At 50.3% G+C, this 121,896-nt stretch overlaps 1 protein-coding gene across 1 annotated transcript; it reads right to left on the bottom strand.

Moving 5' to 3' along the window:
• Nucleotides 1–7,974: 7,974 nt before the first annotated feature.
• CASZ1 (castor zinc finger 1) lies at nucleotides 7,975–92,631 on the bottom strand. The gene is made up of 18 exons (XM_077190308.1): nucleotides 92,503–92,631; nucleotides 51,657–52,223; nucleotides 44,358–45,207; nucleotides 41,530–41,598; nucleotides 37,087–37,177; nucleotides 34,881–35,045; nucleotides 32,111–32,283; nucleotides 30,516–31,384; nucleotides 28,541–28,682; nucleotides 27,369–27,432; nucleotides 24,560–24,720; nucleotides 21,429–21,551; nucleotides 20,554–20,889; nucleotides 19,624–19,822; nucleotides 18,934–19,105; nucleotides 16,256–16,404; nucleotides 14,590–14,824; nucleotides 7,975–9,632 (listed from the first exon to the last, which is right to left on the bottom strand). Exons 1-18 carry the CDS (start codon nucleotides 92,549–92,551, stop codon nucleotides 8,377–8,379), a joined length of 5,670 nt encoding a protein of 1,889 aa, XP_077046423.1. The 5' UTR covers nucleotides 92,552–92,631; the 3' UTR covers nucleotides 7,975–8,376.
• Between the last annotated feature and the right edge of the window lie 29,265 nt (nucleotides 92,632–121,896).

Genomic DNA, 121,896 nt, shown 5'->3' with positions numbered 1-121,896 from the left:
ATGTTGCCAGTGTTCAATTCATTTACCTCAGGGGTAAAAAGCAGTTTTCTTTAACTACTCTCTTCTGTCCTTTAGTTTTTCTTTCTTAGTACCTTACCAATTCTGTAGGTTTTCTGTATATTGTGCCAGTTCTAAAGTTTTTCCTTTCTCCAACCTGATGAGTCCCAGAAAACCCCATCAAGGCCACTGTTGCTCAAAAGATGTAACTCTGTGCCTCTGGCTGTTGATGGGGTGCTTTTGTATTTGTTGAAGAGATCCAACCAACCAGCAGAGAATTTGTAAGAAGCCAGACCTTCTAACCTGCAGGTACAGTCATGAATCACAAGTTCTGTTCCTCTGTGTTGTGTTCCTTCTCCTTCCAGCATAGCAGCAGCTGCAGGAAGAGGATTGTGGTCATTGTAGCCTGACTACTAATTTTTTTATTCTTTTTTTTTTGTTAGAAACAAGCTTCTTAGCTCAGCTGCCCTGTGAAATGCTTACCCCACTGGCCTGTTGGCACTGGAAATGGCATCCTGGTAACTGAAAGATGACCAGGTAGAGAACCTTTTATCTGCAGAATGAGACAGCAGCAGCAGCTCCCTACCACCTGGCTTATTCTAGTGCTGTTTTACTGTGTACTCTATTTTACACAGGAGTAAGAATAACACAGCAGAGAGTTGAGTTCAGTGGGTTCCTAACATGGTTTCTATAGGTCTTTATAACATATAAAAAAACAGGTAAAGGGAGCTTCCTCTGGACAGTGTCACCTGGCTACATCTCAGTGAATGCTGTCACCCTGTGCTTTCTCCTAGAGGAAACAATATCAGACTGGTACTTCCCAGTAATTTGAGAATATAAAAACTTCCTTTTCAATAGCTGCAAGAGAAATGTGGGCTACTCAAAAGGGAGAAAGGGTTAAGAGAGATGTGTCCTGATCATCTCCCTCCAACCTTACCCTCAGATGTGCCAAATTTGTCTTAGTGCAACTTTGTCAAAAGCAGGAAGAATCTTATTTTTATTGTCTTTTGTGTCCACCTGTTATTCTGGTGAAAGGGTGGCTTTCACCACTTCTCACACTCTTAGAAAGAATATATTAAAAAATGGAAATGTTCTTAGGGTGAGTTTTGGGGTATCAGGGAAGAGGGAAGATGGAGATCAGGGCCTGACTTCTCCACTTGCTGTGCAGTACAAGCTGCATGCTTTTAGCTTGAGGGGCTGGCATGGTCTGTCCCAAATCAGGGAAAAAAACAATCCCATCCCCAAAAGGGAGCAAGCACAAACCTAATAAAGGCACCAGCTGGACGAAGGGAAAACCATCTCTTTGGAGAAAAAAAAAAACAAAACCCAACCTCCTTTCTTTAGAAAAATAATATATTTCATCCAAATAAGGTAAAAATATTTGAAATGGGGCAGAAGTGAGCACTAGGCAGCATCTGTCAGGCCCTTTCTGAAAAGGGGAAGATTATTAAAACTCAATTACAATTTATTTCTGTAAAGTCTTTCAGGCTAAAAATCTCCCCAAATGCTTTGCAAGGACTGCTCAGGGATTACTTACAGTATGGAGCCTCCTAGAACAACACCCTGCTTTTTTTACCAAGCCCCCTCTTTTCTGCATCTGCTGAAGGAATTCATCCTTCAGGGTTTTATTTTGTTTCTTCTATGTTTGTGCAAATAATGAGAGATGTTTTATGATGCTGGCTGCGAGAACAGCCTGAAGAGGAATAGGAGAGTGACACTGTATTTTTTATTGGTTTAGGTAAAATACTTGCTTTTCTTTGGGACTGTGTCTCCTGTGTGAGAAGGTGATTGGCTGGGTAGGGCTGGTTCAGAGGATCGAGAAGTACAACTGCCTTGTTTGTTGCCTGTTTTTCTTTCTCTGGCTGTCACTTTGCCAGGCTTTGCCTGTGTCTTTGCTTGGCAGGGCTGTTCTGTGCAGCATCCTGCTCGTGTCTACCTTTCCCCTCCGCTCACGTCCATCTCCTCATGCTCTTTCCAACACTTCACAGACTGCTCCCAACTTTGTACCTCTGCCTCTAGAGCTACCACTGAGGTTTTGTGTGTGCACAGCTAGAGTAACACCTGTCTAAAATTAATTTCTTTAACTGATTTAATTAAACCAGAGCAAATTCTGGGGTGGGCATTCTTCCATCTCTTTGAGCAGATTTGCTTTCCGTAAGCAGTTTCAACTTTGTGCCTGTACTAAGGACGGGGTGCTAAATGCTGCAGCTTTCCTGGATAGATGAATTATTCCTTGCTTTCTGCCCCCTGCACTGTTAACAGCAGATTCCATGTGAGCCTGTTTGTCTGCTTACCTGCCTGCTTTTTTGCAGTAATATCAACACTTCGATGGCAGCAGCAGCAGATTTTGGGTGTGAGATGGAGCTTGGGACTCCCTCTTGCTTCACAGGCTCTTCTGTTTGCTAGAACAAGCCTGGTGCAGCCTCGAATTGGAAAATCCCACTATTGCATCTCTTTCTTGCCTTCTTTTCCCCCCCAAATCTAAAAACTGCAGGCAGAACCTGCTAACCTGTGTGGGAAAATGGGGAAGTGTGGGAGTGTCCCCCTTGTGCTGTGTGGAGGGGACATGGAGGGGCTGCAGCTGTGCCAGCCCTGGGGCACCCTGTGCACAGAGGCCGGGTGGGCACAGCAGGGGGATCGGGTGCCTCAGGGACCCCTCGTGGCTCCCCTGTGGGCACAGCTGGCTCCTCCCCAGACGTGACCTGCAGGGATGGCACCTGGCCACTGCATGAAGGCACTGCTCCCTCCCAGGGCTGTCTGACTGCTCTGGCCACGGACCAGGTGTCTCAGCTGTGCCCAGTTCAGCTGTCAGCTGCAGAGCTCTGCTGTTCAGGCCCAGCCTGGCCCTGTCCTGGCATCCCAGGGCGAGCCCTGGGGCTGCGGCAGCTGCGGGGCTCAGGGCAGGGGCTGCTGGCTGCCACTGCCCTGTGGGGAGGGAGGGAAGGGGCAGGAACAGCTCTGCCTGCCTGTCAGATAAATCTTCAGCTGTTTACTTAAATCCTCAGTGTTTCTTCATTTGTTTGTTTAAGAGTTTTCCTGCCAAAAAAGAGCAAAAGGAAGCAGGGAAGCTGCCTCCGTTGGCCACCCTTCCTCAGCTAGGATGGGCCTGGGGCACTTCACGGGTAAGAGCAGGACTGGGGCAGGGACAACCTGCCTTGCTCTGGGAAGATGCAGGGGTCTGCTTCAGGATGGACCATGTTCCCATCTCCTGGGCAATGCCTGACCCTTGGGAGGGAAGTGTCTGAGGGACTCCAGTGAGCCCACTTCTTGCCCAGGGCTGGCGTGAAGAACTTGTCATCCCTTCCAGCACCTTCTTTACCTACAAATGCCCAGTGCCTTTTTTCCCTCTTTGCCCTCTCCCATTTGGTAGGGTTTCCATGTGACAGTGTCTGCCACAGACGACTTAAAGGCCATTACAAGTACAATAGCAGCAGAAACTGCCCCGTTTTCGTCTGGACATTAGAACAAGTGGCCTTGCCTGGTGTCTGCTGCTTCCCGGGGCTCCCCAGGGGCAGGGCTGTGGGTGCAGGGCTGTGGGTGCATAACTGCACTATCACCACCTGCAAGGCCCTGGAACAAATGCAGTCGTGGGACTTTGATTTGTTCAATTTGCAGCTTCTCCCACAGCTCAGCCATTCTTTTATGAAGTCCAGTCAGAGTCCCACTGAGAAAAGACAGGTTCCAGCAAAAGCTTTCCAGCAATGAATTGTGTTGTTCACGTCCCCTGTCCCCACCTGGAAACAAGGCCATTTAAATATTCCATGTGCCGTGGGCAGAGCTCCAGTGAGAACAAACCTCTGGGCTCCAAGGTTGGATTAGGAGCATGTTCAGATAATGACATCTGAAAACAGGATGGCTGGGAGCTGCAGCAGAGCAACGAGGGGGCTTTGAAAGAGAGAGGAGTCTAATCCTCTCTGCTAATAAGGAGGCAGCTGCTGCCAATGCACCAGGCTTGGCAGGCGCTGCTTTGCTGCTTCCAGGGGGCTGGGGAAGTTGCAGCCACACGGGCAGGGTGAAACAGGAACATTTGAACATTTCCACGTGCACCTCAGCAGGCACGAGGTACTGCAGGGTGCCTGCTTAGGCATTCAACCACCTCCTCAAGCAAGAAGACAACTTGATCACTTACAACTTTGGGGTTTTTTTTTCCAGTTTTTATTGAGTGAAAATGTCAAACCTTGCATCAGTCATGCAAAAAAAAAAAAATCAAATAAATAAAACACATATATTAAATTTCTAATAGCACTAAATTCAAGTGGAAAAATATTCAGTTCTTAATAACGCAGGTGCTGAAGAGACCAGATTCAAGTAAATCAGAGCACACCATCCTGTTTAGGGTGTTTTTTTTCACTTTCTGCATTTTTGTCTCAAAACCTATATATATATCTATATATCTATATATATGTATATACATATAGATATATACACACACACATATATATGTGCATACATATTATTTTTATATTTATATATATACACATACATATTTATAAAACATTAAAAAGAGCATTGGTGGTTCAAGCATTTATTTTCCCCCCTCCCCCATGGAAAGAAAAAAACAACAACAAAACAAAATAAAATTACACATTTAAAATTCAAAATGAGCTAGCAATGGCTTATAGTCCTAGTGTGCAATATGGATATTACAAAAGGCTAGAATCCTCCCTCATTGTCTTTTTTTTTAATTTTTGTTTTTTAAAGTTGTTTTTTTTTGCTACATTGGAAAATTTTTTTTAAATTTTTTTTTTCTTTACAAAATTCCTTCCACGCAGACTTTAATCCAGTTGAGTTTGTGGCTAGAATGAACAATCTAGTCAATAGTTTTTATTTAATTTTTTTGCTCTTCAGCAGTGAATGGTAGCAGAATCAGGAGGGTCCATCTCAAGGTTTATTATTGTTTGGTTTTTATCTTGTTTTGGACAAAACAGTTCCATTTCCTCTCTCCTCTTTCCTCTTCTTATAGAGCCAGTTGAATCTCCCTCTCTTTCTCTGGTCATTCTTTAGACAGTCCCATTGATATGAGAGCTTGGAATGACAAACCACCTGCTCTGATGGGGTGTTGGGCTGTTGAGGCCCTTGTTCAGAAAAGCACTTAAGCTCGGCCTTAAACCTGGGCCCACTCAGAGTCTTCTGCTTAAGGGTTTTGCTGAATTAAAGCCTGAACATGGCAGAATAAAAAGTTGGGTTCAACTTTCTTTTGTTGTTGTTGCAAACAGAGACAGTGTACGAGTTACAGGAACAGGGCTGGGAGGAGGACGGGGCCAGCCCAGGGCCACCTTCAGCAGCGGCCCCTTGGGAAAGGACCCTCATTCCCTGCCCAGCTCCTGAGGTGACACAAGAGGTGACAGAGTCTGGGAGAAGGGCTGAGATGTCAGGGAGAAGGAGGGGGCCTGGGGGGAGAAAATGGTGTGCATAGATAAACATGGGCCCTTCTGGCACACTCAGCCCCACGGGGAGGACCCGTCCGGGCTGGGGAGTCCTGCCCAGCACGGCCAGAGCCACTGCACATCTCTTACCCCTTCCTGCACACGCTGCTGCTTCCCCACTGCTGTGCAGTGACTCAGCCCTGGAGGCTGCTGAGGCCCTGTGTCCCAGGGCAGGCTCCACTCCCGGGGCAGGGACACAGCGGCCCAGGGAGCCCTCCAGGAGGGCTCAGTCCTGCTCCCACAGTCACTGACAGAGATCCTGGTGGTTTTGGCGGTACAAAATAATCACATCTGCTTTGCGAGATGTGGCTTGTGTTAATCTAAGGATTCCTCCTGGAGCCCATCACCATACTATCTAAGTAGCTGAACACAGGGAAAAATGTACAAGTACAGAACCTGCAGCAAATGCTAGTAAAGTAAAATCTTTTTGCCCCATCCCATTTTGAGAAATTCCAGGGCATCGTTCCATCACTCTGCCCCAGGAACATGAGCTTCATTCTATTCAAGAATGGGGTTGTGCTAGGAAACACACAGCTGAGGGTAGGGGATATACCAAACAAAACAAAAACAAACAAACAACAAAAAAACCCCCTATAAAAATAAAAGCCACACAAATAGCTGATAGAGGAAAAGAACTCCAAAGAATTAAATAAACTACAAACTAGTGATAATATTTCATTTGTTTTCATTTGTTTCATCTCTACAAAATTCAAGTTAGAGTTCGGAATCGTGCAGGTCCGGTCAGTGCTGGGAGTGTGAAGTCAGCCTCAAACCACAGCATTAAGGCCCCCCCTCCCCTGCCACCCCTACAAACATACACTACATTGAAAGAGAGAAAAAAAAAAAAAAGGGAAAAAAAAAAAGAGAGAAAAAAAAAAAGAGAAAAAAAATTGCACACAATTAACCATATGTAAGGGCTATCCAGAAGGCAGGTGACACCTCCCCCTCCACCCCTTGGCATTGGTGGTTTCTCTTTTGTTCTATATATAGTAATAACCTTTACAGGAAAAATACTGTACAACTTTTTTTTTTTCCTTTCCTTTTGAAACATTAGCTGAACATTCTGTCCCCACATTTACACAGCTGAGCTGCTTGTTTATAAATCAGACCTGATCTGCACCAGTTCCTTAGGGAAATAACCAAAAAAAAAAAAAAAAAAGCAACCTAAATTTCTTGAGGCCTTTATCTGTTCAGAGAGAAAACAAATCCTGGGGATCCCTTAGAGCTGAAGTGCTCATGGAGCTGAGGAGGGGAGAGGGCGCCTGCATGGTATTAAAAAAAAGCATTTTTATTTTTTTTTAAAAAAGGACAAAGCTCAGACTAATCTGGTATACTTTAAAACTGGCACCAAAATAACGATCAGAATTAATTCATACTAGTCCTTCTGGTGCCCTGGTGTGTGCAGACAAGCCCTTTCAGGCTCAGGCAAAGATTTGGGGTCAAACAGCTCCTGTGGCACCTGCCAGGTCCGGGGCAGTGTCCTGTAGTGTGTGTTCCCAGGCCAGGCCAGGAGAAGAGAGCAGGGAAGAGCCTGGAGCCAGGGGAGAGCCCGGGCTGCTGGAGGGGGCAGCGATTGCTCCTGCAGTGAGGGGGAGCTCGGGGGGCCCGGAGCTGCAGCAGCGCCCCAGGGCCGGGTTCCAGCGGGGTCTGGCCCTGCAGGAGGCAGCGCCAGGCACTGGGTCCTGCTCGGGGCAGGGCTGTCCCTGCCACAGTCACCTGAGATCCGTGTCTGTCACACCCCGGCCTGGTGCAGCAGGGCTGCCGGGGACTGCCCTGCTCCCACTGCCCGGGGCACAGCAGGGCCCTGTCCCGAGGCTGCTGCAGTGACCAGGACGCTCCTGTGCGAGCTTGGTGCTCCCTGTGCTGCACACATGGGGCAGGGGCAGCTCACAGCCTCCTGAGATGGGGATACTGAAGCACCACAAAAACGCCTCACCTCCGCAGAGAGGAAGCACCTAGGGGTTGGGATGAGATGGAACTGACTGGATGGCAGAGTAACCCCAGTCCTCCAGTGAGACAGACCCTTTAAACTGCCTGCTGTGTTCTTCCCAGGTTACTTCAGCTAAATCCCTACAGTCAGAACAGCAGGGATGAGGAGAGGTGTCCTACAGAGAAAGTGTAGACTGAGAAAGTTTTACAATATAAATAGCATTCAAAATTATTATCATTAACAGTAAAAAGGATCTGGAAGAACAGAGGAGTGTCCCATTCCCACCCCTACTCATTCATTAATGCATCCTCATTTATGTGACAATAAATACCCACTCCCACCCTGGCTGTCTGATGCCATTTAATGCTGGAGAAAGAAGGGGGAAGGGTGGAGAGAGAGAGAGAGAGAGAGAGCACACTCCTCACCCCCTCCTTCCCACTGGCAAAAGCTGAGCTACTTGTCTTTGTGACACCAATTCCTTTAATTTTATATATGTGTGTGTGTGTGTACATTATATAGAGAGACACACACACAAATATATATTTCTAAAATTCATTACCTCTTGTTCCCACCCACCCCCCTCCAAGAAGTGGAGATTATTATTATTATCGTACAACTGAAAACATGGAAAAATAAAACCCAGAAAGAAAATTGGGGGGATAGAGCCCCACCCATAAAAAAGGGTCCCCAGATGGGCACAGGCCCCACGCACCGTGCAGGGAGCAAGGAAAAGTAGTGGGTACCCTCAGGGTTCGTGTCCATATAAAGGGTATTTTTTTGCTGCATCCTGCCCCCTTGTTCCAGGATCTGTAGAATGGAGTGATGCAGCACCAGTCCTGCTGCCAACTGATCTCTTCTGGGGCCTGGGGAGGAGCAGGGGTTTCCTTCCTTCCTCTCTCTCATCTGTGGCACGGAGTTCGTTTTTCATTTGCCATCCCCATCTTTGTTCTTGCCTTATACGGGGTCCTCTTAGTAAATCTGTGTAAGAGAAAAACCAAACCACTGCCGTTGCTGTCTCTAGGATTAAGGAGAAGCTTCTGGAGCAACGGTGGAGGCTGAGGCAGCAGCCGGAGCTGGAGCGGGGGCAGGAGCTGGGGCTGGAGTGAGGGCTGGCTCGCCCTGAGGCCTGGAAGCATCGCCATGGTCTGTGGAAGAAGCACCCTCCTCTGGCTCTCCATCTTCTTTAGCAGCCAGGCCTTCAGGGTCCGGCAGCGATTCTTCAGAATCTGTGTTCAGGTCTTCCTCCTCCTCATCCTCCTCATCATCATCATCGTCGTCCTCCTCTTCATCATCCTCCTCCTCTTCATTCATCTCCTCCTCATCGTCCTCTTCATCCTCCTGGGAAGAGTCGTCCTCGTCCTCCACGTCCCCGGAGCCCGGTGCCCCTGCGCTCCTCTCCGGGGGCGCGGCCCCGGCTCTGCTTGGGGACGGGCCCTCGGTGGCCTCTGCCTGCTTCTTGCTGAGGTCCAGGGAGTCATTGAGGCCCACGCCAGCTGCGTTCTGCAGGAAGAAGAGGGAGCTGTTGTTGTCAGTGCTGAGGTTGAGCGAGCTGTCCAGGTTGATGGAAGAGTTCTGGATATCGTACTCAAGAGTGGAGTGGGCGAGGCCCTCGGGGCCGGGAGAGATGGCAGGCAGCTCCCCTCGCTCCTGCTTCTCGTGTTTGCGCTTGTGAGAGTCCATCTGAGACATCCCCACCACCGTGTGCTTGCAGCCGGGGTAGGTGCAGTGGAAGTGGGAGCATTTGAGTTTGTACTTGCAGTCAGGCACCTCGCAGTCCACGCTGGAGCTGAACTGGCAGAAGCCGGCGGCGCTGATGACGTCCTGCTTGCCGTGGTGCTTGCGGTGCGCCGTCACCTTGGTGCTGTCAGTGCAGCGGAAGCCGCAGCGCAGACAGTGGAAGTGTGTGCTATTGCCAGAGAACTGACAGTCTGGGAAGTTACAACTCAGTGAAGACTTGAAGCGTTTGAAATCATCCAATACTAGGTTGTCAACACGGTCGTGGTGCTGGGCATGCTTATACATATGGGTACGGCCGCAGAACTTGTAGCCACAGTTCTCCCGTGTGCAGTGGTAGTGGGTAACCTTGAGAGAGAACTGGCAGCTGGAGTCCTTGCAGTCCTCGTAGAGGTCATAGCGCCGAAATCCCTCCAGCATCATCCCTTCATCCAGCATCTTGCGTGAGGACGCGGTCTTGCGGCGCTTGCCAAATGGGGACATGTCCTCAATAATCCAGAAACGCTTTTTGGCCCCCGAGGCAGTTGGCATAGTGATGGTGTTCCCTGAGGAGAGAAAGCGCAGGGCGGTGTTGCTGACAGCCAGGTCTCTCCATCTCCCAGCCGTCCTGGCAAGCTCTGTGTTTGCCAAGACACAAAGCTGCAACTGTTCCCACCCCAGCTCGTCCCTCGAGCTCTCAGCGAGCCCCAGCTCCAGCACTGTGGGCTCGCTGATGCCTGCTGGACATCACTTCCTCAATTTTCAGCATATCCTGCCTTGTCTCTGATTGCTGCTCTGGCAAACCTGATCTTGTACAAATGTTAACAGTTGCTTCTCTGGTTTGCTACTTTCACAGTTTCTCTTGCTGCTTAACCTAATCTCTAGTCCCTTTTTTTCTCAAATCAGAACAGGGAGGAGCTAGCTTGTTCCAGTCCAAGGACTGAGGTGTGTTACTGTAGTTCACTGGGGTGGTAAAAAGAGCTGCAGTGTGCTAAAAGCTTGTACGTGTGCACTGTTTTCCCCTACCCAGGCTCTTGTAATACACTACAATTGCCAAGGACAGGCAGGAAGTGAAGGAAGATCCCATGCGTGATTAAAACTGCAGCGGGGGGGCTGTGGAAATTTATAGAAACAGGATGGACTTTGGCCAGGAGACTGCAACATCCCTCACTGTAATGAGCCTACATATTACAATGAGTGCACTTAGAAAGACAGATGGACAGATGTTCAATGGGGCTAATTCTCATCATCACTAGCCAGTGGACTCTGAGAGAAAATACCAGCTCTGCAACATTCCCTTGGGTCTCAAAAATTCCACTATGCCCCTAGTATAAATAAAGATCCCTCATCTATCTTCCACTTTGATTCACAGGGCCAGCATAACTGGCTAGTGCTCATGTCCCCCAGGATCACACTGACATCAAAGACGTGACCTCAATCTATCTACTAACTTTCTTCTTCTCTGCTTGCTGTTTCCAGAATCAACCCACAATCTCCAGTATCAACATGCAGCACAGACAAGGTTGGAGGCAAGAATTTCTCACCAGGTGCAGAACTGTGAGTGTAATTAGAAATTATAGCCTGCAACCAACACATACTTTTTTTTTTTTTTTACTCTCTCCCTGCTGAAACTGCCATCTTTTTAAAAGAGGCCCAATTTGTGACACACAGGGCATGGGGCCCAAGAACCCAGAGCAGTTTCCATCCTGGTCTGGGAGGCTGAAGGGACAGTCAATGTGTAGCATTACTTCCTTTCTGGCAGGTGCACAGGTGTTAGAGGTGCCAACTCCTCAGTGACACCCTTCAGGAGAAGGTGGTGACCACTGAAGGGAAACTCCCACACTCCCAATGGAGCAGTGGCAGGAACCTCCTCTCCCACGTGGCTGGGCCGTACAGTTTGTGGGATAAGCAAAGAACAAAAGGTTTTTCTACACCATTTGTGACTGGCTCTTGTGCTCAGACTCAGGACGCCAGCTCAGGGCATCCATGGTGAGACCACCTGAGTGACACGGTGGGAACTGCACGCTAAGGCTGATTTAACCAGCTACCAGTGAAAGAATAACTTTCTGTCACTGGAGATTTGAAATTGGCAGGCTCTTAACTACAGAATCTGTGACCAATTTGCTCTCTGCTCCCCCCTAAACATCTGGTATTGAAAATCCAGTTCTCCACTTCCAGCCAACTCATGTAAGTGCAGTGGTGCCTAGACAAGTCGCTGCTGTCCAGATTAATTCTGTTTAATAAAATTACAGCCAAACCATCAAGTTCCTTAGCAATACTTAATTAACGCTCATATTGTCTGTCTTTGGATGGGAATATGGGATAACCCATCTTAAAGAAAAGACTCTGGATGGGAAATAAATAGAATTTAAATTTTACCTGTTTAAAACTCTGTATTTACACAGCTTTTAAAATAGTTCAAACGGATGTGCTTAAAACTTTAGTTGAAAACCAATTCGGTTTTCTCATCCAGGTAAAGTTTTGGAGTAAGGGCATAATGAAGAGAGATGACACCTGCACTCTCTTCTTTTGCCAAAGTTCAGTCCCTGCACCCTGTGAAAGGTTACAAGCCTCAATGGGTGTGATCCTCACCAAATCTCAATGTTTTCCATAAGCTTCTTTCTTTAACCACCAATAATGTCAGCATTCACCAAACTATACCAAGGTAAAGACAAAAGACACTTAAAAATATTTGATTAGAGGAAGCACAGCACAAGGTTAAAAATGTTTCAGGCTGCATGCAGTTCAGTTAAAAAAGAAGCAAAGATAGAGTTTCTTGTGAATTTTGTTAATTGGCACACACTCATCTGGACAAGGCAGGGATCCTTCTCCTGCCAAGTCTCTTGAGAAAAACCTATGGAGTTGGAAACCTGTGAAGTTGGTCCTCCAGCCATACTCCCAACCTTTGACCTTGGATTTACACATTACTGAGGCTGGCAGGAAGAATGACTGGGACATTTGAAGGCTGCCAGAAGCCTCATAAGTGTGAACTTTAAGCACAAAGATGTCCTTAATTAACTAGAAAAGAGCTAGGAGTTGAGAAAAGAAGCCAAAAATGAGACACACCCTAAAAGCCATTCCCAGATGGAATGAGAATACCCAGCCTGAGACATCTCTGATCTTAGTCACACATGGGAATCATGGCAGCCTAAAACTGAAATCTATCTGTATTTTCTGCAACTGATTAAAGCCTTGATAAATAACAAGTGTGAGAAACAGCTCAACCTGTCTGATGATGTCATCATGTGACACTGCCCGTGCTTCACTCCTCATCCTGGGAAGGCACCCCTGAGCTTTGTGGCTTCATATGAAGTGTGCAAGATCAATTGAAACACAGGACCTGGGTACCTCATCAGACATTCACCTGTGCAGCACACTATGGCAGGCACTGGCTTGGGTGGCCTGGAAGGTCTAACCAGGAAGTCCAAGTCCCATTAATCCCACATGAGCAGAAGTTTGCTCTGTGGCCACTTTGAGGTTACCAAGACACTTGAAAATGCACGTTAACTGTGGGTTTTGTTAGGTTTTTCTCATAGTTAGGAATTGGTGGCAATTGCTCTCAGTTATTCATCCAAATGTCTATGAAGGATTTGCTGTGGTTTGTTTCCCCTTGGCTGTGGTTACTGTGTCAGCAAGGAAAAGGAGCAGGCATGGATGGGCCCTGGGGTAACATTTGCCAAGGCACAGAGTGACCTTTGCTGCTCTACCCACCCAAAGGTGCAGAGCAAAACCATGGGCAGGGTGAGTGGGGACAGAGCTGGGCACAGGACATGGAGAGAAAGCAAAGAAGTGTTACCTGCTGCATCCTGCACTAAGGGAACGTCACTTTTTACTGGAGTTGGAGTGGCAATGATGGGCGAGAACCCAGCGGTGCTGGCGGCAGGCATGACAATGCCTCTGCTGGCTCCCAGAGTGGCACTGAGCAGGGAGTACGAGAGACAAGATGGAGAGAAGAGATAGGGGAGGGTGGGGAGGGGAGACCTAAGCAGGGCTTGTGAGAAAGATGGAGGCAGAGATGGTGGTGGAGGTTGTGGTGCAGTGTGGGTTGCATCATCGGCAGCAGCAGTAGCCGTAGAAGGAACCAGGCAGCCTGGAGAATGTGGAGAGAAAAAAAAAAAAGCAGAAAAAAAAGGAAAAAAAAAAAAAAGAAAAGAAAAGAAAAGAAAAAACAATAAAACAAAACAAAACCGAACAAAAAAACCCAAAAAAACCAACAAAACAAGAAACAAAAGAAATGAAATGAGAACCCAAGAGCAGAAGCAATATGATGAAAATGGAAAATACATTCACAAATGTATGAAACAGAACTGCAACAGAGAAGAAACAGAAGGTGAGGAATTGACAGCACCAGGAAGAGGAGAGTTGTCTCTGCAGGAGGTGAGGTGGCTTTATGGTATGGGAGAAGAGACACAGGCTTTCAGGCAGGAATTCTGGACTCATTTGGTCATTCTGGTCCTTGTTCATCTATAGGGCTGCTGCCTGCTTCAGTTCCCAGCTGTAAGGGTGCTCTGGCACTTGGGGCAGGTGGTGCTGCTCCCTACCTGGAGAGCAGTGGGGGGCATTTCCTAGCACTTGGGCCACTGCTGGCACAGAGGAGTGTGCCAGGAACCAGTGCCCCACCAGAACCCTCTGGAGGTGCCACAATGTCGTGGGGCCAGGGCCATGACCCAGCAGTGCTCCTGCAACCTGACTGCTGTGGTGCCCTTTAACTGTGGGGGAGAAAGAAAACTAGGAAAATGTGTATGGAATTAAAGCAAACTGAGGCAGCCTGTGCAGAATATCCCACTAAACCCTGGGAAGGTACAGCTGAGAGACCCCTGGTCATCACTTTATGATGGCAGAATTCCTACCAGGTATCTGACTCCTGAAGAGTTGACCCTGTAATGCAGGGCAGGGGGAGATGGCTCTGCATGATCCTGGCAAACAGGGCAGGAATTTACTTTCCAAAAGAGGGGATGAAGGGGGACTGCTCTGTGTAACTGCACCAAGTGGAACAAGAGTTTTTGGGTGAGGAAGGGAGCTCAGTGAGCTGCTTTTAGATGTTGCTTTCTGAAGATGTGACAGGTTTTATCCCCTGTGTATGTCCATCTGCTGCTGTACTTCACCAGTACAATAAAGTGCCTGACTTTGGATGCTGCTTGAGGAAATACAAAGAGGTACCAAAGAAAATTCCAAGTACAGAAGGGGCCCACAGCTCTTTTTTTCTATTATTTTTTCTATTATTTTTTTCTTTTTTTTTTTTAAGTCAACTATTAAAACATACCCAACTCCAAGACCCAGGATAAAAACCTCTCTTAATGGGAGGAAAAAGGTATGCTGCTAAGTTCCTGGATGCTTGAGGTGTATATTTTGATGGACCTCTTCTCTCAGGTGCTGGAGAGAGCTGGGTTAGTGTGAGGCACTACTGAAGTTGGCACAGTGTGTACTTTAAGGTGCAACTGTCCCTTGGCCTCTTTGTATGAGTTTATCTCCCAGGAGAGCAGGCAACTGAGGATCCATTTCACACACACCCTTCTCCCTTACCTGCTGATGTACTTTCATTGCCCACTGGAGTGCTGGAGCAGCTGCGGTCCATGTTGGAAGATTCAGAGGAGATGCCCCCAGGGCTACAGCCAGTGTAATCCATGTACTCTTCTGTTTCAGTGTCCATCATGCTTGGGGGTCCCTGAAAGGAAGCTGGGGTTCCTGATGAGGCTGGGCTGGGTGCCATGCTGCCAACCTGGGGGAGATTTTCATTTCTTGGAGTGTGGCCAATAACCTGCAGCAGGAAAACGAGACGGGGACTTTCACACCAAAAGCGAGATACCAGGCCCAAAACCATCTGTCTGCACGTTTATCTCCCTCTGCCACAGCTCATGGGGGACAGCTGGCACGTGCTTGTGAGTGGAACCCGTGGCACTGGGGCCAGGAGCATTAAACCTGGCACATGCACCCTGGTATGTGAATTGTGCTGCACTCGGGAGCTGGGGGTGTTAATCTTGGCACCAGCATCCTGGTGTGTGGATTCTGATGTGTTCCCAAAGAGGAGGTGTTAATGTTGGCATTGCCCCCTCACCCTGTGGGTCCTGCTGCAGTCAGATGCTGGAACCATGCCTGAGCTCAGTGCTGAGCCCCTGAAAGATGGAGGTTAAACACAGCATCTTCTGCCCAGTGTGCACTACAATTCCTAGGGTTAGACTCACCATGTGCTAGAAGAGTAGTGAAGACAAATTTTTTGTTAAATCTTCTAAGTTCCTAAACTTTTTATTAGAGACCAAAAGCTGCCACAACAGCAACACCAGTTCCTTAGCATCTGTGAACTCATTAAATCCAACAGCACTGAACTTGAACAGTTCACTTATTGACAGTAGTTAATAACTAACAGGGATCTCTTATTCCCATGTTGTGGAATGAAAGAGGGTTCTCATCTTGCTTCTACAGATGGTCTCTTTTGATTTCCATATACCAGATGATGTTCTTAGGGTCAGATCAGCCACAGGCATTTAAATAAAGACAGCTTGTTTCATCTACCAAGTCAATAGCAGATGAAACAACTAAAGAATAAGAACAAGTGAGAGGTGGCAGGGATGCTGTCCTTTGGAGCAGCAGCTCAGTGCTGCAGCTGAAACTCTTCCATTCCAGACCTAATCTGCCAGCTCCTCTCTGTCTCAGTAAAGCAGCAATTGCATCACTCTGCTGCTTCCTGAGAGAGGAGAGGGAATGCCCCAACTAAATCCACATCAATAAGGGAAGAGAAATGTCAAGATTGGTTTTTCTTCCATCCTAGGTAAATTCTTTATACGTAACAGGAAATATCTGCTTTAACCAGCACATTCAATTCCTCTACATCCTAAGCATGTTAATTTTAATAAGCCAATTGTATATATTGAATGAGCTGGGAGAGAATGCAAGTTGTAAGTATGAGTATTTTAGTGTTATCCTTCTCAATATTTTTCTACAAAATTCACAAGGAAAAACTGTTTGCACTAAGCAATGCTTTGCAATCAATGCTTCATCATCTTTACTCATCTTGTGTAAGTTCAGCCAGGTAAAGCTACCTTGGGTGTACTCCCTCTGCCCTGTAGCATCCCCCAGTGCAGACACACATCCCTCAGAGCCTGGGCACAAGTGTCCTTGGCACTGCATCAGCTCTGCAGCCAAAGGGGCCAACACTGCCTGTGCACCTACAGCTTCAACAACAAGGCATTACCTGAGTAGGAACACGATCAAAGTTCTTCCCCAGCATCCTCCTCATGTGCTTCCTGGCATGGGATGTCATTTGGTGCTTGAGCAGGAAGGAGAACTGGCAGCCCTCTCGGATGCAGTGGAAGTGGCTGTTCACCTGGTTGTATTTGCAACCTGCAGACACAGAACCCACGTTTATGTTGCACATGAAGGTTCTGAGAGGGAGCAGCACCAGCAGGAAGATGATTGGAAAGAACATTATCAGTGGTCATGGGTTATTCAGGAACAGTCTTGAATGAAAAAAACCAAACTCACAATCTACTGCCTGCTGAACAACTGCAAGAGAGGATTACAGTGTACAGAGATCTAAGACCTCAGCCTAGTCCCATCCCTCTTTGTGCCATTATAAAGGAAGGAACATTGCCATTACATCTGGTAGTGCCTAATGCTCTTCAGTCTTAGCTAGTGCCTTTTCTTTTACAACAAGAACAAAACCAGGACATGTAGCTGTATCACAGAAGCTGCAATCAAAATACATGCTCATAATTAGATTAGAAGTGAAAAGTTCTTTTTTTCCCCCCCTCTAACTGTGCTCTCAGAAAAGCAGTCTCCTATCAACTCTAGCTCTGGACAGTGTGTGTGTTCTGGTTAGACAGGAATGAGCCAGAAGTGTTTATTGCCACTCCAAAGCTGTTGTGTAATAGGGGCAGCTACTGAACAACAAGCAATTCCTATGGGCTCTGGCATAGAGCACCTCACACGTTCTGCTCCTCGTGGCCACAGCCACGCATGCCAGGCGAGCACAAACCATGAAGGGACAATCCCAAACAGCCACACTGTATAGCTGATAAACAGAGGCTTGTCATAGTTCAAACACAGCTACATCAGTGAGCAGGATCCCATCCTCCCTTGGCCAAATGCACAGAGGTAGAGACCTACAGACAGGCTCACTTTTTTACTTATCTATCTACAGCCATCCACCTTCACTTATATATGTTTCACCTCTCTCTCCCCAGTCACACACACTTACATAATTATACACACAGAAACATACACTGAAAACATCTATCATGTTTCTTCAGAAACATTCACAGCCCTTAAAACAGGCCAGTGCTTTCTGCACCTGCTATCTATAAATGCACAACATAAACCCCAGGGATGTACACATGCAGAAATGAGTCCACATGTTGGTAAAACCATACACAGCTTCACCATCCCACCAAGCCACCTCTATCTATGCAGGCAAATGCAGGGTGCTGGCTAAATGTGTGGCCACTGCACAGCAGGGCCAGCCCACAAATGCACACACTGCTGGATGCATGTACCCCATGTACCCCATCCCTCCCAAACCAAACGCTGCTGACACGTGCAGAGGCTGCGGCCGCCTCGCTGCCAAACAGCTCATGGCTCACCCAGCTCATGTGGAGCTGGCAGCCACTGTTTCATCTGCAGTGCTTGTTTAGGTCACCCTTTCCCCACCCACCCACCCATCCCTGTGCTCTGGGGCTGGGAACAAGCAGTGCTGCAGGACTGGAATGCTGTCACAGAGGGCAGGTGAGGGCTCGCCTGTTGCCAGGGCAGCCCTGTGGGCTGGGGACAGGTAGCACTGTCCTGCTTTGTCTAGCCCTGCTATCACCTGAAACACCAAAGGTGAGTAAATAACGGCAACTGCTCGATCTGCTGCCATGTGTAAACAGGACCTGGGTAGGCACTGGCTGTCGTGTGTTGACACCTATTACCCTGGTTACCACAAACAAACTTCCATCTGGGTACAAATTCCTGATACATTTAAAGCTGAAAAGTTTTGCTCTGGCTACTGTGGCTGTTTTCCTGCAGTGGGAAGGAACACCCAGAGGTGTTATTCTGAACCTTGTTTGGTTCCAGCCTTTGTTCCAACCAGGAGTGATAGGGAAGATTTGGTCTGTGACAATGAGAAGGTTTAAGTGAATCCCAGGCAGTTCAGGATAGAGTTGTCTTTAGGAATTCCCATTCAGAGTCCTGGATTTCAGCTCCAGGTACCTCCCTGGGAATCCATTCTATTTTTGTTTGTACCAGCTTTACACTGGAGGCACTTGGTTTTAATAACTGCTGCAGTGCTGCTGATTGTTGTGGCAAGTGAGCCAGCCCCAGTCTGAGCCTGTGCCACATTCATGTGTTTCCTCAGGCCCTGCTCTGGGGGGCTGCCCTGCTGCTCACAGGGGCTGTGCAGAATGGGTTTGGAGAGAAGAGAGTAGCTTATTACATGTTCTTGTCCATCTCTCTCTCTGATCATGAGCCATTTGACTTTCAATATGCTGCACTAGCACTGGTTAAGGAAAAAAAATCCTCCTAAGAGCGTCCTTAAATTTCACCCAACACAAGCAGCAGGTCCAAAAGACTATAAAGTATAAAAAACAAACAAACACACACACATAAAAAGGCTTTGACAATTAGATAAAAAAGAAGAAAAAAGAGGAAGCTTTATGTCCAGACAAATCCGTATATACAATTCTGTATAGTACAGTCTCTATTCATTTAGCTTGAGTCTATTTGTGAAAACATGCTTCAACCAGACAGACCAGGAACTGCTTTCTGTTTTGTTGCCTTTCTTGTTTAGTGATTTTAATGACCAAATACCTCTTAAGCATAACGTGCAGGTTCTAACTTACGGCATTCTTGGCCTGGACATGGGACACACCACATGAGAAACGGAGCCAAACTCACCTAGTCTGCCACATTCCTCCCGCTTGGTAAAATACTTGAAGCCGTTGGCTGCCCTTCTCTCTGCCTTCTCGTGCTTTTTCACGTGCCAGGGCAGCTTGGTGGTGATGTTAGTCACGAAGAAGCAGCCGGGACGCAGACAGTGGTAATGCCCTCGCATGCGGAATTCACAGTGCTGGAGGGAGCACACAGGCACAGTGCTTTAGGCAGCTCTAAAACAAATGCACTCCCAACTGCCTGCTGCTAATGGTGTCCCTTCTGATGTGTCAGAGGGGCCTGCACTGATACTCCAGATCCCATTTTATCTTCCACAACCTGCCATGCACCTTGTTCTCTTTCGAGTCCTGTCGTGTACTCTGTAATACACTACTCTCTGTTGAGATACCTCAAAGCTTACTCATGGCTTTCCCTGGATTCATCACAGATCTTTATTCTATTTCATCTTGTGCCTCTCAGATTATTCTCATTCCCTTGTCCACTTCACCCAAGTCAAAAATACACAAAAGCATCATGATTTCCCATTTGATAAAACCCAAATGTTTTTCCAGACCACGTAATTATGACTTCCATGGTTCTGTAGTAATGCCAAGAAAGCCACACACAGCCTCACTTCCTGCTGGAGAGTCAGTCTACTTGATCCTTCACCTCCTCCTCCCCAGTCCTGCCAGGACACTACTCTGCAATGGCTCTTACCTGGTTTGGACAGAGACACTGCAGGGAGTAGTAAGCAAACTGGTCTCGCACATTCACCAGATTATTGTTGGGGTTGATGTGGTCCAGGCAGTGGGATTCTGCTTTGCCAGAGGTTTTGCACACATACTTGCAGTTCCCAAAGAGACAGTGGAAGTGGAATTTGTTGGCGTACTTGCAGTCTGTTGCCAAGCAGGGATCACTGGAATACATCCAAAACCCAATCATCACCTTCACTCATTTCACACATTTGTTTCTTTGCCAAGGTTTAATTCAAGGGGAGCCCAGCTGAAGCCTCTGTTCCAAACATGGCCCACAGATTTCCCATAGTCACCTTCCTCTTCAGGGAAATTGAGGCTGGCAACACTACTACAATTCCACCCAACTACTGCACTTTCCTGCTTAGGAGTATTAGAACACAGCAGTGCACAGTGGGTTCTGTAGTCTTTGAGGGCCACTTCTCCAATTTAAAGTTCAAAGGAAACACAACTCTTGAGTGTGGCCACTGCAGGATGCCAGGGCTTCCCCTGATCTGACAGGACCAGCACAGCCCCTCTCATCAGCTAATGGGTTTGGTACCTTCCACCCCCAACTCAGTGCATGAAATTTTGGCCCAATAACCCTTTATTGTCAAACATACCGCAAAGATACCTCTAATTCTGCACAGCTCTCACAAGGGACAAAACAGGGATCAGTGATAAATAGATCACCAAGTTTATTTATCTTCTAAATTCATGCCTAAAATTGTTCTCAGATGCACCCAAAAATCTTAAAGTATTTCCTAGACTTCACAGAAATAATTTTTCTGTGAAGTCAAGCCCAGAGTAGTTTCTGGGCAGGTTTCTCAGTGGGTGAGCAGAAGTGTGCTATTGCAGCTCTGAGGAAAGGTTGGCTGGGGAGGATAGAAGGAGGCAAATGGTAGCTGAAACTTACTTCTCCTGGAACTGAAGAAATCCAGGTTTGACCTGAGGCTTGGCATTCTCCAGGGAAGTCGTTGCCAAGGGTGAAGCTGCCAGGTTAGGCACTGATGCTGGGATCTGAGGCATCTGGGGTATGGTTGAAGCCAGCTGTTTCCAAGCAAGTAGTGTGGGAGCAGAGGGCATAGCAGCTGGATTTGGAGTGGGCACGTCAAGGGCAGGAGCACTGGCCATGGTGGCAGAAGCAGCAGATGGTGATGAAGGGGCCAGTGAAGCCTTATTCTCAGTAGCAGTTGAGAAGGGAGACTCAGAGTTGCTTTTCACAGTTCCACCTTCAGTTCGGAAGTGAAAACTGCAAAACACGATACCAATTCAGACGTAAATTCTTGACCATTTCATGTAATTTAATTAAACACCAACAAGAATGTGGCAGGAGCCTGTAAACAAATTGGTGTGGATAAATCCTAAAAGGGGCTCTGCAGACTTTGAAGTAAGATTTAGGGCCATCCTAAATCATCTATGAAGAGAAGGGAAATCATTAGGATGGGTGGAGATAGGTGCCAAACCCTGTTAAAATTAGAGAACCCCCAGAATCGCTGCAGTCACTGAGAACAGCTGTGGGGCAGCTTCCCAGGGCTGCTGGGAGAAGCCAGACATTTCCTGCTCACAGGGAAGCACCCAACAGGAGAGACCAACCATGCCAGCAGATCTGTGTTCAAATTTGCAACATCTCCTTCCCTACAACCCCTGCAGACTCAGGCGAGTGAATGGCCACGCTCATGGAAGCCTTACTCATTCTTTACTTGGGCATTCCATTGCCTTAAAAGGAACCTGGGGAGGTCCTGCAGTGTGCACTGCAGAGCTGTCCCTGCCTCCTGCTCTCCCACTCACTTGGCGTGCTTGATGGCTCCATCCAGGGTGCTGAAGAGGGCTCCACACTCCTCCACCACACAGTGGAAATGCACCTTATGCAGGAAGTCACACTGGGCATCACAGAAATCCTTGGTGCCAAACCTGCCCAAAACAGACAAGCAGACATCTCAGGGAAGGCCCCAGGAGAGAAGTGGAGTTGGAGCAGACATTATTTCTGTATTTTACAACTCTATTAGCATTCCCACAACAACAGTAATTCTAGATCCAGAACCCACCCCTGGATAGGAGGGTATCTCTCAGGTGGGAGAGATGAAGCATCCTCTAAGCAGCAATTACAGCCTGGACTGCAGAAATACTGCACAGCACCATCCCTGATGTACAGAACAACAACTCTGCCATGCAAACCCCAGAGCAAACCCCACCATGTTATCCAAGACATGTCTCGTGCTCTCTTGGAGCAAATGGCCAAGAGGGCAAAACCAGCTCAGGGTGGTGTCACTGCTCACCCACTGCTGAGATTCTCTGGACTTCATAAGTGCAGCACAGATACCTGTGATTTCAGGAAACTCCAGAATCACAGGGAATCAAGAAAACAAGTAAGAAACACTGGCAGGAAGGATTTGAAACTTAACAAGGGAATCTTGCATAATTAAGGTACAACAAACTACAGTTGCTCTGATGAGCAGGAAAGCAAGAAACAAACAGCAGCCTGTAGGGTCCCAGGAGGGACCTCTCACCAAAGGGAGGGTAAAGGAAAGAGAAAAAACTTGTACTGGAGAAGGAAGGTCTGTGGATATACAACATGTGCTGTCAGTTATGGCTTGCAGGGAGAAGAGGAAGGAAAGTAATTGTGGGGTAAGAGAGAAGAAACCATGTTATTGCACACCAAAGGGGCTGTTTCATCAGAGACAAGAAGTGTTGAGCCTAGAAAGAAGGCCTCCCACAGAAAGGGAGGTGATGAATCAAAAATGGCTGCATTATAAAATTTGCTTTGGATGAGAAGACTAAAGACAAAGCAGAGAATTTGGGATGTAGTGAAGAAGACCTTCTAGGAGAGCAGATAAAGGGACTCATTCGAAAAATACAAATCAGTCAGTCTGGATGATGTATGTCCTGAAGTGCAATGGAAATTAACTCCCAAACTGATTACATTACCATTTGCTGGTTTTTAAGCCATAGAGAAGTGGAAGGTACTACAGAAGTGGAAAAAAAAAAAAGAAATGAAACAGTCAAGGCACTGGTTCTTTGAGGGGAAAAAGAAAAGACAAGTCATCTTTGGCAATTATCATACCTCTGGCCTTAACTTCTCCTTCCAGTAAAGTAATGGAACAAATATTAAGAGGGAGGAGAAAATCATTAAACATCTAGAGGATAAAGGAACCATGAGCAATAAACAGCATCAGGATTATAAAGAATAAATCTTGCCAGACAAATTTAATTGCTTTTTTTGATAGAATTACAAAATTAGTGGATGAAGGGATGCAATATATTTGGATTTTAGTAAAGCATTTGATTCAGTCTTGCATATGCTTAGAATTAATTCCAATTGGCCTGGATGTAATGCCACCTCATGGCTTGAAACTGGCTGAGGGACCATAAACAAAGGCTGATGACAACCAGCACCACACTGAGCTGGGAGGAGGAGGCATTGTGTGAGTGCTGAGAGGAGGACTTGGGTTAGTCTGAGTTTATTTAACATCTTAATTAGTAATCTAGGAGTAAACAGTGTGTTTATGAAATCCACCAAGGTACTAAACTGGGAGGAGGTGGCAATACTAGTGCAAGAGGAGGAAAAGAGCACAGAGAGGTTTAGCAAGACAAGGGGGAACGTTCAGAACAGGAGAATCATGTTTGGAAACACACAACAAACACACCTGGGTGTGGGGATGTTTTATACATCAGGGACTCACTAACCAACTTTAAAAGCAATTCTGTGTCACAGAGGATGATAACCATGGTACTGGACATTATTCTGTGTAGATACAAACAGATTCTGAGCTGCCTGTTTGGGGGCAGGAGGCTTGTTCTGTCGGGAGGGGGGCAATTCTGCAGCATCCAGGGAACAACAGGAAAGCAACAGGACCCGCAGGCACAAGGGACTAACCCAGAGTCAGATTAAAGGAGGCAAGTAAGCCTGGTTAAATGGAATGCTGAAAGTTTGGGACTGTCTGAAGGGGCTGAACTCCAGCTGCAGAGAGGGATGATCTGCTGTGGTTCAAGGGGATGTAAAGAGCTGCAAGGAAACTACAAGAAGTGGAATTCAGGCAGCATACCATGGAAAAGGCTGTGACACTGAAACTTTCTAGGTGGTAAGAGACAAGAAAATAGCCACACTGCCTGACACTATTACAACCAGACCAGACAAATTGCAAATGGACTGCCAGGAAGGACCTCACACCAGCCAGGGGCTGATGGACTGGAAGATTTTCTAGTGCTCCCCATTAAAGCCTTTGATTTACAAAGTGTGCACTGGCATTTGTAGGTGACTCTCTGTGTCAGAGCACAAACCTATGTGTCTGCCTGGGTGTATCTGTGTGCCCTCAAAGCACGTGTCTGTCTGGGCGTGTATGTGCATGTGTCTCTATGTGGGTGAGCTTTGTATCTGCTCCATTTTCTTTTTGAGTCTCCCTTCCTACAATAAAAGCAGCAGAAATCATTCCAGCTCCCATACTCTTTTCCTTATTCCCATGCCTCTACATCCCCCAAACTTGTTTAGTTTCAGTTGCAATGCCCCAGGAAGCATGTCAAGGCACCAATGGCCTGTGTGCAGTGAGTGGCCATGGTCTCACACAGGTGCAGTGCTAAGGGCACAGCTACACTGGGTCCCCTGGGCTTGCACTGCAGGGGCATAAGGAGGAGCCTAAGGTGAAGTCCAGGACAACAGAACTACATGAAGATCTGTGCTTGTATCTGGTTCTCAACACCCCTTTGCAAAATAATTCTATGTGGACAGGTATTTCTTATCAGACATTAACACCCGGTGCAGGCAGGTACAACCAAGGGCTGAATGTGCTCCAGGTGATCAGTGTCTGACAGAATTAGGCCCTTAAATTGAACAGAACTCTGTGTTCAGGGTGAGCCAGTGAGTCAGACACTGCACAGGAAGCACTTTCCCCTTTCCCCTGCTCCCAGTTCCATGCTCTCCTTACCGGCGCAGGTACATCTTCCATGGCTCAGAGAGCTTCTCCTGGACAAGAGCCTTCACTGCCTTGCCCAGGTACTGGTTTGGCTCCCCAGCCCCAGCCTGGCTGCCTTCGCCTTCTGTCTTAATGTTCAGCAGGTTGCCAAGGCTGGCACTGGTCTTGGACATCTGGAACAAGAACACAGACACTGCATCAAGCCCAGCACACAGACACAGCCACCCTCAGGACTGTCCCACAGAGAGCAGTGTTCTTCAAAGATTGAAAAAGATGACAAAAAGTCAGTGCAGGCTGCTTCAACTGCATCAGCAGAAGTCAGTAACACCTCACTCTTCTGCCTCTTCCACCCACCCATCGTGAAGCACTGAGGTGCCTATTGAATATTTATTCATGGATCTCGTTAAAGTAATGAAGCATCATGTCTATTTTATCCACGAGGAAACTGAGGTGAAGAGAGACATCCCCAATCTGACTATGGAAAAGGTGTGTGGGCTTCACCAGTAATAGCCCTGTGCAGCTCCTACAAATTGCTGGTGGTAGAACTGGTAAACTCTAGTTTATTCAGTCATCTTATCCCAGCCACAAGGATGTCTCCTTTAAAGTGACTGCTAGGTATGTGTGAGGGGTAGAAGGATGAAAATCTCATTCAGCTGGGGAAAAATTCTGTCTCAAGTTCCTGGAAAATTCTTACTAACTTCAATAATAAAATCGTGTCACTTTTCTGTGCTGAACAGACACATCCTCCATGAAGCAGGACTTGGTCTCACAATCTGCACTGTGTGAAAGGCTTCAAATAGAATCTACACAGAGAAGGTTTAGAGGTCCCAGTGTAAAATGTGCAGGATAGAAAAATGAAGTTACTCAAGCCTGCCCAGAGGGAAAATTTTCTTTCAGAATAAATGCATGATTTCCCAGACTCTTTCTTTCTCTGTTGTGCTCTCAATTACCTCCAGTAACAACAGTGAATTTCACAGCCTGAATAAAATGCAAGATTGGGCCCAATACTTGCACTGGAAACTCCACCCACTTGAGGGTCTCAAAGCCCTTTATAAATATCAGTTAATTAAGCCTGACAACCCCCTAAATAAACTGCAATAGGCTTCAGGAATCCTGGTTATTTGAGGCTCTCTTAATGCCCCCTGAAGGTAAAGCCCCTGCTGCTGTGTGGAGACTGCAACTCTTTATTGGCTGGAGTCAGAAATTCAGGTCGTGTGTTTCCACTGGTAATTCCATTTCTGTAAAGTTTTTTTCCTGTTCTTTTTCCTGGAAAAACAATGAAGGATTCCCCCATGGACAGAAATTGTGTGCAGCCACAGGAAAAAGCAAGGGTGATGTCTTCCTGAGCAAACTAAGCTTGATTCTGCCATCTTTAGTCTTGGAATTGGTTCCATCAATCCCACACACAGTGGGTTCTACTCTTTGCTGGTTTATCTCATTGGTTAATCCCAGTCCTTTAACCTGACTCCTAGTTTACACCTGTGCTACATTTGCTTTGCACAACTTTAAGAACCTTATGTCAGACTGCACACAAAGAAATGCTTTTTTCTAAACATTTACTTTTATCACATATTATCCTGGAGATTTTCAAGTGAAGTCCCCATTGAAAGAGAATTTCCCTGATCTGGGACCTTCAGAATGACTCATGACCCCAGAGAGCAGAGCTACTAAACACATTTGCTCACTAAAGAAAGACCTGCATATTTGGAAATACTAAAGGGACAATACAAAGAAACAAATAAGAAATTAAGTTTAAAAGGGAAAATCGAAACCCCAGTGTAACAGAAAGCCAATGGAGGAGAAAAGTGACATAAGGATAAATGCAGAAATTAAACAACACAGAGAAAAACAGTGATAAGAAAGAAAGGAGGTGGGAGATTACCAGGCAAAGTCACTTTGCCCTCTCTTGAGGGTTATATGGCCTTGATGCATGTAACACCCAGAGCCAAGGGGATGGCAATAGTAATGCCTATAAAACCTATCACATAGCAGAATATTAAAGCATGGCTCAAAGGGTGCCCTGATCTCTAGAGCAGTTGTATACAGCCATAAAATTAATCTTGGTACAGTAGAATTTATCATGTGAAAGAGAAATATACATTTGAGATGATGTATAATTTAACAAAAAAGTAAGGAAAAAGAAACTGTGCATCATCTAAAATAAATATTCTAGGACACAGTAAAGGGGACTCTGTTAGACACCATTACTCACACCAGAAAGACAGAAATTGATGATTTTGGTTCAAAACTTCTAATTTTTTCTTCTCTTTCATAAAAATAGATTATTCTCTCCCTCCCCAAATGAAGGAGGGAGAGTAAATAAACAAAACTATTTTATTTTAAGTAAATAAACAAAATTAATAACTATAAAAGGGAAGTGAGAGAGAAGTTGCCAGGTTCTCAAAACAAAAACAAACAAAAAAACAAACCCAACCCAAACCAAACCAAAAAACTAAACCCCCCCTCACAAGAAAAGAAAAGAAAAGAAAAGAAAAGAAAAGAAAAGAAAAGAAAAGAAAAGAAAAGAAAAGAAAAGAAAAAAGCTTTTGGAGCTCTCCTCTGTCTAGAAAGGATGGGGAAAAAAAAGGTGTCAGAGGCGGCAATATATTTCTTCAGCCAGTTCATTAAATTAATTCGTAAGCAGTGGCTCTGAAATTATACCCGATGAAAAATGGTCTCAAAATTTAAATGGTACAAACTCATCTTATTAGAGGCAAAACATTAAAAAACAAACGCATCTCTTCCCCCCCCCTTCCCCGCTATCGCAGCTTTAATTTCTCTTGGTGGGGGGAATGAAAGGCGTTTGATGGATGGCTCTTACCTTATTCATAAGCGAGGATAAAAGAGATGAATTTGCTGAGACTGTGTGGCCATTTGATTCATTACTGAAACACACAAACCAACAGGGTTTAGTTAAGATGTGCACAGGGACTGTGAGCGCTGAGATTAATCCTTCTCCCTTCAGGCTGCCTCACTCCTCACCTACTACATCCAAGGGAAAAGAATGATGCCAACCCTCCCTTGGGCAGGCCAAACTCGCCTACTTGTGATAGCCAAGAGGGACAGAAAGAGGGTCTCAGGTCTGCAGAATTTAATCTTTCAACTACTAAATGGCCTGGACCTCTTCCCCTGGTGTCTACTCCATCACACTTCATTTGTTAACTCATTACCTCCCCCAGGTTTTAGCCCTTCATCCCATTAGAATTTTCAGAACTATCACAAAAATACCACAAAAGCAGGGGGGATGTTGACAAAGGCTCATGCTGCCAGGGACAGGGATCCCCTGGGCCATAAGGAAGGCAAGGCACAATCCTGTTCTGAATGGCAGCCTTAGGATCTCTGCAGTTGGCTCCAAGTACTGGACTCCCAAAGGGAGGCTTGTTTATATAAGGTATGGACAGGAATGGATACAAAGGTCAAAGTGGAGCTCACTTATCCCCAGGATCAGTTCCTCTGCTCTTTTTCCACACAGCACAATCCCCAAACACTCCTGTTCTCAGCAGAGATGCTGGGCAAGTGGGACACATGCTTTGAGATAGGTGTGTTCACACCTGCACAACCATCACCATAACTGTAGGGCAGCCCACGCCAGACCCAGAGCAGAGTGAGCCTGACACCCAGCTGTTTTGTGTGTCCAGATTCTCTGGAATGTGCTTCCCTTAGCCCTGATTCAACAGACTACAGCAGTGAAATGCTGCTGCTAAGAGTGTGCTGAGGTGTGGCAGTGAAAACAGCTTTGCCAGTGCTTCGATTTTCAGAAGGGAGCAGAAGAAGTGAAGCTCCTGTTGAAGAGTCAGCCTGTGAGCACAAAAAACCACCTGGAGAATGGGGAGCAGAGCGAGCCTGCCTGCCTCCAGTTTTGGGGTGTTCAACTCAACCACTGTGAAGCTGCCTTTCACCAACATGCTGTGTCCTCTCGATTTACAGGTACGGAAACTTCCCAAAGCCTGATGTGGGAAGTGCTGAGTGTTCCTGCCTGCCCACTTCTCTCACCCGTGGTCCTTGACACTCAGGTCCAAGCTGTGCTCCTGCAAGGGGTCCTGGCTGGTGGCAGATGTCGGTCCCATGGCCTCCGCAGGTTCCTGCTTCACCTGGACTGGATTGAACCGTCCGGGAGGTGCTGGTTGTCCATTACCTGCTCAAGAAATACAGTGAAAGTAAGTGCAAAAAAATAAATTAAAAACATAGGTCTAAAATGAGGTTACGACAGAAAATAATTTAAGTTAAATCATTGGCATCAGTGCCTAAGTTGAAAAAGCAAAGAAAAAGTGGGGGGGGGGGAGGGAAGTACTGGGATTGCTGGTCAGCGTTTATTGCCAAGTTGACATGATGGGTTCTGACGTCCACTCCAGCGTGGAAATTCTTCAAGTGATAATTATTGCAAAATTATGTCAAAGTTGCCCAGGCTACGGGCCCTTTAAAGGAGAAGGGCGGAAGGAGCGTGGGGGAGACCTCATTCTCTGCACAAACTGTCATAACTAATTTGCGGGGCTGCCTCTTAAGCGTTTATTAAAGACTCTGTTAATGCTGAGGCAATGTGGCAGCTTTCGACTGCTAGTCAAGCCCCCTTGCTCGTCCCCAGCCCCGGCGTTGCCGTAGCGACAGCGCTGGCCCGACAGTGCGCCTGCCCAGCAGGAGCATCTGCCCCGCCGGGACGATCCAAGGTGACAGCGACGGCACCGGCTCGGACTGCGCGACCTCCTGCCACCCACCGCCCTCGCAGAAACCGGGAATGCTCCTTTTTCGGGAGCAGGTTTAGTGCCGAGCCCGTGAAGGAAGAATTCAAATTAAAGGAGGAGAGGGAAAAAAAAAAAAGGAGGGAAGGTAGGGGGGAGGGACGAAAGAGAACAAACTGGAGCAAAAAAAAATTAGGAAAACCAGCAAAGAAAAAAGGAGGGAAGAAAAGTTGCTGACAGAAACATGTCTGCAGAGCTTTTTTCCACAATCCCCAAGTGACTAAAATATTAATTTACCCTCCGGCAGTACAGCTGACGGCGAGCTGCTTCTCAGACAGCAAGTGGCATTTTATTAAAAAATAAAGGAAAATAGTTCCCTCAATGACCTTTCTCTGCTTTAGGAAACAATTTTTCAAACAATAATTTTAAAAGTATGCGAAGGTTCCCCTCCCTCTTTAATCAGATCACTTCCTTCTACTCCCCCGTTCCTCCTGCGAAGCCGGGGCCGTCAGCAGCGCTGCCAGGGCCGGGCCGGGCTCAGCCCAGCGCCGCGGGGGCCGCCAGGCTCAGCCTGCCCTGCACGGCCCCTGCCCGTGCCCTCCTGGGAGCCCCTCGGCCATCTGCCAGCGCTGGGACCGAGCTGCGACCGGCCTCGGCTCCGGGCTGCCCCAGGGATGCCCCTGCCCATCCCTCACCGCTCCGGCAGCGCGGGGAGAGGGGAGCACGGCTCGCAGGAACTGACCAGAAAGGAGGTCCCGTTTGTGGGCTCCACCTACACTATCCCCAAACCCACAGCTGGGACAACACAGCTGAAGCACAGAACAGCCCTGAACACAGAGCAGGAAACAACTGGCCAGGGGCTACACGATCATCAGTACTGGGCCTAGATAAAGCTTGATACAGTCTCAGTAGAGCCTGCAAGTACTGGCTAAGGTACTTTTTCTTAATTTCTGTTTTCAATAGAGTGCCTCTCTCTTTTCAGCCTACAGCAAATTACACATGGCAACACTCTTCAGCTCTGGTAAGAGCTTACCCTCTTCATGGGCAGAAATGTTTCTCGCCTCTCTTCCGGCCATGTGGGCATAGCCAGGCTCCACAGGAAACCTTGGCAAGACTGCCTTCCTCAAGGGTTAATTAGACACAACTAAATTCATTCTCCCATTTATTTTCTTTTTCTACCCCCTTCCCAACTGCACTCCCATGGACAACTGGGTGGCTTCTCATTCACTCTCCTCCAAATCACCAGGCACTGCTCTGCCTCCACCACCATCACACCTGATGAGGTAACTCACCTGCTTCAAGTGCCACAGAGGGCTTGAGTGCAGCTGCTGCCAGCCTGGCCATCATAGGAGAGATTAATCCCTTACTAGCAGAGATCCTTTCCATTATAGAGGCTGCTGGAGCAGGCGAAGAAGTAGCCACTGGCTCACCAGATCCTGAAACTGCCTGGGATGAGGAATCTGTTGGAGCAGATGATGCTGGATTGGTGCCAGAAGAACCAGCAGTCATCAGATTAGCCGAGCTGGCAGGGAGTGGTGTAGAGACCCGACTGGGGATGATGGGGAAGAAGGATCCAGCTGTTCCAGGAAGTGCTGAGTTGGAGAGTGCCAGGGCCAAGGGTATATTGCTAGGAAGAGCCTGGGAAAGCAGGCCAGAGATCTTTGTGGCTGGTGTCATGCTGTTGGCAGACTTGGCGGCCTGTGAGGAAGCAAGCTCAGCCGCAGAGGAGGGTGCAGCTGGGACGATGAGAGAAACGGAAGACTGCTGACTGGTCGGGGAGGCACTCAGGCTGGAGTTCTTGGAGCTCATGGCAGAGAAGTCAATAAGGTCATCGTTACTGGACTCCTCTTGCTCATTTTCCTTGGAGCCCAGGAGTGAGGCAGGCAGGCCCAGCACTCCTGAGCTCCGGATGTGCCGGCGCTCGTGTTTGCGTTTATGGGAAGTCATCTGGCTGGTGGAGGTGAAGGTGAAACCACAGCCTGCCCTTATGCAGTGGAAGTGGTTGGTGGCCTTGCTGTAGACACAGCCCTCATACTTGCATTCCTCGTACTTGTAGAACTTCTTGAAGCCATCCTTGGCATAGGCATCATCTTTGATGTGGTAGCTCTTGTGCTTCTCAATGTCACACTTGTTCTTGAAGGTGAATGTACACCCAGGTCTCCTGCAAGGGCATTGAGGAGAGGGGTGGTTGGCCGTGATGGCAGAGCTGCTGTCTCCCACCTCCCTCTAGGACAAGGACTGGGGCTGTAATGAGACAACTGCCCCAGCTGCAGAGGGGCTGAGGAGCTGTCTATGGCTTAATCTGGGACACCCAGGCCAGCAGATTTGCTGCAGTGTGGGAGAGCTGGGAAGCTCACTCCACTCTGTGGAACTGCCACAGGAACATGGGAATACAGGCACCCTCCACTAAAAGTTCCAACAAAACAGCAGGTAAAGGGGACTAAGGTACAAACTGTCCTTTCCTACTCTTCCTGAAAACCCAAAAAATCAGTAGAAGAGCAGTTGTGTACAGAAGGCTAAGTCTGGCCCCAAAAGGGATGAGCTGGCTGGAGAGAACCCTACCATGAAAGTGCCATTAGCAGTGTATGAATGACCCACGCTTGCACTCTGAAGAGCACTGTGATCTCTTTCCCAAATTATTCTAGGTTCTGTTTTCTAGTGGGTATCCTCTCCTCAGATCATACTCCTGCCTTCAGAGTGGTCTGTGGCACAATCCTGGAATTCACATCTACTCTGGTATATGAGTTCTCCCAGAAGCAATACTGAGAAGGTCACAGCAGGGCAAATCAAGTCCCTGTGCATACTTGGGAAATTATGACTTGGCAGAAGGAGGCAAACAGAACTCAGAGCTCTGAGGCAGGCCTCCTCCCCTTCCCTGCTGTCTCACCTGCAGTGGAAGTGAGTGGTTTTCTGCCCGTAGAACTGGCATTCCACAGTGCCACAGTCCTCCGTGGCACGGAACCGCTGGAACCCGTCGTTGATGAGCTGCGTGTTCTTCTTGTGAAAGTTCTCATGGGTCATCACATCAGAGGTGCTTGTATAGACCTTGTTACAACCCACCTACCCCGGGCCCAAAGAGGAGTCATCAGCACAGCGGTTTAACAGCCTGACATTATTACCAGCAGCAATAAATACATGGGTAGCACACGATCATTTAATAGTTCCATTTGTGTGCTTCTCCTAGGGGTATTAAGTCATCACTTTAATTCGCAATCTAAAGACTGATAGAGCATAGAGCAGTTGTGAAAAAAAAAACCAAACACAAACCAACTCTCTGGGCATGAACCAGTAAGAAAAAAAGGGAGGACTGGAGGGATAAAATACCAGCTCCAGATAAGCATGCCTGCTTGGGGAAGCAGTTAGTAGGGTTCTGCTCTTAAAGAGAACAGAACACTAACAGATGCTGTTGCTTTTTGTTATCTTGGAGTGACACAGAACAAAGTAGGATTTCATCTATTTGGGGAATACAAAATTGAGTGGGAAAAAGTTATTTACTTCTTTAGTCCTTCTGGGAGGTAAGGCATGCTGGTGCAACATGAGGCCAACCACTCTTTTGATCTTGTAATAAACGGTTTCATTCTAGCAAATCTTAAACCCCATGTTCAGCTGATTTTAGCAAACTGGTGATTTTTTTTCCCTGTCACTGTTCAAGACTCCCACTTCAATAATTTTAAACTTGTGCAGTGCATGAGAATGCTGTGATGAGGACGGAATGCTGAAAACCTGCTTTCCTCTGGGTAAAGCGGGGCAACTTTGCCATATTGAGTAAAAACCCACTGGAATCTGAAAACGTCCTCAGCCCTGCTGAGGGAGGATTTTTTTTCTTTTCTTCTAGCACAACATGTGCCAATGCCTGCACCATCTCAGAAATGAAGAGAAGGAAAACACCACCCCTTAGTTCAGCCCAGGTTGATTCAAACAGGCAATAACAAAACCCATGACAAATACCCGGAGAAAAAAATAAAAAGGATCTCCAGCTATTTCCAATATAAAAAGAGCCTCTCTCTCTCCACACTGACACCTTGAAAAAAGACAGGCCCTGCATGGCATTAAAAAAAAGAATTAAACAAAAGCGTCCTTAGGAATAATTTGCAATGCAGCTCTTGGTGCGAAAGCCTAAAAAAAGTCAGTTTATATAAACAACTAACTGAATTTTATCCACACCAATTATGGACATAAAGAAAAAAACCCCATGTGATGGATGGCACAAATTCTGCCATTTAAGCGGTATTTTCTTTAATTGGGAGTTTATATTCTGACACCTTTCCTGTAAGGCACTGCTTACATGGGCATGACTTTACTGGAAGACAGTGGGCACAGGATGGAATTAGCCATATATAGCTGTGTAAGCGAGGGTCTCTATTTGAACTCGGAGTGCCTTAAGGCTGTGAAACACTCCTTGTACTCTAAAAAAAAGAAATCAAGCAAATCCCACCCTGCTCAACTGAAGAAACGAAATAATCAATATTATGGAAGTGCTAAGAAAAAGTCCTCAGGAGAAAGACACATGAAATTCCCAATTTATCACATGCTGCAAGCACATGCTTCAACCAGTCCCTATTCAGGACAGAAGTTGAGTGCATGCCTAACATTTAAGTATGTGCTTAAGCCCCATTGACTTCAGAAAGCTTCAAGTTAAACATATGCTGAAGTCTATCCTAGCAAAGCATTTAAGCATGTGATTAAGGCCTTGTGACTTTAACTGGGGTCTTAAACTGCTGGGACAGGTCAGGAAGTGAGCCTGACTTTTCAGACCAGAAAATCTGTCACCAAGGGTTGGCTGATCACTCTGCTTGCAACTGCACTTTTTCAGGGCAATGGTTTAGGCCACAATTCTACTAAAACAAGTACACGTCAAAGCATCGAACCTGAGGAATGATCAGGTTAAGACCCAAACAATGTGGTGTGTTCATGTCTAAAACAGTGAAGGTATCACAGTTCCATCTGTGCAGCAGCTCCAGCTCTGGCTCCACTGCTGCTGAGGCTTGGCTGCCCCTGGAACACAGCTCTCAGCCTACACCACACATGAATGCCACTGGCAAAGGACATGGAGAACCAGGGGTGTTAAGTGCAGATATGTGACATTAAGGTTTAATTACTTTAGAAATTGATTATGGAGGAAATTAACCCAGTGCTAAAGGGCAGATGTGCCACAAGAAAGTCTGGTTTCAAGGGAGGGACAGATCAGATTTGAGTAGAGACAGTGCATTGGCATTAAAGAAGTTCCTGAGTCTCAGAGAACGGGACTTGCTTCAATAAACCCAAGACTTTGAGAAAACCTTGAGACCTGCTTTGCCTCACTGCATGGACAAGGCTTCTAAAAACTGAGAATGGGGCTTCCCTTTGCCATTCCCAGCGCTCGTCATGACCAGTGCAGTGAGGACAGGGCATGGACTCATCAGCGAGGCTCCTGAATCAGAAGCCAGCAAGACGGGCTCCCCATGTCCCCCTGTGCCTTAGGACAGCCCCGTGCTGTGTGACAGGGGGTGGTCAGGACAGCCCCGTGCTGTGTGACAGGGGTGGTCAGGACAGCCCCGTGCTGTGTGACAGGGGTGGTCAGGACAGCCCCGTGCTGTGTGACAGGGGGTGGCCAGGACCCTCGAGGAGGCGGCTGAGCCGCGGCTCCCGTGCTCGGTGCCTGCATGAGGGGCACTCACCTGCATGCAGTGGTAGTGGGTGCTCTTCCCGTTCAGGTGGCAGCCGTGGTAGTACACGCTGCAGTCGTCCAGGGGGCTGAAGCGCATGAAGCCGTGCTGCAGGGAGTTATCGCGCTTCTTGTGCATGTTGTAATGCCGAATCACATCCTGCTTACTGGTGAATCTCTGCAGAGATACAGACACAGACCGTGAGACACGCACGATGCCAGTGGGTGAGCAATCCTGGGGGCAGGGTGGGTGCCTTGTGTTGTTGTTAATAAACTTATGGGACCAGGAGTTGAAGGCTTGGCAGTAATCACCCCAAGAGAATCAGATTAAAGAGGAGTTGTGTGCGTGCATCTTCTTGGTAAAGGGAAAGTAAATACACAAGTTCTAGAGTAAACATGACACTGGGGTGATGCCCAGAATCTGCTCCCTGCAGCTTTAAGATTGCAGGTCTTCTAACATAATTTTAGCTGCTACTATCTCAAGAAGTGCTATAGTTAGAAAGCAAACCAGTGAACTGAACAGCCTACAAGCAACTAAGCCAAGCTTCCAAGTCCCTCACTGTAGTGGTTAGCAAGACACTGGCTGCCACATTCATGTTGGACTAGAAATTGGGAAAAACCCTTGGTTTTTTTACACTGTCCTCCCATTCTAAGTCTCTTGTGTCCCCTAGAACGTAGGATAGCTTTATCAGGAAAACAGGGACAAAAGACCTTCTTCAAGTCACAGAAAAAGATGCTTTTCTACAGAAAAACAGAGCTCAGAGCTAAATCTGTATGACCAGAATATCCTTTTCAATCTCTATCTCTTGAAGCAATGAAGGGGTACCCCATTGTCAGAGCAGGCTAAGTGCCTTTAAAATGAAGCTTTTTATTTCTATTTCCCACAGACATCAATATTTACCACTGAAGGTGAGAAAGTAAATCTGATTTTTTTAAAGAAATCAATATCCATTTATTTTGAGCAGTAATTGAAAAGGCCTGTATTCTAATGTTTAACAACTTTTCTAGTCTGCCTCATAGGAAACAAATGATTATCACTTCCACTCTTTCCTCCAATAATATCAATCCTGATCAATCTCATTGGTATTGGCACAGGAATATATGGATATAGATTTCAACAGAAATCCCTTGGAGGCTGGAGCCATGATTTCCCAGGGCGTACATACAGGATTGCTATTGCCAATCATTGTTAATTTGTGCCCACTTATTACAAAGCGTTACTTATTCTAAAATATATCTCAGCCATAAAATAATTTGCATTTTAAAAAGCAGCCTAAATCCTTATTCCCTGCGAGACCAGACAGCTCCTTTGCAAGCAGCTTCCAGACTCCTTAGGAAATAATCATGAGGCCAATCATAATAATAGGTTTTTCTGTTTTTCCATCCTTTGTGTTTCTCTCTTTCTGGAGCAAGGATATCTGTGTCACAGTTGGGATAGACTCATCTTGATTACTTGATGCTGGGCTGGAAGGACCAGTACGTGCATCCCGGAGAGAAACTCTCCTTTGATCAATAGAAACCCACAGCAAAGCACAGCAGCTCCAGATCAACTTCCTCTGCTGTGGTCAGGCTCATCCCCGTGAGACCAAAGGTCTCCTAGGGCAGGGCTGAAGTTGTGTCTGGTGCACGGCAGAGGCAAACTCTGGGATTCCTGCTCACGCATCAGCCTGACCACAGAAATGCCAGTGTCAAACTCTGGACCTGGGATAAGGGTAAACAAACACAGCACGTGACCTGCTGGCTTGACGTGCATACCCTGGCAATCCTCCCAGCAATTACAGCATCACTCCTACCCCCGCGCCTTCCCCACAAATCCCACACTGCTGCTGGTCTTACTGGGTGTTTTGTTGCAGATACTGCTGCTAGAAAGTCACTCGGGCAGCAGGAGGGAAAGAGACAGACTAACAGATCAGCATTTCCTAGTTTCAGGCACAGTTTGTAACAGCACAATTTATGCTCTTGGTGTTTCACTGATATAAATGTGGAGTGGTTCCCACTGACTTGAGCTGATCTATATTTGGCTCCTCATTGTAGCGGTCTGAGTTTGGTTAAAATGGTATTAGATTGAGTTAAATGGGAGCAAAATAAAGTTCTGTTAAATCCAGAACATGTCCTGTCCTCTTTCAGAGCAGCAAGGTGAAAAGGCATGTGCATGGATGTGAGAGGGGAGCCCAGGAGGACGCACGCCGTCCGTGCTGCTGCTTGGAGCGTTGCTGTACCTGGTAGTTGCACTCGGGGTCCAGGCAGTGGTAATGCTCCCGGTACTGGTAGGCGCAGTGTATGTGTCCACAGTGCTGACTGCCAGAGAACCTGCAAACAGGAGGGAGGGAGAGACAATAAACCACTGTCCTGGCAGCAATGCCTGTAAGCAAGGTACAAACAAACTAAGTCCTGTTCCTGCTTTTATCTCACATGTTTACGGCATTAAACCCCACCTCCTTTATCCCCTCCAAGGATGGTGACCCTTGTGCCTTCTCTTGCTTATTTGTCACTATTTAAAGGTGCTTCTTGAGCCGGATCACTCAGGTCCTGTACATCCCTAATCTGTCTTTCCTCTAGAAATTCATCTCCGTTATCTAAGTTGTTTACTTGGGGAAGCATAAGGAAGGAGGGTTCCTAGAACTAAACACCACACAATTCTAGAATGGAGTTTACATACCACACCAGCAAGCTTCAGAAACCTCCCATGACAGAAGGAGACAAATAAATGTTGGGCAAATATGGATCCTAAATTTTAAGTATAAGCCCACCTAGTAGGATATCAGAAAAGCTGCATACAGCGAATTTGAAAACTCCTGACATACAGGCTGGCAAAAAAGACCAGAAAGACAGAATTGTTGTGTAATACCTTACATACAAACAGTCAGTATGCAGAATTTATTGACTGACAGACACACCAGGAACTGGCACAAAGGGATGATCCAGTAATCGGGTAATCAGTGCAATGAACTCCCTTGTGTATATTCTAGAGGACCCTAGAAGAGCTTGAAAGGGAAGAGCAGTGGAGAGAAGGGGACTCAGAGGGGAAACATTCAAAGATAAAGTACCATCTGCTCAAAGGTTCCTCAAAGGTTCCTCACGTCACTTAAGTGCTAAACACAGCAGGAGTGCATATGATAAAGGGCATGGGAAAGAAATGAGGAAGGGCAGCAGATAAAAAAGGAAAATGAGAGGACTGAGGGTGTCCTGGGGCAACTGAGGAATGGGGCAGGAGGAGGGAAGATTACAGATCATAGTAAGGTGAGGTAACGCAAGGCTATGGGATAGAAAAAGTCTAGATGAAAAGCAACACTAAATAAGCCATTTCTGAAGCACAGTAAGGAAGAGGAGGTCAACTGTGGAGACAGCAGGGCCTCTAGGAGATGGAAAGGGGACTTAATTGACAGAAAAGATAGACATTGCTAAAAAATTAAATGACTTCTTTGCCTCAGCATTCACAAAGGGAGACAGGGACAGATGCCAGGAGCAGACATGCCTTTCCCTGGGGAAGGAGAAGAAATACTGCAGGAAATCAGGATCACGTCAGAACAGGTGATTGAGAAACTGGAACAAACCTCAGCAGCAGAGAAGAAACAAACCACAAGGCAAACAGCAGGGCTGGCTGCACAAACAAAGGTGTGGAACCGAGAGCAGAGGAAGAGATTCCTGCTCAACGCCTGGGTGACTGCTCGGCTTGTCCAGGGCAGCCACCAGGGCCACCGTGGCACTGACCAGGGACATGTGGCTCCACAGCACACGTAACCAACTGGTCCTGCTAGTCCAGGGCTTTATGGCAGCAGCACCACCAGCAGCTCTTCAAGGAAAGCAAGTGCCCTGTGGGAAGCTTCCTCTCTATTCCACTGATGTGATGGGGAAAAAAGAGAAAAGGGCTGGAGACCTGTGCGGTGCAGGCCAGGCAGAGAGGAGGATGATACAGACCTTGCTGACAAATATAAAGCAGTTCAAATTATTATCAAAAATGAGGATGCAAAGTGACCAGAGATACCAGCTAGAGTAAAAGAAGGGCCAGACACCAACAAGACCTGACTCCAGGAGATGAGTTATTTGAGGCACCCTAGCAGGAATGACACATGGACTCAGTTTTAAAAACAACAGCCAAACAAGCACTCCAGCACTCCCAACTCCTATCCTCCTTACCCTGTGCCACGGAAAGGTGTGTGTGGTGTCTACAGCACTGGAAGGGAGAAACAAGTGTTCCACCAAGCCGTGGCTGGGGGAAGAAGGGAAGTGGCAAACCCAGCACAAAGGGGAAATTCTGCTCCTTCAGTGCGCAAGGCTGGGCTCCTAAAGGGTTATATTATCCTGTGTTTCTTCTGACACTTGAAACAGTTCAAAGCTATTAATTTTTAAAGCGCAGCATCTGTTTAGGTTTTTCATAACAGGAAAGCTTACACACACCACACACTTACATGCACACACACACACACATTTACATGCACAGACTCTACAGTACATCCACACCCCCTGAACTTACTTGAACGTAAATTTCCATGCATATGGAAACAGACACAAACACACACACCTGAAACAAGAAACTCACAGACCAGCTCATCACACTGATAAACAAATCCAAACTCCTAAGTTGTCAATACAGACACATAGATGCAATTGCACAAGAACAACCCACTCCCTCTTCCTTCACATTAATCGGTTCACCTTTTTTTTTCTTTTGCCAGAAAGTCTTGATCTGGCAAGAGTTGATAAATAAATAATAATAAAAATAATAAATAAAGAAGTCAGCATGCTTAGAGAGTGTTTACAGACTCATTACTCTGTAACGATGATGTGAAAGAAGAAAAAAAAAAACCCACCCCAATTACAAGGGGGGAGGAAACCCACACAGAAATAAATATTTAAGCAAGTGCTGCCAGAAGCACCATCTGCTGAGGCACTAATAATAATAATAATAATTTTTTCTGTGGTCTTTTTTTTTTTTTTAATTATAAATATACAGGGAGGAGGAGGGGGAAAAACAACCCAACCCAAACTAGCTAAGTAAGAGGTTTTGTTTTGTTGTGTGAGAGAATGGATTATCCCTGGGCAGCTTTTGGCAGTGGCTTTGGCAAACTCATTAAGCTAATTATGCAGTACAGACATAAGAGTGCTGTGTCTCTTCTCCCCCCACCCCTTGATTTTAAGGCTTTAAACTGTTTTTTTTTTAAATGTGTGTAAATTGAAGGGAAGTGGCTGTGCTGGCAACGGGTGGCTTGCGGAGCCTTTTAAGCAGGATGTGGTGTCCCTGAGGTAGCTCACAATCCTCTCTCAGCTACCTGCCTGACCCAGGGAAAGGGGCTTGCACAGCTCCAAAAGCAGTGGATGTGGCTGAAGTGTTTACAGTTCTCTGCTTGAGAGGGGAATGGGGGACAGAAAGGTGCCACCTCCTCTCCCACTGCAATTCCTACAACTCCTGCAATCTCAGAAATAAAAGGATGCTGCTCCTTCTGGACCTGGGATAAGGGTAAACAAACACAGCACGTGAGTTTAAACCCCTGCTTTCCCTCCTATATTCTATATATTCTACTACTGTACTGTCCCTTGAGGCAGTCAATTCCCACATGCACTTGAGGCATTGCTGCTTGAGGAGCTGCCTGTGGTGGCACAACTGCCCTCTCTTCCCATGGGCTTTTCTGCCCCCTTCTCCTACATCTGGGATTTGGGCAAAAGGCAGGAAATTAAGTCCCTTGTCATTCCATTCTTGAGCTAGGAGAGTGCTGTTCCCACTCTTTTTCCCTGCCAAAATGTTCCCTTTACTTTCCCAGCAGCTGACTGTCTCCCACAAGGAGACTCTCTGTGGGCTCTGGTAAGGTGGGAAAGCACAGTACACACTCCCTTCCCCTTTCATTAATAGGTGCCCAAGTGCTGGTGGGAGCAAACCCTCCAGTGTTTCCCTGGAGAGAAGCTTTTGCTTCCCTCGTGTCTGTCTGGATACAAGGGGCTTTTGTTGGGAGCCTTCTCACATGGAGGATTCAGCTGGCTGGGGGCAGAGCCTGGTGGACCCTTTATGCCATGAGCTCTAAACCAGGCAGGTGTTATGCAATCATCTCCTCTGTCTCTCTGGCTCTTGGGGCATTATTCACTTTGTCCCACCACAACAACCTTGGGCTTCCTCTCAGCATCGCTGTCCTGACCTAAGCATGCCCACAGCTGTGGTAAGGTGCCCTACTCTGCACCTGATTCAGAGAGGATTTCTCAGAAAAATGAGCTGCAAAAATTTCCTAGGATAAACATCCCATGTTGATGCCAAGAGCTCCCTAAACTCAAGTCACTTGTGAATCTCCCTTGCTGAGATTCTCAGAGCTGAGATGCTCTCTGCTTGCCTCCTGCAGACATGGTAGGGGAAAAAGGCAGTGGACAGAAAGAACAACAGCCAAGAAGCAGAACTCCCATTTAAATCCTGGGCTTCTTCAGTGAAGCAGTTTTCCACTATTTGTCACAAAGTCTAACAGCTCCAGGGAGCTAAGCATGCTCTTGGCATGACTGTGTACCTATCACAGCTGCTGCTCTCCCAGGCAGGGGGACAGAGCGAGTACAGATGACATGGGAAATGGAAGTGCCAACGTCTGGTTTAAACACTTGATCCAGACAAAACCTTGTCTCTCCCACCACCACTCCATCTCCTTACTCCCAGCCCTCTCCCCAGCAAAGTCAAAAGTTTTGCCTACCTGGCAATATACTTCTGGTAAATATTTACGTCTTCGCTGACGGCCGGTTTGTCAGTGGGTAATCCATTCCTAAGGGGAGACACACAGGGCAGAGCTGGTTAGCAGGAACAGGGCACAGCTTAAACTCCTTGTTTCTCTCACACACCACTGACAGAGAGGGCCCAGGGAAGGGTACCAGCAGAGACACCCATAAGTTTAAATTCCCTCCCCTTTGCTCTTCAAATCCTGTACCTTCTTTTCCCAGGGACACATAGGCTGTGTACCACCCTTCCTGCAAGTTCCTTCTTTGCAGGACTCTGAGCAGTTTGTTGGAGAAAGTGAGAAGATCAACCACAAAAACCTGTTTCTACAGAAAAAAATGCCTATACAAAAAAGTGATGGCCACATGCAATCACCTCTCTGAGGCACCTGGCAGTTCTGCCCTTGTGTGCACAGAAGCTTTGCCCCTGGCTCAGCTGCAGGAGAAGAGTCCCTTGGCCAGCCAGGTTGTGAGCTATTGCCCATTTCCCTGTGGCCAGCAACCCTGCTGCTCTGTGACCAGCACTGGAACAGTGGCTCCAGCCCCTGAATGGGGCTTAAAATGCCTCTTTGGTTCATAGATACCCCAAAATTCTAACAGACAGATTATATTTTAATCAATGAGAAAACCACCCCAACTGTCACATAAGCTTGGATTATTTTACATCGTTAGGAAGCAGATAAAAATAACATCCTTAGTGAGTTCAGGAAGAGGGAAAATTAGATGCAGGGCCAGACTCCAGCCTACCCAAGAGATAGGGCCACCCCAGTGCACCTCCAGACAGGCTGCACACCATCTTCTCTGTGTGCTTTGCCCAGCCTCCCCTCCGCCTCCCTGCAGCTCTGCACCCTGGTTTAAACAAGGACACTTTCGCACAGAGTTCACTTGAAGGTAGACGAGTTCAGGGCAGGTTAATGGCATTGGATCTAAGAGAGTTTAAACCCATGGCAAGGGTGTATGTGCAGATGTGTGAGAGTAAAGGGTAATTCCTGCCAGGTTATTGAACCCAGTGGGGACTGGGACTGGGAAGCCACGGCCCAGATACTGCAGTCAGCACTTCCTTCACCAGCACAGTTAATGGGCTGCTGCCTTTTCTCATGGAAGCCTCTATCCTGTGAGTAGCCTGAAGGAGAAGGGACCAGAGCCCATTCTGTACTGCAATGTGTGATCAGGACACACGAAGTGCCAGGTTGAAGGCCATGGTCACCTCCATTCCAGCTGCAGCCTCATCATGATGCCCTGGTTGAGGAAATCCTGTGGCCAGAGGAAGGCTCACCATGGTGCTGGCAAGCCCACATCTGGCAAGAGGCAGGAAAACAAGCAAGAGAAAGGAAAACAAACTGGGATCCCAGTGCAACAACACAGCAGATAAGAGGCTTGCTTATCTTGCTTGTGCCTTTAGGCACAGCTCTAGGATGGCAGCTGAGCCCCAGGCAGCTGGAATGTTCTCAGGACACTTCAGGCACAGTCTCGGACCAAGTCACCATCACTACAGGGCACTGAGTCTCCAGGATTATTTACACCACTGTGCTTTTAATAGGAGTCCCTGCCTGTCATCTGTAGCACACACAGGTACATCCTGAGCAGGACCCTGAGCAGATGCAGATGTTAATAATCCTCTGTCCTTTCCCATACACCTTTACCATGGAGCTCCCCATCTGTCTGCAGGCAGTTGATGAACAACCATTTCACATGGAAGACAGGTATCATTAAATGGCTCTGCCTTCCACATGGGCAAACAGGGAAAGTGGGTGATGCAGACTTTGCTGGGACTGCAGAGAACATTCAAGCAAGCTCAAGGCCTTCTACAACCACATACCAAACACAAACCAGCCTTTTTCCTCATCAGAGGGCCAAGCAGTAGGGTGTGTGTGATGGCACAGAGGGCAGGACAGAAGGCCCTGGACTTACTACAAATGACCTCATGGGATTCACAGCTCACAACAGCCCAGATTCACAGTGAGAAACAAGTAAACCCAAACCATGACAAGAAAGCACAGAAGTCTCTCCCTTCCTCCTTCCTCCCTGCTGCAGCCTGACATACATATGAATCTCTTCTACAGCTCCCACCTCTGGAAGGTACATTAAAAAGTAATCCAAGATTTGGCAAGACCTTCAGATACCTCCATTCAGTCAATGGCATCACTGCAGAGACTGCTGGCAACGTATGTGCAGGAGGTTATTAGTGGTAATTGGGCTAATGAGTTTGCCCAGTCTGAGGGGTAATTGAATCACCTCTGTTTGTGTAAGCAAATTGAGAAGACACAGGCCTGGCCCCACAGAAGTAGGTATATGCCTAACTCCTATGGAAATTGATGAGAATTAGGCACCAAAATGTCTTCTGAGTTCTGGGACAAACAAAAAGCCCCATCTTGCTAACAGTAAAGTCAGCAGAGTCATGCCTTTTAGTTAAACGGAAACAAGAATCAGGTTCTCCTGCAGACACATCCAGATGCCTGGGAAACCAGAGAGAGAAGAAAATAAAGTATTTCCAGCCTTGACCCTAAGAGTGCTGACAGTACCATGTTCCCTCCTCTTTCATTTTAACATATGAACTCAGGAGCTATTGGACTCCAGATTCATGGCCATAACTGCTGATGGCAGGTCACAGCCTTAGTGCAGACCAGATAAATAGAGATGTAAGGTATAAAAGAGGAGCAGACACTTTGACAGAGAGCAAAGAGAACCATCCCGTGAACAATGCAGTATTTAACAGGGTAAGAACTTGGAATTGCCCACTGAACCACACACAGACTTATGGTATGATCCCCCACTGGTACTTAGGTAAGAAAAGTGGGAGTACACTTACTTTACTGTAGAGACTGTTCCAGTTGTGATGGAGTCTGTCTTGGAGAAAGTTGATTTCAGGTACTCAGGAGTGTTGAATGGCAATGAGATGGACTGCTCTGGCCCGGCCACCGGAGTGCTGCTGGGGGTACTGGTGAGGGAAGCAGGAGCCAGGCTGGGGACTGGAGCTTTGACTGGAGTAAGCTTCTGAATGTTCCTCACATCATACTTGGAAGGCCGGCCTACCTTGCCTGTCTTGAAGGCGATGGCTCCTCCCATATCTGGGCTTCCTTCCCCAGGCTTGAAAAGGTGCAAGTACTTGACGTTTTCTAGGTCATACTTGGAGGCCTTCTTGTAAGTGTTGCCATTTTGTGGCCTGATGCTCTCACCCGTCTTCAGCTTTTGAATGAAGAAGTCATATTTGGAGGCCCGTGACATCAGGCCCTGCATCTGGGAACTGCTGGGAGAGGGCAGTGGCAGGATGGTGGCTTTGGTCTCCGTCAGCATGGAGGCGTCTGGACCTGGCATGCGAATGGGCTGTGCCAGCACTGAGGACGGCTCTTTTCCCAGCTTGGAGCCCAACTCCTCAGATTTGGCCAAGTGCATGGGCCACGAGAGCTGCTCTCCAGCCTTCAGTTTGCGGATGTACTCCTCGTACTTGGAGAAGCGGGCTCGTTTGCTCATGGCATCTTCGCCGGGGAGAGAGGCGGCGGCGGCGGCGGCGGCGGTGGCCTCTGAGGTAGCAGCGTTCAGCTTGTCGAAGCTGATCTTGCGCGCCAGCTCGTCCCGCATGTTCTGGTCGTCGTAGCCGAACATGCCCAGGAACTCGTTCATGGTGGTGGCGGCGTAATCCCGCAGTGATGAAGCTTCCCCTGCAGTGAAACCAGAGGAGAGAGTCACACAAGGCACTGATTTTTCTTCTCCTCCCATACCAGCACTAGCAGTGGGTGGGTGGGGGGGGAGGAAGGGGAGAGGGGAACATGATCTACTGACGTTTGGCTCACTTGTTAGGTTTTATGACTCTTAAATTAATTTGTTTAAAAAAAAAGTAATTAATACTGGGGTAAAATAAAAAGAGTTCATCAATGCCAGGAAAATCAATTTCCTAAATGTTCTAGCCGATGGCTTTTCAGTACATTAAACAAAGTTTCATAAATGTCTCTGCACTCTTGCCTTGGCCTAATATGAAGAAAAAGTAATTTTACTGGAAGTGAGACCAATGCCAATATGCCAAGGTTTGTACAGATCTGTCCTTGTGTATATTTGTGTATGGAAGGAGGTGCACAGAGGATAGATGGCAGCATGTGTAAGGGGGAAAACCCATGTGAAAATGCTGTGTGTGTTGGTGAAGAGCAAGCAGGGCTGAGAGAAGGCAGGACAGGATGGTGTGAAATGGATAAGGGAGATGGGCAAGGCAATGTATGGGGTGGAGCAGGAGGAGGGCAGAATAGAACAGTGCAGAGAGGAGGAAAGCAGCAGAGGTGGAGATGAATCAAGGCAGGGGAAGAGCAGCAAAGGCTGTGTGCATGAGAAACCTGGCAATGAGGAGTGCAGGAAGGAGAGCAGAAGGCAAGAAGGCAAAAGACAGGACAGTTCCCCATCACTGTTTCAGTCCTTCCCTTCCCTTCCTTGTCAATTTTGTAAGGATTCACTCAGCTTGCTCTCCTCCATCTCAATTCCTGTAAATGGGCAGCTACTACTTGCCATGTGGAAAAGGGCCACAGTCCAGTGAATGCTATGGAAACCTACAGGCAGCCTCTCAAGCAGCCAGGAACAGCTTCCAGTAACACCAGGAAAAAGGAAAGTCCACACAGGTGAAAAATAGGTAAGGAACAGCCTTCCCTCCATCAGGATTTAGACTGAGGAGAGAAAGCTGTTGTCCTGATGTGGGCTCCAGGGAGGGGGAGAAAGCCAGTGCTCCGGAGCATGGGCTGGGGAAGGGGCAGGAAGGGGTTAGTTCCATGGAGCTTGATTAAAGGGAGGAAGGATGAGCAAAAGCTGTCCTTCCTTCGGTCTCTCCCTCCCTCCTTCCCTCCCCTACTCCCTCAGGCAGTTTCACAGCCCACCATGATGGGATGAACACACATCTGGAGGTCACCCAATATCAGTGTAAAGGAGGAAATAAAGAGTGCTCTGATGCGCCGGCTTGGCCTCGTTTAGGCTTCAGTCTGACACAGCGCTCCTCCTCCTCCTCTCCCTCTTGCTTTCTACTGCAGAGTAAAGATTTACTGTGTGCAGGAGTCCTTCAAACCTCCCTCATCATCTTTACTCAACACTTGCTCTGGCTCTAATGGGCAAGCACATTCCTTCCCAGGCAGCCAGCACAGGGAGGCACACTGGCAGCAGAAGGGAAGTTCTGGGCATGGGGTCCCACTCAAAACAAAGCAACACTGCCTTGAAACACAGTGGAAAAGGAAAGCACCAAGATGCTGCTAGGGAACAGGTCAGTAGATCCAAAAGATTCCTAAGAAGTGGGAATCTGACAGCCAGTGATGCCACTTGCACAGGCAGGCACGTACACGAGAGCGTTTCCGTGCACGCAAGAGCCTGTCAATGAGCACAGTCCAAGTTCAATAGCCATCAGCTCCCACAAATCAGTTTTCACAGGACTCTATGGAGGAAAAGACTGCCTGTGACGGGCACTAAATGGGCAAGACCATGAAGGTCACATTCCTGCTCCAGGATTGCCTGGAATAGCTGTTTTACTGCAGCAGAAGTGCTGCTACACTGGCTCCCTGTGTACGTGGTTCTGGGGGAAGGCGATGTGAAGAACACGCCCAGAGCCTGCAAGGCAAGGGGCAAAGCCACACCTGCAGGGATCTGCTTTAGCCCAAAATGACCTTCCAGTTCCAGGCACTTCCAAGCCCAGCATTCTGCATGGGATTTGGGATGCCTGACTCCAGAATAAACACCATGCTCGTCACAGAATGGGTGGCAATGCCCCTGTGGTGTCAGGCTCAGGGCATAGCACAACCTCATGGGTTGGTATTAATCTTACAGGATGTTAAATGCAGAACCATTCCTCACTAGGTCCAGCAACAAGACTTGCTGGAAGGACAACTTTATCTTTCACACACAGCATATTAAAAAAAAATCATTTTGCTTTAAAGCAGTTCTCCTCTTCACCTCTTTTTTTTCTTTTCCCCACTTCCATTTCAGTATAACCCTATGACCCAACAGAAGAGAATGAACCCATGAAATCCCTACTGGGTCTAACAATTTCCTGTTTCTGTTAAACCTGCTTTCCCTGTTCTGCTTTTCCTTTCTTTTTGGACCAGTAAAACAACCCCCAGCTTTGCTCATAATGCTCTGATTTCCAAGGACTGCACAGAAAAACTCTAGCCAGCTTGAGTCAAGCTGCAAGGGGAAAAAGAATACCACACTAAGGATCTGATACAAAATGAAACTATTAAATGTGATTTCTGCTAGCTTTAGCCACTGCCCTGAAAGCCAGTGTGCCCCATCTTTGGTACCATGTGGCTATACCTCAGCTGGGTAAACAGATGCAAAATCCAAGCCTATGGGAAAGGGGAAAGGGGATGGTCCAGAACTTCTGAGCTTTGTGAAGTCTGAGCTCGGCTTTCACTGTCATGGGTTTAATCCCCAAACCCATCTTGAATTCTGCTTTTCCTTTGCTCAGATTTGGTTCCAGATGATCACAACACCCTCCCTGCTTTGCTGGTGTTTGCTCAGTCTTTCCTCACCCACATTTCTCAAATGCTGTGGCCAGTTCCCACTGCTCACTGCCAGGAACTGCAGCTCTACTCATCCAGCATGAGCCCAACAAACCCAACACATCCCCTGAAGTTTAGACAACGTGCATTTAATTGCTCAGGCACCCAACATGAAGGACAGAGGCTCCTCCAGCAGAGGCACCCTGCTACAGAAGGGAGCTGGCTCTCCAGAAGGATCCTATGAGTTTCAGCCACCTCACTTCACGTACACTTTCAGACAACGGTGAAGAGGTAATTGATATTACCTAACTGACAGAAAACCCTCCTCTTTTCCACAAACAGACAAAAACGAAGCAGGACAATCGTTGGGAAACACTCCCTGTGAGGACTCCTGGAAGCCACAGGAAGCATTATCCCTGTGTCTTCCTCCCCCTTCCCTGCACTGCATTTTCCTCTCCTTTCCTGTGTGATAATAAAGGGCTCCCTCTCCCCTTGTCGCTGCTCTCCATTTGTGGGCATTGCCAAAGAGCAGAGATCTGTGTGTCTCAGAGCAGCTATCATATCACAAAGGATCCGAAGCTAGCAAAAAAGGCGCTAAAAATAGCCTGCAGCAGCACACTATATATGGAAGGAAAAGCAAAACAGCCCAAATGGAGTGCAAGGTCTGGGTACTGGGGGATGGGACATCCCAGCCAGGGCTTTGTCCTTTATTCTGCTTGGGAGGGAAAATACATAGACCTGGGGGATACAGGATGATGAGCAAGAAACTGGCACTTGGCATGTATGCTCTCCTAAGTGAAGTCTCCCCAGGAAATTAGGAAGAGAAAACTCTCCTGGTTGAAAACAGGGACAATGAATATTCCAAGAGACGTAGCCAAGAAGCTAAGAAAGGCAGATCCAAAAGCTTGTACAGGGGGAAGCTCCTACTCCGACTGCTTTAGCCCACTATGTAACAGGCAAAGCGAGGAACATGTGTAGGAAAATCTGCCTGGGTGTGTGTGCGTCAGTGAGCGACTGTGGAAAGGGATCTGTGTCAGTGGCCGCACCGAGAAATCTCACTGCTATATATAAATGTGCACAGAGAAGCATGGGCCGGTCAGTGGGCAAGGGAGGGTGCCTGAATGAATGAACAAACACATCTGCACATCCAGATCAGCTTCTGACACCCATCTCCTGACAGACACCAGCTTTGTGACTCCTCAGCGTGCTTCCCAGGTGGACCAGGCAGGAGGCACACAGGGCAAGACTGAGCACCCACTCCTTAGTCTTGTTTCTCCCAGGGGAGGCTGGAAAAGAAACTCCATCTTGTTTCAAAGCATGAGGCTTGAATAGCATTGAGTGAGTCTCCGTGAACTTCTGCCTAATGCACAACGAGCCTTGCTGTCAGCCTGGAAGGACACAAAGGTGGCCAGGATTTGGCAACAGAGCACGAGAGGTACTGGTGGAAGACATGGGCACTAGCTGAATCCGGAGGAAGTGGACAATATGTGTGCACACCAGGACCCTGGGAAGCAGAAACCCTTCTCATCCCCATGTAATTAGGATCACTTTTCCCACTGACCAAGAAAGCCTGTTAGATGTAGGATTTGGTTTTCTGTGTGGCTCCTGCTTTTCACACAAGTTTCCAGCTGAGCCAAGTGTGGGCTCAGCTTTAAACACTGCTCAGCACTGTCAGCCCTGTACCCTCTATTCTCATGGGGAGCAAGTGGTGCTCAGATTCTTCAAATCAAGGTTTCTGTGATGACTCCCACTTTGACTGGGAGGGCAGACCTGTATCCTCTCCTTTCATCTGCCTCCTGCGACCCCCCAGCTCCCACCAAAAAATTCCTCCTTTTTGACAGAGGAAATTCCAAATCTCACTGGAATAAGTTTAGTTCACATTCAGTAACATCAGGTGTTGAGAGGACTTGGTGATGAACAGCTGAAGATTCATTTCCTGAACACTGACAGAGAAAGTAAAGGAAAATAACTTTGTCCTTTCCAGGGCAAGGGATGTTTCTTGTGCTTTCAGGGAAATGTTGCAAATGACATTTTTAACAAGGTTCTTGAAGCAGACGCTCAAGACACAGCAGCACGTCTGTTTGCAAGTCAAATCCCACGTGGTTCTATATGTAAACTGGACGCCTCATGTGCCATTACCTGCCTTAGACATAAATGAAGCTTCAGCTACCCCCCTCCCTTCCCAAAGTTACCCATTTTTGCATAATCCTTTGACAATACAGCCCTGCAAAAGTATTTTACTTAAATCTCTTCCCCCAGTGAAAAACCTCAGCTTCTTTTCATTTTCTCTAGTTTGGGAACATTTTTTTTTTACATTTAAGTTCCCCTCCTTTTAGTTTTTATAGCAAATAAAAGCTGCAAATGGTGAGGTGGGGTTGAGTGGTGTGAATTAAAACAAACTAAACCAGAGTCCAGGCACAATCACCTTGTGTCTGGGAACGACAAGGGCTTTCCTATCAAAGGAAACTGAAGGTCACACTTTCCCTCATTGATCTTGCAATGTTTGTTAATTACTCTGTCACTGATGTGGCGAAGGATAATTAAACAGCTCTGTTTATATCTTATATGCATAATTATGTGCGCTGCCACTGAACTCGTGAAGACTAGAGAATGTGCCTCTCCAGAAGGGGAACGGACAGACGGAGATGAGTTTCAGCTGCATTATTAACAGGAGGAGGAAAACATGCGCACACACAAAAGGAGGAAAGTTTGATGGATTCGCAAAGTGCTGAGATCAGGGGAGGGGTGCGTGCAGGTGGAGCAGATTAAGGGAAGATCTTTCAATTACAGATCCAGCCCAACTGAGTGACAAATGGGGAGGGAGCTGCTCTGCCCTAACGGAGAGAATTCAATTCACCCAAAGCTTTTATCAAGGCTTAGCACTCATACACCCCCTCAAATCAATCTGGGGGGAACCTGGGTATCAGAAAGGGAGCAAGAAATTCATCTGAGGCTTTCCCCAACATCTCTTGTTGACCTCAGCTTTTGAATGAACCACAAAAATGAAGTAGAAGCAATCTGAAAATAGGGAACACTCAGCCAGAGGAAGAACACATGAGATGGGGGGGGAAACTTTGATTTGGAAGTGGCATTTTCACCAGCTCGATGCTGAGCTCAGGGTGGGCAAAGCTCGAGGACTGGGCCCCTCGTGAGGGGAGGCAGCACCATGACACGAGCATCACCTCAGCCCCTCCGCCTGGCCGAGGCACCACAGAGCAGCAGGAAGGGATCATGACATTCACTGTGAGGTGCCTCTCTGGGGACCATCCCAGCCTTGCCCTGGCTCAGTTCAGCCTCCCGCAGGCTCCCCCGGTCCGGTCCAGTCCCTGGAGGAATGGCCATTCCTTCCAGAACCTTCATCCCAGCCACTGCTCCCGTCCCGCCCGGTCCGGTCCCTACCCAGGGATTTGTGGTCTGGAAAGAACTATCCAGCCACATCCACCCTCACACCACCCTTCTTGGGAAGGGGAGGCTAAGCCAGAGGCAAACTCCCTATGGTCTCAAGAGCAAAATGACAGGCCTCTGCAAGGGGCTCAGGGCTCTCACTCTTCCCCTTGGCTGCCAGTGCTGCAGGACCTGCCATGGACACAGAAAATGTAACTCTGAAGCTGTCCTGTGTCAGGAAATGGAGGGGACAGAGGGCTTACCTGAGGTGGTTCCTGCCCCCAGCTTGGAGCCTGGTTCGCCACTGGAGGACCGGTAGGCATCGTCCTTTGCTGGCCCATCTGAATCCCTGTCATCCAAGAAGTTGCCATCCTGTGAGCCCCTCAGAGCGTCTGCCTCGTCCCCGTTATCTTCCTCGTCGCTGCAGCCCTTGGGCTGCACCATGTAAACCCCTTCAGGGGGCACCTCTGGGCTCTCGGTGCTCTTACATTCCTTGCCCTCTGCTCGCCCCAGCAAGGGCTCCTCATTGTACTCCCCGTTCACCCACTTCTCGATCACCTCCCTCCTTTTGTCCTCCTCGATCTTCTGCACGCAGCTGAGTCCATCTGAAAACTCTGTCCCCAGCTCTTTGGTCCCAGGCTGGGGCAGGTCCTTGTTGCTGCTCTCCTGCTGTGGCCCCTTGTCCGCACGTGCCTGCTCGGCTCCCCCGTGGTCGAAGACGACTTGGCGGCTCAGCTTGGCACAGATGGCATTTAGCTTCAGGCCGCCTTTGCGCTTGGCAGCCATTGCGGGTTTTCCTGAGGCTGCGTCAGTGCATATAGTTCTTTCAGCTAGGAAGAGAGAGGAGAAAGAAGCAAGGAAGGGCATTAGTGGGATCAGACAACTTGAACCCAAACAGCAAAAGCATGGTGCCAACCCACGGGGCTCTCATCCTTGGAAAGGTGGAGCTACTATGTGCTTCCTAAACTCTGAGTGGAAGCCCAACCAGAAGAGCTCGGTGAGAAGCATCCTCTGAATCTGCTGGGACCAAAATATGCCACTGGCCACTAGAAATTTGTGCTGGGACAGAACTGGCTTTGACAGACCCCAAACATCCCAGGCAGGTGAGCGTGGCACCAACCTTTGCTCCTGGCAGAGGCAGGGTAGCAGTTTGTTAAAAGCCTGGACTGCCCCCTCCTTCAGACTGCAGCACCACCTGCTTCAGGTCCCTAGCTCTATCCCGGATGTAGTGGGTGCCAGAACCACACCAGCCAGCAACTGCACCCCAGCATCTCAGCGAGGACAACAGCTTCCCAAGCCTAACCCTGTGGACAGTGAGGAATTCACCTAAAAGAGTTTGTGCATAGTCTCAGAGAAGAGAACCAGTATGCACCTAAAAGAACCAGTATGGAGGACAGGAGCCCTGGCAAAGTGTGTGTGCTGGAGCACCACAACTAGACTGGTGTGTCACAGTAGTATGGAGAAAATCACTGTGGGCTGGTACTGGCTGATCAGGCCCCTTTGCCTGCTCAGTCTCGCACACAGGAAATTCTGCTCTCATACTTCCCAGCACAATCAGCTAATTAGTCTGAGTTTGTTATTTTAATGTAGTTTATTCATATGTGACAGCTAGTAAAGGAGGGGTGAGAGAAGGTGGGGGGAGAGAGGAAGAAGGTAAGGTCTTAACTTCAAGGTCATGGAGAATCTTGAACTAAATGGTCTCTGTCAGAGTCACTTGCATAATTATTGCACCAACAATTAACAAGGTTCAATCCCAAGTAAAAGCAAAATAATTATTCTAAAGCAGTTGCATTGTCTCATTTCTCTCTTTACTTCTGATACCTCTGAGAGATGCCCAGACTAAGCAGGGTTAAAGGATTGCAATGGGCACACAGCCTGGCTCTTCCCCCAGAGCAGAGCCAAGGCAGACCCTGCCCTGCAATCCAGGGCTCAGGAAGAGCGCTCAACAAAACACCTGCTGGTCACACATGCCACAAGAGTTACTGTGGGGATATGGTTGGAGGTGGAGGTCCCTCCAAAATGGGGTCTTGGATTTTACATTGTGCTGAAAGAGGGGCCAGTCACATGTAGAGCAAACAGAGCATGTCTCCAGACCTCAAATGATGAGAATGGGCTCCTCTACTGCACAGGACTCCCTCGTGGCAGCTCAGCTCACACCTCCCTGTCACCAGCACAGAGGTGCTGCTCCACAGAAGCACAGTGAGATTAATCAGACCCCCTACAATGCACCCAGAAGCCACTGTGACAGCCCCTAATCCCGTAACATGACAGCCCAATACAAACAGACTGAAACTTTAGACCTGCTGTCCAACAGCCAGAGAATGGCTGCTTAGCGTAAACTCCTGACAGCTTCAGACACGCTTCCCTGTCAAGGACTGCAAGAAAAATAACCCCCCGACAAATATATCAGCCCCCCACACAAAGGGAGGCAAAATGTACTCCTCCACTTTCCAAAGGCACCCCCCGGCACTAACACCTACGTGCAATCATGCTTTCACCGAGGGAAAGCACACGATGCTCCCAAACACGTACCTCCCCATCTAGAAATTACAGCTGTTCAAAGAGCTGTGTGTATGCGCTGGCACACTCCGTAAACACAGTCCTACATGTACAGGTTAAGAAGTCCCATCTCCCCAAAATACATTCCTGTGCCTTCCCCCACGCATTCCTTTTTTCACACATTCCCCAACACAAGCCTGCAGCCCTCGCACATACAGATGGGCACAGGCAGATGCCCATAAAGCTGCAAGTCTTTATTTGCTGGCACCCCCCCCTTCCAATTGCATTCCCACTATTTAGGGCACAAAGTGAAGGCTGATCCTATGTCCAACTGGTACCACAGAGGGAATATCAGGAGGCTGCCGTGAGCTCCAAGTGGAGCCTGGCCAGGACACCTACAGCTCACGCCTGTGGGCTCAGGCCAAGGGCCAGGAGAGCCCCGCTGGCTGCAGGTGGCTGGGACGGAGCCTCCATGCGGTGCCTGCCCGGGGCCAGGGCACTGGGTCAGCACGGAATCACCAGCCTCTCTCCCAAACACTGCCTGGTGATTCCCTGTCCATGCTCTCACGATAGCCAGCCCTACTTAACTGGTGAGATCAGCACCGCTCGCAGCTGGAGATAACTGGGAGGCACACGTTCGGCAGCCCAAATCCTCACTGCCCTACCCCTTTCTGCCAGGAAGGCAGATCCCATTATTCTGGTCTGGAGGTGAGCAGCCAAGTGTGTGCACCAGCTGGCAAATGAATATATAAATATTTATTCAAAGGAAAAGAGGAACAGACGTTCCTGAGGCTGCACTTGCCGCGTATGCAGCAATTCCAGGGAGCCTGCAACTTGTCTTCCATTCCTGCTCTGCCTCCTTCCATCTCACACACCCTGGCTTTGCCCCTCTACCTCTCCAGCTTCTGCCCCCCCAGCTCCTGCCCTGCCCCTTGGCATCCTTCCTTTCCCTTCTTTTGTTTGGGATTTTTTCTCTTTAACATTTTGAGAATCTTTTCCTAAAGTTTAAGCTAAAAATAAAGCAAGTTCTGAAAACATGCCGCTTCCCTGATCTATAGAATTAACCCTCCCAGAGACCTTCCTGGAATGGCATTTGCTCTGAAATACCAGGGCTCTATATCTCACCTATTCCAATACAGGTGGAAATCAAAACCTCCAGCTTCTCCTGCCAACCTTGCAGCCACCTCTCTCCAAGTCTGGACACATTTTATCTTTTCATTCCCTTACTTCCTTGTCTATGGAATGGGAGGCAGATTCCTGTTCCCTTCTTTTAGGCGGTCAAGTCCACGAGCAGAAGGGAAACCCTTACAGAGAAATGCTGAACATGAGCCTCCGGTTGGAGGAGACCAGAGCACCTGTGTTTCATTCTCTCGGGCAGAGGGAGAGAAGCTGCTGGATGAGGGATCTTTGTATCTGCCCAAGGTCGGCACTGCCGGATCCCAGGAGCCAGGCAGAGGCACCTTCCCCCCAGGCCGAGCTCCCCACCCCAAATCACTGTTTAAAGATTCCAGGCTAAGTAAACATCCCCCTTCATTTTCTTCGTCTAAATAGAAATGTTTTGATTTCACATCAATCTAAGGAAGCCATTTATAACCTGATCCTGTCACAGGGACTTTTCATCTCTGCCCGGGACAAACTCTCCCACAAGCTCTATTTACACTGAGCACTTCCTCTGAAAACAATGCCACCGGGAGTTTACTCCTCTTTCCCCCTCTCCACACCCTTCGAGGAGACACAGGCTCTTCCCCCCTCTGTACCCATCGCGGTGGCATCTTGAGGGCAATCCTCGCTTTGAAGGAGAGGCAGACCTTGCTGCAGCCAGGGCTGGCAGAGAGGTGCACAGAGCTCACCTGGCCATTCTGCTGCCCTGTCAGCCCAGGCTGCTGCCCCTGCTTCACCCCCTGCCCTGAGTCCCCACGTGCTGCCAGCACCTCCCCTGCACACCCTGGCTCTCTCCCTCCATGCAGCCCTGCGACAGCTCACCCAACTCCACAGTGCAGTGCTGCAAGCTGGGCACGGCTCAGCCCTGCCTCCCCCGAGGCAGAAAATGGGCTGTGGGGGACACACGGTGTGCAGGAACAAAAGGATCTGCAGCCTGGACAGAAACGGGCCATCCCAGCCAAGGGGCAAACTGCTACACAGATTATAAGTCCAGCTTTGCAGGGAGAGGAGGAGAGAACCCAAGCCTGGCTTTAGCGTGGGGTTAGTGAAAACACACCCTGACAGAGGGGAGGAAGGGTCCCAGCTGGAGAAAAGGGCGTACGGGAGCTGGGTGAAGCAGCTGGCATGGGTGGAGGGTAACAGCAGGAATTTGCTGCTGTGGAAGAGCCGGGGTGCAGGGCAGACCCCTGCCCCCGGGGCAGGAGGGCCCGTTCTGGGGGGAGAGGGTGCTGGCTGGGGAGGGACAGCGCTGTCACTTCACAAGGCCGGGTACGTCGAACAGATGGAGCTTTCATATTCCTATTGAAGAGTTTTAAGCCCAGCTGAGCAGCTCCGTTCAGGAGGGAGGTCCCACTGCCAGCTTTCCAGGAGCTGCAAGCTCTCATTCGATTAATTATTAACAGCATTATTTGGGGCGGGGAGGGGGAAGAAAGGAGGGCTGACATGCATGCACAGTCCTTTTCTTTTTTAACCACTGTGGTGCAAACTTGACTGGAGACACTCCAGTCTGCCCAGTAGTCAGTCCCAAGCAGGGAGGACAGCATGGCTTGCTGGGGTGGGAGGTGAGGATGCTGCAGACTGGAGCCTCTTCACACTTGAGCTGCAGTCCCTAAAATGGAGCCAAACCTTCACAGCAGAAGGCCAGTGGAGCATTGGGAACATGCTTCTAAGGAGCAATGCCCTGGCACTGCCCAGCCACATGCTGGGAGGAGGCAGGGAAGGCAGCCAAGTGCTCAGCCCCTACCAGAAAATATTTTCCCTCCAGCATGAAGACCTGTCTATTACCCTAGGCAGGGCCAGGGCAAAGGCAGAACACCCCAGGCATGGCCCACAACGTCTGAGAGTGGATTTAGTGCGTATTCTCCTCTCTTCAGTTTATCAATAAAACATTTTATTGCTTTTAGCCCAGGAAATGACCTTGGATTAGTGGATGCTGTCTGTTCTGGCTGACCTTGGGGAGTTCACAAAGGCTCTTTAACAACGTCCTCTGCCCTGGAAGCATGGATCCCGCCTGTGCGTGCCTGCAAGGAGCTGGGGAAAGCCCTCGGTGCGAGAGTCAGACGTGACAGGCTCCAGCTCAGCACTGGGCAGGCAGGAGAAGGAGAATCAAAGACGTGGGAGGGGAAACGAAGTGAGCAGCCAGGGTGTCCTTACCCAAGAGCTGCCAGCTTCACTCCCTGCTTTCCCACAGCCATGAGGGCTCTCCCCACACACCCCACCTATAAACCGGGGAGGAAAGGCTGGGGACGCTGCTCTGGTCCCCACAGACTGCCAGAGCACAGTCTGCCTGCAGTCCTCACTGCTTGACTTTCTCCTGCCCCCCACAATTGTAGCAATTATAGACCCACGAGGGCCTACTTTTCTCCCTGTTTGCAGCTCCCAGAGAGCTGAACCCTGGTTCAGCCCTGGCCCAAAGGGGCAGAGAGCAGTGCCAGTTCCCTTCAGCAAGCCCAGATGCTTCCCTTTGCTCAACCCTCTCAGCTGCAGAGCTCAGCTGTGATTTCCTGATCCCCCAGCCCCAGTGCAGGGCAAGCACTGGGCAGCGAGTGACAGGATGCCCTGAGAGCAGGGGAAGCCATGGGCTCCAGAGATCCTGGTGCCCTGCACTGGGGCACTGGGGCTGCCAGCCTGTTCCTCACCTGGCCATTTGGCTGCTCTTGTGCTGCTGCTGGGGCTTCTCTGGGAGAAGAGCTTATGAACACAGGGAGCCCCTCCTTTACCCAAACAGAAAACAGCCACAGCATCTCTGAGCAGTGTGTGTTTTCTGTGCAGGAGTGCAATTCTAAAAGGAGGGAATGGGACAGGAGAAACCAAGAGGAATTTTCCTCTCAGGGGAACAGACACTACAAGTGAAGAGTAGTGAGTGCAGAGCCAGGTCCCTGCATGCCACAGGGCACAAACAGCCCATCCACCTCCTTAGGCCACCCCCTCACCGCCCTCTCCCGACAACAGAAAAGCCTCCCTTTTTAGCCATGTCCTCTCCCAGTGTCCCCTGGTACTGGACACAGAAGGTCCCCATCCTCTCCATCTCAACCCTCCCAGTGCTGCCCACAGAGAGAGCCCCTCCTGGCACTGCAGACAGGCGGGCAGGGCCCCCTCCCCAGTGCCTGCCCCCCGCCGCCAGGTGCCCGTCTCCTCCAGTCGCATCCTCCTGAAGAGCAAGCCCTAAAGTGTTAACGGCGATTGGTGAAATGGCACAGCAGATTGCTACAATAAATAATTTACTGATATTTATAAATATTCAAATCAGCAAGCTTCAGAAATTGAAAGGGGGGGACTCAGTTGACGGGGAGGAGGGATGTTTAGGGAGGGGAGGGGGGTCTGACATTAATTCCCAGGCTCTCCAAATTCACTCGAGAACTGTTTCTCATTTCAAACAAATATTAAATCTTTTGGTGTCAAGCCTCCAAAAATAAAATATCAAAGAGAAAGTCACCACCCCCTTGGTGGCCAATGCCTTGTCTGCCACGACTCTGGGTGCCCTGGGTGGCCCTGTCCTCTCGAACAGCCACTCACTGGGGGAATGGTGGAGCCTGCACTGGCCAGGCGCGGGCTCTGGCAGGAGCTCGCACACCCCCACCTCTAATGCAGCTCACCACAGCACCAACCACCAGCCAGGACAGGAATTCCCATTCCTATTATCTACAAGCCCCTGCCTTCATCTTCCAGGAGGTTTTCTAAACCCCACTGGGGAGAAAGGGCTGCACGTTGGTGCAATGAAGATAGAGTCAGGACTCTCGGCTCCACTTGGGAACACGGCTTTGTGACAGAAACGGAACAGGAGGTCAGTCCTTCACTCCTTGCCTCTGGAATAGAAATTGGTTTTGGTGATTCAAGCTGGGGATTAAGAACCAGAAATGCTGGTTTCCAGCCTGGTTTCCAACCACAGCGTAGCCATCAGTCTCCCCAGCTTTCTGTGCCTAAAGTTTCCCCATGCAGGGGAGGGGAGTGAGGACAATTATCCACCAGTGAACCTTACCCAGTGCTCTGAGGTCTCTGTATCAGCACTCTATGTCACAGTGCTGGATCGTTACAGAGTCTTTTCCACCTCTGAGCATCCTACTGACCCCTTAGATGGCCATGGGAGATGATCCCATGTTTTCCCCTAGACCACCCCACTGGTAACACAAGGCTCCAGCATGGGGTGAACTTCCCCCAGATGAGTAATGGCTTTTCTAATGCACGGGCAGGCTGTCAGCTTCCCTACTCCCAGTGTTTTATGGGTTTAACTGAACGGCTCTGAACTCCCTAGTAAGAAATAAAGTTATCCCTCAGCGTCCCTTCTAAACATTTCACTCAGTGCAAACGGTGTTTAAGAAAAATGAGGACATATTTCTTCTTAAGGATGCAGTATCCCCCTTCAGAGGCCTAATTTATGCCATATATCACTGGCCAGGGAGAGAAAGGCAGTGCAGACCTCACACTAGGAGTGAGCTGGCCCTAGCACAGCCGCTCCTGCTGCAATGGTGCAATGGGCTGCAACTCAAAAAGTCCTCCAGAGTCCGCAGAGTCCCTGCTGAAGAGCCGAGCTGGCTGGCAGGCAGCAGGGCAGGATGGACACCTTCAAACGCTCAGCACCGCGCTGCCTCCCGGGCTGCCGCAAGCACCCCCGACCTGCCCCGCCGCAGCCCGGCCCAGGGCAGCGCCCTTGTGCCCTCGGAGGCTGAACGGGGACAGCCCCGGCCCCTCTGCCTCTGACACTCTCACCCACCGCTGACCTGCTCCACCGGCTCCTGGCAGGCATCTGGCACAGCTGGTGGGGAAAGTGGTTCAACTTCGAGCAAGGACAGGACTAATCCTTCCTCACAGCTCTTTAGTAACGCACGTCTGAACCTTTTCCTAGGCAGATCTCAAAAATTACTCTAAATGTGCTTTGATCTTGTCTACCCCCAGCCTCCTCACTGAGAGAGCCACTCAGGGTCTGCTTCTCGCCCGAGTGCCAAGGCAAAGCTCCTCATCTCTGCCCTTGCCTTTGCCTTGCTCTGCACTCGTGTGCCCTGGAACCTCCAAAGGACAAGAAAAGAACGCCCTTCTGCATACAAGTAACACAGGAAGCTTCTACAATTAACAGAAGGAGCCGAGTGTAAAGAAGAGGGGAAAAAAGGAATTCTGATTCTGCCACCCGCTCTGCTACTGTTCTTTCTCTTTGGGCAAAGGACACCATGCAGGCTCCCCTTCTGCCCTGGCTCCCCTTCATGGATCGCCCACTGGGAAGGGATTTCTTGCCCAGCTTAGCAGGCCCACTGCCTTTGCAATTTAGGTACTATTGCAAATCAAGTAACAGCAGAGGAAAAGCACTGATAGAGGACAGATTGAAGCTCAGAAGTCCCTTGTGTCCTGCAGCAAACTTCCCAGTTCATTTGTCAATGCAGGATCTTTGATAAGACATTTCAGCAGTTTCCTTCCTATGAAAACCTGCTCTCAGTGCTCCAGCCCAATGCAGTGAGCAGGGTCTTGGGCTCCCCAGGCTGAGCAGCAGCTCCCTGGGAGCCTTCTGTCCTCACCATCTTTCTTTCAGATAACATAAAGCCAAGAGGATCAGCTTTTCTAATCTAGTTTCTCTTCCTTGTCTTATTTATTTGTTATTAATTTTTTAGTCTGGTTAAAAGGTTTACTATCCAGAGGAGCATAAGTAGCCTCACTCAGCCTAAGTAACTCTATAAATCAAGCAGAACTGCTAACATCTACATCACAATCCTGCCATCAATCTCCCCACAGGTTGTGAAGAAAACCAAGGGGGAAAAGACATGAAAGGGAGAGTGAAGAGTAATAGCTCATCACCCTCAGGTCCCTGCAGGCTCCCTGTGGCCCTTAGAAAACTCCCCGTGAAGCTAGATGTGTTGTCGGGGAAACTAAATGCAAACACAGAGCCTAACTTCACCTCTCGCTAGCCCAGAAGCACAGAGTGCCCTGGAGTGCTCGCAGGAGGACACAGGGGATGCAGAGAGGGAGGGAGGGAGGGAGGGAGGGAGGGAGGGAAGGGGTGGTGGAAGCAGAGGGCTGGGAAAGCCTCTGCTACCTCATGTGGGAGCCAGCTCCCAAGGAATGAAGATGAGGCCAAGACCTGAGCCTCTTGGAAACACTGCATAGACCCCTCTCTCTGGAGACTGAAGGGGGCAAGGCAAGGGGGGCAGGGGAACACAGAGGTGTGATCAAGAGGACACCAGATTTGGCAGCAAATACCTGACACTAGGGAAACAAAAAAGGACCAGGGAGAGAGAACAGATCTCTTAAAGGACGGATTCAGAAGGGAATTGCTCAAAGTTTCATCAGTTCCTCTTGGTGACTGTCTTTAATGAGTGATTTTACAGAGAACCCTAAACCACCAAGACCCAAGCCAGGGGACACCAGCTCGCTGGTGTCAGGCTGGGCTCATCCCTCACCGAGGGCAGGGGTTAAGTGAGCCAGCTCCTAAAATAGGGTCCCTCTGACCCTTTGGTAGTTGGTCGGCAGTTTAAGAGCAATTTGCAATCCCTTTCAGCACTATTAAGCTCAGACCTAACAAAGAATGCAGGCTGCTAATTAACTGCAGTGGGAAGTCGGCAGCTAAATAGGAGCTGGGAGCAGTGAATGCTTGTTGCACCACTAAGAAATGCAGGGCCAAAGAAAGTTCATTACTGTGGTCTTTCAAGGTCCTGCAAAGTAAATCAGTGTGTCAGCCTGCAGGAGGTGAGTGAAACCTCAACAAGGGCTGCATACAAAGAGCAAACCAGAGCATCTCAGCCTTCCAGCTCATGTTATGTCCTCTCCACAGCCCCCAGCTGCTGCCTGAGCTGTGTGTGAGCAGGTAACTGCTCTGAGCTGGGTGTGCAAAGGGGGCACTCAGGGCCCTGAGAGGTTTCTGTGATCCCCAGGTGGGGCTGAACTCTCTTGTGAATCCAGAGCAGGTACCCATTACACACCATACTGGGAGCTCAAGGGCTCTTTGAATGCCTGCAGATGTCTGCGACCTGCAAATATTGTGCAGTGTGGTTAGGAGAAATGCTTCCATCCTGTAGGAAAGAATGATCAGGCCAGAGGAGAAAGAGCTCTGGTGTGAAAGCAGAGGGTCATGCCTGAGTTGTTAACTCAGCAGTCCTGTCAGAACAGCATGGGAGAGCAACCCCATGGCTGGGCCATGTGGGCATTCACTCCATGCTTCCCATGGAGTGGAAGCTAATTCCATGTCTTGCTTTTTGTCACTCTTCCTTCTGGTCATTAGGGCTCATCTTCTTATCTCCTATGTCCTTGTGAGCCTGTCCATGTGCCTGTGCTATCACTGACTGCAAACACCCCTCCGTGGGAACACACACGTGTACAGAAACGTGGCCGTGCAAGGTACACTATCACATGCAGAGGCACACACGACCCTGCACACAAACACACACAACTGTACGCACAGGCTAATGCACACCAGCCTGTGTAGCTGTGACCGTACGGGTGTCACACCTGCACGTACATACGTGTCCATACAGACACGGCACCTGCACCCTGCATGCACACGCAGCCAGCACCCCAGGGAGCCCGCAGCACCCAGGCAGGGCCCAGAGCAGCCACACGAGCAGCCAGCACAGGCAGCCCCCGGTGTGAGCAGGGCACCCGCGTGCACTCACGCCCCGCACACGCTCCGCCTGAGCCCCACGCCAGATGCAGTTTGTCCTGCAGCTTGGAGTGACAAAACAGTGGACTCCCAGCTGGACCCTGCAGCCAGGCTTGCAGCAGGGACAGACGCATTCCCCATCCCACCAAAGAGCCCCTCTGTGCCCCCAGCCCATCTGCACCTCACACCTTAAGGCAAACAGAGCACCGGGGAATGTCTCATGGAGCTGACGTCCCAGCAGAGTGTGTGTGCCGGGCAGGGGATCTCTCCCTCTCCCTCTCTCTCTTCCACTCGCATCTTTTCATGAACTCTATTTCTCTTTCCTTTCTGAAAACAACTGAGCTGTAAATACTGTTTAACCTTCTTCCCCCCTTCCCCCTCCCCTCTGCACTATAAAAACACAAATATGCCATAACTCAGCTGGCTCAGCCGCCGCGCCTCCAACATGCCCTGCTCCAGGCCTCTCAGGAAGGTCATAACAAACGACTTTCCGATTCAGTGCTCCTGAAATAATTTTGTGTATTAAAACCTGAATCTGCACTTTCTGGACCGAAAGCCTCTCTTAATTATGGCAAGCGTCCTTGGGATGGACAGTGATCCTTCACTACAGCACTGCTAACCAACCGGAGAGGCAGTGGCTCTGGCTCCCCACCACCACCTCCTCCCGCTGCCCCCTCCCACCGCCACCCAACCCACAGCCCCCCTTGCTCCCTCGCCCCCCCGCCTTCCCTTTGCCCAATCTGTTTTCAAAGTGTGTCTGTCCTTTATTAAATTGTTTTCTTTTCCACATTATCAGTTGCCATGGAGACCTCATCTCTCGGATTATTTGAATTTCATTATATCTATTGATTTGGGAGCATTTCATCTTTTTTATTGTTTTTCTGTCAATTTTCAAAACGAATAACCATCTAATTTGCGTCAGTGCTGATTATGTTTGTCCCTCAATAGAGGTCGGCAGCTGCGTCGGGGAAACAAATCAATGGGAAACCATCATAAACCTCCCCAGTACAATCTCCAGGATATGTGGGTGACATTCCACGCCTGCGAGAAACACTCATCATATCCAAACTTCTTTCTTTCTTTTCTTTTTTCTTCTCCCCTTCTTTTTTTTTTTTTTTTCTTTTCCCCCTCACAGATAGCTCTGCTGGTCAGTTGCAGGTACCATTTAAAATCGTATTTATCTTACCCACGAACATGTACAATTTTGGGCACATCACATTTTCAGATAGGGAGGGGACAAGGGTAAGAGAAGTGCAAAGGAATATTTTCTTTTTGTAGGAAAGAATGGAAGAAAAGAATGATGAGGGAAAGAAAAAGAGGAAAAGTAGATGGGGATTGCAAATTGCTTACTATGTTTTTTTTTTAAATAATTTATGCAATTTTAAGCATTTATGTATAAATTTTTTAATAAGCCACCCTGGAGCAAAATAGCCATTAACATCCCAACGTCCTTCTGTCCAATGGGCTCTTGTGCAGGATCAATTTCCGAGAGTACTTTCCTTTTTTTTTATGACATGATAAAATGCTTTTAAAGCAACTTACACAAATATGGAAATTTTTTTCCCCTCCTCTTTTTTTGCCTCTCTCTCTCTCTCTCTTTTTTTTCTTTCTTTTTTTTTTTTTTTTTTTTTTTTTTTTATAACAGCCTCTACTTATTCACCAGGGAGAGCAAGTGAGTGAGAGTGTGTGTATATGTGCTGGGGAGGGCAGTTGGCAGAAGGATAGACCCAGCCCTAACTGGAATGGACCTGCCTGTCCTTCTAACAAGGGCATAAACTTTCATTAGCGATGCACACAGTCAAAGGCAATTTAGGGAAACGCGCTGTACAGAAAAGGAAAACCTCAGCGTTTTTACTCGGTGGCTCCTTGGCTCCGTCCAGGGGGCTCTATCCTTGAGCTCTGCTTGTGCTCTCCAACCAAAGTGACCCCATGGCCACGGGGGAGGCGGGAGGGAGCCAGCAAGGGGCTGGGGCTGCTCTGGGATGCGTGCACCCGGCCATGCCAGCAGCCTGCGCGCCCTGGGCTGGGCCAGGGAAGCCAGTCAATATTAACGTCTTGCTGGAACACACTGGTCCTGCAAGAGGCTCAGAGGTATCTGTTGCTCTGCCCACTGCAGAGCTTCACCCTCCAAGGGGCCAGTCCTCCCCAGAGGTCTCTATTTTGGGCTTCTGCACACTGACAAGGAGCTTGCAGCCGCTTGATGCCCCTTTGGGGCATTAGTTACAAGCCAGCTCTGCCCAGACCAGACAGATGTGTCGCTGCTGCTCCTGTTTCCACAGGATATACAGTCTAGTTATTTTTGCAGCTGGGACATGTTTGGCCTCACACAGGAACCTGGAAAATACCATTCCTAAAGGGACAACTCCTGCCACCGGCCCCATGAGCAGGCACAGCTAGCTCTGCAGGGTACGGACAACGAGCGCACGGCTGGAGGGAGAACAGCCCCACATGAGGGGCTTGGTGGGGTCTGAAACTCATGACCATGTGTTGGAAATGAAACAAAACTATCTCTGCAGCTAGCATTCTCTTGGCCCTTTGGCTTTGAGGTTGAAGTTTATGCACCCTAAGCCAGCTATACATTATACATGCCCAAGCATGGGAATCCCTGTGCATGTCCCTATTATTTGCTCCAACACGGAGCCCTGACAGTACTTTCCATACAAGAGCAGATTTCTTTACCTTTTTGTACAACATACATCCAGAGATAATACACACCTATGAATTTAATCCTACTAACAGCAGGTCTGCACGTTACTGGTACCTTTCACACATCCCTGCACTCTCCCAGCCCTGTGCAGCCCCCGTGCAGGCTCAGCCCCTGCAGTGCTGGCTGGCACAGAGCTGGGCATACACTTGCCCCATCTGCCATGTTTGTGCGTATTTGAACTAAAGCAGAGGTTAAAAAAAAAATAAAATTCCAGGGGCAGCCAATGCTCAGCTGGAAAAACACAAAGTGCCGAGAACAGCAAACCCAATCAATAACAATCACAACCCCAGCAGTGGGTGAGGAAAGCATGAACTGTTTTGGCCTGCTCCCTGCATGCTCACCCACTTGGGAAAACACACACTCCCCAGAGGCCCATGATTTCATCCCCTCCCACTCCACCCTACACTCATCCTCACCAAAAAGCTTTATGGAGTGCAAGTCCCTCAGGCTCCTGCTCTAGCCAGAAACTTAGCAAAGAGGAGAGAGGGGCCCTGCACAGAGAAACTGGATCCCTGGGAAGGAGATGGCACCTGAGGAAGGGTCTTTCTGCCAGCAAAGTGCTCCTTACACCCCACATCCTCCCCTCCAAAGTTTTGCCCTTTGTTCCCCCCTTTCCATCCCAGCTGCTGGCCTTGGCCTTAGGGCACTCTTCTTCTCCTGTCTTCTTTCCTCAAGTTCCCAGCACCATTCCACCTTTCTCCTTCCCAGCGACTTCTGCCAGAGCTCTTGTGGCCCCACTCTGCACCCCCATACCCTCTTTACCCCTCTCTACTCTCATTCCCTGTGGGGCCAGCAGCCAGGTCTGGCAGAAAAAGCTGAGCTTCCCAGAGGATAGCCCTGCCAGGGACCGGTGACCAGCCTGGGGAGGGGGGAACGTGGAATTCTGTCAAGGAAAACATTGGAGCTCTCCCTTCTTCTGGTCTCACGTCACTTCTCACTCAGACTGTACAGATTTGGGGGATTTCACTGTAGCAGCAGAGGTCAGCAGGAGTTGAAGGTTTTCAGATCATATATATCACTCTATATGGTCTTGTCTATAGTGAGCGCTAAATATAGCCAAGCCAAACCTGGAGGTGACTTCAGTGCTGTGGTGCGGGGACAGCAGCCACTGCACAGTCACTCTCCACCTCAAAGCAATGCAGATGTCAGAAGTCACAGTCCAAAATCAAGGATGCCTGTGAATCCTCTCTTCTCCCACTGCCAAGAGTCTGAGCCAGGCTCTCTCCCTCTCTCACGTCTGCATGATTCCTCATTTTGAGGAGTCAAAATGAAACATCTTCTTGCTTCAAGGTCCATTTTATCCATGGGATGTTGGACCCTCCTATGTATGACATGCCAGCATCTGTGTCAGCACAGCTACTTAAAAACTTAACCAGTGGAAGGAGCTCTGAATAGAAGGGGAAAGTCTCTTGTGTGGGTCAGAATAATTAGACTGAGCTCAAATTGGCTTTAGGCATCTGCTGCTGTGTCTGAGCAAAATCAAGCCATGCTGCTTCCATCAGCATCTCTCCGCTGCTGGCCTCACCCTGCAGAACTGAAGGGATCACATACTGCCTGGTATAGGGCATCTCTGGGAACAAGACTTGCCTCAACCGAAGCCATAAAGCCTCCTTATCCAGATATCATTAAAGCCAAGAGAAAAGAGGCCAGACAGAGAGATTGAGATGAGCCATTTCCCCAACAAACTTGCTTCCCTTTTTCATTCGCTCCTTTCTTTTTTTTTCCCCTTTAACTGTCATTAAAATAACAAGTTTCTGTTACAGTCTAAACATTCCCACATTGTATAAAGGGTTATGTTACACTAGAGTCACTGCCGGGCCCAGTGTTTGCACAGAAACCTCACTGCAGGTCCCCCCTCCTGACGAAGTGACTTATTAAAGTTTAAACAGTAATTAACAGAACAATAAAAATAAAGGGATGTTTGGGGAGTCGTAGTGCACACAGGGTTTTTGGCAGTGCCAGCACTTTTCAGTGCCCTGCGCTGGCAGAAAAAACGGCTGCAAAACCAGTGGGAGAGAGAGATGGTGTGCTGGAAGGCAGGAAGGGGCTGCAGCAAGGCCAGGGCACAATCCCAGCCCCAGCACGAGGTGTAGAGAGCAGCAGGATGAAGGAAAGGCTTTGGGGCACTGGGGAGAGGATGCCCAAGGGTCCCCTGGCAGGAGGCTGATCACAGTCAGCACCCACCACCAGCCCTGCCCTCCGTGTGCACATCAGACAGCATCAGGAACCCCCACTGCCTGTTCTCCCATTCTGCTGACATGGCCCACACAAGCCCCCGAAAATCTGCCCTTGGGGAATCATGTCTCAGAAGCCAGAGCTGGGTTTTGGGGAAGTGGCTCCTTAATTTTAAAACAGTAGTAGAGAGGGAAGAGCAACCACAGAGCAAACCCCTGAGAAAAATCTTGCAATAGGGAGACCCTTTACAGGAGACTCCATGACCAAGCCCCTTGCCTGGGAACTTGAAAAACAGACAGATGATGTCTTGTAGGGACTGATCCTGCCCTGGCCCTGTGCAGGTGTGAGCTGCAGATCCAACAGCATGGTGAAAGTTCTGGGATCAGTCATTCCCTCCCGAAAGGCAGCCAGAGCCAGGATCACAGAGGCAATCCCTAGAGCCTTGCCAGAGCCAGAACCTTCCCAACCCATGGGAAGTTGGCTAATCAGAGCTCCCTTTACAGGAGAAAACCTGTTTTTTCTCTGTTTTGTTCCCATTTCCAGTAGCTTGGCTTGCCCAGGGTGAGCTCTAGAGCATGTGGGTAGAGTTTAAGCTTAGGTTGTCAGCCCTCCCTGTTACCCAATGTGCAGCAACTCAGAAAGATCTCATCTGAAGATATTTTTGGTGCCTATTGTAGCTATTCTCAAATGTTTGCCTCAGTAGCTCGCAGTGCTAGCTGGCTCCAGCCCTGATGTGTGACTCAGTACACACAGCATTGTGCAGTCCCATGTTTGCTAAATCTCTTCCAGTACAACTGCTCAGTTTGCAAATAAAAAGACAGCTCCATGAGGGTGTATCTTCTGTGCAGAGGGAACTCAGGGACTGCTGCCTTGAGCCTCTCCCAAATCTGGGACTTGGCTCCTGGTCTGTCTGGGAAGCAGCGGATCTGACCTGACCTGGGCACTGCCCTGCTGCCACGAGGACACACATGGAGACATCCAACACCAGCTGCTCTGCCAGCCCAGAGCCTCCCTCCCCTCTGCTGGGGTGCAGGAGGAGGAAACCCCAGGAGATGTCCCCAGAAATCCCAGTTTGGCACCAGTACAAGTCACCCACGTGAGGACACCGGGACCCAGCGCGGCCACTCACCCCTCTTGGAGGGTAACTACACTGTCAGGTGGGCTTGGCAGTGCCAGGTTAATGGTTGGATCTGATGACCTTAAAGGTCTTTTCCGACCTAAACAATTCTATGATGTTGTGAATTCAGCCCAGGCTTCCGAGGTGCTGGTTGATTAAGCCATGAGGAAGCCTGCATCAGCCATGACAGCCCTGCAAACACGTGCCAGGGTGGAGGGCTGGCATGTTAAGGTCCAGATTTAATGAAACCAAAACCCTGTCAACCTTGGTGATTCTACTGCATTTGGGTGTAAATTGATAAAGTTGCCTGGAGCTCCAGGGAGAACATGAGGTGGAAGCAAGGGGGAAAGGAGAGGCTGAGCTGAAGGCACACTGATGCACTTTTACTTTACACCTGTGTTTTAACTGGGCCCCGGTAGCTGAGCTGAGCGACACACAGCTCTCCATGGCTCCCTTGCTGCCTTGTCCCATTCAGCAGCACCTTCCCTGCTCAGGATGCCTTCAGAGAAGCCTTCCTGAATCCTCCTGAGGTCCTGGGGTCCCACTGCCAGGGAGGTAAATGGGATGGGGCAGATACATCTTCATTCGCAGCCTTGTTTGGCCAGCAACACTATTGTCCTCTTACCCCCAAACTTCTACTGCAACATCTTTTTTTTCCCTGTGTCTTTTCTATCTCCCTGGGAAATTAGGTGCCACTGGCTTGCTCAGACTTGCCCTAGAGACAGTTTTCCAAAGTAAGCCCCTGAATCCACTGCAAATCAGGTTTCTGACTGAAACCCCTGATCAGCTGAGCTGCTGGCTCTGTTTCTTTCTTCTTTTTGCTGCCCCAAGCCAGCTGGATACACACAAACAGCAGCCAGGATTCAGCACTGGAGCAGGATGCTGTGTGAGGGTCAGCAGTTCACAGGAAAGGCAGGTACAGGTGTCTGTCTTCCTGACTCACTCCTGAGGCCTCTCTGCACATTCCCACTCTCTGAACTAACGTTAGCTGAGCTGCCAGTCCCATTCTGGGGGAATCTCCTCCCCACCCACTGAGCATGGGCAGCTCACCTCCAGACACTCAGCCCAGTGCCTCAGCTCTTCCCAACTCGCTGGGCTTGATCCTTCTCTGACTGATCTTATGCTCATGTCACTCTGCTTGGCTCAGGAGAATCATTTCCCAGCTGACACCACATCAGTGACAGAAGGGAACTTATGCCTTTCCACTGCCACTTACATTAAACTGAGAGAAAAAGAAATGCCACCCAAATCTGAACTTTTCATCCCATTCACCCAACTGTGGGATGTTCCTCAACTCCTGGCTGTGCTGGAGTCAGGGTCTCCAGACTCAGCTGCAGTGAGAGTGGCAGTGCTTGAGAGGGGAGAGGTGTTGAACAAGTACAAGCAGGTGCAAATAGAACAACAGAAGGTGCCCCCAGGTCAGCACTCACGTGCATTTTCCTCGGCCATGTCTGAGGAGACTTGGAGTCAGAACAGAGCACAGCTTTGCATGGGGGTCTCAAACATGTTCACAATGCAGAAAGACTGTCCTGTGCACTTCCTTTTCCAACACGGCGTTCAGGATGTCTCTACAGCAATGCCAGTAACTGCCTGTAGGGAATGTTATGTTAGAAGATTATCTAATGCACTCTTAATCATCTGGTCTTGCAATCTACAGTGGGAAATCAGAGCAGCCAGTATGGTATGACCCTTCCTCCAGACACCACTGAATTCAGATACCATTATCAGTGGGAGCCTGGTCCATGTCCCAGAACTTAAGCTCTCTTTTGGTTAACAGGCCATGAAATTATTTAGACTATTCTTCACGTTACATTCTGTTGTATTTGTAATTAACACAGAAGATCAGCAGTGCCACATTCTGTATTTTGCTGAATACAGAGGAGACAGTACTTAGAAGCACTTAGTCTTAACCTAACTCTGTCCTGTTAGGTTTAGGGGAAGCCAACTCTTCAGAGCACACCTGTCCCACAAGGAAAGGGTTGGGTATTGTCAGAGACCTTAACCCACATATATCTGCAATATGGTATGGGAACCAGCACCCTAAAATCTGGTCTTACCTCTTTTTTTTTTTGGAAGGGACTTTTAAACAAAAGCAAACAGTCTGCCAGCACACTCAGTGTTCAGCGCCATCGTCAATCAGGGAAGCCTAATTATACCCATTATACTGATGAGGAAGCACTGGCACAAAGCTATGCATTCACATGGCTACAGACACAAAGCAAATCAGTGGCAAAGCTGGAATTAAACCCAAGAATCATGGTGATGAGCTCATCACCCACCTCAGCACAGCCCCATGCAGCTGGTCATCACCAGTCCTACCCACGTCCTGCAGGTTACAGAGCTGGTGTGGAGCCCTCCACACACCTGCTTAACAACTAGAAGTTTCAATTCCCATGCTGACGTGGTTTGAGGTGCTCTGGGATGCTCAGGGACTGGTCACATCAGCTGTCCCACAAGGACCAGTCAACTCAGCTCCCTGTATGAGAGACAGACTGGTGGGCTGCAGACACCCAACAGCCAGAACATCAGGTCTGAGCTACTAAGAGACCCTGTGACCACCGGGCAGGGATGAATCATCTGCTCCTTCTGAAGCAGCTTAATCAACTCCCCTGCATGTGGATCCCCACAGCAGGTCCAGCCTGAGCCCTCTACATATTAATGATTCCCTGGGACATAAAGCCCAGAGATTTTCCTTGGCACCAGGGTCCAGCATTTGCCCTGCACTCTCCCTGCCAGGTGCTGGGTGCTCTGGCCTAAGAAAGGCGGCAGAATCCCTCGGGACTGAGAGTCATTACATAAACAATACAGTAGGATCACGGGCGGTAATTGTAAAAGTGCCAGAGGTCTTGGCACTGGAGTCTGCCTCAGCAAAGGCCTCTATATGGAGACCCAAACAAAACAAACAAAAGCCCAAATTCTCTTGGTGCTTGATGAATAATAATAAATAGTAAATAATAACCCTAAGAGCCAACCTAGCAAGGCAGATGTGAGGCACCAGGGCAGCTCTGAGGAAACACCAGTCCTGTAGTAGTCGCCCTCCTTCCTCAGATTCAGTACAGTGAGCTCAGGTCACCAGGTTCCTGCAGGGTTAGGTCCAGGGGGAAGCCTGGATTTCTGTCAGGAATGTGCACACCCCACCCACCCAGTCAGATGGGTAGGAATTGCAGCCTTTGTACGTCCCTGGACTGGGATGTTCACCTGCTAAGTGAGCACACACCAACTCAAGCCCAGCGCCTCCTTGGTGCAGATCTCTCTTTAAGAGCTAAAGGCAAAAAAGAAGCAGATGGAGCTGAGCAAGGGAATCCAGGTAGGTGTGAGTCCAGAGAAGCCTCTCCCCAGCATCATCATTACAGTCTGGACTCAGAGTCCCCCACCTGTTCTGTGCAAGCTGAGCTCCCGGCAGGACACCGGGATAGCTGCTTGGCAGGGACAGGGGCTGAAACAAAGGGCCTAATTTAAGTATTTTTATAACTCGGTGCTTGTGACAGTGGGTTTAGCAGTTGCCAGCCATCTGGAATAAAGAATTACAGCCACCTCCCCTAATCCTATATTGCCTAAACCCTAAAGCTGGTTATGGTGCAAGGATGAGGCAGCAGGTTGGGAGGAGATAGTGATGGGAAGGTGGGGGTGGAGAAGGGACCGCAGGAAAATTGTCAAACTTATTTCTTTTTCCTGCAAGGTGCTGGGTGGCCCCAGATATGTCAGAAGTATTTTTTGCTAAGAATCAAGAGAAGATAGAATGAACAAAACCAGGGGAGAGGGGAGACAAGGAGTCCTCCATGACCACACAGTCGCATGCACCACACACACGCACACGCACACAGAGGCTTACTGGTCTGCGCAGGGCTGTCAGGTAAATTAGATCTGAAAGCTGACAATTTCTGACCATATTTCCTTGATTATTTCAAACAAATGCACACCAGCCGCTGTAAGGAGATTAAAGTGACATAAACGTCCCGAGTGGGAGGAGGGAGGGCAGAGAATTCAGGTCACCCCCATCCGTCCCCCATTTGACAGCCGCTATATCGCTATCCAATCCAATAAAAAAATCCCCCCCTTTTGCTTTAATTAATTTTACAGCTAGCTTGCTTAATTACTTTCAATCAAAATCCTCCTGCCATCGCAAAATTAGAGATGGTTGAGCTCCATTAGCCTAAATTCTTCATTTCCATATAGAAAGAGGCTCCCTGGGCAAAGCCAACAGGGCTCCCTCCTATTCTGGCTGCCATCGGACAGATGCCTGTCCCTCTGTCTGTCTCCAGCTCCTTGGGAGAAGGAAGGCGGGAAGGATACAGTCTTGCTCCCACCTTTCCCTTACAGAGAGCATCTCCTTGAGAGCCCTGCTCACAGGAGGCCTCTCTCACAGCAAAGAGCACAAGAAGTGAGGACAGCCTGCCCGCCTGGCCCTTCTGTGGCCGTGCTGGAACGAGCTTTTCCATGGCTGCACGAGGGAGCTGGATGGCCCAGGGCTTCTGCTGTGCTCCCAGCACATCCCAGACAGGATCTGGAAGGGACCCTACAGTTGGTTTGAGCAGTGCCACTGTCACCCCACATATGTGCAGGCATCAGTGACTCTGTGGACACATGGAAAGCACTTTGAGGGGACACAGGGGCAGATCATCTTACACCCAGCTGCTGTGGGTTTGGTACCTTCCTTCGGAATATCTGGCACTGTGGGCCACAGACCTGTGACATTCCTGCAGCTGCCACAGGCATCAGCAGCACCTCTCTCCTGAGAACAAATCCTGAACTGTCCTATTTTGGGGACAATGGAACCTCCTCTGAAGCACAGGGAGTGGCAGCAATAAGCCACATGGCACTGTAGAGGAGACAAGAGGAGACTGTGTGGAGAGGATGGATGCAGGAGGAAGCCCTGGAGGGAGCTGGACACTCTGGGAGCAGAGAAGAACCAGCTTCCTCTCAAAAGGAACTGGAATTATCCAGACCATTCCATGCTTTCCTCACACTTTCTCCCATCTCCTATGATCCTCTCCTTTTCCACACACCCAAACTATCTGCAGAGCAATGGTTCTACTGGAATTTTACCTGCCCTCAGTCGTCTGTGCAGGTACTGAGCCCTGGGGAGCAGCCAGTGGAGCCCAACCTGCTCCCTCCTGCCAGCACCTGCCCAGGCCACATGTCCCTGTCCCTGGAGCTGCAGGGAGGTCACACCAGCACCCCAGCCTCTGCACTCTCCCACCCTTCAGAAAGCTCACAGGGATTCACAGGCACCAGAAGCTCAACTCCCACCCAGCTCCAGGGAGGACAGGTCAAACCCTTCTTCTTTAAAACAAAATGAAGAAGAGACAAACACAGACCTATTTTGTTTATAAGCTTAAAACTGAATCCAATGGCGCATCTACCTGGGGATTTTAGATTAAATGGTTTAAGAAACTCAAATAGGCTTTTTAATCCGGTCAAATAAAAAGAGCCCCAAAGAAGCAAAGAATTCACCCTGCTGAGTCTCACACCTATGCAGACAGCCAGGCTTGAATGGCTTTCTTGCTCTCTGCCACTCCTCCCCATCCTGGCATGGGACAGAATGTATTTGCCAAAATCTGGAAGCTTAGGGTACACCCTGTTCAGCACTTGTAAAGACATCACTTTCCCATGGACAACCCACTTCTATCACACTCTGTAACACCTTTCTTCAGCCTTTCTGTGTCATTCTATGCTTATGCTGTTCAGTTGGGGCCTTCCCCCAACACCTGGCAATGCAAGTGCAGTGCCAGCCCTGCTTACATCACCAGTGCCAGCAATAAGCAATCCAAGAGATGACACCAAAACCCCTAATCCCCACTGAACACGCACACATAGGCACTGCTTCTCATATGAACTACATTCCTGAATGCTTCACAAGAGAAGACAAGGAGCCATGTGCCCCTGAGGTGCAGTGGGGACCAGCTGTGTCCAAGGGACACAGCAGCTGGACAGCCAGCCCAGGTCTGATGGATGGAGACCAACCCTACACAGACCTGGGGAGTGTGATGAACATCTGGAGCTGAATCCTGACAGAAACCAGCATGCAAAGGGGCTCTATTCTCTGCTGGATAACCACGTCTCCAGGACTTCCAGCCTCTGGTATCACATCTCACCAACTTTCCAGCAGAAATGGTCCTCTCTCCCCCACTGCTGCTGCTCACTCCGGAAGCGCTCAGAACCAGCCTTCCCCCGAACATGCTCTGCAATAAAATTCCCGACTTGTGTCTCGCCTGCTCCAATGCTCAGAGCAGCCAGGACAATAGAACAGAGAGGCCCTAAATCCACCAGACTCACCCTAAATAGCAATGGCCCATAATTTTGCCTGACATTCAGGAGCTTGTTATTCTTTCCCCTCGTCGCCTGGCTGGAGCTGTTCAGACCCATCAGTGTTATTCTATGCATTAAACGGGAAAAAAACCAACTCAACAACAACCCAGAGAGTTTCCAAGCCTGCCCAGTGAGGACTGAAGGGGCAGTGTCCAGAGCTGAGCTGGCAGTGGGAGAACAGGAGCAGCCCATGCCTCAAACCCAGACCCATCCACTCTGCAGGGGAACGGCATGAGTGGGTCCTGCAGAGACCCCCAGCAGGAACAAACACCCTATTCTCTGCTTCCATCCCTACCAAGGAAACTGTAATCTCTGCCAACCCTCCCCGTCCCCCACCTGGTGCCTGGGAAGGCTGCTGCCCACCCTTCCCCACCACCTGGCAGTGGGGAGCTTTCACCACAACAGTTTGGGGTTTGGGTTTTGGGGTTTTTTTCCCAGGCTGCCTCCAGCTGATTAAGGACCTGCAACAGGATGTAGGGATTACAGCGAAACCTGGCTGCAGATCAGCTGGGGCACGGAGCCAGAGGAGAGAGCCAGGGTTGCCCCCAGCCTGGCTGCCAAAGCGGCACTCGTCCTGCTGGGAGGCTCGGCTGGAACAGGGCCCCTGCCCTCGCTGGCTCTGCAGCCCACACTGACAAACATGCCCACAGGAAGGGCAGGGCTGCGAGGGCACGGGATCTGCGGCTCGCGGGGCTCTCTGCGCAGAGGAAAATCCCCACAGCCTCGCACTTTGTGCCCTCACCTCGGGCCAAACAGCAGCGCCAGGGGCAGGGGCACCCCCACCTCCTGATCTGAGCAGCCTGAGCTGGAGATGCCTCACGATTCCCTGGCATCTCTGCCAGAGTCTGCACCATGTTGAGCTTCTAGGGGGTATCCTGGAATAACACACTGCAAAATACTCTGTGCTGAGGTTTTAATCCAGGAAGAAGTGATCAGGGAAAGCAATAATCTCAGTTGGCACACAGAGCACAGCAGGATCTTGCTTCTGGGGAAGCATCAAGAGCAGAATTAGCTTCAAGGAAACTCTGGGGCTTTTTTTTTCTTCTGCTAACACTGATCCCTGCCTGGACCAGCAGCAGCAGCAGCAGCTCCCAGCATCTTTCTAAAGTGCCTGTCACTGCAATATCCAACTGCTGATATCCCCTAGGGGACATCCCCCCAAGCTTGGGTTTTCCACATCCCTCTTAGATTGGAGCAAGAGGGACAGCAGCAGTGGGAGCAGCCCTCCTGCTCTGACCTGGAGCTGTTAGCCTTGAGTCCTGTTTTAATCAGGTCTGGCAGAGCTGCTGCCTCGCTTCCCAGCCTGCCACCTCAGAGGGATGATTTGCCAGTGCCTTCTCAGAGAGCTCTGTGGAAATGCTTTGCAGAGCCGGAGTGTGCCTCTTCTTCGTGGCCAAACCCTCTGAGCTTCATGCTGGCACATCTCCCTCTCCTAGTGACCCCCAGGCTCTGTCTGTGTAAAGGAAATCATGAAGATGCCAGGACTTGGTCCTCTTTTCCAAGCGCTGCCTGGCGAGACCTGGCAGTAAGAGGGGGAAGCTGTGTGAAGCAGCAGGAGGAGGTGGAAATCTGTCTGGCAGCAGCAGCACAGAGACTTCTTAGTGCTGCCCACCAGACTCATTGTAGCAGAGAAACTCTGGAGTCAGCTCCTGCTGAGCCGGGGCTGCGGGGGAAAGCAGGAGTTGATATTGCAGGCAGAGACCACTGGGATACCGCTGAAAGCTGCTAAATATGACCAGGTTAGCACTTTAGTCTTTAATGGCAGGTCACCATTAATAAACCCAGGGCCCCAGGGTGCAGTACAGAGCCTGCCTCCCCCCCTCCCCAAAATACTCATTTCATTAACTTCTCTGTGCGCGGCGCTCAGCACCTGCCAGAGGCTGGGCAGCCAGGAGGGCTGGCAAGGGTTAAGGACATCTTATGGCAGAGCTAACTGCTCTTCAGAGAGGATGGAGAAAGACAAGTCTGCACACAGCATCCCTCTCCTGCCCACTGCTCCCCTCTGTGTCTCATTCCCCCAGCTGATGCTGGAGACCAGCCCACGGCTCTTGGTCCCACACGGCCAGGGCAGCCTGGGAAGGCTCTGGGTGGGGAAGCGCTGTCCCAGGCCCATGGCCATGGGGCTCAGTGCTGCTGAAGGACAGCCAGAAACAGGGCCCCCAACCCCAGCTCCAGCACCAAGTCCCTCTGGCCTTCAGGAAGTCACTTCCCATCACCGTGCCTTGCTCTCCCCATCTCTGGGAAGATGACAACAGCACTGAAGATGACAACAGCACTGAAGATGACAACAGCAGGGAGGGGCACAGGGAAATTACTTTGGATCCAGGCAGGAAGAAACACTAGTTGAATAGAGACTGGGAAAACAATAAAGGCCAAGTACTGCTTTTGGGGAGCCTGGACTGACCCGCAGGATTGCCCCAGTACACAAAAGAGTGAACTTGGCCATTGTAAAAGGTAAGCAGCAGAGAGGGGCCGGGGGAGCCAGCACAGGGTGGGACTACTCTGTCTCCACACGTGCCCCCCATTCTCTGCAGCCCCCCAGATGCTCCTGCAGAGCCTGGTCCCAGGCAGCAGCACAGAGGACAGATGACAAGGTGAGCAGCAAGCGGGAGGATGGAGCTTTGCTCCACCTGCTTCCACTGTCACACCGGCCATTTCCCAGAGGGATGGTGGGACGGAAGGAGGAACAAATATATGCTCCAGCTGCCAAAAATCCCATCCTATCGAGTCTCTATTGATCTGCCCTACTTGGCAACTGAAGCTGCAGCCACCGTCTGTGGTGCTTGATCAATAAGACCTGGGCAGACAGGGAGGGAGAGGCCCTTTTATGGGAAGGCGGTTCCTTATGGGGAAGTATTTTGATTTTTAGAAGGAGTGCAGAGTCAAGGAAGAGGAAATACTGGGACTGAAACTGCAGTTTCGTTTGAACTCATTTCAAATACCTGCTAAGCCACTTACACTGGGGACCTGGGGACCTCCTGCCATAGGAGCTGCCCCTGCCTCTGTCCTCTCTGTCCACCCAGGGGAGCCTCTCGCCCACCCTGGTGCTCTCAGCGCAGAGGTGCCAGCTCTAGAGATGGGCCAGTACATTCCTAATGCACAGCACAGACCCTGTGCCTGGTAATTCTCCAGGAGCTCCCTACGGATCTTCCCCAGGGACCTGGGGAGAGGCAGACATTCTGCAGCCGTGTGAGAAGGAATAGCCGTGCTGCTCAAAGAGCCTCTGGAGGTGCCTCGAGTCCCCGGGCTCCGGCGGGCCTGCCCACACCATTTCCACCCAGGGAAGCACCATGCCCTGCCTCAGCCTCTGCAGGAAAGGGATCACAGCCTGGTAAGACACAGTGAGCCAGGCAGGTCATGGACCAGGGAGCCGCTGACCGCCGCTGACCCTTTTATCCTTCTGTGCCTGGGGACCCCTTTCTTATGTCCAGGTCACGTAGCTGGGCCATACCTGCTGAGCTCCGGAGACCAGGTGACCTGCTGGAGGACAGCCCTGTGCTTGACTGCTCTGGTCACACTGGCATTCCGCTAACTTTACGCCCATAGCACCACCAGGAGAAGGCAGAAGAGGAGGAAATGTTTTTTGTAATAGAGAGGGCTGGGTAGGGCCACCTCCAGTGGCAGAAGTGCCCCATTTCCAAAGCCAAGAACGAGTGGCAGCTCGTCAGCTCCAATTAGAGCTGGCTGCAATGGGGACTGTGCATTGGGTGTCACCTCCAAATGCCCTTTGGATAGATGGGGGGGGTGGGGGGGGTGGGAAGAGAATCTGCAGTTGTTCCAACGTTTCTTGCTCAGCAGAACAACTGTTGCAGTCCTTTTAGTACAAACCCAGCAACTGTTCCCAAAAGCTCAGCCTCCTCAGGCTCCTGTCCTTAAAAAAAACCCACCAACCAATCTCCAAAATGACGGCTTCTGAGTCAGGGCAAAAATGTTATTAACAAAAACATCACTCAGGGGTGGGACACCTGCTCCCTGACAAGCAACTGGCCTGGCTGCCCATGGTTAGAGTATTACATCAGACCCCAAAAAGAGAAAGGAAAGGGAGGGAGAAGGGGAGAGAGTGGAAAAGAACAGACAGAGGGAGGATGACAGCAGAAGGGAGTAACAAAGACAAAGAAGAGCAGGAGAGGGGAAGCACAGAAAGAAAAGAGCAAGTGCGAGCGTATGTGAGAGACGGAGCAGGAGAGAGCGGGAGCGTGGGGGGAGCAGGGAAGTGTGCGGGAAGTGCCAGTGTGTGTGTGCAATAAAGTGTGGGAGTGCATCTGTGTGAGAGACTGCGAGCGTGTGCAGATGGCACAGACCGCAGCTAGCAGGAGGAAGAGAAGAGTAAGGAAGGGTGAATGATGCCATGAAAAGCAAAAAAATCTTGGAAAAGTGTAACAAGAAAATAGGGAGGAAGAGAGAAACAAAAGCTAAAGTGAAGGACATCGAACAAATGAGTCTGGTGAAGCAAGAGAGCAAAGATAAGAGCGGGGAGGGAGGGATGGGAAATGGAGATGGGGGCACTTGGGATGGGACAGAGCCAGGGTGAGGATCAGGAAGAGAGAGGAAAGGGAGAAGAGGACAGAAGAGAATAGAGGAATAAAAGAAACAAACAGGGGTGAGGGAGAGAAAGATGTCTATTAAAAACCTCAGTGCATAACACAAAATGTCAGGGTTTATAGCTTCATTCTTGGCATTGCTGGTACTGAGAACCCCACACAGAAATGTCACTGCTTGTCATGTTTAATCACCTGCTATTTGTTAACACCTTCACTGCAAGGAGTCTGCCCCTCACCCCTTGCAGGCTCTCCTTTTGGAGAATAAACTGTGAAAACATGCCTCTGCCTTGCATTCTCACGGGACACTTTCAGCTGCAGCCCAGGCTGGGCAGGGGAGGCTGGGCAGGGCCAGCACTCGGGGCATGGCTGTTTGACTTCCAGATGGGGCTTTTGGCACAGGGCAGGGCTTCTGCAGGGGCAGCTTAACACATCAGGGAGCAGAATAGGAGAGAGGATGCTCCGGGGAGTGTGGGAGGATGCTGGGACCAGAGGGAGCAGGTGAGTGAGGTGGGTTTGGAGGTACAGTGACTTCAGGGAAGAGTGAGAGACAGGAGTGAGAGGGGAAGGCTCAGCTCATACAATCAAGGTGCACAGGGGCACAGAGCAGCAGGGTACAGGGCCCTTCTCCTGTTGGAAAAGCCCCTATGCTCCCATCCCAGTCATGTCCTGTGCTGAACACATACAAATAAAATCCCTGAAATCCGTGCAAGTCTAGAATTCTCCAATCTGATTGCTTAAGCAGCAACTGTCACATAAAAGCAAACATCCAAAGCCATTAAATGTGCAGTTACAGTTCCTTGCTCTGGCATCTGCGCTGGTGACTTTGCTCCAGTTCCTCCCAAAGCTGTGGACTGATGGTTTTCCCCTGTGTCAGGCACTTGTGCCCATGCTGTCTGTGCTTCCCACCCAGCCACATACTGTCTGTCTGACATCACACTGCACTGCTAGAGAAAATATTTTGAGGTCATCACTCGACAAGACTTTTCCCTACTGGAAAAAGTTTGATTTCTTTCCTTTCCAACTGGAAAAAAATCAAAAATGCTCCCCTCCATAAGGCAGAGCTCTCCCATACCAGCAGTGAAGATGAAAATCTTATTCTACAATTTTCAGGCTTATGAAAAGAAATCGACCCCCCACCTAAATGAACCAAAATTTAAAGATGTGTGTGTGAGGACCGTTGGTGCAGATATTCAGGTGTAACCAAAGAATGGTGATCAGCCCTGTTTCAACACAAATGAGGACTCTGCTTCAGCACAGTCCTTGCCCCACACTCTGAACTGCTAATGTCAGTGTGCAGTGGTTTGGAAGTGCTGATGCCACTGAAGTCAGACTTCCCCCCTTGAAAATGAAGAGAATTTGGGGAGTCAAAGAAATGACAACGGAAAGAGCGGTAAGGGGAGCCTAAGTGCATTTACACTCTTTTCATGCATTCAGACAACAGAAAAGGTAAGAGAAGCCATGGGTTCCCTGAAGAGCACAAGGCTTTCTGCTCCAGCCCCCCTGACTGCTGGGTGCCAGGTCCTTGTGTGCCCAGACCCTCCATGGAAATGGCACCAGAGCCAAGGACTGCAGCACCGAGGGGCTTCCTGCAGCTGGTGTCATCCAGGTAATGAGGACGTGATAGACTGCAGAAACTTGGAGCTCAATCTCTCTCCAATCCCTACAACACAACTTTAAAATCCACATTAGGTCCTCCAGGACTAGATGTGGGACTGAAGTAAAACCATCAAGCCCAAACCAGGCAGCTCTGGAAAGCCAAGCTCCAGAGCATGCTGGCACCTCACACCTTGGTCTCTGGTAGCGACAGCAGGGTGTTTCCACTCAAAGTTTCTTCCTTGCAACAGTGTTTTGTTGGTCTTTTCTGATTGACATCCTCATTAGTTTCCTAAAGCAAGCGCCTCCATCTCAATCTCACATTCTTGAGGAGCTCCAAGGATGGCTGGGAAGCTCCTGCACTGCTGCTACTGTCGGGTCCTGCACTGAGGACAGAGAGGTTGCTCCATCCAGACCCTTCTCCAGACACCCACAGCTCCCCAAAAATTCCACAAATAAATTCAAGCCCAGTTTCTGTGCCCACAGACAACTGGATTGACACATGAGCCCAGCCAGCAGCCACTGCCTTCTGCACAGGGGGGGCTCAGCCCAAAACAGAGCAGAGTGGGCTCTGCCCCTGCCCCAAAGGGCTGGCACAAGCCCCAGGAGCCACCCCAAGTCCTATTCTGGGAACAGGAACAGAACACACAAGGGCCTCCCACTGGCCTTTCGCCAAGGATAAAATTCACCCTTCTGAACACAGGCCAAGATGATCTAAAGTGACTACTGACTTTTGTTGCCCAACTTGAGTCACCTTAAATGGGCCTATTTTCAAAGTGTCAGTGCTGAGCACAACTTAGAATCGGGCTCTTTAAGATGCCTAATACGACAGGTCCAGTCACTGCTGTAACAAGAAAGGCCATTATTCCTCTCTTGTGTGACTTCTTCCAGTCTGGCCAGGCCTTTTATCTTTTTTCCTCTCCCCTCCCTTCTCCTTGTTCTTTTCTTTTTCAGCTTTTTATGAATTTCTGTCAGCTTTCCTCCCTCTCCCCTCCTCAAGGTCATGCAGCTCATTTCCACGTTGAACATTTACTCAGCAAGCCAGGTCCTTTCACAGGCTCTCACCACAAATATGCTTTCTGATAAAGTCTGCAGAAAAGAAACTGTAAAACCCAAAACAATGTCAGAAATAAATAATAAAAAAAAAAATCCCACCAGGGCAAAACGGGGCTGTGACAGGGCAGACTCAACAGAGAGAGCTAGCAGGTAAAGCAGTGGCACTGCAGTTCTGTGACTGTTTTCTTGCTCTCCTTTATACTTTGCTTTTCTGAATATTTCTGTTTTGCTGTCAGTGCTGTGCCACCTATATGAGTGGGACTGTTATTTTTAACCTCTTTTCATCCACAAATAAACTCACCCTTATTAACAGGTCAGAATCCTCTCAGCCCGTGGGCACCTGCTCCCTCATGGCAGCGATCGACCACCTCAAACCCAACATCTCCTCATCTAAGCTCCAGTGCTGTTTGGCCTCCATGGCCGCTGAGAAATTATAGGGAAAAGTAACTTTGCTGGTTTTTTGCCACTCAGGTCATGTTTTTATACCCAAGAGTTCATCTGGCCCAAAATTTCCCAAAGGAAGAGAGGCCACCATCTCCTTGCTGGCCAAATCAGTTTTGGGATAACAAGCACATGGTAACAAAAGGCTCCCACCTTCCAAGAGCCCTGAGGGGTTCCCTGAGGGCCACTGCCTGGTGGGAAGTGAGCTGAAAACAGTTCTCTTCCTTCTCTTGAAGGCTCTGCCTTCTCCTCACTCCAGAGCTGCTGCTTTAGGTTTCTTTATTTTGCTACTTGCTTTTTAGGAGCCCACAATTAAAAGCCAGAAATCTGGGGATTCCTCCTAGCAGGAGAGACCCAATTCCCAGCCGTGCTGCCCACAGCTCTCCCCTGATTTCTACCAATGGCCTAAAGGCATCCCCCACTGTCCCAGGTGAGAGCTCCCACCCACTCCCCAGCCCACAGTCACTGCTGGCAGTGCCTGCTGGGGACCTGGCTATCCTGTTTCCATGGCATCTGACCTTCTCCTGGAGGCTGCAGAAATATGGCCTTCCACAAACAGGTATTTCCACCTAGGAAGCCTCAAACCAGAGTCACAGTACTCTAGGTTGTGCTGGCTCAGGTAGCTGGCTGTGAATACCTTGGGATTGTCAGTCCTGCTTTAGGAACTGTGCAGAGCCATGGCTCTGCAGGGGAGCACCACAGCCCACACCAGGTACCTCAGCAAGGGCCATGTTCCTGTTATAGGAACAAGTATTTGGGCCCTAAACTAAACAGAAACAGAAAGTTACAAATTTTCAGACAGTCAGAGCCCTGAAAGAAAACACAGAAGAAGTACACTCTTATTTCGAGTGGTTTTGTCCACTTGCAGCTCTGCCTTACGGCGCAGCAGCGGGGAGAGCAGCGCACGGGTGGCAGTGACATTGTCCCGAGTGTCAGCACACTCCAGCGGAGCAGGGCAGAATGCTGTGGGATGCTGTAGGAGAGGCTGGGCACTGAGCTGGTGTCACTGCACTGTGCACGGGCTCCTGTGACCCTTCTGTCTCCCTGGCACGGCCCGTCTCGTCTCACTGAGTGCTGCTCGCCCTCCTCCCTCCCAGCGCGCACATGGCTTTAATGTTTTTATTACCTGTTTGACTCGCTGCCTTATTGCTTCTCCTCTTAATGGGGCTGTAACCGTGGAAACGAGGAATAAACGGCCACCAGAAAATGAGATGATTAAACAGGTCACCCTGGCAAAACAAACTCTGTGCTCACACAGCCCAGGCTGTGTGTGCAGTTTCTGTCCAGGGAAATGCAGGTGGGAGAGGGTGGAAGGGCTGGAGCAGGCTCCTGGAACGAGCACATCAGTGAGAGGTGCCTCCTCAGAGAAGTGCGAGGAGTGGGGCTGTGAGCTTCCCAGCAAAGACACGCAGAAAATGGAAAGGTTTGCTGAGGGAAGATGGGAGACAGCGAGGACAAGACACATTCGTGTAACTGGGGAAAAAATAGCCACTAAGAAGAGTATAAATAGGCTGGACCGAAAACAAAACGTAAGTCTGAGACAAGCTGGTGTCCTCTGTTGTCTCTGTCTCTGGCATTACCCATGACTGCCTCATGGCAGCTCCCAAGGGAGCACAGAGGCTGCTCTCCAGGTCCCTGGGGCACAGCTCCAGCACCCTCCTGTCCCTGCTGAGCCGCCAAGCTGCTCTGGTGCTGCCCTGGCAAAGGCACGGCGCTATCCAGTCAAGCACGGCCAGGACCACAAGGAATGGAGCATCTCCTGCAGCACAAACCTGGCTTTCCCAGAGCCAGCTGTGGCCACTGTGCTCAGAGGTCCTTTTCTGAAGCTGGGAGGAGAGGGACAGGACCATGAGAGGCAGGAGGAAACGAGCACGGCTGGGTCGGTGGCCAGGCCTGAGCAGATGCCCTGCACCACAGCCTCCTCATGCCAGGGAGCGATGGCTGCTCCACACCAGCAGCACAAGGATGAGGGGAGGGGGTCCTCGTGTTTCCATGGGTGCTAACATCTGAAGGAGATCTCTCAGTCAAGCTGAGAGGTTCAGACCAAATGAGTTTCAGACCAGAATGTTATTTGTCGAAAACAAAAATAAAACCCCAAAACACACACACACGGCAATCAAAAAAGCACAATCACAAACCAACATTTAAAGTAGTGAGGATCCTGCCAGAATCCCCATCCTGTCCCAACCTGTCCAAACCCAGACTCATTGGGTGCTGGCAGTCTGGGAAGAGCAGACTTACTCCACCAAGAGCAACAAATTCAGCAGAAGAAATTGGAACGGCAAAGCTTGGCGAGGTAGAGATGTGAGACAACTGCTTGGAGCATACAGGCGAGTGGTTGTGCTTTCTTTCAAAAAAAACCAGCAGGTGGTTTATGAAAAGGGCCCTATTCTTTAGAGTAATTTGAGCCATATTTCATTGTTTGATAGAAAAATCCTAATATTCATGACCTCCTTTAACTGGAAGAAGTTTGCTCATCTGAATATCAGCCCACAGAAAAATGGGAAAATGAAAAATAGAGTAAGACAATGGAAGGGGGGGGAAGGAAAGGGAAAGCAAGACAGAATCAAAGACAGAATGGAAGTCCAGGAGAGTGACAAAGAGTGACAGGTCTGTGGGAATATGGAAAGGAAGAAGGACATAAAGGAAAGCTATTTAGTAAGAAAAGTTAAATAGTGCAGCATAAAAAAGGCTGAGAAAAGCAGAGTGAGTGACAGAAAACACAGCAAGAGCGAGCAAAGGAGCTTTCCCCTAAAGTTTCCAAGTGCATGGATCAACTTTGCAGAACTGGGATTCTTGTCCTACTGAGTTTCAGTTAAAAATATTCATACGCAATCAAGGAGCAAAATCAGCAAAAGCAAAATCCCTTTCCCCAGCCTCTGCTCCCTCACCCTCTTCCAATCCAGTCCTCCTCTGCTAACATCTGCTGCCTGCCTTCGGGACATGCAGATGGTAATTACTCCAGGAGCAGCTTCCTCTCCTTCCCCTGCTTGCAGAGGGCCACTTGGAAGAGAGCTTGGAGCCATGGAAAGATACCACACACACCTTCACAACACATGGCCAGGAGAAGGGCATGTGGGAGCCAGGGCACGCCCAGAGAACTTGATAGCACAGGGGTGGGAGGTGGGTGGGTGAAAAGATGAAGATGTTTGTCTACAACACACACCAATAAAACATCCACCTGGTCCAAAGGTGGGGAGCCTGGGGAGAAGCTGGCTTGAGAGGTGGAACTGCTCGTGCTCCTCCAGACAGGGGAAGGGGTGCTGGAGGAGAGGTGTGCTGGGGAAGCACAGGCAGCAGGAAGAGGAGGAGGAGTAGGAGGAAGGCTGCCCTGGGCGAGGCAGCTCAGGGAGTGGATTCATACAGGCATGGAGCTGGCAAACACCAGGCAGAGAGGTGGAGCTGCTTTAATGAGAAGATGCTTCTATGACTCAGGCCTCAAAGGGATTGGTACTTTATTATTTTATTTTTCCATAATAAATTATGCCCTGGGATGCCAGGTCCTGCCGGGTTTTTCTGGAAATACCAGACAAAAGCTGGTGTTGCTACCTGGCTTTTGACAGTTTCCCATGTATGGAAGCTGAAAGCTCCTAATTCTTCCTCTGCTCTGCCCTGGCCCATCCAGTTTTGGGAGCAGGGCTGACACCACTGCACCACTCCAAGACAGCAGCCCAGCTGGAGCTCTTCAGCTCCCAGCCCGGGTCCTGGGGAGGTCCCCATCACAAACCAGCCCGGACCCAGTGGGGCAGGAGGCTCAGGAGCTCCCAGGCAGCTCCGGGAGCGGGCTCAGCTCTCCCCCAGCCCAGGCACCCCACCCCAGCTGCAGGGAGGAGCACTCGTGCCCGACCCCGCACCCTCCATGGACTGCAGCCAGCCCTCAGCACTTATCTCCATCCCCGAGCGCCCAGCCCTGGCTCTGGGCTGCACCATGATTATGCCCACTTTATAGATTAGGAGTTATTCATCCTACACCAAATCCTCAGACTCTGCCATGTCTCACAGACCTGTTCTGGAGCTTTTTGTTAGTTTTAGGCTGAACTTGGCCCTAGTTCAGCTCAGAAACTCGTGTTACAAAAAGCCCCTGTACAGCTGTCTGCCTGAAGCTGTGGACCAAGCTGATGCCAAGGCCACCAGCAGCAGACTGGGGGGAGCACAGAGACACCCAACACACAGGGCAGACACCACCCTCACCTTCTCTTGCTGCCAAGAAGGATTCATTCATGGCAACGATGATGCAAGTGCACAGAACCAGAGCGTTCATCATGGCAATGCCTTGAGAGAGCAGCCTGGGGAACATGAGGTTCAGCACAGCACCGACACGTGAGTGTCCGGGAGCGTGGAGGTGGGTGAGTGTCTGGGGCAGACCTGCATGTTCAGGACAGAGTGACAGGGATGTAGGTGTTGGGTGTGGGGAACACCTCCAGAAATGCGCCACCAGAGCTTGGTGTTTTTACTGATTTCACAAGAGAGGCTCTGCTAAAATGTCACCTCTCCAAAGCAAAACATGAGCATGTTGGTGAATCATCTCTTCACACCCCAAAACCAGGAATGGGTGGCAAAGCTCTCTAGTGAGGCACCAAATCCTCAGGGGATTGTCATAAAATGCACCCAGTGACCTTAGTCTTCCCATCCTTTTCCCTTGTATCTCCTGTTCTCCACCCTTTGCTTTCTCTTGCCAACCTGCATGGGTTGTTCAGCTTTTATTCCAAGCATGAAACTGCCTTAGGACTGGAAGCTTTAAGCAGTTTCCCAGCCTCCAGAAATTTTCTGGTTTTGTTTCTCCACAGCAGAGCAAACAATTGCTTTGGTACCTAGCCACCACACCTAACTCCTAAATGCAACGAGAACTTGGAATTCTTTGGGAAACTTCTACAGGAACATATTTTACGTGAGTGAAACGCATGTTTTTTGTTCGCTATAACTATTTCTTCCTGAAGGGACTTGACAAACTTTTATTTTCTGGAATCACCACATGAAGAAAGATGGAAAGTCCCTCGAGGGAGAGATGAAGACTGGTGCCAGGTTAACACATGGAAAGAGGTGTTGACAGCTGGAGTCAGCCTCTGAGATCTCTATGGATGGGCAACAAGGGGCTCCACAGCGTGGGTGAGGGAAAAGCATCACCATCCCACTCCAAAACACACTCTGCTCTGCAGATAAAGCCTGTGCTTACATGGAACAGCAGCCTAGACCCTCACCTGTGATCAGCACTCCTGCCTGTTCCAACCAGCAGCTCCTGCCAGGGACCAGCAGCCCACCCACAAGAGCTGCACAAAGGAGATGAAGCCCCAGGGTACCAATCCCAGCTGCAGCCCTGCCCTGTGACCATCTGTCAGCCCAAAGATGGGCCCTGTCCAGAGAAGCTTTGCGTAGCCCCTGGGCTTTGCCCATCCAGGGACTGCCCTGTCGCCCTGCCACATCCACCTCCTGCAGCACCACGATGACCTGGCCCAGCCCTTCACCCACCTGTGCCCCTCCAGCACCTGAGCACTGTGCACCTTCTACATCCTCAAGCCAGTCCCCGCTGCTGTTCCAGCCTGTGGATCACTGGTCAAGCAGGAATGGGGATTAGAAACCAGCAAGTGTTTCTTTTGTTACCAATTTCTTCCTCCTTCTCCCCTGCGAGCCCTCGGAGACAAAACAGGGAGCAACAAGGTCCTGGTGCAAGGGGCTCTCCATCCTCGAAATGGATTTTACCTGTCTCTGAAAGCTGCCTCCATCTCTCACCCCCCATAGCTTTCTCCCTAGGGAAATCAGCCTAAAAGGGGCTAATGGAACAATGTCCCTCTCTCTCCCCCCTCTCATTTTCTCTCTTTTTTTTTATTAGCATTTGTGGAATTTATTCCCAAACTCTCCTAATCTTTCGTACACAACCATTTGATTTGCATAACCCAGCCCCCTCTCATAAAAACTGGCTGCTAGTTTAATTAAAAAATGTAAATTTGCTGTCATCTCGGGGCCTAGTGAATTAGGACGACATCGGCATTTTTTATTGCTGAAGACGTCCAAATTGATCCAGTCCGCACTGAACCGGAGGGGAGGAGACGGTGCCGCGTGGGACTTTTGGCTGGAGCTTCTGCCCCTCCCCTGCTTCCAGCCAAGCCTCCTCTGCCCCCTCTTTGCTTTGCAAAGTGCAGCTGAGGACGAGGACATTGGTTCTCCCAAACCTCAGCTGGATCGGCGAGCACGGCCTCTGCAATGTCAGCACTTCTGGGAGCTGAGCCCTGGGTGGCACCTGAGCTCTCCAAACCTTGGGAAGGGCTGCATCTTCAAACCCTGGCAGGGAGGGAGGGAGGGAAGGAGCCCAGGTGGAGGTGGGACATGCAGCACAGGCAATAGTTATCTTCACCTACTACAGGACTTTTCATTACTTTCCAGACACTTTCAACCAACTTTTCAGAGGGCGCCTAAACTGTAGGCTGCACAGCAGCCCAGGGGTATGATTTGATGTCAGAGGGAGAGTCAAAGTGGCCACAAAGGCTCTCGCTGGGAGGACAGCCAAGTGCAAAAAGTGGGACAGAAAAGGCTGTGTAGGCAAAGCCCTGAGATCCAATCGCAGGAAAGAGGACTCCGGGTAGAAGCATAAACAATTTAGCAAAACAGAAAGAGAAACTGATGATTTGGAAACTACACATCAATTATGGGATCCCCTCCAGTCGAGGTATCTGTACCATTCGAGCCAGTTTCAGTACAAGTTGCCTCTCCCCCCGGGACTCTGTGTCTCATGAATGGTGTAGTACCTGCACACATCAGAGTGGACCCCACTCTGTCACTGGCAGACCTGGCTTGGAAGGACTCATGAGATACAGCAGACAGAGCACAGGTGAGGAAACAGGAGTTCATCTCAGAGACCAACCTTCTGGCCTTTTTGTGAGTTATCTCTCTGTAGTGCCAAAGCAGTAGAAACACTCCTATGGACTTCAAGCAGCTCTGAAGCATGTTCTCCAAGTTATAGCTGGGTGCTGCTTGTTCCATTTGGGGAAGGTTAATCTCTGCCCTGCTAAACCCTTCTCCCAAGGAACAATCTTCACTTGGTAGGCTTAAGCCCTTGAATGCTTTCCACCCAACAAGTATCTCACAGAACTACTGAAAAGGGACATGAACACCCAAACCAATTGCCTGGGAACCTTTTGCAGAGCATGAGCTCACGAATGACACCAACCTTGACTGAGCCAATGTCTCCCAAAAAATCTGGTAAAAAAAACCCCAAACAAGTTGCCACCAGCCCAAATAAGGTGTTTCTATCCACGGGGTGTTTCAAACAACAGCAGTGATTTGACAAAGACACCAAATGACCCTTTGAGTGGGAAATTGGCTATTCCCCCGCCCATTTACCATAGGTGTTTTGGTCCTCATTCTGAGGTCAGTTCCTGTAATCTCATAACTAGGATAACTAGGCTGGGGAACACTGTCCCAAAGGAAGTGACAAGTACCCAGTCAGTCAAGGTATTTAAAACCAGACTCACAGAAAGTCACATGTAGGGAACATCTTGCCACATTCCTGCGCAGATGGACTCAGTCCACAAATTCTTTTCAGCCCTTAACCATTATTAACACTTCTGATCCTAGAAGGTCCATGCATGGACTGACTGGGCTGAGAAAGCCCTCAGCAAGAGCAGACTGTCAGACCCCACATACTGAGTCCCTCTGGGAAAGAAACCCCTCTGGACTTGCCTCTGCCAGCTGGCAGCTCCGTACCAGCAGCCCTCGGGCACTGCCTCTGGAGAGCCACTGCCTCAGGGCTTGGAGAGAATTCAAGAGGCAGCGACTGAGGGAGATAAGCTGGCCCAAGTAGATAAGGGTTAGAGGTGGTGATTATGGGGCAGGTCTTTGCCCCAAGATCATGACAAGACGGGTTCACCCACACACAGATCATAATGCTGACTTGAAGAGATCTCCCCGATCCTCATTTCCATGGCTTACTGCAGCCCCGGGTTCCCACACCGGAGACCAAAGCCCCACGCGTTCCCTGGGCGCAGCCGTGGCGAGGCCGAGCACCCACAGCGCTCGTGAGGCGAGGGAGGGTCCCTGTTTTGGGGAGGGGGAGCCCCCGGGGCCGCGCTCCGCCGGCAGAGGGCGCTGCAGCGCCGGGGCACGGGCCTGCCCGCCGGGGCACGGCCCTGCCCGGCCTGGCCCGCCCCGGCCCGGCCTGGCCCGGCCCGGCGGGCAGTGCCACGGCTCCTCGGGATGGAGAGCGGGGTAAATCACTGCTCATTGCTCTTTGAAGCATCGGCCCTCCTGCAGTTTCACCACATCCTTAACTCCTGAGCTGCCCACGCAGCATCCCAGCTTCTTGATCTAGAAGGGTGGCAGCCGCACGCCCACGGCTGGACCCAAGCAGAGCTGGCATGTCTCGCTCACAGGTGGAAGTGGCTCCCGAGCCACTCGGTTCCTGATATCAATGGTAGAAATAAGTAAATAAATGGAATAAACGATGGCAAAATTATCCTCTCACTCACAATATCAGAGTACATAGTTCAGGCCCAGTCAATCATCAACCAGTTTATTACCATCTTACTCCTTATTAAAAAAAAACAGCACACACACTCTCTAACAGTAATTACCTGGACCATGGCACATTGCCAGCACAGGCCTGTTTGGCTCATTGCTGCCATTTGGTTTTTAAATGGCAAAGAATGGTTTACACCATTTTGGAGGAGCAGGTGTAGTTGTGTTAGCCAGTACGGGGCCATGGTGGTGGGACCTGGTCCCAAAGAGAAAGGTAACATCACCTAAGGGACAGATTCCTACCAAACTCTGAATTTGCACATTTTGTCAAATCTAAATGAGACTGTGATCCAGATGGTCCAAGGATTGGAAAACCCACCAACACTTTGAGCCCCGAAGCTCCTGGCTGCAATCACACTCCAGCCTGATGGAGACCTGTCCATCATCACACCCAGCAGGGCCCCCAGCCCAGTCCAGCCCAGCCCAGCACCAGGCCGGAACCTACTCCCCATCCTGATACCTGATCAAAAACCAGTGGACAAGCCACAGAAAGCTACAATCAAAAACACGCCCAACCCCAGTACTAGGGCCTGTAATCTAAAACCAAAACATTGCCCCAGCCTGGCCACCTTTCCTCCTCCCTTCATGATGTGAAGGGGTGGGGGAGGTCTCATACACCTCACATGGAAGGACAAAAACAAACCCATCCCAGATATGCCCAGGCTGAATAAAACCAAAAAACAACTCATTAAATGTAATAAGCAGCCTCTTCATCTGACACTGCCTTGTCCCAAATAAATTAAATTCCTTTTCATTTAGGCAGTACAGGAACCTGACAAGCAACCTTTACCACCGACACGCCAGAGCTCAGGAGGGGGGAAAATATGAAAGAGAAAACAACCCACACAACTTACAACAAATACAAAGGCAGAATCATTTCAAAACCCCCATAAACTTCCCCTCCGCATCCTCTCACGGCCGGCCCGCTCCTCTCCCCGCTGCCCCGGCCCGCGGGGGCCGCGCTGCCGGGAAGGACCGACGGAGGGACCAGAGCCCCCGGCTCACCTCGGCGGGGCCGGGAGAGCGGGGCCGAAGCGGCGGCGGGCGCGGGAGCAACTTCCGTAAAACAAGTGAAAGAAGCAAAGTGAAAGAGGCGGCGAGCCCCCCGCCGCACCGCACCGCGCCGCACCTGGCGCGGCCCCCGCGCCCCGCTCCGCCCGGCCCGCAGCCCTGCACCGCGCACCCGGCCAACAAAAGTTTCGGTGCGGCGGCGGCCCCGCGTCCGGAGAGACTGCGCTGCCCGCAGCGCCGGCCCCGCGGCTCGGAGCGGCACAGCTGCGGAGGGGCGGCCGCGGCGGACAGCGCTGCGCTCCGCACCGCCCGGCGCGGGGGCACCGGCACCGGCGGCCGCACCGACCGGGGGCTCCGCCGAGAGGCGGGCGGGGGGCTGGGGGCAGGAAAAGGACAATTGTGCTGTACTTACCATAGTCGGAGAGACGAAAGCCGAATTCACTTAAATAATCAACTTTCATAATACTTAATTAATACCTAATTGCAGCTGATTGCTCCCGAATAACAAGTTGTTTAAAGCACTGATGTCATTGCCGTGCCGGTCCTCCCCGAGTCACTTTGGCAGCGGGGCCGGGGGCGGGCGCGCCGCGCGGGGGGCGGTGACTGGCGGCCGGCGGAGCCGCCCCCTCGCCGGGCCCGGCGCCGGGGGCAGGTGCGGGGCCGGGACGGCTTGGATCGGGTCGGGTCGGGTCGGGCCGGGCTGGGGGGCAGCGGCGGCGGGGTTACCTCGGGCGGAGCCGGAGCGCGGCCCTCGCGCACCCCGCGGCGGTCCCGGCACGGCGGGCAAGGAGCGCGGGGCTGCCCCGCACGCAGGGCCGCCCGCCGGGACCAGCCTGGCCGCGGTGCCCCGCAGCCATCGCTGCCGGCCGCCGCCGCCACCCGCCCCGCGGCCGCGGCGCTGGCTCCTCCGGAAGCCCCGGGGCGGCGGGGACGGAGCCGCCGGCGCGGAGCAGACCGCAAACCACGAGGGGATGGAGGGAGGGGGCGTACGGGGCCGGAGGAGAGGAGCGGCAGCGGTGCCCTGGGTACCGGGCACGGCAGGAGCCGCGGGCGGGTTTGCCCCGGCAGCGCCGTCCCACGCGGGTCCGGGCTCGGCCGTGCGGTGCGCAGCGCGCACCGAGCAGGACTGGAGCCCTCGGGGCACTGGTGGCCGCCACCTGCGGGTGTCACAACCCCGGACGCATCTTGCCCTCAGGAAGATCACGGCGCTCTACCCCTGAACGCCGGGCCCACGGGAGGCGGGGGGAAGGGGGCCCTTTTGCAGTGAATTTCCTCATTTTTTTTGGCTTTATTTTTCTAAGTAGCAAAGAATGCGAGGGAGGTTCTGAGAGGCGTGTTGGGTAAACACAGATATAAGCCTCTTTCTTTAAAACAAACGAGCAGATTATTTACCTGATTAAATAGGTATTTTGAGCAGGTTGTAGGCTGTTTTTGTGAACACACCACGTTTGGCTCCAGGATTTTGGCAGAGCTGGGCTCCTCACCGGGGCTCACACAGAGCTGCCCATGGACTTACCAGCTCTTAAATCCTTTTTATAAGCAGAACTTAATGTGCTTCCCAAAGGAGGCCAGCATCATTACCCCACTAGGGATGGGGAAACTGAGGCACTAGTGAGGGAAGTGACTCGCCAGAAGTGGCTGGACAGGTTAGTCACAGGGCTGGAAGGAGCCCAGGTGTGTTTGGCTCCATGCACCAGGATGTGCTGCACCCTGATAGTGTCCTGAGCCCACAGACGCAACACAAACCGTAGCTCATCACCTCAGCAGTGCTGCATTTGCATGGACAAAAACGCACAGGCAGCAATGCAGGCCAGAGGGCAGGGAGAGGGAAGAGGAGAGGGGAGTCATTTGTGGAAACCACAAATATTCTGGCTCCTCTCAGAGAAAAATCTAAACAAAGTCTAGTGAAATGGAGCCACCCAGGGACCTTCCAAGCCGGGAAGCACGTGGGGACAACAGAGTCAGGCAGGAGGCAAGTGTGCCCTGCCTGGGGGCTGCCCAGCCAAGCAGCACTCCTGAACAGAGCCCTGTACAGGACTCACCTTCCCACTCGGTGCAGCCAAGCTCCTGCTTGATCGGCATTGCCCCGACTTCCCCACTCACTGGTTTCTAACCACACCATCAGCTCCGATCAGCTGTCACCCCATGCTGCCTTTACAATCCTGCCTGTCTGCACTTCACTCAGCCCCAGCACCCAGCCGACATCACCCACAGTCCTCAGCAGAGCCTGCCCTGGTCCCTACACCTGAGTCAGGCACTACAGCACCTGCTGAGGAATATCCCACCCTGCGAAGTAATGGACAGAACCACAACTGTTTGTGCAGGCTCTGTAACAGATCAGTTTGGATTCAACACTTGCATGTTTGAGTTTGCTGACAGGTCCCATAAGTTCACTGCACTTTATGTCAGATATCTTCATTTTTGCTTCTTCTGTGAACTTAAGATTTAACGAGTGGGAGTTCTGCTCACCACCACTGTTCCCTGAGAAAGGGGGCTCCCGCTGGATCTCCAATTCCTCACAAAGAGGAACGCACTTTCTAACATGGGTATGTCACTAGGCACACACAGCCCCACAGACCCTCTGAACATACCTGTTCTTCTACGTGCACCAAGCTGAGCACGTTCACACATCAGTATACAAATGTTCCCCACCCCTCCCATCCCAGCATGCACACGCAACATGCATATGCCCTCCACAAAGAAAATGATACTCTGTGTTCACTGACATTCAAATACACACATATCCATTCACCATGACACACATGAACCCACACACACAACCTAAACACACCTGGAGGATCCCCTCCACAGACTTCCCACTGTCCCTCCCACTCCTCCTTGCAGGAACAACTTGCCAAGGTGTTTTTTCAGGTGAAATCCACGCCCTGCAGCTGATGCAATGGCAAGGCCTGATTTCCTATCTCAGCAATCTCCTGTCACAGGATCAGGTTTTATTTCCCCATACTCCCTCCTTTGCCTCTTACCCAAGGAACGTTGGTTCTTTCCTCTCTCAAGGGCTCTGAAGCTTTCTGCTCCTGTGCCCCCCGTGGGGGTGGCACCTCCCCTCCTTCCCTTATCCCTTCAGGGTGTGGATCCACTCTGAGGAAAAGCTGCCTCTGACCGTGCCCTGGCATGAAGAGGCTCCCGGACCCCCTGCTCTCCAGGAGCACTCGAGGGAAGGCAGCACCCCTCACCCTGCTCTGAACTTTGTTTCCGTGCCATGGCGAGAGCCGCCCCATCCGCTCCAGCCACATCTGCCCTTCCGTGGCAGGTGAAGAGATCTCTCTGTGTCCCCTTCCACCCTCCCAGGGGCATGAGGAGCTCTTGGTAATTAATGTTTGCCAGGTGCTCAGAGATCCTCAGATGAAAAGTGCAATGGGAGGGGGAAGGATGATTAATTTATTATTATTACAGTTTAATGCTTTCCCCGCAGACAGTGTGCCAGGGCTGAGCAGGGGGTGAGTCACACTGAGATGTGGGACATCCCCCTTTTTGTGTCTCTTCTACCTTTGTTTTTTATGCTTAGCCCATTTTCTTGGCAGTTTCTCCCTCCTTAGCTGGAGCTGGCCTGGGGGCCTGGGACTGTGCTCTGGATTCATGTGGGATCAGGGCGCTGGCTCTCAGATTGCAGGTTGGAGATCTGGCAGTGCTGTGCCCCTCCTCCTGCTCCTGCTTGGGGAGTCTATTAGGCAAATGCTCCTGCCCTATTTCTGTAATTTTGTTTGATTTCTGTTTCGTCAAGGGAGGTGCCCAGAGGCCTCGGGGCCTGGGCGGCAGGAGCAGACAATCCATGCTTTCTTTCCCTTTCCTTCTCTTTCCCTCCTTCCTTCTCAATTCAGTTTCAATCACATTATTGGCACATGGCTCCCAGAACCCCTTGCCAAAGCAGCTGTGCTAAGTCTCAGCGTGCTGGGGAAGGCTCTGCTGGGAGCAATTCTGCCATTTACTGTTCCTTCGGCCTCAAACAGTTTGACACCAGGTCCCCACCATGTAGCTACTGCTTTTCCAGGCACCCCACAGCTTCCAGCATCTGCTGGAAGCCAATGCTGCTCATCTCTTGACCACTGCCCAGAGGGAATGACTGTACTGGGAACGGGCCACACGGCACTGAACGTACACGGCATGTGCTCCACAGGGGCCCAGGAAGACTTGGGGGGAAGGAGTGGCAGGGGTTTGAATGCACTAACAATTAGTTACAATTTACTGCAGCAATTAAAAGTGCAGCCTGGGGATTTCAGGGTGAGGAGGTAAGGGCATAGTCGTACCCAGGCAGCAGGTCCAATAGGGAAGGTACCTGGCACTCAGAAGCAGGTGCTCTGCCTGCAAAACCAGCAAACACCACCCTGAACCATCCTGAACCCCACAAAGCCCCGGAGCCCAGGCTTGGCAAAGCACACAGCTGGGATGGGAAACTGCTGCCCAAGGATGGGCCCCAGACTGCGCAAGACCTATTTCTGCAGCGCATGGGGCAAGCGCAAACAGAAATGGTGATTTCTGATTTCTGTCCAGAGGATCTGCAAGCCAGCTTGTGTTCCTGCAGAGACACGCAAATGAAAGCATGAGCACATGCCATGTGCATACACACGGAGTCATGTAAATGCAACGACACAGGAAGACCTGTGCATGGTCCTGCAGCAGCCAGGACAGGGCTGGATTGTCATGGATGTTTTAGAGAGATTGTCCTGCTATGGACATATGTGGAAGGCCTAATGGCATGCAGGTGTCAAAGGGCACTGGGTAGAGAGGAGTTGCCACCCTACTTACTCTACAGGGCAATGACTTGCTCCCCCAGCAGCTCTACCCTGACATGAGCTGGGCAGATCTATAAAGGCTCCCAAGTAACAGAGATGGGGCAGGTCAACAGACAGGCTGGATTTTACAGGACTCTGACACTGTGGAGTAGGGCTGGTCTCCATAAATTCACTCTGGATTTAATGTGCCTTGGGCACGGGCAAGAGGAGAAAGGAGGGAAGGCAGAGGGAATCTGGCACATTGTCTGCTCTGCTCTACCTGCCCCACCACAGGCAGAGCCTGTGTCAGCCCTGCTCCCATGCAGGGCACTGAGGCAGGAACAGGGCACTGCCAGGGACTGTCCCCAAAGAAGCAGTCACTCATTCAATAGAAGTGACAAAGAGGGGAGATGATGGAGGAGGTGAGAAATGGGCATCAGACCCAGGACTGCACACAGTGGGGACTGACAGCTCTTCCTCCTCTGGGATGTGACAGCAGCATCCCCACCAGAGCACAGCGAGGGAAGGCAAAGCGTCCCCTCGTACGCAAGCAAGCTGGTGGTGGGCGCATTCCGAGAGCTGCCCGCGACGCAGGACGCGTGTACCCGCGTGGGCTGGCCCTGCTTGTGCAACGGGGCCGCCTGAGCTTCAACGCTGCTGACACAGGCGATGTGCCAGCCTGCCTGCCAGGGCTCCGAGCGAGCCGGGGACGCGCCAACGCCGCGGGGGCGCGCAGCCCCGGCGGGGACCCGAGTGCCCCCGAGGGACGGGGACACCGCCGAGTGCCCGGCACAGGACCCGAGTGCCCCCGAGGGATGGGGACACCGCCGGGCAGGGGCTGGCTGTGCAGGGCTGGCTGTACAGGGCTGGCTGTGCCTGTGTGCGGGGCACACGGCAGTTTGCCTGTAACTGTACCTGTACCTATGTGCCCTCGAGGGCTCAGGGACCCGCCGGGCAGGGGCTGGCTGTACAGGGCTGGCTGTGCAGGGCTGGCTGTACAGGGCTGGCTGTGCCCGTGTGCCCCCGAGGGCACGGGGACCCGCCGGGCAGGGGCCGCAGAGCCCGGCGGAAGCGCGGCCGCGGCCCCCCGGGAGCCCTGGCACGGGGCCGGGGCTGCGGGAGCAGCGGCGGGCGCTAAGTGTGAGGCAGACGCAGCGATTGCATTACTGAAGGAGCCCGGGCTGGCAATGCCGAGCTATCGTCCCTGTAATCCTGTTAGCCAGCAATCTCCATTCCGAAAGAGCTTCATTTCTTTGTGAATATTTGTAAACTAGATATCTAATGGAAAATTATAGGAAAATTATAGTGAAATTCATGACGAAGAAATCCGATTAGCCCTAATTCAATTATGCCATCTTAGCCCACACAGCACATTTCCCATTTTTTTCCCATAAATACCAATGCCAGGGGTCCGGGTAATCAAATAAAATTGAAAATCATCTTCCCATTAAATTCAATTAGCTGCAATTTCTAAAGCCTATCAGAGATTTTAATTACTAAATTATAAAATTCTCCAATGCTAAATTGAAACTAAAAAAATTGCACATCCTTATATTTCAGAAGAAAAAAACCCAGCAGAAACCTTGAAAAATACCCTTCTCCTCCCATCAACATCCACGTGAACACGGGTCTGGGCAGGCTCCACCAGAGAAATGAGTGTAGAGGGACATGAGCCAGGCCTAGGAAAGAAGGTGGCTACTTCTGGGAGAAAGTGTGTGGATATCAGCCTGAGATTAAAACCTGAAATCCAGCCCTAGTTCAACTGAGCTGGGTTGGAAGAGGGAAGGGGAGAGGCTAGCAATGTGAGCAGTGCCTTTGCTCCCTTTTCCCACACGAGCTCCTCGGTTCTGGCAGGTTTTCTGAGCTGCTGTGCCAGGCACCAGTGACAAGCCACCGTGCTCCCGCAGCCAGTGAAACAGCCGAGACTCTCTAGGAGCTGGAACGAGCTTTGCCTGCAAATGGGCTCGGGGAGGCCGTCCCTCGAGCCTCCATGTGCCAAAGCCAGGGCAGGAGAGCTGGTGATGCCCAGAGGGAAGCAGGAGGGCAGATGCTAGCTTTGTGCTTCTGATAAAACTTCTTGAATAATGGCCATGCAAGCCTGGTCCTGACACTGAATTAAGGGAAGCTGGAGCCCTCAGCAAACTGATTTAGCTTGAAGCACTACTTCAGCGAACACGTGGGATGTTCCAGAGGAGGGGGATATAATCACCCTTCCCTGATAGCACAGGGAACTCTCGGAGTTCACAGAGGCACCAGGCAGGCAAGCCCATCCCTAAACTGTTCTTTATTCAACAACTAAACCAAGCAGGCAAACAGGGAAACCAGCAAAGCCTGTGCCTACAGATGCTCTCTTCCAGCCCTGCTTCTCTGGGGACCAGCATGGCACAGTGAGGTGTCGAGGGGCAATTAACTGTGTGAACAAGCAGTGGGAGGAGAAGGGAAGCTCAGCTCTCCAGTTACAATACCTGACCCTCCACGAGGCAGCAAGAGTAAGGATTTTCTGACACTGCTTTTATGCCAGAGAGCACTTTTGCATGGTACCCTAAAGGGTTTATTCACGTGCTAACATAAACGAAGCCAGTTTGTTCTCATAGCTCTAAATAGAAGCTCAGGTTGCCCTGAACCAGGCCGATACTTGGTTTAATTTACTGGGCACCCGAAAGTTGCCAGCAGGGAGTTGCCCGCAAACAGAACAACAACAAAAAAGTTAATGATCTGGGCTTTTTCTTTAATAAATAGGCAAACTGGCTGAGCCGGATTGTTGGCTGGGATTCGTCTCCCCTTTATCACCCTGGAGCTTCTGTGACACATTCTCCAAATCATCAGCATTTTGCAATTTGAGGTCGTTACCAAATAGTATTTTTTTGCCAAGGAAGGGAGAAAAATAAATTAATAATTAAGAAGCCCAAGCAGGGAGAGGCTGTGGGTTGAATGGCGCTGCCACCTCCGCGGGGATTGCTCAGGCACCTGGCAGCCTGCCCAGCGCGCACCTTGGTCGCTGTCTCACCCTGGAATGTGCTGCTGGCACCCAAGTGCTACTTGATTTTACTACGAATTAATCAAAGTCTCTTTTGCAAATGTCTAACACTAAATCACCACTGGCTGAGCTTCAAATGCAATTCCCCTGTTCCAGGGATTTGGTGCAAGGAGATTACCAGCTCCAGGTGAAGAGCTGAAGGGGGTTTCCTCTCTGCACATCTTCTGGTTCTCCAAAGCATCAGCCTCTCCCAGCTGGAAGGACAATAGATTTCCCACAAGTCTCCTCCTGCTCAGAGCAGGTAACCACACAGACATCCAAGATATGCTGGGATAAATCCATCTGTGCTGCCTGACTGGCGTGTAGTTACACCAAAAAGGAATTTGGCACGACTGTGAGCTGACACAGGTGGCAGAGCACGGCCCTGGCAGCTTGGGTGTGCCTGTGACCCCGTGCTTATGGAGCTGTGGAAGCATCTCCACACAGGACGAGACACAGAGAGGTGTACCTGCCTGCGTGGGTATGGCTGCCTGCTCATCTGTGCACATGCATGTGCATGGCCTTGTGGCACTGTGTGGGCACTTGGCCACATGTGTACAGGGCTGTGCAGTCAGATCTGGCTGCCCACAGACATTCTCTAAGGGTGTTCTTGCCATGTTAACGTGTGCATGTCTCATTTGTCCCCGAACTTGTAGTACTGAGCACCCTCCCTGTTCTGTCCAGCCTCACAAAAGGTGGCTTGCCATGGCTGATGATCTGGATGGCATCAGCACATGCCCTTGCACTGCTCCAGCAACACAGCACTCCCTGAGCCATGGGCGAGCTGTATTCCCCTCTCCACACTCTGCCTGTCTCAGAGCCCTTTCATATTTTCAGTGCTCACTAGACCGTGAATTCACCTTCATACCAGTTACAGGGTTATTTAGCTTCTCCTGACACTGATTACCACCAAACTTTCACTGGCAGCTCAGCTCTCTCCAAAGAGACATGCAGCACTCCTCTCTCCCATGGTGCCCCCACCCACGCACACCCACCAGGAGCACGGGGGCAGATGCCCTAGTGGGACACAGTGCCTCAGAGCTCATCCACCAGCCACAGCCGCTTATCCCCAGCACATATCTACACTGTGAAAAAGAGGAACAGAGCAGAAGAGTTAAAAACTGGATGGAAAGAATGAAATAGAGAAGGGAAGAGAGAGACAGAAGGGGAAAAGGGTGATGAAACAAAACCAGTACAAACAGAGGAGGAAAACCCCCTAGGACAACAGAGAAAGGATGCGGGATGGAGGCAGGAAGAGCACAGGAATACACGGTGGGGTTTTTCTCCTGCATACCCCACAAAGCAACACTCTCCAGCAGTTGACACCAACATATTCCACAGCTCTCCCTGAAATCTTAGGGATCAACTAGACAGCCCTTCTACAGCAGCTGGACTAGCTGTGCATGGGCTGGGGCACTGCTGAGGAGTAATGAGGATGATCAGCCTGTGTGGGAAACATGGGGCTGCCCCCAGGGTGCCCAGAGTGCAGAAACCCCCAAACAGGAGGATGAAACCTCTCTGCAGGGCCAAGCACAAGGAAGGTGAAGTCTGTCCCTCCTCCTCTGTCACGAGGGAACTCCACCCTCCTTTGCTGGCCCAGAACCACCTCTGCCACTCACCCTCCCACTGGCTCTGAGCCACTGTCGCCTATTCCCCCTACTGCAGACCTGTAAGGCACCTGTCCCCTGCCACAGCCCCGGTCTCTTGGCACCATGCCTTTGGCACAAGGCCTTGCTGCTCACCCCTGGCCATGTGGGCTTGCTCCCTGGTCCCCTGCACCTTGCCATTCTGACTGAACAATTCCCAGCTGAAGCAAGTGCTGCAGTGACATTTCACTCTGAAACCAAGCAAGCGCTGACAGCGAGTGGCAGCCCCAAGAGTTCTTGCTTGGCCCCCAGGGCTGTGCAGGGCCAGACACTGCTGACAAGGGGCACAAGTTGCTGCACAGCTTGTGGCACCTCTTCCCATCTGTGTGGCTCCCCTGGCCCTGCCCCAAGATGTGCCTGCAGCAAGTCACCCATCCCACTGTGGCCATCCCCATCTCCTGTCCCACACAGCCCCTTGGAGCAGACCCCATATCCCAGGAGACAAAATCCCTCCTTCTTTGGCCCAGGGATTTCATCTCGTTCTAACAAAGAGCTCAAGGTGGGGACTTTGTTATGTTCCCACAGCCGTGGGGTAAGGATAAACACGATTCCTGTCATTCCCCAAGTGTGCAACGATACATTCCCACATAGACACAGATCTGCACACATAACACGGAGCAGCATGGACCTGGAAAGGGAGCTGGTAGGGGCACAGGGCTGCTCTTGTCCCTGAGGCAGCTGTTGCTGACTCCACCTAACACCAGAGACTGCAATAAAGACAGAATTGGTGTCACTTTTGGGGTTGTCCGGGGCAAAGCCAAGAGCTGGATTTGAGGATCCCATGTGGATCCCTTCTAGCTCAGGATACTCCATCACTCTGGGGTTCTGTGATACTGTGAACTGCAAGAGCCCAAAGGGACGAGAACAGGATGGACCAATGCAGTAGCCCTGGCACAAGTTTATCACAACCAAATGCTTTTGGCACAAATTCTTCACACCCAAACACTTTTCCCTGTCCTCCAGCTTCTTCGGGATGGTTCCTACCACTGGAGCCTCTGCTGGCTTTGCATGGCCATCCTGCAAAGGCAGATCTGTGGAAAGACAGCAGAAACACCCCTGCTGCCTCACCTGCCCCAGGAGCACACCCCAGGGCTCCTGCTTTCCCCATCTCACCACGGAAAAAAAAAGCTCTGTGCAAATAATAGATCAATAGAGCCCCCGCCTCTTCGGAAGGAAAACAAACACCCGGATCACCGCAAATTAGAGAATGTTTCGCTTCACTTCATCCAAACAGGCTGACAATTTTTTTGGGTTGTTGCCACGGTGACAGAGTAACACAGCGTTCAGCCTGTTGCAGAACAATCAATTAAGTTAATGCCTCGGAGTGCCTGTTTACCCTTCCATTTAGGAGGTGCTGCTCTCCCTCACGCTTTCTCTCCAGCTAGTTTCAGATTTCTGATCCTTTGCTTCCTGCTCCTAGTTCTTCTTTATTTAATGTAAAAAAGAAGTCCCTACCCTAACTGCCTTATAAGGAGCCTCACACTTTTTGGAATGATTGCCTGGAATAAAGTTTTCCCCCCCTCTGACTCCTGTTATTTCGCATTCTTCCCTGGAAAAACTGGGGATTTACCTTTACCTTGCACGGTACAGGCCCTGTCCCCTCCTCCTGGTGTGCTCAAGAACTTGCCAGGTTTCTCAAGGCCAGCTCTCAACATCCCCTTGGGAGAGTGGGTACCTTCGGAGTAACTGCTTCTAACAAGATGAAGTAACTTGAACTAAAGATCTATGAAGTGATCAGCAATCCTTCCACTATTGCTGTGTTTTACACTGTGAGCTGTAACCATAAATGAAGAACCATCTTGTGCTAAATGCTATCTGAAAAGGAGAACTATAAAAGGGCCTCATAAGAGTCTAGGTCTCATGCTATGGTACGGAACTCCTAAATATTTGCTTAAATGATCTTGGCTTAAGCAAAACTCAACCTAGTGCTCAAAGCACTGAGCCTATGGAGAGGAAACTTTAAAGCGGGCACCATGGCCAGGAGACTATGGCAGATCCATCACTGCAATCCTTTAAAATAAAGGATGCCAAAACATCTCTTGGCTCTGCCCTGACCACCAGCATCCTGCCAGGCCTTTCACATGCTCACATGCTCCTGCTTCTTATCCTGTGGGTTTATTTCCTGCCTCACAGGCAGTGGGAGCAGTCACACTTGGCTGTGTGGCTTCACTGCCTGTCTGCAGCCACTTTCTCATCCCTTGCCCAGTCAACAGCAATAACTGCCCTCCATCTTCCACAACCCTCCTGCCCTCCTCCTTCCCCAACCCACCCAAACAACACCTCCAACATCCTGGGTGAAAATGAGGTACCAGAGAGTGAAAGGATTTATCCAAGGCCAAGCTTGAGATATAATTCAGGGCTTCTGTCTCCTGATCTCTCTGCAGCTTGGTGCTGTCTTTCTCATCAACACAATATTCCTATGCTTTTCTCTGAAATCTGAGGAAAAGTGTCCATCTCCCTTGTATCCTCATCCTAAAGGAAAAGGCAGAGGCAAGCATGATGTGAAAACAGGAGGGTTCCATGATACTGTCCTCTCATCCTGCCACTAGCAACAAGTACCTAAATGTAAAGTGCACATTAATTTAGTATTGAACAGATGGAAGAAAACTGTAGACCAAGCAGACACAGAAGAATGGTGCTCAAACACTAGCAAAAAATCACAGTAATAGGTCAAATATAACATCTCCTCCCTGCTTCCCGAGCCGGATCCTTTTTCAAGGACTCCACTCTCACAAGCTAACACAAGCCTGCTCAGGGGGGAGCACTGAGGCCAGGTCTGCACAGGCTGCAGGACAGCCATGCCCCAGGTCCCCCTGGTCCAGGCTTCTCCCCCTCCCAGAGAAGTTGTCAGCAGAACCTGTTGGAGCAGGGGCTCGTTGACTGCTCCCTGTCCATTACAGCCCGGATTATAAGCATATTGCACAGTGCTCTCTGCACGGTGCTGGGGAAATCCAATACGCTGAAAGGTTAATGCAATCAATTAGGGTGACAAGGAAGTAAAGCCTTCTGAGTAGATGAAAGGGAGAGAGAGATGGAGACAGGGAAAAGCCAAGAGAAGCAGGGGGGGAGCAAAGAGTGGGAGGACAAGAAGGAGGAAGATGGTATACAGGACTTGTGCTGTGGACCTCAGGGTGCTGGTGTGGCCAAGGGCACCCTCCTGCCCCAGCATGGATGGGGTGGTGTCATTCACAGAAGCAAGGCAGGCCATGGGTCCCCAAGGCACCAGTTGGGCCAGGACTCCCTGTTTGTGGCTTTTCCTGCCATCTCCTGAAGAATGTGGAGCCCTGCTCAAACTGCAGCTGCCCAGGTTGGCCTGCCATCAGCCTGCTCCCTAAGGGTGATCGCTGGGGGACTGGCAAAAGTTCCTGCATCTTTCCTGCCCAGGTACCCAGCAGGCATGAAAGAAACTGATTAGGTTTGCAAGGCAAAGGATCTCAGCAAGCCATGGGGGAGCATCAAGGGAGGAGAAAGAGGGAACAGGAAGGACAAAGAGAACTTCTGGCTGTTCATACACTCTGCACACAAAGGTAAGGATGAGCATCATCTCTCTGTAGACTTCCTAGTTAGAAACTGGTCATCACTGGCCACTTCCTTGCACCTATCCCCTCAAGTCTGTAAGCATAACTTAGATGCTCTCCTACTTTTCCAGCCTCTTTCCCAGTGTGTCAACCTGGGCTCTCCTGCAAGGCCAGAGGACAAGCCCCAGCCAGTGCCCAGCTGTAGCAGTTTCACCCCTGCCTGCAGACAGTTTGACGAGGGTGTTGTGGCACTCAAGCCAGGAGCACAGCATGGAGATCCCAGTGCCATAACTTACATCCTGCTGCTCTGTCCAGCATGGCACAGGCCTTCCCCAGGGCATTCAGCTCAGGGAAGAGCCCCACCCTTCCCCTGCAGCCCCCCAGCCGCTGTTGACTGGCTGCACTCCTGCTCTCTGACCCCCGAGCAGAGCAGTACTTCATTAACCTGGGCTGACAGGTCAGCGAGCACAGCCCCTTCCTACCACGGCTCCTGCTCGGGCACAGCTCAGCCAGGGAGAACGTGACACCAGCTCATTAGAACAAATTATTACTCTATAACCCCTGCTGCAATGTCCCTTAATATGCCTATTTAGCAAGAGACAAGTCCTGGTGGGCTCCTCGGCATTAAAACAACCTCACAAATCACCAGAGGCACAAGCACCATGATCTCCGCTTCTGGGGGTGAAGAGAGGGCGGCTGTTCCTTGGATGGGTGCTGGAGGGGCGCAGAGTCCTGGGCTCTTCCCCTGCAGCAAAATGAAGCTTCAGATATTGCTGGGGGATGTTCTGCAGGCAGGGAGTTTCCATCTGGCTGTGGCTCACTGTGCTGCCAAACATGCCCAAGCTTCAGCACAACCAAGTGTTGTTCCCTCATTGAAATCCACTGAGGAAGTGCTCTGGGATGCCCATTAAACTGCTGGGCCTGTTTTTCTCTGCCTTATCCCTGCCTAACTCTGCCCTCAGCACTACCATCAGTGTCATGTTCCATGTCAGACCTACAAGATTTAAATGTTTCCCTGTGATATATATGAAGTCATTGCCTGGCTTTCCAAATCCATCTACAACACTAACCCCACACGCTCACTCCTTCAGGTTAACCAGCCAAGCCAAAGAGCAAGTCTGCAAGCTGACACTGATGGTAGGCACTGTGTGCTACCTCCCCAGGTAAGGCCAGGCTAAATTTTGGGGGATAAACCCATGTACATGAAAGCAGTGGGCTCACACCTTTGCAGGGAGGGCTGCCAGCTGTCTAGGACTAATCCAGAAATTACAGAACTGCCATAGTTTTGGGCACAGTGAGTGAGATATCACAGGGAAAGACAGCAATGCGGGCAAATGTCAGAGGAAGGCTACTACTAAACAGGAACAGGGAGCATGAGGAAATCAACCTCCAACCTGACCTTTAGAAGAGGGAAAAGGGAGAAATAAAACAGTGATTCATATAACAGAAAGAAGTGGCAGCAGTGCCAGGCAGGAGACAGTGAGAAAGAAAAGTAATGGAAAGAAGAGAAGAAAGTGTGAGAAGTGTGTGATGGTGGGCACAGAGAGGGGCAGGATGAAAGCAAACGAGTGGAGAAACGAGGGACCTGAGAGAAACAGAGAGAGGGAGGGCGGGAGGAAAAGGAGGAGAAAAGAGCAAGAATAGCCATGCAGCGAGGAGCACACGGGCGAGGCAGAGCGCTGTAACCAGGGTTGTGAAGCATGAAAAGGGAAGAATCTGCCTGTTCCTTTCAGCACTTGGAGCATGGCGCTCAGTGGTGACCTACACTGTGCCTGGCTGTGATCACGTTTTCAGGGCCACTGCCTGCCGATCCCAAACAATGATGAGGAGCCTTTGAAGTCAGAGAAAGAAGCCGCAATGTGAACTGGGGACTTTTTTTTCCCCCCTTTTTTTCCTCTCCATTTTTTTTAAGGGCCGGGGAAAGAAGGGAGGAAAAGGAAGGCCTGAAGTGGTGGGGGGAAGGTTGGGGGAGAGGTTGCAAGGACAGAACAGAGAGTTGCTCTCGGTGGGGTGCCCCGAAACGAGAGAGACAAAAAGAAAACAAACAGTTTATGAGTAGGGCACATGCTGCCTGTGTCTGCATGCCCCACACTGCTGGCCCCCCGTGCTCCAAGGGAGGCTTCTGTTCCCCAGCAATGATGGATGGATGCATAGGGCCATTCAGGCCTGCCATGTTACAGCAGCAGTATTTACATAACACTGGCCTTCCACCGGTCACCTCTGACACTGCCCGGCCCAGCCTGGGGCCCCCTCCCACCCCAGCCAGCCTGGGCCCCTCAGATGCTGCTCGGACTCAGTCCATGTGCTCCCCAAAACTGGGCATTGGGGGTCCCCACTGCTGCAGGGATGCTCCAAGCGCGCACACCGCAGGGAGCGCTCCGGGCACCTCGCAGTGATGTCTCACAGGGCAGAGCACCTCCCACCCTCCCCACGGCCTCTCCTGCCCTCACACCTGTCTTGGAGCCTGGTGATGGAGGGGAAGGAAGAGGAGCCAGGGGCAGCATAGCAGGGACTTCTCAGGAACCATCATCTCAGGTGGCATAGCGAGTGTCTTACCCAGCACACGGAGATAAGGCTTTTAAGAGACAATATTATCTTCCATTTCCCTGGGCTCTAGACTTCTAACTCTTACCAGGGACAGACCAGGTCACCTTCCAAGCTCTAGAAGACTGTGAAGCTGTTTTCTTTTTTTTTTCTAAGACAGACCATGAGGGTCTAGGTAAAGGGAAAACCCAGGAAAGCCCTGATTCTGCTGGACACGTGGAAATGCTTCCACACTACCACCATGGTTCTGCAGTCTGAATAGATAAAAATGTGCCAGAAGAGGAGGAGAACATGCACATCACCATCTGAATTATGTGAACTGAGCTCAGCAAAACTTCACAGTAGATGGAGACTGCATCCTGTTCAGTGAAAGGACCTTATATCCATCTCATCCATCACACATGCATGAAGATAAAGCAGTTCCCTTTCACCAAAATCCTTACACTTTTCTAGCTGTAAAGATAGAGGCAGTAGAGAAGATATTGAGGAAAACCTTCAGTGACAAAACCAGGTGCCCGCAACAACTGCTGTACAAAGACAAAGACAGGATTAGGACACACATATGCCATGTCTGCACTTGACCTTCTTCTGTTTCCATCTCTCTTCATGAGTAACAACAGTCCAACCCCAGAAGGTCTAGTGCAGACATGGCCACGGTGAGCAGGCTGTAAGTGTGAGAGACACACAGAGGAAAAGAGAACCCAGGAGGGCATAGTGACATACCCATTGCAGTCTGAAGTCTCTCCTACCTTTCGGAGATTTCAAGGCCTCGTTTCTTGCCTCGTTTTTAGCTCTAAATTCACTTCATTCTGGAGTGAGAAAAGAAAGGGTCCAGTTAACACAAAGGGCACACCTGAGTAAAAGCCAAGACTCACAAAAGCTGCATAAGAACATGGTCTAGCATGGGACATTCAGACTCCACAAGGGAACAAAATGCTTTCCTGCTCCTGGCTGTACCCCACACACTTCTCTACGAAAGAGGTTCCTAATGAGGGTCGGGAATAATTTCACATAGAGAGCAGCCATTACTGGCCTGAATCCTGCTCCCCAGGTACCGGAGACACACCTTGTGCTGGTCTGCTCCGTACTTTGCCCACACATCTAAGGTTGCTTTCTGCTCCATGTCAGATTTTCCCTTCCCAATCTTCACATTTCCTCTGCTGACCCGTCTTTCCCAGAGGTTCCCCTGTGTGCTAATGGTGAGGCCTCCCTCGCACACCTTGTGGGGCACAAGATGACGGGGTGCAGGACTGGGTCCCGTGCCACTGAACCCCCTCACCCACTCATCTGTGTATTTTCCACCCAGGAGAATGCAGAGAGTGAGGACGAAGGAGAAAAGGGACAGGGGAAAAAAAAGTCACAGCAAAATACACGAAAAGTAAATTGAATTATTTAAAACCATATGTTCCAAAAATGTGACAGAGCATAAAAGCCGTGCCATGAGACTTCTGGAGGGGGTTATTCTGCACAGGCAGGGTGGGAGGAGAGCTCACGGCTGGGGGAAGGCTGCTCTGCAGCCCGACAGGGTCTTCCCTCTCCCAGAGCTGGGAGGTGGCCAGGAGCACAGGGTGGCTTCATGCACAGTGGCAAGGGGGCCTGGCCCATTCCTGCAGCCTCTGTTTTGCAGCCCTGCCAAAGCAGCTCTCACAGCTGCACAGGGTGGCAGCAGCAGGACAAACTGCCCCAAGGTCCTGCCCAGTGTGCCTATGGCTGAGTGCAGGACCCCCAGCTGTCCGTGCCACACACTGGCTCCCCTCACGTTCCCCTCTCCAGGTGCAGCAGAGACTCAGCTGAGACCCTCTCGAGCCCCTTGTAGGACAAAAGTGAGAGGGACTCAGGGCACTCCGTGCTGCTGCCGTGGCTCACCCCTGTGTTCCAGGGCCCTGGCACTCTGTGCATGTGGACAGCCTCCTCCTGTCACTTATACTCTGCCACTGCCAAAGATAGATGCCATATGTTGGCTGGGACCCAGAGCAGGAAGGAGCTGGTGAAATATCCCAGATGGATGCATGGACAGGAGGACAGAGCCCCTCGGGTGAGGAAGGTGCATAATCTCCACCTAAAGGAAGGAGCCTGGCTCCTTCCTTTCCCACTCAAATCCTGATGCTAAAAAGGCTGAGGGCATGGCTGGAGTGACAGCTCCCTGATTTGAGGTGCTTTTCCCACCCTGGCACCCTCGGTCCTTCTGGCATCCCTTCTTTCACCCTTTCCTTCCCTTTGTTCTCGCTTTTTTCCTTGCTCTTTCCACTGCTTTCTCTGCCACTGTCACACTGTTTTTTCCTTCCCTCTCTTTTGTTCTCTCCCTCCTTCCCAAGCTCTCTGCCTGTAACTCTCTGCCTTCCTGCCTTCACTCCCTAACCCCTGTGCACGATCAATTCTTGGGATTGGGTTTTTAATTGTTTTTTTTTTTTTTACTCCTCTTCTTTTGGCTGCAGCTTATCAATGATGCAAGAGGAATAACGCCAATTTACTTAGAATGTGTAATCCCCAAATCAGATTGGGGGATTGTATGAGGCAATATGACCTTGCATATGTCTCCATTAAAGCCAGCCAGGCCTCCTCTTGTATTCTGTGTTCCCAGTACATATTTAGACAGATAACGCTAATTGTACTTGACATGTCCTCTTAAGGATGGACTCTTCCCTCCCCCAGCTCTGCTTCCCTGCCTGACAATGTGCCAGAGCCCAGCCCGCTCCCTGGCAGCGTGGCAGGGCACAGCACCTGTGGGGACGGCCGGGCAGGCACCGGCACAGCCCCACGGCCAGCCCTGCCATGCCCCGGCCAGCTCTGCTCCCTCCCTCCATGTGGGAAGGGGCCCGAGAGGACAAGGACCAGGGGCAGGGCTGCTGGGACATGGCTAATCTGAGATTACACACTGTTACTGTGCCAACTGTGGCTTCCGCAGGAAAAAGCCTTCAGACAAAGAGAGGAGACTTGCTCACCATGAGCATCTTTGAAGTCTCCCTCCTTTCCAATGATGGGCTTCTACCCCGTACCTCTTGGTTCCCACATCTGCTTTGGCTAAGTATTTGGGTACTGGACCCTAGATGCAGCATCTAGGGAACATCATTGGAATATCATAAAGTCCTATAACGGTTTGGGTTGGAAGGGACCTTTAAAGGTCATATAGTCCAACTCCCCTGCCACAGGCAGGGACACTTTGCACTAGACTGGTCTGCTCCAAGCTCCATCCAACCTGGCCTTGAACACTTCCAGGGATGGTGCAGAAACATGCTTCACTGAGCAACCTGTGCCAGGGTCTCACTACCCTCACCATAACAATTTTCTTCCTTATATCTCAGCTAAATTGTGCCTCTTTTAGTTTAAAATCATCACCACTTGTCCAATCACTATAGGCCATGCTAAAAAGTTTGTCCCTATCTTTCTTGCAAGCCTCCCTGAAGAAACACTGAAAGGCTGCTTCTTCCCTGTGCCTGTCGTTCATCACTCTCCAGAGCAGACATGCAGGATGCAGGAGGAGGAGGAGGGGAGCTTATTTCAAGGAAACCAATGGATCCAAACTCTTCGCCAAAGTGGACTCAGTTTTTTTTTTCCCCTTGACACAACATCCTAATTCGACTTTTTCAGTATCTTTCCTTCAACAACCTTTTTTCCTTCCTCCCCTTCCTACCCAGCAACTGCGCATTTATTAATTCATGAGGCACTAATTAGTTCTTTGTTTAATTTTGTGTTAAACAGACTGACCGGAATGATAACGACTTGCAGCGTTGCATTACGGTCCCCAACCGCCCCTGTTTTCTGACAACAAGGGAGCGCAGTGAGACTGGCGTGATGAACCCCAATTCCCACTCCAGTTGCACTTCATTAAGTCAAAATGTGACAAGAAGCTTAGAGAGCAACTTTCAGATCGGATCGCACATAACAATTGGGCAGGAAACTTTCCAAGGGGGAAGCGCGAGAGGCACTCACAGCGAAGGCTGGCACCGCGTGCAGTCCCCTGGCGTGCCTGCCTTAAAGGAGCCAGCTCAGGCTGTCCAGGCAGGAGTCAGGGCATGTGCTGGGAGCAGCGAGTGCCAGAGGAAGGAGAGGAAAGGAAGGGCAGCAAGACAAGCCAAAGGCACAGCAGGGCAGGACAGGAAGCATCACGTGCTCCCCTTGTTTCCTTTGCAATGATGGGTTGCGTTGGCAGCCTGTGGGATGGGTTGTGATGAGAACCTTGGAGCACAGGTGGGATAACCCCTCAGCGGGTCACTTCATGAGCTTTGAGGACATCTTCAGACACCTTCAAATCCATGCCTCAGTTTCCTGCCTGCAGCTCTACAGTGAAACAGCTGGTGACCCTCAGCTGCTCTTCAACTGTCAAGAACTACACAATTATCATGGAGCCCCTAAGCTGCCAAGGGAGAGGGTGAATCCTGGCACCCACATTGCTAAAATCAGATGGAAAGAGACAGCTCTGACAGTAGGGAGAGGGATGGCCACCCTCCTGGAGAGGAAGCTGTGCCTCCCTTCAACCTTGTGCAGTGCCTGACACTCCAGTGGCACTACCAAGTTTTGAAAAGGTCTCGATCAGTATAGCAACAGCAATAAATCTGATAGACTGCAAAGCAAGCAGAGGAGGTGGTTCACTGAAGGGCAGTGAGATGCAAACAGGAAAGTGAAAAGGGTCTTAAAACACCACCTCAGAGGGGGTGGGGTATGAAAAAGGAAACTATCCAAGTGCACAGAACATGGAAGTTTTGCCACAAATCAAATATATCTTCTGCTATTGCAGAGACGTCTGCTGTGGGAATAAACCAAGACCACCTAAAAGTGAAATGGGCAGCAAGGTCTCAATGACTTTTCTAGCAAATACTTTTCCCACACTTCTCCTCATCCCTCCCCCTCCTCCCTCAGGATAGGAAAACTCATCCCCTAGACTTGCTGTGCGGAAACCCAAAGCTCAGCTAAGGTCCAAAACACTGGCAAAGCAATGTGAGGGACTCTGAGAGTGTCATGAGGACTGGGAAGGGACACGAGAGCTGTGGGGGAGTGCCATCAGCCATATGTCCTGGGCAGGGCAGGGGCAGAGGAGGGAGCCCTGCAACTGAAACCTCTGAGCCCCACAGGAGACCTGCCAGCTCCAGTCTCTACATGCGTTATCAGTGTTGTCACCTGAGCGAGCTATAATCATACCAATCTTTGGGAAGGAGGCCAGGCTGCAGCAAGGTAGCACAGCATGGTGTTTGCCAGTACACTCACAGCTGAACAACACGCAGATCCGAGAGCAGACGTGTTTGCGCTGGCTTCCATCTTTCATGAATCTGGAATGCAGCAGGGACCTCTGTGACTGACAAAAAGGCTGTTCCTCCATGACAGAAATCCCAGGAAGACAGCACATCCCTCTGATTTCACTTATGTATGTGCTCTGGATCCCATAAAAAGGCATTTGTAGATATTAACACTCAGTTGGAGGGTTGGAGTGGTGTCCAGTAAGGGCAAATCACCCATTTAACACCTGAAGCAAGGACAACTGAGAGAGTCCAGGATTCCTGGGGACAAGGAACGTACCCTGCTGTCACCAGCCCAACAAACCTTCCTGGTTTTGCAGAGGGTTGGAATATTCTGGGTGCTCTATAGATCCAGTTGAGCAGCCTCACCCAGCTATTGTCTCCTGCCAATCTTGGACTGCTCGGCTGAAAAGGCCTGGGCTGAAGGAGAGGGAAGCTCACGTTGTTTCCCATTTCTCCCTTTTTTGGCTGCTATTACAAGGCAACACCAGCAGTGCAGCACAAACCAGCTCCATCCCCAGTTGTAGGGCTAAACAGCTGCCAGTGCTCCCAGCAAAGTTTTGTGTTGAAAATTCACAAGCATCCCAAATAGGTCATGGTCTGCCCCTTCTTCATAAAACAGCATGCTGAAATGTCCTAGACTCTATCCCCAATCCTCTTTAACTAGGAAAACTCTCCTCCCAGGATTATGGGCCCACTGCCCCCCTTCTTTTCCCCTCCATCTGGCTGGGAGCAGCCTGGGACCAAGCGCTCTTCCCAGCCCTGGGAGAACCCTGCAGTTTCTCTCTCATAAAAAAGAAAAATGGGAGCTATAAAAAAGGCAAAGAAAAGAAAAGCAAAGCAAAGGGAAATCACTGCAAAGGAGGAAAAGAGCAAAGCCCCCCTCTCTCCACACCCTGTCCCCATTACCTGCCTTTAGCACTGGGTAGAGTAACCTGCTTTGCTGGGCTGGAGAGTCCCCTTGGACAGTGCTCCCCGGGAGATCCTGCCCTGCCTCCTACCCCCTGCCCTCTGCTCAAACCTGCTGAGCAGAGCCCAGCTCCATAAAGGTGGTGATGCAAAAAGGAGGAAAACCAGCACTGGGCAGGAGGCAAGGGACACAGACCATTGCAGAGGTAACCCTGCAGCTCAGTGCCCACTGGACACTTTGGGAGTGCTGGAGCCAGGCAAGGGACAGAGGACCAGGAACAGCATCCACTGCCAGTCCCAGCTTCCCAGCACAGATGGCACCAAGGACCAGGGAAGGCCCCGGAGCCCCAGCTCGCAGCACAGCTACAGCACAGCCCAGCAGAGCAGGAGGGCAGTGCCAAGGGGGGATCCCAAGCAGTTCATCTCCTGCCACAGCATCTGTAAAGCACAGCAGTCCCCAAACTTGGCATTCGGCAGCCCTGGGCTGGCTCCTGCTAATTTGCTGTCAGGCTGCCTAAGCAAACCAATTAAAGCTAATCATTAATTATAAAAAAGAGAGAAAGCAAAAGACCCTGCACAAATGAAGAACTGGAAAGGGCGTGGGGAAAAGAAGGACAGGAGCGAGAAGAATGAGAGAAGAAAGCTCGAGAAAGGGGCTGGGGGCAAAGAAAGGGTTTTAAAATCCCGGTGCACAGCCTTGGACGAATGAGCAGAAGGGCAAGTGGTTTCCGAGGGCAGGGTGGGGAGAGGCAAAGCTGAGGGAATCAGGAAGGACCCAAGGAAAAAGCGAGAGTGCCCAGGACGCCGTGGCACATGCTGGGCCAAGGTGGGAGCTGGCAGTGACACAGCCACGAGGGTGGCTCCACACTCCTCCATGCCGGCCCCAGCAGGGCCCCGCCACGGCCAGAGCAGCATGAGCTGCATCTGACAGGGGCTCGGGCACCTGCCTGCCTGCAGAGACAGGGCACAGGAGGACGAGGGTGTAGGGGAGCGGAGCAAGTGAGGAGGCGCAGCCAGGGGCGCGCAGCGGGACTGGGAAGCGCTGGGCGCTGTCCCTCCATGCCAGGGTTACCGGCTCTCCCTGAGCAAATGTCTTCGATGGCGATGAAAAATGGGGCATTTATGAAAAGCCCCTGATTATGCAGATTGGGCTGGGGCCCTGGCTCCGAGGCCGCCGCTCCCGCTGGCTCCCCACGAGCTCCGGAGCAGAGAAGCCGGCAGCTGTCGGCGCGGCCCCCGCCGCCGCCGCCCCCGCGCCTCCGTTTGTTCCCGGCCCCGCACACACGCCCGCTTCCCAACGCCCCTTTTGAGGAGCCTCAGGCCCACGTCGGGCTGGCGGATGGCGGAGAGGTGGGGGCAGTGCCATGGAAACGGGCTCTTTCCTGGGGAAACGCGCTGCTGCCCCCCTCCCCATCCCGGGTGCCCCCTTTGAGGAGCTGTCAGGACCCTGAGTGAGTGTCACACGACCCAAGGACCAGGCGTGACCAAGCCTATTTTCTGCCTCAAATTTGATTGATTAAAAAACTTTTTAGGAAAACCATGTTAAAAGAAAAAAAAAAAAAAAAAAGAAAAAAAAAGAAAAAAAAAAAGAAAAAAAATTAAACAGAAAGGGACAAGGGGGTGGGGGAAAAGGGAAAGGCCTCAGTGCTGAGTTTCCCTGGCAATAGCACCAGGGGACAAGTGTCAGAGGCATATAAACAGCATAACCAGGCCAAAAATAAAGGTCAAAGGAAGCATGAAACTTAACACAACACTGATTAAGATAATGATGAAGCAGGGGACCCTAGCAAAAAAAATAAGTGTGACACACAGAAACATGCACACAGCAATGCTCCAAGTGATGGCCAAGAGACCCGGTATATGTGGGAATAGTACCTGATTCCCTCACCTCCAGGGCTTGCTAGGCTCTGGAGGTACCTGGAGAAGAGTGGAAATGGAGGAAAAGCCCAAGTGGAGGATTTGAGAAGTCTGTGCTATCCCCCCAGGCTGGTTGCTATAGGTTGAGCCTGCCAAACGACAACAAGCCCCAGAGCCAAGAGGTCCCTCCCATAACATAGACACTCTGTCCCAGCCAAGCCATGCTTGAATTTGCAACCAAATTCCTCAAAAGAGTTTCCCTGACACTGGGAGGAGAGCCCGAGTGTGTGTGAATCACAGAGGCCCTGCTGACACCAATGCTGGCTCAGGATCTGGCTCTTTGCCCTTAAGCAACTGGTATAAAAAGCCTCAGAGATGCCAAGAGGGGCGGATTCTGGTCAGACCTCCCTGCCCACCTCCTCCCCCTTGCCGAGGCTAATTCTGCAGAAAGCCCAGAAAGGCTGAAGGACTCAGAATGCAAGTCCAAGAATGTCATACCCTTCGGCATTTCCCTACTGCATCTCCTAACCTCCAGGATGATCTCACATTTTTGGAGCCCAGCTCACAACTTGCAATTTCCTGGGACTGGCTGTGTTACTCTTGCCAAGGGGTAGCAAAGAAACTGCAAATTGTTCACCTCTTCCTCTGTGAGTTTGGGACTCTAAAGCTTGCACAATATAAAGTGCAGAAGCACAAAAGGTTTTCCACTTTTTCTGTACCACTTTCCCATTGGGAGTAACTCTCATCCCCTAGAAAATGTCCTTGTTCTGCCTCTTCTGGCATATCCGAGCCCTGGCAGAGTTGTCTCTGGGAATTCAGTGGGACAGGGATATGCATGGGCTTCCTTGCCCCTTGCATTTGGCCTCCAGGGAGGCCACTACATCTCACTCATTTCCTTAGATTTGCCCAAGTAAAATTCTGATAGAATTCTGGACAGAAAAGGTTGTTCTTTTTTCCTGACAAATATCTTGAGGAAAATAAGCTGTTAGTTGAGAATTTTCTTCCATGTAGTCTTTATCATGAAGAAATGCAAAGAAATGTTTTCACAAAAGGGCTGACAAAGTACTACATGTATGCTTACCCCCACGCTCTGTGCATTTCACTTGGTCAGAAGGCTGTTTTCCATCAAATACATTTCAATGCAAAATTTCCAACATCATATTCATGTGTCTCCACCCTCCTCCATCATTGATATTCACGGTCTTTTGTAAAGAATGATTCAATTAAACCACCGATGTTCCTCACTAGAGGAGTCTGAACAGTGAGAGGAACTACCCAAAAGTAGTGCCAGGCCAGGCTTTGTTCAAATATTCACCAAAGATGTGCAGGTTAGGAGGGGCTGGCCACCACCACCTCACACTTCCAGAAAAACTGCTATGGAAAAAACCCTAAAATCACTGCTCTGATCCCTGACATTACTGGCTGAAAAATGGGATTTGAAAAATAATAATGGAAAGCAAGGTCTTTTAATTTCATTTTTGAGCCATTATGGTTCATGTTTGCATTCTCTCTCTTTTTTTTTTTTCCCTTGGTAATCAGAAGAGAGAGAAATGTGATTAAAAACTAAAAAAAGTCCTCCCAAACAAACAATGAAAGCTGAGATTCTCATGGGTGCAGGAACTGGACCTGTGTCTATGGATTTGAAGGGAAAACACCAAATGCACTCAGGCACCGGGTAAAAGGAAGAGTTGGCAATTTTATATTTTGGTTAATGTTTTTACAACATTTACAGAAAGTCAAAGATACCAAAGATAGTTGAAAAGGTATTCTTTAAAGGTATTTTGTAGAAGTTTGCCCCCTCCACATCTGATGATTTGACACCTGCTCAGATGTGTGCACAGCCCTGAGATGGGGTGAGAAACGAGTGCTGGGATCACAGTGTGCAAAACTGCATTAAAGGTAAAATCCCCTTACTGACAGACCTGGTTCTTTTCTACTTTTTGCAAGGAAAAACCAACCCCATCTTTCCAAACCAACAGTGGAACTTTGAGATTTTCTGCCCAGATGTTGGATTGCTGTTCAGCAGTATGACAAGCCCTTTTATCAAAATCTTTTTTCCATTTTCCTATGAAAATAATACTCTGCATTCACAAAAGCTTTGTGAGCAAATATCTGTTTTACTTTATAATGTGCTTAAACTGATTTCTCTTGTTCAGAAAGAAAACAGAGCAACTTTTGCAATTAAACTGGAGGAGGAAAGGAACATGCCAGATCCGAAAATGACCTGGAGTGAAGGCACAGATGCTTTTCCAGCAGCACACATTCCCTCCCCTCTTCTGGCAGCCTCGGCTCAGCAAAGGAGCAACTTTGCCTGGCTGCTGCTCTCTGAGGCAGCTCCACCTGGTCCCCTCTGGCACAGAGAGCCCTGCCAGTGCCCATGGTGTGCCAGAGGGTTCCAGGCACCCGGGCAGCGGGAGCACACCCTGCCAGCCGTGTGTCCCTGTACATGCAGGACCCAATCATCACACACACCTTGCAAACATGTGCAGAGCACACAAAACTCCCTAGCCATGGCCAAGGAACTGTCAGGAGAACACTAGCAAAAGCTGCTTCTTGACAGCGAGTCATTTATATTTTAGCTTCGTTCCATTATCCTAACGAATCCTTCATCAGCAGATGCAATATTAACAGCAGAAAATCAGCTCATTACATCCGGGGGGATTTCATCAAGATGACAATCATATATGCAGCTACCCGAGCCTGGAGAGGACACAGCTCCTGTTACTTAGTTATCCTGGTTTCATCTTAGAGGCTTTTGCTTCTTTTTTTTTACATTTTGGGGGGACAGAGGTTGGTAGTTAAAGAGGAGGGTGTCCCAAACAACCACAAGATCCCAGAGCTTTTAGGATGCTGGTCCACGGACAGATCCATTCAGCTGGGAAATGCTCCAGCCCATCCACAGGAGCAGCAGATTTTTGAAAGGACAAAAACCCCCTCACAAAATCTGCACCCTCTGTAGGTCCAAGGGCATTTCTCTGTGAAGTTCTGACTCATATACTCTTGATTTAAAATGAGGGACGTGGGTACACACACATCTCAGGGTTACTTCTGTTTTTCACAGTCATCCCAGGCACTACAGGCCGAGAATTCCTGCAGCAAAAAGGCTGCCTGGGTGCCGTCTGCTCGCCACCAGAGCAGCCAGATGAGGGGCTGAGTGAGCTCCCCACACCTGTCTGCTGCACCAGACACACCAGCAGCTCCCCAGGCAGCACAGCGTGAGGCTTGGGTTGCCAAAAACCAACAGCACTGCAAAGCTTGGTTCTCACTGCCTGCACAGCTGGGGCCTGGCTACTACTGCCTGAAAATTACCTTCCTGCTCTTCCTCCCCTATTAAGGGTCTTCCTCAACAACAGCAACCCAAGAAATCCTTGGCAGCCCCAGTCTGAAGAGTCACTGCCTGCAGCTTCAGACCTCCTCCCTGCATGCTAAGGAGCTTTAGGGCCCACCCTAAGATTCCGTGGAGGAACAAAGATCTCCTGCCCAGTTCTCACTGACATGTGGTGGGTGCCTTTGCCACCACGTGCAACAAAGCCTGGTGATTTCAGCTGGAGAGCAACCTGGCTTTCAGGACTTCCTCTCCATCAGGGGCTGAAGCTGGAGAGACCAGTATGGAACTCAACACAGATCACTCATGGCAGATCCTGGCTTCTGGACAAGCCTCTCTGCTCTGAGCCTCAACCACCCAGCACAGCTAAAGGAAGAAGTTGAGCTCATCTCCTCCAACTCAGAGGGGGCTGGGGTGGGCATTTCACATTTCCCCAGCAGGGCTGGATTTCTGCACAGCAAGGAATATGTTCCTGGGATGTCAACTCCAATCTCTACTACGCTCTGACAGATTTAAGCTCCAGTTTGTCCGACAACATCCCAAAGTGTAAGAAACTGGGGGCAGACTCTCTAATCAGGCTGTAGGACAAAGGCCTGGTCTGACCCTGTCACTTCCACTTACTCTTGCTGTCCATCTTGCTCCCCCCACCCTCTCGGCAGCCTCCCGGCCCACCCTGGGCTGCCCTCCCTTCCCTAACACAGCTGGGCTAATCCTGCTCCTCCCGCGTCCAGCACAAATCCTCCCCAGAGTAAACCAATCCTGGGAATTTTTATTAGATTATCAGCCTGCCAGCTCAGTGCTGGCTGGACTAATCCTAATCAGGACTGATTTCTATTAGCCAGCTTCAGGGAGGAGCTGTGCTATCCCAGCACCCCAGGCCCACACTGGGGGAGCCTGAGGCCTTTTAGCCCATTCTACACAAATTTTCCTTTTAGAAAGGAACAAATTTTGCCCAGGATCATCAGCAAATGCAAAGTTTGCGTGTGGGCTGTGTGGGCAGCCATGGGGCAAACTTGTCCCCATCTCCTCACTGAGCTGCAAGAGAAGCCAACGGGGCCCGGGCTCCACGGCCCCCGCAGTCCCAGCTCCTGGTTGGTGTGGCCAGTTAGTGCCACATGGAAAGATGCACTGTGGCAGGGGACATGAGCCTGCTAGGTTGCAGGCTGAGATGATGGGCTCATTTCAGACAAGAGGACAGGCAGCCACAGCTTGAGTGGCCAGGACAGAAGTTCACAGTGCTGGCTGAGTCAGTGAGGTCTCCATGCCCCATTACCCATGCCCAAAGCAATCTACTCTCACCTCCTTCCCCATTCTATTAAAGCAAACTGTCGCTCAGGTATTTCCCTCCTAACCCCAGCCCTGGAACTGACCTGACTGAAAATGTTCGCTATTTACCGAGGCTGGTGAAAGTTTCGCTGCTGACTTAACAGGATTTGAGCCAAGCCACGAGGGCAGCTTGGGCAGCAGTTCGCGAGAAGGCTGTTGCGAGGAGCGGGGCTGTGCCCCTGCCTCTGTCCCTTTGTCCCATCCAGCTCCGTGCTGAAAGCACAGCTCTCCCCAGCAGCCCCCAGGGGACTCCGCAGCACTCCGGAGCTCAGCCAGCTGCGATGCAGCCACTCCGCGGCCGCACAGAGACATCACACAGCGAGCACGCAGGAAAGCCTCTCTTGCCAAAACTGACCGTGGGTCTTTAAAACCTTCCAGAGAAGAGGGGTCAACAGACCCAGTTGCTGTTAAGCCTTTTTAAACTTCTCTACTCACCCTCTCACAATCGCACCATCTTTGCGTTGCCTGCCGGAGGAGGAATTGCCTGTGGGACTGACAGCTGTGTTTCCTGGGGACCATGCACGGTTCTCTCTGACACAGTGCTCAAGTGAACAGGTTGTCCTCCCGGCTAGAGGGACAGCATTGCACCAGACAGGGCTTCAAAAAAGCCGAGAGATGTCCCAGGCTGAGGCCAAGAGAAAATGTGCTTTTAAATCCTTACAAGAAGCCCCAGAATGGGAGCTGAGAGGCAGAGCCCTGCCTGGAGCTCAGGGGACTGCTCCTGTGTGGCCAGCTTTGCAGAGGGAAAGCAACCACACAACCCCAACAAGGGAAATATCCTCTAAAGGAGCAGCTCCATAGTCAGTGCCTCCAGACACTCCATCAGCTCAGAACCTTGTTCTGTGCTCATGCAAATCAGTGTAAATCATGAATAACTCCAGAACATCAGGCTGTAACTCAGCACAGATCAAGCCCTCTTTCCCCTTTCCGGCCAGGCTTAGAGCACTAGCTGTACTCTGGTAGGTGGCAAGGTTTCCTAAGAGAGTTAACCAGATCCGGCTGGAATCAGAGGCTGCAGCAGGCTTCCTGATGTCAGAGAGAGAAATGGGGGACTTGGCCCAAACCCTCCAGAAACCACATCAAAAAGAGATGTGGGTGAGAGCCAAGAACAGATGATCCAACTGTGAAAGGGCTTTGTATGCGTATGTGTTTGTCTGTGTGCATGCGTGCAAGCCGAGGGGAGAGGAAAAATCAAACGAAAGAGAGAAAGGAAAGAGGAGGAGTAAGAATGAACACAAAGATGGAAAGAAAAGGTGTGGAGGCACGACATCAAGAAGGGACCAAAGCTGTCACAATGTGTGTGGCCTGTGTGCAGGCACGCGATGAACAACAAAACATGGCAATGATATATAATAGATGTCATGTGTTCATGATAAAGGCAGATCAGGAGAAATACTGGGTCTGTCTTGAGCACCTCCCAACCCAGATCTCAGACAGCTGCACAACCATGGGGCCAGGTTTGTTTCAGTGAGGCAGCGCAACTCCTTCAGCCTTGATGGAGCCCTGGCAATGGGCATCCTCTGGAAAACCCTGCACACTCCTTGCTCTGCTGCAAACCCAGGTGCTGCTCTGCTCATGTGCATAGAGTGCTCCCACAGAGGCAAAGAGAAGGCAGTAGATTTCCATGGGGGGGAGTTGGAAGAGCTGTGGCTAGGGACCAGGGCACTTGACTCCCAGTTCTGTGATTTAACTACAAAATCGACA

This window comes from Agelaius phoeniceus, chromosome 24 (genome assembly GCF_051311805.1).
Source record: "Agelaius phoeniceus isolate bAgePho1 chromosome 24, bAgePho1.hap1, whole genome shotgun sequence".
Lineage (NCBI taxonomy): Eukaryota > Metazoa > Chordata > Aves > Passeriformes > Icteridae > Agelaius > Agelaius phoeniceus.
Note: the sequence above shows the minus strand (reverse complement) of the source record. Positions and strands in the feature narration are given on the sequence as shown.

What these genes read in the sequence shown, in the direction of transcription:
- CASZ1 (XM_077190308.1), bottom strand. Translation starts at nt 92,551, where the DNA reads ATGAAAGTTGATTATTTAAGTGAATTCGGCTTTCGTCTCTCCGACTAT. An exon ending in GGAGCCATCAAGCACGCCAA is followed by an intron (nt 20,890 to 21,428) that starts GTGAGTGGGAGA and finishes CGTGTTTTGCAG; the next exon opens with TTTTCACTTCCGAACTGAAG. An exon ending in TTTCTTCAGTTCCAGGAGAA is followed by an intron (nt 19,823 to 20,553) that starts GTAAGTTTCAGC and finishes GATGTATTCCAG; the next exon opens with TGATCCCTGCTTGGCAACAG.